Here is a 137,220-nt window from a genome sequence, read left to right as displayed (position 1 = left end):
CCTGGAGAAGAGAAGGTTCCAGGGAGACCTTAGAGCAGCCTTCCAGTACCTGAAGTGGGATACAAGAAGGATGGAGAGAGACTGTTACCAAAGGCCTGCAATGACAGGACAAGCTTCAAAGTAGAGCAGAGCATACTTAAGTTGGATGTGAGGAACAAGTTCTTTGTCATAAGGGTGCTGGAACACTGCAACAGGTTGCCCAGGGAGGGAGTTGAGGCCCCATCCCTGGAGAAACTCGAGGCTGGACAGGGCTGGGCTGTGGGCAGCCTGCTCTAGTGCAGAAGGATTTGGACTGGATGACTTCTGGAGGTCCCTTCCAACCCAAACCATTCTATGATTCCACAGGAAGCCCCTCCAGGAGCAGGAAGCTTTGCAAATGTTGGTGTCACGCTGACGTAAACAGAACAGAATATTCAGTTGGAAGGACCTATGATGATCACCTGGTCCAAGGGCCTGACCAAGTCAGAAATGACCAGTTTGAGGCATGCTAATAGAGCCATTGTCCAAACACTTCTCAAACATTGGCAGGCTTAGAGCATCTACCAGTTATCTAAGAGTCCTCTTCCAATGTCTGACCACCTTCCTGGTAAAGAAATGTTCCCTCCTGTCAAATCTGAACCCTGATGCAGCTTTGAACCATTCCTATGTGCCCTCTCCATGTCGTACTCTGGGGAAGCTAGAGAGAGCAATGATGTCACTTTTCAGCCTCCTTTTCTTCAAACTAGACAAACCCAAAGTTCTCATCTACTCTTTATAGGACATTTTTTACAGTTCTGTCACTAGCTTTGTAGCTCTCATTTGGATACTCCCAAGGACCTTCACAACCTTCTAAAATGATGCAGACAATGTTCAAGGTGAGGTCTCACCAAAGTTGAATGACTTTTCCTGACCGGCTGGTCATGCTATGTTTGATGCACCCCAGGACAGGGTCTGCCCTCTTGCTGGGAGGTCTCACTGCTGACTCCTATTGAGCTGCTGCCATCCAGCATCCTCAGATGTCCCTCTCCAGCCACTCCTCTCTCAGAAAGACTTATGCAGTGTCACTCTTTCTCAGCGGCAGAGCATTTTGACTTATGACATTTAATCCCATTTATCATTGCTCAATGCTCCATTCTATCCAGATCCCTCTGCGAGGCTTCTTGTTGCTCAAGTGTCAACAGAACCTCCCAGTTTGCTAATGGTACCTTCAACCCCTGCACCGAAATATGGATCAAAATACTGAACAACACTGGCTCTGGGGTTGAGCCCTGAGGAACACTGCTGGTGACTGTTGGGAATGGTAGTACTCTTAGTGCTGTACAGCTGCTTGATCTTGACATACTGGAACATAAGCCATGGGTTCAAAATATATAAAGGGCAAAAGTACTGAGTTAAGTAAATAAAAGGTTGAAATGACCTAAGAGAATGTTGCAGCAGACGAAACAATGTAAAGCATGAACTCGCAGGTTTTTGCAAATCCTTGCTTATCTAGTTGCTAACGTGCAAGGTCTGTCTTGATGACGTATGTACTAAGGTCTGTCTTAATGACCAGTTAGGATTTAGCATAATCTTTTAGCTTGTATGTTAAGGCATAGAACTAAGTGCTGAAAGTACAATAAACAGAACTTAGCTTGCATCAAGCTGCTTCCCCGTCTCTCATGGCAGCAAATGGTGATCCTGAAGTCATGCGGGAAAGAAGACTGCCTAAGCTAGGCAACCAGCTGTGAGCCCCTTGGAGCTCGGAATAAGCTGCTGAAAGGAAGCAGGATCAGGGTGGACTCATCGCCTTTCCAGGAGAAAAAGGTGAGCCAAGGGGAACTATGGGGAATCAAGCCTCCCTAACAGAAAGAGATGTTTAACAACTTATGAAAGAGCTTCTTAAAAAGCATGGCAAAGCTCTTACTGGCCATGACTTGAAAACAACGGAGACCTGGCAGAAGCAGGAGAAGATTTATGAGGTAAACATCAGAAGGCTGTATCTGGTGAAGCCATAAATCTAACGCTGAAGTACAAGATGGGAAAGATCTGAGAAGGGAGAGGAAAGAAACAGCTGTAAGGAAGCTTCTCTGAAACTTTTGTCTCTCTGTAAGAAATGGACACTGAAACTTTAAAAATTATTTTTGCTGTGCAAAAGACTGATTTTAAAAATCACCTGTCATTTGGTGAGAAAAGCCCTGAGAGATTACAGAAACCAGGGCTCCAAAGACTTGTAAGTTTGCCTTTAAAGAGAAGATGGGGAGAGTAACGGAAAGCTAGCAGCTAACAGCCACAAAGTTATATACTCTGTGCTGGATCAAGAACTGGCTGGATGGCAGAGCTCAGAGAGTGGTGGTGAATGGTGCCACATCCAGTTGGCAGCCAGTCCCTAGTGGTGTTCCCCAAGGATCAGTGCTGGGCCCAGTCCTGTTCAATGTCTTCATTGATGACCTGGACGAGGGGATTGAGTCCAGCATCAGTAAGTTTGCAGATGACACCAAGCTAGGAGCAGGTGTTGATCTGTTGGAAGGTAGGAGAGCCCTGCAGAGGGACCTGGACAGGCTGGATGGGTGGGCAGAGGCCAATGGGATGAGATTTAACAAGGCCAAGTGCAGGGTTCTGCACTTTGGCCACAACAACCACAAGCAGCGCTATAGGCTGGGGACTGAGTGGCTGGAGAGCAGCCAGGAGGAAAGGGACCTGGGTGTACTGGTAGATAGTAGGCTGAAGATGAGCGAGCAGTGTGCCCAGGTGGGCAGGAGAGCCAATGGCATCCTGGCCTGTACCAGGAACAGTGTGGCCAGTAGGACAAGGGAGGTTATTCTTCCCCTGTACTCAGCACTGGTCAGGCCACACCTTGAATACTGTGTCCAGTTCTGGGCCCCTCAATTCAAGAAAGATGTTGAGGTGCTGGAACATGTCCAGAGAAGGGCAACAAAGCTGGTGAGGGGCCTGGAGCACAAATCCTATTGAGGAGAGGTTGAGGGAGCTGGGCCTGTTTAGCCTGGAGAAGAGGAGGCTCAGGGGTGATCTTATTACTGTCTACAACTACCTGAAGGGGCATTGTAGCCAGGTGGGGGGTGGCCTCTTCTCCCAGGCAACCAGCAATAGAACAAGGGGACACAGTCTCAAGTTGTGCCAGGGTAGGTATAGGCTGGATATTAGGAAGAAGTTCTTCACAGAGAGAGTGATTTCCCATTGGAATGGGCTGCCCAGGGAGGTGGTGGAGGCACCGTCCCTGGGGGTCTTCAAGAAAAGACTGGATGGGGCACTTAGTGCCATGGTCTAGTTGATTGGTTAGGGCTGGGTGATAGGTTGGACTGGATGATCTTGGAGGTCTCATCCAACCTGGTTGATTCTATGATTCTATGATGAATTTCTGATAAACCGAAAGCTGGAAAAGTGCTGAGAAGTGATTAACTGCCATATGAGGCATCTGTGGCTCAAGATTTGTCTAAGTTAACTTTTCATCTACAAGATGGAGGACTGGGAGAACCTCGGGGCTAGACAGAAGCAGCTCTTCTTGGGATGCCATGGCAGTCATCGGACCCATGGGAGCGGCATCCCCCACGGGATTCGCACGCAGCACGACCCTCTCCCCACCGTATGAGCAGTGCAAGCCCATTCCCCCCCACCTCCCTCCTTTCTTCTTTCTTTTTTTTTTTTTTTTTTTTTTTCCTTGCAGTTTCTGCGGAGAAGTACCTCAATCTGTGCTAGTTTGAAGCAGGCTAGAATATTTTGGTGAGAAGAACTAGATTATGGGCTGTAAAAGGAAAACAACGGTGATGTCTACTTCCCTCACAGGCTTGCTGAGATGTATAAAAACATAAGTCAAAACATTAGATAACCACTTGGCATCACTTTCGCTGGGGCTGCTGTCTGAGCTGCATCTCTCTAACCTCACCCTCCATTTTGGGCTAGCCCACTTTGCTTCCTAACCCTCTGGCTGAACCTCTATTCTTCCTTAGGACTGGGGTAAGATTGAGAGGGGTAGGGGGAAGGTGAAGGGGCGGTTGAGAGCCCCTACTGGGGACTCAGGTTTCTGGGAGGGAAGTTATGTTTCTGTATTACCTTTTATCTTGTATATTTCTATATATAACTGCATATACTGTAAATATCTGATTGTGTATTGTGCTAGCTGTAAATAAATAGCTTCATTTATATTTCCAGAGCTGGCTGAGTCTAGTCTGGATGATTTCTAATGTGGGGGGGGCAGGAAACACCCAAACCATCACATCTTTAATTTGGCACTCCAACACGGGGCAAATTCATTTTGAGTGACTGTTAATGAACTCTGGGAATCAGAATGAAGCTAATGAAGATGCTATTTTACTTACTGGGGGCTACTGTGTAGCCTATTTTCTGTTTTCTTATTTATAATTGAATCAAAGCCCAAATTGGTTATTTTTTGCTTAATATAATTTTTAAGAAGATCAAATCTAAACTCACATCCATTTTTTGGAGTTGGGGACATTTCATCCTTGGCTATGCTGGATTTAATGCCACTGAGTCTTTTACCAGTAATGTTACAGGGGTATTCACCAGTAACATTACAGGAAATGGAAGTGTTACTACTTCTGCTTTATCTACCGCCCTCATGACAGTTATTATACCTAAAATGGAGATGTTAGACCCTTGTTCAGAATTTCATTCATGTCAGACTGTGGTATTTCTGTTGTGTGTGAATTTATGTCTTGCAATTTTGATTTTCATATTAATTTTGGCATTATGTAAGAGAAATTTGGGTATGATGCCTTTAAGAAGTAGAAAGAAAAAGAGACAGTGTCGCATAAACAACCCAGCGATCCAACCCAAAACAAAGATAACTTGGGGGCACAGCAAGGAGCTACCACTACACATCCTCCTTCCCAAGATTCTGGGAAAGCTGCCAATGTTCTAACCAGGAATGATAATATGGCAGGATTCCCAGGAGTACAAGGAAATAATCAAACTCAAGATGCTCCCTCTACTAATAACAGTAACTCAGCCAGTTTGAATCCCCAGGCAGCAGACAAAAAAGACCCTACCTCTAAGGCAGATCTGAACTCACAGGCCTCAGACCAGACCCTCAATAATTCAAACCCGCCAGTGGACTTATCAAAGTGTCTCAGCACAGGCCATCTTGACACCTGCAAAAGCAAAAGCTAAGACACAACATTTGACAAAGAGTGATTCAAAAGAGGACTTCGGAGAGGGGACCTCGGGTGAGCAAGAGGAGGAAGAGGAGACATATAGACTTTGAGATTTGGTGAACATGCTTAAAACCCAGTACTCTGATGAGAGGAGCACTGTGAGGTTGGCTGCCAAGAAAGAGGATGGTTTAAGAGTGCTCTTAGGAAAGTTCTTTCTCTAGGCCAGGGACAACCAGAACAACAAGAGGAAGAGGAGAAGGGTGATGTCCAGGACTCCAACAATCCCCTCAGAGGGGTCAGGGAAGTTAGGAAGGAATACTCAAGGGAATCAGGTGAACCAATCCTAAGCTGGCTAGTGAGATGCCGTAGCATTGGTGCTAACGCCCTGCAAGTAGGAGACAAGTCTGCCAAGCAGCTAGGACCACTCACAAAGGAGAGTGGACAAATACCTAGCAAGTCCTCTTGGTAAGGTTAGCTCATGGACACGCCTTCTGTTGGCTGTGGCTATGAGATATCCTTCCTGAGATGATCTGCCATGGGCTGCCAAGAAGTGGAACACCATTGAGCAGGGAATTAAGCTTCTGAAGGAGTTTGCTGTGAAGGAAGTGCTCTATGGAGATCATGGCACACATGAGCCTGATGACATTCTTCTTGGAACAGGTCTCATGAAGAAGCTTATTAAGCTTGCTCCTTCATCCTATGCTAACATCTTGGCTAGCAAGTTTCTATCAAGAAGTGATAATGGAAGGTCTTTCACTGTTGGTGAATTCACTGACCAGCTCAGGCAGAGGACAGATTGTCACATTCTGCCGTCATCTGTGCCATAAAAACTCTAGGTGCAGTGATAAAAGATGGCATTAAAGATAGCATTAAGGATGGCATCAAAGACATCATGAACAGAAAGAGTATCTTAAAAATATTGCCAATCTGGTAAAGGATACCATTCCTGTATCATCTGAATGGGTGCAAGTTTCTGCCATCAGGAAGAGACGTCCACCTCCTGCAAGGCAATTCCAGCCCAGGAGGAGACAAATTCCACCTGGACATCAGCAATCACGTGCATCACTGTGGATAATTCTGCGTGACCAATACGGTGAGAACATGAACAAATGGGATGGTCAACCTACTTCAGCTCTTTCAAAGAGAATCAGGGAACTGCAGAGTGGCAGAAACAGAGGCAGCAGTGCCAGAAAAGTAGCTGTCACTTCTTCAGCTCCCCAGAGCAACTGCAATTATTCCAACAATTGCAGTTTCTCTCACAACAGCACCAATCATTGTGTACACCACACATGCCATGTTCAGCATTAGGGGTGCCCTGCCTCCAGCCAGGAGGAGGAAAGGGATAGTGGAGAGAACCAAATCTATTGGAATGTATTCATTAGGTGGCCTGGCAGTTCAAAAGTTTGGAAATACAAGGCTTTAGTTGACACAGGTGCTCAGTGTACTTTATTGCCATCAAATTACAAAGGGACAGAGCTATCACTATGTCTGGAATCTCTGGTGGATCTCAAGAGTTAACTAAGTTTCAGGCTGAGATACATTTAGCTGGTAAAGAGTGGAAGAAACATACTATTGTAACTGGTCCTGATGCGCCTTGCACTCTGGGAATTGACTTTTTGAAACAAGGTTGTTTCAAAGATCCTAAGGGTCACAAATGGGCTTTTGGAATAGCATCTGTAGAGATTGAGGATGGTAAATTGAAATTGTCCATTAGACCTGAACTTTCAGATGAATCTGCAGTTGTGGGACATCATGACATAGAGGATCTGGAAGGGCCAATTGCTACTCAAACTGTTCACCACAGGCAGTAGAGAACTAACTGTGTCTCTTTGTTGCCCATTCATCAGCTGATTCATCCACTGGAGAGTCAGGCTGTCACTGAGAAAGGTCATTCACCTTTCAACAGTCCCATCTGTCCTGTGCGTAAGCCTGTGCAGAGACTGGAGGCTGACAGTTGATTTTCGTGCCCTCAACGAGGTGACTCCACATGCCTCAGGATGTGATCAACAAAGTCTCCAGCATGGCAGTTCCCACCAATAAGAAGGACACTCTATCTTTCTTGGGTGCAGTGGGATTTTGGAGACTACACATTCCTGGTTTCAGTAAGATTGCCAAACCTCTGCATGATGTGTCTCGTAAAAGAAAGAATTTCAAGTGGGGACTTGAACAACAAGCAGCCTTTGATCAGGTCAAGCGAGAAACAGTCCATGCAGTGGGCCTGGGACCTGTGCGATCTGGTCCGGACATTAAGAACATTCTGTACACGGCTGCCAGTGACAATGGTCCATCTGGGAGCCTTTGGCAGAGAGCTCCAAATGAGACACGTGGTCGTCCACTTGGTTTCTGGGGTCGTAGCTACAGAGGTTCAGAGGCAAATTACACCCCAACAGAGAAAGAGGTACTAGCAGCATAACAAGGAGTGAAAGCAGTTTCTGAAGTGATTGGAACTGAGTCACGATTGCTGTTAGCTCCTAGATTGCCAATTCTAAACTGGATGTTCAAAGGCAGAGGCTCATCAACACACCATGCCACAGATGCAACCTTGTCTAAATGGATGGCTTTGATAACCCAACGAACACGAATGGGGAATCTTGATCAACCTGGTCTAGTGGAGGTGATCACCAACTGGCCGGGCGGCACAGACTGTACCAAACCTCCAGAGAAAATAGTCCTTGCTGAAGAAGCTCCTCCCTGTGGTGGTCTCCCTGATCAGGAACAGAACTATGCTTTGTTCACAGATGGTTCCTGTCATCTTGTTGGGAACAAGAGAAGATGGAAGTCATCAGTCTGGAGTCCTACCAGGAGAGTTACTGAAGCGAGAGATGGGGAAGGAGAATCCAGTCAGTTTGCTGAGGTAAAAGCTGTCCAACTTGGTCTTTATGTGACTGAACATGAAAATTGGCCTATCCTTTACCTCTACACTGACACATGGATGGTAGCCAATGCTCTATGGGGTTGGCTAAAGGACTGGAAAAAGAATGGTTGGCAGAGGAAAGGAACAGAGTGAATTTGTGATAGCTATTTTGTGAATTAAAATCCTGATAATGTTTCTAGTTTTGATTGTAATAGATCTTATAGTTTTAGAGTTTACTGGATAAGATGTTACTTGTAATAAGATAAGTTTTAGAATAATTTTAGCAGGGTAACTGTGATAAGATTTAAGTAATTAAAATAGAGTAAGTAAAATTGAGTATGTTAAGTACTTGATAGCTGAACATGTTCAATAGTAAATATAATGGAATATTATGGTAAGAGTTGTTTGTGAGCGTATAAGTTGTGATTTAATGTTCTTTTCTTTTTTGGTTATCAGGATATTTCCAAGGAGCTCCAGGGATGTAATATTTTCTTGATTTTCTTTGGTTTTCCTCAATAATAATTTAATGGTTTCATTTCCTTTAATTGATATATATTTTAAGTTGATAAATAATATAGTTATTGCTTAGAGTTTATAATAGGGATATTATAGGGTATTTTTTCTTAGTCTTTTTTCTGTATATCAAGATAGCATTATAGGATAAGGTTCATGTAAAAACAAATGAAAAAAAGAGGGAGAGTGAGAGAGAAAGAGAGAGAAGAGGAAAATTTGAAAATTCACTGGTCAGCCTAGGGAATGAATGTGCTTAGTTTTGTTTGATGGATATCAGCTTGTTATGCTCAGAATGTTTTTGGCAGTGAGCAAAAGTCTCGCTCAGATGGCTGTGCAGAGAAATGTATGAGATACGGTTGGTGTATAGGTTTTGGTCACGCTTTGGGTTAGGTAATTCGTTCGACCTCTGTTATTAGAGCCAAACCCACTCATGGGCAAAGATGGGGAACAGCTGTTTTATTAGCAATGATTAAAATGCTGTGTTTGTTATCTGTTTGCAAAGGGCCCTGCAAAAGATGAGAAATGCTGCCTTCATTTCAAAACAAAAAAGAGGAATTCTGGGTCTATGTGGATGGAGTCTGAGTGAGCAGTGCTGTGACACCCACAGGTCCACTTTTCAGCCGTGGATATTGTTGCACTGTAGGCACTGTGGTTACAAAGGGCGGAGAAGTGTAAATAGATTTGATCAGGTTTTGTACTGGCAATGCCCAGTTTGCCACAATTGCACAGAAAGTTGGACAGTGGAAGAGCATCTTCAGGCGGTCCTGGTAAGACCTTTATCAGAACTGCCAGGAGCAGTAAATAATCCTAATGTTTCAAGGGTATTTGCAGCACAACAGCATTTCACAAATGCACTAAGATAATAGAAAGTCTAGAAGTAAGGTATAGGGCCTATCTTTTATTTTGTATTGTAAAGTTAGTAGCTCTTAAGGACAATAGACACAGACACAGATCACAGCATGGGAGTGTGGTGAAAACACCAAAATCCTTGGATTTATAGAGTGAAACCAGAACAGTGGGAATCAGAGAAAGAATATTGGGTAATTAGAAAGGCAAAAGGAAAAACAGTACTGCATTAGGACTCCTAAAATTTATACACATGCATTCTTCCGTGATTGTGACAGTTGTCTGGATTTTTGGTTTTTGGATAGTGATTCACTGCCACTTTCATAGCACCAGAGGTAGCAGCAGAAAAAAGTTTTGGGGTTTGAGGAGAATTCAGCAGAACTGAACAGTCTCAGAAAATAAGGAGAGTAAGCAGGACTGAGTAACTGAACTGATAAGGAGGCACAGCTATAGAAAAGTGGCCTTGGGAGGCTAGCAGAGAAGAAACTAAGAAGGGTCATATTGTTCTTTCCATGAGTCCATGGAATTCCCCTATCTTTGTTATTAAAAAACAATCAGGCAAGTGGCGCTTCCTCCATGATCTCAGGAAAATTAATGATGTGATGGAACCTATGGGGGCTTTGCAACCTGGCCTCCCCTCTCCAACTATGATCCTGAGACATTAGCATTTGACTATTATTGATCTTAAGGATTGTTTTTTCAACATTCCACTGCACCCAGATGATGCTCCTAAATTGGCTTTCTCGGTTCCAAGTATTAACATGCAAGCCCCCTTGCAAAGATATCAGTGGGTTGTACTGCCTCAAGGGATGAAAAACAGTCCTACAATTTGTCAAGGGTATGTGGCTGGGGCTCTTAGCATGGTACAAATGGAAACACCTGAAGCTTTGCTATACCATTACATGGATGATCTCCTTGTGGCAGCACAATACCCAGAGATCATGGAGAAAGCTGTAGCCCTTGTCATGTCCACTATTCTTAAAGCTGGTTTGTGTATTGCACCTGAAAAGGTTCAAACATTTTTTTCCACTTGGGGGATTACTCATGTTATGGGCATCCCTCATTCCCCTACAGGGCAATTGATTATTGAACATGCCCATCAAACACTTAAACATCTCTTGTTACAACAGAAAGGGAGAATGGGAGCAGCCACCCCAGAAGAAAGACTACAAAAGGCCTTGCATGTTTTTAATTTTTTTAACTGTTCCCTTATGGATAATAATCCCCCGATCATTAGGCATTCTAATGCCAACGATTCTTTTGAGGAAAAGGAGAAGCCACTTGTTATGATTCGTGACTTAGAATCTGGGAGAATTTTAGGTCCATATCCATTAAATAACATGGGGCAAAGGGTATGTTTGCATCTTCACAGCAAAAGGATCTCGGTGGCTTCTGGCGAAGAACATACGACCATTTCAAGAGGGACTGTTGAACATTGAAGATTGAGCCTTCAAACTACAAGTGAAGTCCCCAGCAAAATGTCATTTGCAGAAGGGAATTTTGTATTATGCATCCTCTCTATACTTGTTAAAAAAACCTTCTTCTCCCCTTATCCTTTTCTTTACACAAAACTAATGTTTGGATCACCCTTGCTAGTGTAACAGGACAGCACTCTCCTTGCTTAGCTACTGCATCCCCAGAGAACCCCTTTTCAACATGCTTATTGCAATGTATTTAAAAAAATGATAGAATGTTCCACTGCTAAGATACTTTTTGTACAACAGAAAGGGGGAAATGTTGGGAATGGTAGGAGGTGACCAGTTGCCAGCCTCATGTAACCCCTCTGTTCACCGCAACCCTTTAAGCCCTGGAATTACAGAGTCATAGAGCAGCCTGGGCTGGAAGGGACCTCCAAAGCTCATCCAGCCCAACCTCCTCTGCATTCAGCAGGACATTGTCCACTAGAGCAGGCTGCCCACAGCCCTGTCCAGCCTCACCTGGAATGTCTTTGGGGATGGGGCCTCAACCACCTCCCTGGGCAACCTGTTGCAGTGTTTCACTACTCAGGTGATTACGTGACATTCTCTTTAGACTTGCTCTTGCTAGTAACATAATTTATGGACTACTTTTTCTCATCAGACACAGTGGTGGCCAATCTTAATTCTGAGCTTTCACCTTCTATGTCTTCTCTAAAACTTTTTTCCAAGTGGACCAAATGGATAGATGAAGGGAAAGCAGTGGATATTGTCCACCTTGACTTCAGCAAGGCTTTGGATACCCTCTTACATCACATTCTTGTAAGTAAACTCAAGAGAAGTGGCTTAGATGACTGAGGTAGGTTGGAGACTGGCTTGACAACAGAGCTCAGGGAGTTGTGATCAGCAGTGCAGAGTTCACTGGCCTGTGGCCAGTGGTCTTCCCCAGGGATCAAGTGATGGGTCCAGTTTTGTTCAGTATTTTCATCAGGCTGTGCTGCCATCCAATAAGGTCTGGCCGGACTGAGGGCTGAGTGAAGGAGAACCTCATGTGAGGACAAGTGTAGAGTCCTGCATCTGGGGGCAGAAAACAGCAGGCATCACCACTGGCTAGGAGACATCCTCTTGGAAAGCAGCTCCATGGAGAAAGACCTTGGAGTGTCGGTGGACAGCAAGATCTGCATGAGCCAGCAATGTGCCTTTGTAGCCAAAGGTATCCTTGGGTGCATTAGTAAAAGTGTGTCAAGCAGGGCTGTGAAGGTTCTTCTTCCCCTCCACTCTGCCCTGGGGAGACCACACCTGGAGTACTGTGTCCACTTTTGGGCTCCCCAATTCAAGAGAGACAGAGACCTGATGGAGAGAGTGCAACTGAGATTCAGAGGATGACTGGGGGACTTGAACATCTCTGCTATGAAGACTGAGAACCCTGGGGCTGTTTTGTCTAAAGAAGAGACGTCTGAGAGAGGAACTTATCAATGTCTATAAATAGCTGCCAGGCCTTTTTCAGTGGTGCCCAATGGCAGGACAAGGAGCAATGGATACCTAGGAGGCTCCACCTCAACATGAGGAGACACTTCTTTACTGTCAGGGTCACAGAGCACTGGAGCAAGCTGCCCAGAGAGGTTGTGGAGCCTCCTTCTCTGGAGACTTTCAAGACCATCAGGATGAGTTCCTTCAGAGGTCCAACCGCTAATGTTCTGTGATTCTGTGACTGATGGGATGGGGAAGAAACTAACACATCTGGGATGGGAAGAACAATTCCATGGAATAGAGACACAGAGACACAAACCAACAGGGAACCCAGCTCCTGATGGCACCATTGGCACCACTGCTGCTGGGGGCAGGCACTGGGCAAGTCCCAGCCTGGAGGCTTGACCCTGGGGATCCTTCAGCTTGCTCCTGAAGGTGCCATCCATGGGTTGCAATTCCTTGGTGGGCAGTGCAGGGCCACTCCTCCCTGCAGGTGCTACCTCTGCCTTGCTGCCCCTAAAGCGGGACCCAGTCTGTGGCAGTGTTCTTGGTGTGCAGCCCAGCCCTTGGCAGTGATTCTGCCCATCAGCTTCTCCAAGTTAGAAGCAGCCCCTAGCTGTGCCAAGGTGCCCCGGACTGCAGACAGTGCCTCAGTGAGCAGAGCTTGAGCTGGGAAACCACAGCCCTGAGTACAACCAGCTCTGCTCTGGCTCACAGCAGGTCACAGCACATCTCTCTCCTGCTTCCCTGGACTGATACACACAGCCCTTCTGCCCTACCAGCAGGACATGGACAGATGGCTAAGGGCAAGAGGGGAGCCCAGAGGTAGGCAAGCAGAGCTGTGAACTGAGACAGCAGGGTGCAAGATGCATCCCTCCAGCAGTGCCCCTGCAGTCACAGCACAGAGCAGTACAGAACATCTCCAGCTCTCAGGCACAGCAGTCAGGCAGGCAAGCACTGAAGGGCTTTGCTGTGTGCAGTTTGACATTGCTGGGTAGGCATCATCGAATTTCAGCACCTCCAGCTCCCAAATCAGGCTTTGAAAAGCAAGTGCAGTGCTCTGCCTCTCCTCCACCTGAATCAGGAGGATGCAGCCAGGCCCTGCTCTAGATTGTCCAGTGACAGGACAAGGGGCAATGGGTGCCAGCTGGAGCAGAGGAGGTGCCATGGGTGCCACTCCTGCAGGTGCTGCCTCTGCATTGCTGCCTGTCTGTCAGAGTCCGGAGGCTGGTGAGAGGCAAGATCGGGGTACTGACGAGTCGACTCAGCAGCTTCTATGCAGCAGCACACTTTATTAGGGTAGCAAAGCCTCTTATATAGTGCTCAGAGGAGGTGTATACAATCAGTTTTGGGCTGGCACAAGTGGACAGTACAGATTGGCCCAGAGCCACGTGCAAAGAGCAGATAGGTTACCCTGTGCCAAAACAACCTGTGATCTCCACCCCAGGGGGCTGGCAGGCTCAGCCCCCTGTGGCTGTGCCCAGCCCCCTGCAGGTGTACGTGGGTTGCTCACTTGTGCACAGCCTAGCTTCCTGAGCCAGCAATGCTCAAGGACATCTCCCAGCACGAGTTCTCATGTTTACAGCTCATGTCCTGCTGCGGGAGAATTCTCCCACACCTGTCACGGAGGCAGGGAATTCATGTAGCCGAATCAGGAATTATAAAAATAGAATTATTTTATTTTCCTGAAAATCCCGCCCCCAAACTAGATATAGAACTAGTCAGGTTTATTTACAGATTCTAATTCAATTGGGAATTCTTCCAAATGATGTTATAGACAAACTTAGAGATTTAGGAAGTCAGGAAATGGAAAAGGCTTAGCTATAAACACAGCTTTACCCTACTATCAATCAGATTGAGCAGAGAATTAAGGGAACAGCAGGCTTTACTCACAGAGACTCAGAAATGTCTCAAGACATAGCATATACAAGACAGAGATTTGTGGAAGTCACTTTGCCTCAGCAGCAGCAGGGGAGAGCCAAACTTGGTCTGAGGTAGCTGGGTCTGAGTGCTACCAGCAGCTCTTTCCAATGGACCCCAGGACTTGCCAAGCTTGCAAGTTTGCACAGAATGGTGCAAAAGTGGGAAGAACCATCCAAAAGCAGGGATGGTGTAAAACTGAGAGCCATGTAAAAAGGTAGGAGCTGTCCAAAAGCAGGGATGGTCCAAAACAGGGATTCTGTCACAGCAGGATCCTATCCTGTCGGGAACTCTGTCAAGGTGGGAACACTTTCAAGGCAGGAACTCCTTCGCACCTTCTCCCTTGCTCTATTTAAGGTTTTCTAGACAAACTGTCCATTTGATGTTTTATACTGGACATGAAAACCCAGCCAAGCACCAGCCTAACTCCAGCGCAGACTCCAACACAGGTCAGCACACATGCAGAGAGGCACCTCCTGCTGTTCCCCTTCAAGCCTGCAGGGTGGGGGGTGGGAAGCAGTTTTCATGCTGCCTTCTCCTCCTTATTCAAGCCCTTGGGGTGAGGGGGGAGAAGAAAGTAATTTGGAGTACTCCAGAACACTCTTCCCAAGGTGGGGCCCAGGCTGTGACAGTGCCCTTGGTGTGCAGCCCAGCTCTTGGCAGTGGTTCTGCCCATCATCTTCTCCCAGCTAGAAACAGTCCCTGGCTGTGCCAAGCTGTCCTGGCAGGGCATAAATCCTGCCGGGCCAGTTTAGCCTTTGCTCTCCTCCTCCTGTTACGGGTCTGGGAAGTTGAGTCAGATGAGCAAAGCCCTGAGGCCTAGGGGCTTAACGCCACATGTCAGGTGGATTTATTTAGACTCTCCAAATAACGCGTGTGCTCATGTCAGCAGGAGCTAGCTTGGTCAGACCCGGTAGGTATTGACACTAGCAGAAGCCACAGGTGCCCACAGCATGCAAAGACAGCACTTGGTCACTGCAGCATGGCAGTGCATGGGTACCTTGGCAAGCAGAAGCCAGCTGGCTACAAAGGCAGAGCTGCCAAAAGTCACATCCACAGTCTGCACCACACCTTGCTCCTCAGGCACCAGGCAGCAGCTGGCAAAAGGCACTGCATGTTGGGAAGAGAGGGAGCCAGAGGGAGAAATGCAGGATGGGCAAAAGTTGCTGAAGGAGGGCTATGATAAGCTCACAAGGAGATAACTGACTGGGTGGAGGCAACTGAAAGTTGGGGGATACAGACATCCACAGCAGAGAAAGCCATTTCTTACTGTGGCCAGATGGGCATCCTTTGTGCTTAGCAAGAAAAGGCCTTTTCCCACCAAAACCGCAACTCACAGTAAATGACACAAAAAGAATCATAAAATCATAGAATGGTCTGGGTTGGAAAAAACCTCCAAAAGTCATTCAGTCCAACCCACTCTGCAGTAAGCCAAAGTTGCCCACAGCTCTGTCCAGCCTCACCTGGAAAATCTCCAGGGATGGGGCCTCAACCAACTCCCTTGGCTCCCTGGGCAACCTGTTGCAGTATTCCAGCACCCTCATGGCAAAGAACTTGTTCCTCACATGCAATCTAAATCTGCTCTGCTCTCATTTCAAACCATTGTCCCTCATCCTGTCCCTACAGGCCTTTGCAAACAGTCTATCTCCAGCCTTCTTATAGGCCTCCTCCAGCTACTGGAAGGTCACTATTAGGGAACTTCATCCCCAGCTTCTTCTCTCCCTGAGGATGGATCTCTTCTCCATTTTCTAAAAGCACCTCCAGCAGTCACTGAGGGCATCGGGAGGTTTTCTATTTCCATGCAGTGATTTGTTACATCCCAGGAGACAATAAGAAATACCAGGTTAACCAGCTGGGAGGATCTAGACTGGTCCTGTGCACCCTGCTGTGCCACATGCAACCCAAGCACTGACACCAGCCCCACGCACCAACATTAGCATCATGCAGCAATATCATCAACTTCATGCACCAGCACCAGCCTTTGCACCAACATCACACCCAGGCAGCAATGCCAGCTCCAGTGCAAGGGGTGAGTGGTGGTCCAGGGCTTGCACCTTCTCCAGACCACAGAGGTCACAGCTGTCATCAGATGCAGCTGGAAATAACCCATTTGTTACAGCTCCTGGCTCTTCTCCAGTGACACAGAAACATTCCCAAGTGAACCAAGATAGGAAGGGTGTTTCCCTGCAGAGCAGACTCCAGCCCTCAGGTAAATTGCAGGTTGGCAGGGGCAGAAGCAGAGGGAGTGGCGGCCATGACACTCCCAAGCACGTGGAGTAGAAGGACAAAGTGTGGTGGGCAAGTATGGCATGCTTGGGCAGTGGGGAACTCTTGCTTGGTGGACACCAGGAAGAAAGGCACCCACACTCTCACACTCCAGCTACTCTTCTGCAGCCTCTGGACCTCAACAGGTAATCCTTCCTTCTTGGCTGCCTCTCTCTTTGCACAGGCTACCACAAGGGGTAGCCCTAGAAACACCAGGAGAGAGCTATAAGTAGTGGCAGAGTCCCGCAGATGGGATGCCAAAGTGTCCCCAGGAGTCCTGAGCTGGCAGAAAAGTCCTTTCCTGCTGGCAGGAGCAGTGGTGGGGGTGCTCAGGCATCAGGCCCATGTTGCTGGTGGAAGAAGTTCCACTGTGCTGCACCTCTTGGAGGTCACTGGGAGCTTACAAGGTCTGCCCAACCTGAGAGACTCTTTGTCAAAGGAGTATTTTGGCAGGTTGGCTGTTGAGAGGAAGGGATCATGCCAGGCAAGACTCTCCCCCCAAATGTGCACACTGTTTTCATGTCGTGATGCCACAAAAATGTCTTCTGCCTCACCTTGCTTTGCTGAAAGGCTTAACAGTAAGGAAACCTGAGGCTCCTGGGGCAGGGCAGCTATGAAAGAACTATTCTGAGTGTGTGTGGCTGCCAGCCCTGCTGTGCCTCCCACCTCTGTCCCTTTGCTCCAGAGACCACCCTGGGAATGCTCCCTCAGTTGCTTTCACCCAGGGAAAGAGAGTCCTGCTGCACAGCAAGTGTTCAACTTGGCCTCACAGTATGGCCTGAGGTGGGCACACTGGAGGTGGGTAACAGAGGTGAGGTGTCACAATCCTCTGGTGGCAGTCAGGGCTCTGCTGCGCCAAGACACAGCCACCCTGACCTCATGATGGCAATACCCCACTATGAGCAGGAGGGCAGCAAGGGATGTCCCACGGTCTTCTCCCCCAGAGAAGTAGTGCCTTGAATCGTCGTCTATGTACCTGCTCCAGGGACAGCAGAGGGTGCAGTTGGCTTTCTCCCCAGCTGCAAAACCACCCCATGCAACATGGGAAGCCAGTTCCTCCAGCAGAGGAGAGAGAAGACCATGGAAGCTAGCCATGAAACAACAAAAAACTTCTTGGGTCTCTATTTTTAACCCCAGGAAGAGTTTTTACAGGGAAGAAACGAGGTGGATGCGCAATACTTCAGTGCTGTCATCCAGCCTGCTTTATACAGGAACACACATTCAGTGGGGTTTTGGTGGGGCACTGTTGTGGAGGCAGGGAATTAATATGGCCGAGTCAGGAATATATATAAAAATAGTATTATTTTATTTTCCTGAAACCTGTCCCAAAACTATATACAGAAATTAATTTAGTTTTAATTATCAGATTCAGTTTGAGAAGATCCTACAAGGGTACTATAGATAAATTTGACTATTTTAGAAGTAAGCAGACAGAAAAGGCTAAGGTACTAAACGTAGCATTCCCACTATTAATCAGGCTGAGCCAAAAGTTTACTCACAGGTGAGTTAGGCTGCCCGAGAGAAAGGCCGGTCCAGATCCTTGTCAGCTCGCTCCCTGTCAAAAGACATCCCAGGCTCATTAGGACTATCAAGCTTACATAAAGGGGGTACTTATGGTGGGAAGCCCTCCAAAGCAAGGAACGGTCCTGTCCCTCCGAGCTTGTCCTTCGGAGTGCCAGGGGACTCTTTCTGCAGGAACTATCCAGATGGGGGAGAACTCTAAGGTGGGAACTACCTCAATATTTATACTTTTCCTAGACAAAGAGTCGATTTACCACTTCCTAGGTGCAAAGACCACAACCAATCACCAGCCCAATTCCAGCCTGGGCATCTGCACGGGGTGCCCCTTGTACCAGCAGGGCCCTTTGCTCCCCCTCCTTCATGCCTGTAGGCCCGGGGGGGTGGGGGGAGGAACAGGCTTTTCATGCCTTTCCTCTCCCATTTCAAACCACGAAGGGAGAGGAATTTTGGGGTATACAAGACTCTGGGACAGGCACCTCGCTGGAAGCACCAGCCAATTGGACTGTTGAAGCTGAGGCAGTATTTCTGCTGCAAATTTACTGCCTCCAACAAATAAAATGATAGTAAGATGATTTCTGGCAGGAACATAGCCCAGAAAAATCCTTCCCAGGAAGGACAGTGGGTCTCCTGGGCTTGCAAGATCAACTCAAGCATGGTTTCAGGGTATCCTCCAGCCATAAGCAGAGCCTAACCAAACCATATAAAGAGCAAATGCTCCGTGGTCCTACAGTCAGTGATAGATTGGGTTCAGTTACTGGCTCAGCCACATCATCTGTTCTTCAGTAACCATGGTGGGTTGTCCCTGGCTGGGTGTCAGGTGCCCACCAAAGCCATTCCACCACCTCCCTGCTGTCCTGGTTTGAGATCACTCAGCACTTACCATCATGGACAAAACAGATTCAAGTTAGGGGAAATAAATTTAATTCATTATTCATCAAATCAGACAAGATAATGAGAATTAACCCTAAATCTTCAAAGATCCCTTTCCCAATCATCCCTTCTCCCTGAGCTCCCTTTCACTCCTGAAGTTTCTACCTCCTCCCCTCCAGCAGCACAGGGAGACAGGGAATGGAGGTTGCAGACAGTTCATCACCCATTGTCTCTTCCACACCTTCCTCCTCAGGAGGAGTACTCTTCACATTCTTACCCTGCTCCAGCATGGGGTTCCTTCCCATGGGAGAGGGATCCATCATTCCACAGGCTGCTTCACAAACTGCTGTATTGTGGGTTCCTTCTAGAGGCCTCAGTTTGCAGGATCAGAGTGCTGCAGCAACGGCTCTCTCTGGGGTCATAAGTCCTGCCAGCAAACCTGCTCCAGCATGGGCTCCTCTCTCTCCATGGGTCCATGGGGCCTATGGAGAGCTCCTGGGGAGCTTATTCCTGCATAGGCTTCCCAGAGCATCTTTCAGGCTTCCATCTTCTCTGGTGTCAGGTCCTCCACAGGCTGCAGGTAGATATCTACCCTACTGTGGACCACCATGAACAGCAGGTGGATATCTGTTCCATCATGGACCTCCATGGGCTGCAAGGAGACAGGCTGCTTCACTGTGGTCTTCATCACAGGCTGCCAGGGCCTGGAGCATCTCCTCCCCCTCCTTCTTCACCAACCTTGGTGGCTACAGAGCTGTTTCTCTCGTGTCTTCTCATTCCTCTTTCCAGCTGCAGTCCTCAGGCTTTTTTACCCTTTTCTTAATCAGGTTATCCCAGAGGCGCTACCACTGTCACTGATGCCTTGGCCAGAGTTGGGTCTATCTTGGATCCAATTGGCATTGGCTCTGTCAGAAGGGAAGCTTCTAGCAGCTTTTCAAAGAAGCCACCCCTGCAACCGCACTGCTACCCAAACCTTGCCAGGAAACCCACATCACCTCCTAGAAGTTCAGACTGGCCTAGGAGGTATGGCTCTAGGCACAGGTGTGCATGATTTCACCTGTTTTGTGGCCAGCTTGATGTCCCAACAGAAGCACAGTGCATGCCACGTGAAGCCTGTGCCACCCTTAGCTTGGATAGTCAGTTCCACCAGCATCTCATCATCTTGACCGTGTTTTTCAGAACACCACGATGTGGCTGGTCCAAACAGCTGTTTATTTAATGCACATCAGTGATATGTCTGAAGCCAACCCTGAGGTGTCCATGGATGTTGTAAGTCCTGACTTGTCTCCTTTCTTTTCTTGCTTTGACATGCAAGCTACCTGTGCTGCCATAGCCTGAGCAGCAACCAGTCTCTGTGGCTGTATCTTCATCAGGGTTTTATTAGAGCTTTATTCTCTCTGTGCTGCAGAAGTGGAGATTTATGGCAGACATTTATGATGGAGTTCAATCCAAGTCAACAGGTGTGGTCAACAGACTTGGAGCTTTGTGATCATTGCTGCCCTGCACTTCATAAACACTGATTGCAACGTGAGAAACAACACTGGGTCTCCCTTGATCAGACCTGCTTAGGGAGACAGAGAAACTCACACCTGCTGAAAACTGTAGCTGCAGTCATGACATAACCGCAACACTGGAGGAAGGGACATTGGGAAGTTCCTACTCCACCCTCCTGTTGACAGCAGGAGTCTCCACCACCAGCTCAGGATGGGCACTGCTGGCTTTATCCAGCTGGTCTCTGACATCTTCCAGGACAAGGACCTTCACTTCTCTGGGAACCTGTCCCACTCTATCCTTCTCTTCCCACAGGGTGAAATTGTCCACTACCATGGGTACCCTTATGAAGAGCATGAAGTGCTGACAGATGATGGCTATTACCTCACCATGCAGAGGATTCCTCATGGCAGAGACAACCCAGGAAAAATAAGCACCTCCCACACAGCAGAAGCACAGGGCTCCAGCATGTTCTGTCCCTGTAAGTGCCCTGTTCAGGGTCCCTAAGAACCTTGTTGGGCTGCAATAGCCTTGGGAGCAGAAGCAATGCAGGTAGCCACCACACTGACCTTATTGTTATGCCAAATAATGATTCAAAGAGGAAGGAAAATTAGGGACAATGAATGGGACAGAAGTGTCTCATCCCAGGTTCTACTCCAGCTCAAAGCCAGCCAGTGGAGCAGCAAAAGGCCATTTGTCAGAAGGAATCATAGAATCATAGATTGGTCTAGGTTGGAAGTGACCTCCAAAGGTCATCCAGTCCAACCTCCTCCACACCCAGCAGAGACATCCTCCACAAAAGCAGGTTGCCCACAGCCCTGTCCAGCCTTACCTTGAATATCTTCAGGGATGGGGCCACAACCACCTCCCTGGGCAACCTGTTGCAGTGTTCCAGCACCCTCATGGCAAAGAATTTGTTCCTCACAACCAATCTCAATCTGCTCTGTGATAGTTTGAAGCCATTGCCCTCATCCTGTCCCTGCAGGCCTTTGAAAACAGTCCCTCTGTAGCCTTCTTGTAGCCCCCTTCAGGCAGGTCACTGCCAGGTCTCCTTGGAGCCTTCACTTCTCAACCCTGCCTCCTTCAGCCGTTCTGCAGCTTGTCCAGGTCCCTCTGGATGCCAGCCTGTCCCTCTGGCATATTGACAGCACCACTCAGCTTGGTGTCAGCTGTTGAAGGGTCCCACATGGCCAGCCCAATGCCATGCCATCATTTCAGCCTCTTGCTGTTCTTCGCTTGAAGTGCTGCTTAAGAGCAGAGAGGGTGATGCCTCCTTCTTGGCAACCTGTTGCTCTCCTGGGAAGCAGGAGCACAGGTGATCTGTAAAAAGACAGATTTCCATTCAATGTAATTTGTCCTCAGCTGTTAGGTATGGAAATGGAAGTCTTCTAATGAAGGTCTAAAAGCCAATATAAAGCAGGGGAGATAGAAAAAAAATAAAAGATGGAAGGTCAGTTTTATTGCTACTTTTTCATGATGCAGAATCACAGAATGTTAGGGGTTGAAAGAGACCTCCAAAGACTATCCAGTCCAACCCCTCTGCCACAGCAGGATTACCCAGGGCAGGACACAGACGAACACATCCAGGTGGGTCTGGAATGTCTCCAGAGAAGGAGGCCACCCTACCTATGAATTCATAACCTTGCAATGAACCTGTTGGACCTACTTTGAGCAGGGGACTGGAGCAGAGACCTCCAGAAGTCCTTTCCCAACTTAACCTTTCTATAACTTCTCTTCCACTATGCCTCCAGCACTTTAGGCTTCCTGGTGCTTTGTAAAGCAGCTCTAAAGCTTGTCTGGTGGAGCCAAGCAGGTGGAGGAGATGCACTTGACTACTCCAACACCTGTGTGCTTGCAATGGGGCATGATGGTACCACACCATGGTACTTAAAATCTGATGAGTTTCTAGCATCTCCTGGGCAAGCTCACAGCACCTCACCTGAGCCAAACAAAAGGCAGTGTGAGGAGGGTGGTCTTCATCCAAAGGGTATGGTCAGTGTCTAAACAGACATGAGGCTTGTTTTCTTTCTTCCTGGGAATGTAAGATGTCAGATTGGAAGGGACATCAAGAATCATCTGGTCCAACATGGTCTACTGAGCTCTCTTCAGTGTGGGGTCCAACCTCATTTTTCTGCTTTGCTGTATCATTTTTTTCTGCCCTAGTATGACCAAGAACACCTCTCCAGAGAGGACAAAGACAACCACTTCCATGCACTGGAGTCACCCAGTGGGTTGCTTCCCAATAAATACCTGGATGTGAGTATCCAAATTTGAGAAAATTATCCTCTTTTTTTCTTTAGCCCCGAGGTCGGTAGTGCTCTTGCAGCATGGCCTGGTGCTGGAAGGAAGCAACTGGGTTACCAACTTACCCAATGGCAGTCTGGGCTTCATCCTCGCCGATGCTGGCTATGATGTCTGGATTGGAAACAGCAGGGGGAACAGCTGGTCACGGAAGCACAAGCAGCTGGAGTTCCACCACCAAGAGTACTCAGCTTACAGGTACTTGCACAACTGAAGGGTGGGCAGGCACCTAGCACCCTCAATAGTGTCTACAGGCTGGAGAAGCAGCACTGCTGACTGTCTGCCAGTGGGAATGAATGGGCACAAGACACCATAGACATGCCCATGGCTGTCAGAGTCCTCACTTGCTCCCCAGATAATCATGGCATCACTTGCCATGCCCTGCCCATCACTCTCAAGGTCAGCAGTGTACCCATCTCCATTGCAGCTTTCACGAGATGGCCATGTATGACCTTCCAGCAACAATCAACTATATTCTGAGGAAGACTGGACAGGAGCAATTACACTATGTGGCTTACTCTCAAGGCACCACCACAGGTACTTAGAAGGAGAGCCTGGACAGGGAGGGTAACATCTGGGCACATCCAAATGACAAAGGAAAAGGACAGGCTCCATTTGCTTTAAGACAAGGGGTTTGATCAGTGATGGCTTTCTGTGCATCCCACTGCTGCCAGAGCCCCAGAAAGGGGACGCAGGTCTCAAGGAGCAGTCAGGCTGGGAGTTGAAAAGTCTGTGAGGTCCTTGGCCAGGGTTGTGTGAGGACTTGAGCAGTCAGGTCTACTGGAAGGTGACCCTCATGGCAGGGAGGCTGTAACTATGCAATCTTTAAGGTCCTTTCCAACCCAAACCACGTTATGAAACTATGAAGCAGTCAATACATTGTTCAGGTCTGGAGCCCTCAACAAAGGGAGGATGTGGAGATGGTCCAGAGGAGGGCCACAAAAATGATCAGGGGGTTAGAGCAGCTCTGCCATGAGGACAGGCTGACGGAGCTGGGGGTGTTCAGCCTGCAGAAGAGAAGGCTCCAGAGAGACCTAATTAGCGATCTTCCAGAACCTGAAGGGGGCTACAAGAAGGCTGCAGAGGGACTGTTCCCAAAGGCCCACAGAGGGGGTTAGACTGGATTACCTTTGGAGGTCCTTTCCAACCCAGACCATTCTGTGATCTGTGTGTGACTCTCTGAAGTCAGCAACCTGCTAGAGCTACCTCTAAAGGTCCTTCTGATGGGCACACATAGCTGGGAGTCAACACTTCCTTCATCAATAAGAAGCCAGCATCTGCTTCCTCCTCCCTGATGCAGGTTTCATCGCCTTTTCATTCATTCCTGAGCTGGATCATAAAATCAAGATGTTTTTTGCCTTGGCTCCTATCACCATAAACTCAAATATAAAGTCACCCTTGATAAGGGTGTTTGACCATCCTGAAGGGCTGATTAAGGTATGTCCTTGCCACATGTTTGTCTAGTGCAAAGGGGAAGGTGGGAAGGGTAAGGCCTCATCACCTGGTACGTGCAGTTCTCATACCCCACTTCCATTTCCCTGCCCTCTGTGAGCCCTTTGCACCAGGCAGGTACTTTGTTGCCCATGCTACTGAGCCCCTGCAGGGCATTAAATAATTTTCCTGCCCAGTACTAATCAGAGAAGAGTTATTTCTATACATTGTTTTAGTGTCCATCCTCCTAGTAGAGACCTTTTCTATCTCCATCCCTGGAGATACTCAAGGTGAAGCTCAACAGGACTCTGGGCAATCTGAGCTAGTTGAGGATATTCCAGCTGACTGTGAAGAGGGTTGGAATGACCTTTAGATATCTCTTCCAACCCAGACCATCCTGTGATTCTATGAAGATCGGAGCTCTTCCAGGGCTGTGGTCAGTACTGAAAAGCAAAAGTTACAAAGCCCAGCAAAGCTGTGGCAAGGAAGATTGAAACATTCAGGGGTGGAGGCAGAAGAATGAGGACCGTACTGATCAATGCCTTGGACTTTCACAGCTCATTTTAGGACACACAGTGGTCTTTGATAAGGGTGAGATCTTGCAGCAAGTGATTTCCAGTCTGTGCAGCTATGCCATCTTTAAAAGCTTCTGCTCCTTGGTGCTTTACTTACCTGGTGGGTTCACCGACAGCTTAAATGTGGTAGGTACACACCAGTTTCACTTTTCATTCATCCAGCTTCTCATAGTTGTAAATATGCTGCCTTCACTGGCCTTTTGCATCTCTCATTGTATTGGCAAATTCTGCTGGTACCAGAAGGAAGCCCAGAGGGCACACAAGGTCACACATTCCCTGGGCTCCTTGTCTGCCAAAAAGGGACAATACCACAGGCAGGAGCACAGAAATTCACTCGGTGTTTGGGGGGCTCCAAGGGCTTCTCTTTCACTCAGTGATTTGTAAGAACAGAATGGGCTCTTACGGAACGTGGTGAGTAAGTCCAGGTTCTTCTGCCCTTCTACACTGCCCTGCTGAGGCCACATCTGGAATCTTGTGTCAGTTCTGCTCCCCTCAGGTCAAGAATGATCTCAGGGAACCACTTCACAGAGTCCAGCCCAGAGTCTCCAAGCTGCTGCAGGCAGTGGAACATCTCCTGCAAGGCCAGGCTGAGGAAGCTGGGGCTGGGAGCTGCCTTCATTACTGTGATAAAGATGTGCAGGGCAGTGTCAGGAAGACACAGCCAGGCTCTGCTCAGCGACTGCCAAGGACAGCACAAGGGGCACTGGGTGCCAACTGGAGTAGAGGAGGTGCCATGGGAACAGGAGGGAAAACTTTATCCCTGTGAGGATGCTGGAGGCCTGGAGCAGGCTGCCCAGAGAGGTTGTGGAGTCTCCTTCTCTGGAGACATTCAAAGTAAAATTCAAACCAGAGGCATGAGGGTGAAAGATATCCAGCCCAAACCCACTCTCACTGGAGCCAGAGCTATGGCTACAGTGTATTGCTTGACAACATGTCCAGGTGAGCTGGGTGGTCCCAGGGGTGTTCTCAGGGGGAAGCCAGCCAAGATATCAAAGTCCAGATCCTGCCACGAGCTGTAAGTAGAACAGGTGACAGATCCACATAGAGGACCAAGCAACAACAGGTTGATTATAGATGCATTCAAAGCTGGGCCACTGTTTCTCAGGGATAGTGTTGAAGTAATTTCTTAGCATTCTAATGAGAAAACACATTAGAGACAAGTTGTAGAGCTACGACGATGAGTTACACATCATTTTGCAAAAGGATCCTGACCCCAAATCATTATACTTTGGTTTGAAACCCACATAGACTCCAAGCATGACCCAGCACCCCATGGGGACTGGGCATGAACCTGATGGAGTGGGTCCAGGGAAGGGCCACAAAAATTATCAGGGAGTCTAAGCACAGGCTGAGGGAGCCAGGATTGTTCAGCCTGGAGAAGAGAAGACTCCAGGAAAACCTTAGAGCAGGCTTCCAATACCTAAAAAGGGGTACAAGAAGGCTGCAAGGATAGGACAAGGGGCAATGGCTTCAAATTAGGGCACAGCAGACTTTGGCTGGGTATGAGGAACCAGCTCTTTGCAATGAGGCTGCTGGAACACTGCAACAGGTTGCCCAGGGAGGTGGATGGGGCCCCATCCCTGAAGATATTCAAGGTAAGGCTGGACAGGGCTGTGGGCAACCTGCTTTTGTGGAGGACGTCTCTGCTGGGTGTGGAGGGGGTTGGACTGGATGACCTTTGGAGGTCACTTCCAACCTAGATCAATCTATGGTTCTATGATAGTTGCCTGGCTTACTGAGGGGAGCTCTGTAGCACCCTCCACATGTGGCTAAGCTGTGACTTCACAGAGCTAAGACATAGGAAGTGGCACAAATGGAAGCTCCAGCCAGCCTGTGTGAGTGGAAGTCTTGTGTGGCTTGCTTTCTCACAGGGTTTTCCTCCGGGCAGAGAATAAATGTCTCAAATGGTCTCTTGCAGAGCCGCATCGATGTCTACTTGTCCCACTACCCTGACACGACATCTCTAAAGAACATTTTGCACTGGCGCCAGGTAATCCTTTCTGCTGCAGACAGGGCCCAGGTTGTCTTCTCTCAGCTGCCAAGGACCTCTTCTCAATGCTTGTATATAATCCTCCACTACTCACCCTGCAGAGCTGTATTAGAGAGAAAGGGCAAAGTTGACAGGAAACAACAGTGCAGATGCAGTTCTTTTGGACATTATTTTCAACAGCCAAGAGTCTTTGGAGGTGGTGGCCAACAGAGAAGGAATCCAAAACTGCTACTAAACCAGCACAGAAGGTGGTAAAGCTGAGGGTCAGTAGAGAAAGCTGATTATACAACAATCAGTCGTCGAAAGCATGCACAGACTCAGGCCCTGTCCTTGCACACATTGACCGTTGGCTATGACCACAACATGACACGTACCACTCTTGGTGGCACAGTGTGGGTTTCTGAGGCCTCACCCTCTAGACATCTATGTTGTGCAGCTCATCAGCCTCCCAAGAGAGACAAATGAAAGACAATGCCAGGTGGCACCTAATTGCCACCTTCCAGTACCTGAAAAGGGCCTGCAAGAAGGCTGCAGAGAGACTGTTCCCAAAAGCCTGCAGGGACAGGATGAGGGGCAATGGGTCCAAACTAGAGAAGAGATTCAGATTGGATGTTAGGAACAATTTCTGAATGAGAACAGTGGTTGAGCACTGCAACAGGTTGCCCAGGCAGGTAGTTGAAGCCCCAGCCCTGGAGATATTCAAGGTGAGGCTGGACAGGGCTGTGGGCAGCCTGATCTAGTGGAGGATGTCCCTGCTGAGTGCAGTGGATTGGAGTGAATGAGGTTTGGAGGTCCCTTCCAACCCAAACCATTCTGTGATTCTACAATTCTACGATACTATGATTCTTTGATTCTATGACCTTTAAGGCTGTGCTGAGATCTTCCAAGGGATTGAGGTCTCCTCCCAAAACACAAGATCCCACATGAACAAATATCATCCTCAAGCCTTGTTGGCAGGATGGTTCTCTCCAATAATAATAATAACTATATCTCTCCTCATTTTCCAGCTCTATCAAACAGGAGAATTCAAATACTATGATTATGGCAGTGACAACATGCTTCATTACAACCAGGTAAGAGAAACCCATTCTTATTTCTCTGAGCTAGAGGAAGAAAGAAAATGGCAGTGAAAATATTGCAGTGTGTGAAGCTGGATTTGATGGGATTTATCTTTGTGTGGTGAAACAGATTTGTGCCTTTCTTACTGAAAAAAAAAAAACCCAAACCCAAATGAAAAGTCTTTGTTGTCATTCACTGAAGACTTTTGGACCTTCTGGTGGTAAGTGAAGAAGCCGAAGGTTCTGAGAGGCAAGCAGCCTCAATCTGTCATACATAGTCAGCATCTCTGGTGAGAGTTCCTGCACCGTCTCTCAGGATAGAGGAGAAAATAATGAGGAATACTTTGAATTTGCTCATGTCCTCCCAGGTTTCCTACTACAAGCCTCATTGTTTGTCTTCCAGACCACACCTCCCTTCTATGAGCTGGAAAAGATGAAAGCCCCACTTGCTGCATGGTATGGTGGCTGGGACTGGATTTCAGCCCCTGAAGATGTGGACACCACACTGCCTCGCATAACAAACCTGGCATACAAAAAGTGCATCCCAGAATTTGTCCACTTTGATTTCCTCTGGGGGTGCAAGCCTACCAACAAGTATACAAAGAAATGCTTGAACTGATGGAGAAGGGCACCTAGAGTCAATCCAGCAGTGGTCATCCTTGGTTTCTCCTTTGACTTCTGGGGCTTCTTTGGTTTGGGGGAGGGGGGGGAAAGTGGGGGGCAGGGCGGAAAGTGAAAAAAAATAAGAGTGGGTAGGGGGAAGAAGAGGTGGGGAAAGGTTCATTAAACTGCTCTCCTTGGTTTAGATTGATCTTACTCTGGCAAGTGAGGAAGACTATCCAATGACCAGGAAAGATTTGGGTTAAATCGGTTGAGGTCCTTGCAGAAGCTGGGCATGGCCCTTGGATGCTGAATCCCTCGAGTGAGTTTCCAACCACAAGCAGTTGCAGTGGAATCTGACTCCTGGTCACCATTGTGAGCCCTGGCTCCTACATCTGGATCCAGAACTGCAAACTGCTGGAGAGCAGCTCAGCTCCCTCCCTGGACACAAGCATTTCATGAGAGTAGGTGATCTCAGGTAGGACCACCTGGTGGGTCAATAGATTCATATCCTGCCAGTGTAGCTTTATCCATCTCAGGTGACTCTTCCAAGCCACGAATCCAAACTTTCTGATGTTCATCACTTTATACTGGGAAGGAGATAGAAGCCTTCTGCCTAGTGACAATGGAAAGAGCTCCCCATAAAACAGTCCATTTTACTAAGGTAGGGAACACTACTCTCAAATTCAGATTGATTCAGGAAAGGCCATCTTTTGCTTGTACATGAAAGGGGTTTCAATAAATTCTATCTAGAAACACCATTTTGCACCATTCTAAACAATATTCCCAAGGTACAGACCCAGCTGGGAAGGTCACTTCTTGCTGAGTCTCTGGAAATGCTTTTGTTGTTCTTACATGGGAGAGAAGTCTTGTGGAGAGGAGAGTGGGAGACAGTAATGAGACTAACTCTGTTTTCAAGCTTCTGGATAATATATTGATTAGGAAAGGAATTGTGAATTTGCCTGCTTGTGTACCTATGTTCTTATAATACACCTAGGAGTATGCAGGGCAAAGGATGCCCTGTGTCCACAAAAATACACCAATAATCACAGTAGAAGTAAAGTAAAGTAAGATAGAGCCCACTGGGCTCTGTGTGGTTGCACTGCCTTAAAACTTTGAGGGACTATCAACACAGACACCTTGCAGGTGAGGGAAAGATGTTTGTCCAACCTTGTCTTCTGCTCAGGGATAGCTTCTGATGTCTTGTAATGCTGGCAGATACCCTCCACCCAATGTGCAGCTGTGCCCTGCAGGTAGAACTGCAGAAGGCAAGTTGGAGGGTGAGCAAGGATTGGCTGTGGCTGCCTCCTCCTTGGAGGTGTTGAAGGCCAGGCTGGATGAGGCCCTGAGCAGCCAAGTTTAGTAGTGAGGAGACCCTGCCCATGGTGGGGAGGTTGGAGTAGCTCTAAGGTCCCTTCCAGATTAAGCCATTCTGTGATCTCGTGATACCAACCCCAGCACAGCTGCTCCCTGGAGGCAAATTGTGGCTCTTAGTAGCACACTTCAGTCCAAGTGTCTGGAGACATAGGATCATAGAATCATAAAATCAGAGAATGGTTTGTGTTAGAAGGGACCTCCAAAGCTCATCCAGTCCAACCCCCTGCACTCAAAGGGACATCCTCCACTAGACTGGGTTGCCCACAGCCCTGTCCAGCCTCATCTTGAATATCTCCAGGGCTGGGGCTTCAACGACCTCCCTGGGCAGCCTGTTGCAGTGTTCCAGCAGCCTCATGGTGCAGAACCTGTTCCTCACATCCAATCTCAATCTGCTCTGCTCTCATTTCAAGCCATTGTCCCTTGTCCTGTTCCTGCAGACCTTTGGGAACGGTTCCTCTGCAGACTTCTTGCAACCCCCGTCAGGCACTGGAAGGCTGCTCTAAGGTCTCCCTGGAACCTGCTCTTCTCCAGGCTGCACAACCCCAGCTCCCTCAGCCTGCCCTCGTAGCAGAGGTGCTCCAACCCCCTGATGAATCACAGAATGTTAGAGGTTGGAAAGGACTTCCAGAGATCATTGAACCCAGCCCCCTGCCAGAGCAAGGGCACCTAGAGCAGGGCACACAGGAACACATCCATGTGGGTTTTGAAGATCTCCAGAGAAGGAAACTCCACATCCTCTCTGGGTAGCCCTATCCAGGGCTCTGTCACCCTCATAGCAAAATTTTTTCCCACATTGAGATGAAATTTCATGTGTTTGAGTATATGTCCATTGCCCCTTGTCCTGCCAATGAAAAGAGCCTGACTCCACCCTTCTGGCAGCCACCTTTTAGTTATTTATAGACATTGATAAGCTCCTCTCTCAGTCTTCTTTTCTCCAAACTGAACAGCCCCAGAGCTCAGTCTTTTCTCATGAGAGATGCTGCAGTGCCTTAACCATCATGAAATCATAGAAGCAACCAGGTTGGAAGAGACTTCCAAGCTCACCCAGCCCAACCTATCACCCAGCCCTGTCCAATCAACCAGACCATAGCACTAATTGCCCCATCCAGGCTTTGCTTGAACATCTCCAGGGATGGCAACTCCACCACCTCCCTGGGCAGCCCATTCCAATGCCAATCACTCTCTCTGGTAAGAACTTCCTCCTAACATCCACCCTAGATCTGCCCTGGTACAACTTGAGACTGTGTCCCCTTGTTCTGTTGCTGGTTGCCTGGGAGAAGAGACATTGAGCTCTCTCTAGCAGTTCTCTTGGGATGGTAGGGTGGGACTGTTCTGGTGTGTGTTCTTCCAGGACAACTGCACTGGGGTCTGTTTGACTTAGCACCAAACAGGACCACCTGTATAGATGTGTAACCTTCCATCTTTTCAACTAGAAGTGACCAGAGAAAAGAACAGGACCAGGTGAGGTTATGAGAGTGTAAGAACTGGGGTAGTGGTTCGATATGATCTATCTGGAGCATAAGTGATGAACTACCTCATTTAGGACATTTGCAATGACTGCTTTTTCTGTGTAATTATTTACTGCAGGGCTCTGCCCTGGAGCTGCATTCTTACAGGACAGGTCTGTGGTGATGGCACAGGCACAGGATCAGGCTTGGGACATCAGGCCATGTTGTCAAGGTCTAGATCATCTCAATCTCTTGCCCTTAGACTTTACAATGCAGCACAAGGTCTTCACGCTTCTGGTGAATGTGTTCATAGCACAGCAATTCTCCTTTTTTATGCTCTGTGTGTAAGCAAACCAATCTCAGTCATACATCCACAAGTATGGAGAACGTTGGTCGTTCAGCCACTTGCTTAATTTTCTTCCAGATGTGGTCATGGTAAACTATTCATGACCTGCTTGCAAACAGCACAACAGCATTGAAAACCATGTCACACCCCACTCAAGATACAGGAGTTGCACCATGTTTTGCTGACCTAGAATTTTCTGTCGTCACCACCATCAGTGCAAAGAAACATGCATGGAGTCTGGAGCATGTAGTCAGCTCCATGACCCTTTGAGGCATATGGTGAACTCCAGTCCATGTCCACACTGGAGATGTGGTGAGATGGTCTGCTACAGCATTCTTCTCACTTAAAGTGAAGTAAGCATAATGTTGCTTTGCACATGCTGGCCTACACTGTTCTTTGTCAACTGGCTTGCACCAGCATTAATCTAGATTAAGGTTTCATCAAGTTATGTCAGATGATATACTGTTATTTCATGGTGTTTTTGACCTGACAACAGTTCCCATTAGCCACTGGAACTGCTGAGAAGAGTTTTATTCAGTTGAGGACATGTCTTAGAATCATAGAGTGGCTTGGGTTGGAAAGGACCTCTAAAGGTCACATCGTCTAATCTCCCCTGCAGTAAGCAAGGACATCCTCAATGAGAAGAGGTTGCCCAGAGCCTTGGATCATCTACTCCAACCCGTCTGTCACAGGCAGGAGTGCCTTTCAAGTAGACTTGGTTGCCCAAAGCCTCATCTAATACGGCTTTAAACACCACTAGCAAGGAGGCATCCACAACCACTCTGGGCACTCTCCTACTGAAGAACTTCTTCCTCAGCTCCGGTCTAACCCTGCTCTCCCTCAGAATCAAACTGTTCCCCCATGTTCTGTCTCTAGACACCCTCAGGACATGTCTCTCTGCATCCTTCCTGCAGGATCCCTTCAGGCACTGGCAGGCAGCTCTAAAGTCCCCCTGGAACCTTCTCCTCTCTGGGCTGCCCACTCCCAGCTGCCTCAGCCTGTGCTCACAGCAGAGTTGCTCCAGCCCTTGCATCATGTTTGTGGCCTCCTCTGGCCTCACTCCAACAGCTCTCTCTTCCATCAGGAACAATGAGCAATTTCTGTGTTGTTTCTCACAATCCTTCCAAAATTGCTTTAGTGACTGATAGATGAATGGATCACAGGATCACAGGATTTTAGGGGTTGGAAGGGACCCAAGAGATCATCGAGTCCAACCCCCCTGCCAGAGCAGGATGACACAATGTAGCGCAGATCACAGAGGAATACATCCAAACAGGCCTTGAAAGTCTCCAGAGAAGGAGACCCCACAACCTTTCTGGGAAGCCTGTTCCAGTAGTCTGGGACCCTTACAGTAAAGAAATTCCCTCTTGTCTTGAGGCAGACCCTCCTGTGCTGCAACTTACACTCATTGCTCCTTGTCCTATCCCAGGGAGCAAGTGAGCAGAGCCTGTCCCCTCCCTGACACCCAGTCCTCGGGTGTTTATAAACATTTATTAAATCCTGTCTCAGTCTTCTCAAGAAGGTGCTTGGAAGAGAGACCTGGAATCTTGTCTTTCTGAGACCTGTGGGTTTATATCTTAGTGCTTTAGGCAGAAGGGAATGGTATAAGGCCATGGAAGATTATGGTCAGCTGACGTTGTGGTCCAGCACTCTTCACAAACCTGTCTTGGTCTTCATTCCTAAACCTGGACTATGTTGTGGGGGACATGTTACTTCTCCCTGAAGGTCTCTGATAGCCCTGAGCAGGGCACTGGCTAAGCTGAGTCATATCAGCTTTCCTCCATTCCATTGGAAAAAGTCATTAGCTGGTAGATGTTTGTATTTCTTGAGTGCCCCATTGGATGGGGCCTTGAGCAACAACACCTGAACAAACCAAACTCCTTTAGCTCCAAAATACTCTTGAAAGACAATTGTAGAATTAATAGAGGCCAGAAAAGAAGTACAAGATGTTCAGGGTTGTTATGGAGTCTGGTGAACAAAGAAATGGAGGAAGAATTAGCTGAGACCAGCCACTGGTATGACATCTCAGTTATTTTGCACTCAGCATTTCAGAACACTCATTGTTTTGTTGATTCAGCTTCTTCTTCTTTGACTGAAACATGAACAATTCTAGCAAGGTGATGTGAAAAGTATATGTTGTCTCATCAAGTTTCACTGTGCAACTCAGCATATGAGTAAAACTCCTACTGAATTACAGAACCACATAATGTTAGAAGTTGGAAGAGGTCATCCAGTCCAACCCCCCTGCCAAAGCAGGACCATCCAGGGTAGTTCACACAGGAAGGCATCCAGGTGGGTTTGGAAAGTCTCCAGAGAAGGAGATTCCACAACCCTCCTGGGCAGCCTGCTCCAGGGCTCTGTCACCCTCACTGTAAAGAAGTTTCTCTTCATGTGGAAGTGAAACCTTCTGTATTCAAGTTGGTATCCATTGGTCCTTATTGCTGTGCACTACTGAAAAGAGCTTAGCCCTCTCCACATCCACCCCTCAGGTATTGATAGACATTGATCAGGTCCCCTCTCAGCCTTCTCTTCTCCAGACTAAACAGCCCTAGGACTCTCAGTGCTGGCAATAGATAATGGACAGAAGGTAACAACCAGCATCCTGAATACAGTCTGGTGGCTTGTACATGTGAAAGCACAAGGAGAAACACCAGAGCAGGATTTAGAGGAATGCTGTGCATTGATAGCCAAGGACATGATTTACTCCAGTCAAGCTGATAAGCACTAAGGAATGTGTTGCCTACATTGTAATGCACTATGCAGAAGGTGATTCACCAGAACACCTGGAACTGTTCACAGAGAGACAGCAGTGGTGATACAGCACATTTCATTCTTCCTGTTACCTGAAATGCAGAGTGGGATGCAGTCCTGTGACTCCACAAACAAGAAAATGAAAGATGTCCAGCAGCAGCATTGCCTAATGAATGGAAAGCACCAAGTTAGCACCATGTAGAAGCAAGACATCATGATGTAGTAATTTCTGACTCCTAAAGGACTTTAGAGTCCAAGAAAGAGTTGGCCTTTGGGCCTCAGACAGAACCCAGACAGCATATGGAGGACTGAGGAGCTGGCCAGAACACTTGAATAGACACCCTCGGTAAATTTGCAGATGGTACCAAGCTGGGTGGTTGTGTCGAACTACTAGAGGGTAGGAAAGCTTTACAATGGGATCTGGTCAGATTAGGCCCATGGGCCAAAGCTAATTGCATGAAGGGTGAGTGCCAGGTCACTCACCTGGGTCACAGCAACCTCATGGGGAGCTACAAACTTGGCCATGTGTGCTTGGGAAGCTGTAACTTGGTCAGGGACCTGTGGGTGTTGGTTGGCAGCCACTAAACATGAGACAGCTGTGCCCAGGCATCTTGGCTTGGGCTAGACACAGGGTGGGCAGCAGGGACAGGAGGGGATCATCCCCCTGTGCTCAGCACTTCTGAGCTCACACCTCAAGTGTTGTGCTCAGCTCTGTGCCCTTCACTCCAGGAAGGACACTGAAGAGCTGGAGCAGATCCAGAGAAGGGCAACAAGGCTGGAGAATGGCCTGGAGAAGCTGGGCTATGAGGAGGAGCTGAGGGAGCTGGGGGTGTGCAGGCTGGCTAAGAGGCTGAGGGCAGAGCTTATTGCTCTCTACAGCTCCCTGAAGGGAGGTTGGAGCAAGGAGGAGGCAGCCTCTGCTCCTTGTTAGCAAGCCACAGGAACAGAGGGAATGGTTCCAAGCTGCACCAGGGGAGGGTCAGGCTGGATCTCAGGAAAGATTTCTGTACTGGAAGGGTTCTTAAACACTGGAACAGGCTGACCAAAGCAGTGCTGGAGGCACCATCCCTGGGTGTGTTTAAGCAGTGTGTGGAGCTGGTGCTTAGGGACATGGTTTAGTGTTGACCTTTCAGTGCTGGGTTGAGAGTTGGACTGGGAGATCTCCTCCCCCAGGTGTATTCTGTGACTTTGCCCCTTCTGAACATGTGTTTACGAGAGTTCTGATTGATACAGCCATTGTAGAGTCTCCACCTGTGAAGGCATTCAAAACTCTCCTGGATGTGATCCTGTGTCATAAACTCTAGGCAATGCTGCTCTAGCAAGGAGATTGGACCAGATGACCTTCAGAGGAGCCTTCCGAGTGGGGTTTCTTCATCCACAGAGTGATTTTGAACTCCTCTTGGGATGCATGCTGGAATTGTCCTCTGCACAACCTTTAAAGTCCATCTTAAGTAAGTGGCATCTTTGCCCTTACAGGAGTGGGAAGGCATTCTCCAGAGCCTAGAGAGGACACAGGGACAGAAGCAAGACAATGAAAGAGTGAAGGCTCTGGCCCCACCCATGGTGGGAAGGATAGCACCCACTCACTGAGTCCCTTTGCGTCAGCTGGCTGTTGTGCTGATAGGCAATGACAGGCTGCCGGATGAAGCAACCTGTGCATGCTTTGGCTGTGTTTCACAACCCACATGCTGCTGGCAGACTGTGGCTGGTATGAATATTAGAAACCAGCCTAATCCATTGTTGTGGGTTGGATTTGTGCCCCAACAAATTGGAAATTCTCTCCTCAGAGTAAATTTACCACACTCAGAATTTTTGGAAGTTAAATGAACTTATATTTACAAAAGTGGATTAAATATTAAAGTATAAAAGGCAATAAACATAAGCAAGGCAAATGTACATATATCTACAATTCAATAAACAATATCCCCTTGCACAATATTTCAACTCTGTCCTCCCCCCATCCCCTGGACACAAAGATATCCAGAGGGCCTGCTGTCTCTACCTCCCTCCCTGCACCTTCACCAGCCAAAACAAGGCAGCAAACAAGGTCAGAGAGAAGCAAGCAGCAAGCCAGAAGCAGCACAAAGAAGAGACAGAACACTCTACATTCCTAAAATATATACAAATTTGCAGAACCAATGAAATGAAATAAATTTATCTATTTTTGCTTAGCCTCTTTGAAAAAAATTGTCCCGCCACTTAACTGAATTCTCTGGAAAGATCTAATTCTTATTTGCAATTAATCATAACCTCAGAATTGTAACTTTCACGCCCAGGAGATGAGTACTGGTAGACAATGGAAGGTTCATTCTTTTCAGTGGCTCCCAAGCAGCTACAGCAAGGCATAGGCTGTAAGGTGAGGGAGCTGGAAGTGGAGGCTAAACACCCTCACCCTGCAACATCTGTCACTTCAGTCATTGCAGAAGTGCTCCTTCACTTTGCCATCCATCAGTAAGCCTTTGTGCTTGGTGCTCCTCTAGAAGATGTCTCAGGAGCCTTGCAAATTGCCCCCTGTAAATGCAGTACTGCTCGGGCAGAAGGTCTGCCTGGAGGTTGTCTGAGCCACTGCTACTTTTGAAGAGTGATGTGATCACCACGTTTCTCCCACCCAGGCAGCCAGTGAATCCTGACCTGTCTTTGGTGTGTCTATGGAGAAGCTGGAATGCTCCTGAAGCCTTGTGAAACTCATAAAGCTCTTCTAAAAGGCATCACCAAGGACTCTTAGGAGTTGGGAAAAGGATCCTTACAGAGAAAAACCTTTTAACACCTTTTTTACTGTGGCTTTCATGAGCTGGAGGTACAACTCCACAGTTGAAATTAGTCATTCTAGGCACTTTTGGAGAAAATAATCCTTTGCAAGCATGAAACTTGTGACCGTGTGGCCACGCAGCGGAAGCTATCAAAGACATGACCAGCACAAACATCCCTTAATTGGAGGGTGCGTGATGCTGTCCAGCACGGTGCCAGCATAGCAGGGTTCTGACACAATGTGCTGTCTTTAACAGTGGTGATGACAGAGCTGCCACCACTCACACCGCCAGCCTGATCAGATCCAGCAGTGGGCTCTGACTGGTAATGTATTTCTCTCCATGTAATTCAAATAGGCACTGGAGCACTGTGGGTGTGAAAAAGAGCACTGACTTTTTTTTTTTCCTTGGGTAGTTTGTCTCTTGGTGCTACCACAGAGAAGGCTACTGGGAATATTTCAGTGGACAGATATATCTTATGTTGTGGGAGATGAGGAGGTGCAAGAAAGGAGGTAAAGGCAAATCTGATTTGCAGCTCCTGCTGCCTGATTGAGGTTAGATTTCTAAGAGCCTGGCAAAGGAATAGAAATTAATCCAATTTGGTCATCACAACTGCCTGCCACACAATGGGTCTGCGGGTATTGACTGACAGCCAGTTGAATATGAGCCACTGCATCCTGGTTTGTGTTGGCAATAGTATGGCTAGCAGCACCAGGGCAGTGATTGTCCTTCTCTATTTGTCAGGCTGCACTTTGAGTAACAGGTTCCGTTTTGGGGCTCTCTCTACATGAAAGACATTGAAGTGCTGGAGGGTTTCTAGAGAAGGGAAACAAAGCTGGTGAAGGGTCTGGAGAATAGGGCTGGTGAGGAGCAAATGAGGGACTTGGAGTTATTTAGTTTTCTACACAGAGAGAGATCCAAAGAGGGTTCTCTTCCTGAATTTTCCTGCAAGATGGATCTTTGTATCAGATAATATGAAGTAGGTGCTCAAGACCAGGCTGGATGATGCCTTGAGCAGATGAGTCTAGTTGAGAAGCTTTCCTGCCCATGGCAGGGAGTTTGGAGTAAATGAGCTCTGAAGTCCTTTCCAATCTGAGCCATTCTGTCTATGATGAGGAGGCTCATTGCTCTCTACAGCTCCCTGAAAGCAGGTTGGAGACAGGTGGAGTTGGGCTCTTTTCCCTAGTAATAAGTGATAGGACAAGAAGAAAGTAGTTGTGCCACAGGAGGGCTAGGTTGGATATTCTTCGCTGAAAGAATTCTCAAACACTACAACATGCTCCATAGAGAGGTGGTTGAATCACTATGCCTGGAGGTGTTTCACAGAGGCAGCGATGTGGTGCTGAGGGACATGGGTTAGCCCTACCATTAGAGTCAGGTAATGGTTGGACTTGATTACCTTAAAAGTCTTTCCCAAGCAAAATAGTTCTATGTTTCTATATATAATATTAACTGTGTTTATTAAAAACAGAGAGCTCTGTTTGGGATAGAAATCTCTGAGGCAATCAGAAAGCTGGGGTTTTTTTGTTTTCAGGTTACACTTAAGAAATAGTCTTGCTCTGAGACTCTATCATCCTCATAGACATCTTCTGTTAGGGTTGCACTGGATGATCTTAGAGGTCTCTTTCAACCAGATGGATTCTGTGATTCAATAGCAGAGAAGCAGTGAAAGTATGGACGCAGTCCTAGCCCAGTCACCCTAAAGATGTTCCTTCTGGAGCACAAACTCTTCCCTTGGAGCAATTCCCTCTGTGTCAAGTGGCCTGATGGTTATCTTCTGTCACTTTAGTTAGATTCAGAGAATGGTTCTCACATTATAAAGCTGCTTCTTTTCTTTCTATCATTAAAAATAGTAAAGTGGGTCTTGTCCAGTACCAGATCAAATCTGCATGGAGGAGTATGGAGAGCCTTGAGTGAGCTGTAATGGAAGCTGGAACTGGGAATCCCCTCTGCTTTCCCAGCCCACACTGTGATATATAAGGAATATATGAGATATATAAAAAATCAGATAGACAATGAATCAAATAGAACAGATATACAAGGAACCATCAGAACTAATCAGTCATAACAATGTTGAAATAATAATAATAATAATAATAATTTTTTTTTCTTTTAACACAGAGATCAGATGTGGTGGTTTGTTGCAACCCTGGCTTTGCTACACACACTGGTGAACCCAGCAGGTGTCATCAAGCAGAAACGGGCTGTAAATCCTGAGACATTCATGAATGTTGTAAGTCAAGAGAAGTTTGGATTTCTGCTCTGTAAATATGTTGCTGGGGAAGGCGGGGACAGAGTGGATATATGTGAAGAAGTGTTGGGTCACGGTGTGTGCTGGTCTGGTTGAGCTATGCAACGGGACGTTGCCTCCACACCATCATTAACAAGCCCTGCTCCCTGGAGGAGTCCTCTTCCTCCCAGCAGTATTAAGTGCAATTACCAGCAGAATAGGGTAATCCCAGCCTGGACTTGATCAGACACCTTACTTGAGGGTAAAAAGCTGTGCATAGCTCCTCTCCTTAACTGCAGCAAATTGCTCATGGCCGTGTCCAAGTGAGTCCTGAATGTCAATGAAGCAATAAATGACCCAAGTAATAAAACTGCTGAGATCTTCCACCAGCCATGTAAGAAAACGAGCATACAGCAACATGTAGGCAGGATCACAGATGGATTTCACCAATCTGTGGTGGTTCCAGCATAAATAAAGCCCAGGCAGAGCTTCAGAAGCCTTGCAACAAATCCTCTGGGGCTTATCCTACTGCCCTTCCAGTCAGCCCAGCTCAGCAGGTTCCATATGCCTCACCATCTTGTCTGCCCCAGGCCCCACCTCAGAGCATGACATGACATGTCCTGCTGCTGCTGGCAGCTCTCAGGAAACCCTGAGAAGGTTTCAGTCTTCAGTTTTGGAAACATTTCAAACATGTGCTGCTGCCCACTGCCCTCTTGTTCACAGGCACGAGCACGCAGGTGAGCATCTCCTCTTCCCTCAATGGGATGGGCTTGGGTCAAGCACCGCATAACCTGGCCAAGCAGTGTTTCCATTTTACAGAGGCATCTCTTTGAATCCAATCAGCACCTTAGCTACAGAAAGCTTTCCACTTCGAGTTTTCTTTCCCCCAGAGCCAAATAATACATCACAAAGGGTACCCCAGTGAGGAATATGAAGTCCTGACCTATGATGGCTACTACGTCACAATGAACAGAATTCCTTACGGGAGAGAAGACCCTGGGAACAAAGGTATTACTCTATTTCATGGGGAAGCAAGCAACAAAACTTGCTTCAATGTAAAAAGCATGCGAAGGGATGAACCTTACCAGGCCAGGAGTGTATTTGGTGTTAAAAAATACCAAATCCATGCTACTCTTCCAATTTCCCATCAGTTATTTAGCAGCAGGCATAGGAAATTGTGGGTGCAGAAGAGCAACTGACTTCCACACCAAGTAGGGGCTTGATTTTAAGGTGAAGAGGGTGCAGATTTATTTCAATAGAGTTCCTCATTTAATGTTTTCCCCATCCTCTTGTCATTTGGGGGCTGGAATGATCTCAAGAAAGAGCTTGCACATCTGAGCTTTCACATGGTTGCTGTCAGCAGGCACTGTACTGAGCTTGTGGGAACAACCATCTGGGATGTGAGAAACCTCCACAGCTCTCCAGCCCGAGACAATGAAGGCAACCACCACAGGACTACAGCAAGGAATTCTTTCTCTGCCAAGAGCTGGCAATAAAATTGACATTTTATGTCCTCTGGCAGTGCAAGAAAGAGGCTTTATTGGCCTGAATTTGAGATAAGTAGAGAATTTCTGTTTTAATGAACTGTACTGCTTCTTTCAGATCCAAGGGCCAAGCCACTTGTGCTTCTCCAGCATGGGTTACTTGGAGATGGCAGCCACTGGGTGGAAAATCTGGCTAACAACAGCCTTGGCTTCATACTGGCAGACTCTGGCTACGATGTCTGGTTGGGAAACAACCGGGGAACAAGCTGGTCCCGGAGACACCAGTGCTTTTCTGATGACCAAGCTGAATTCTGGGATTTCAGGTGGGCTGGAATGGATTTCAAAAGCACAACAAACTTATTATCACTAAACTCTAGGCAGAGGTGGGTGCCCCCAAGCAGGCAACTCAGAACACCTAATCCTCTAGCATGGCCTCCCCCAGACCTTCTGCTGAAAGTGCTTAAGAAGGATGGAGGTACCCATGCACACCTGCCTGCTGCATGGTGCCAACACCTCCCTGTAGAGAGTGCAGGGCACTGATGCCTGCATAGGGATGCCCATGCTCTAGAGACATCAGCCCTGTCTTGGAGTCTCTGTGGGGACCTCTCCAGCTGTGACCCCAGCAAGTTATCCACAGATGTCAGTGCCAGCTCCCCTTCCTCTATAGATACTGTTGTTGTGGAGGGGAAATTAATTGATGTGATATGATATTTTCCAAAATTAATATTGTTTATTATTTTTGCTATTTACAACTCTTGTCACCCCCGACCACTAATTTTGATAATATTTTGGTTCTTACACAGTTATGGAAATATTCTATCGATAATATCTACATCTAATATAACCAGCAAAATATATAAACATTAATTGAACTGGAAGAGACTATTCCTGCAGTCAAATTCCGCTTGCGGCAAATATGCCGTTTGCCCAGTAGATGAGCCCAAGCTCTTTCTGCTCTATGGCAGAAGGCAGTAGAGAATTACAAAGAGGCATTTAAGCATTTACTCACATATTACTATTATTATTACCTTCGTGGGGGCTAGTCACAGTCCAGACAGTGTCCAAATGCTTTCAGGGGACTCTGTCTTGTTGAACGTTGAGGCTTGAATCTTCTCAGCTTCTGGGGAAAGGATGCAGACAATCTCTGACCTTGTTCTCCTGGCTTCTTCTGGATGATCTGTGTATATGTCCAGGAATTCTAGGCAGGACCTTCAGGTGCAGAAGGCAGGATGTTGTGCAGTCTCAGCACGATGTCACACTGGCCACAGAGGCCAATTGCATGCAGACATCCAGGGTCTGCTCCTGGTAACTTGTGGCAGTGGAGTTTACTAGGTAAGCAATAAGCCAGTGTGCAATAGTAGCATGGCTGGACACAGCAGAGAGAGCCCAGCAAAGAGCAGAGAAGCAAAGCAGCAAAGCAAAAGCAGGTTGTTTACCTGCATGTCTCCTTTTATCAATGTGAGGCTGAGATTAATTGTCCTTTGGACACAAGAATAGCCAATCAGGATGGCAGTTAGCCAAACCATACCATATTAGGCAAAGACACAGGCTTGCTTTTCCCTAATTTGGGTAAAGCACAGGCCTTGCACTAGGCAGGCACAAGCTAAGTGTGTGTACCTTACACCACAGGACCCTGGACAGGCCAGACTCAGTAGCTACAGGTTCTGTTGTGTCTGTTTCCCATGCTCGTGTCTGGTGGAGCAGAAAAACACGCCTAGGCAAGGCAGGACATGTATAAGCCTATTTTGGGCCTATGAGGCCTACCACAACAATTGTCCACAGAAACTTTGTTCCCAGGAACGGCTTTTTTAACTGCCAATGCCTCTGCAAAGCTAATCTTCAGAACAACTCTGGATTTCTCAAGCTTTAAAACTTGATTCTAGTAAGCAAAGCCTAATAATGAACCTGACTTTCACCACATCACACTAAAAAGCCCATAGGCAGGCATTAGTGTCCCATTCTCTCCTGAGAAAGAGCAGCTCTAGGAGTTGGGCTGGTGCTGTAATTCTGATGAGACCCACCCCTGGGTCAGCAGAGCTGCTGTACTGCAGCTGAACTCAGAGCTGCTCAGGCTCTGCACAGTTTCTTTACTGATCACCATGGTTATGGGAAGACTCATTTCTTCCAGGGAAGAATGAGGCCATGGCAGGAGAGATACCTTCAGTCCCTGTGCAGTTTTGCCCAGTGCAGGGCCCTCCTAGCTCATAGGATTTCTGGATCTCAGGAAGATATTATTCAATACAAGGGTGGCAAGACTCTGAAATGGATTGTCCAGAGAGGTTGTGGATGCTCCCTCCCTGGAGATGTTCAAGGTCAAGTTGGATGGGGCCTTGACTAACCTGGTCTAGTTGATTAACCATGGCAGAGAGGTTGGATTAGATGGCCTCTAAGGTCTTTTCCAGCCTAGGCTGTTCTATAATTCTATGATTCATTTTCTTCTGGAAAATCAACCACAGGTGTTAAATGCTCAGGATACAAGGCAGCCAAGATGCACAGGTGTGCTGCCCTGGTGTTACTTTATAACCAAGGCACTACTCTCATATTGCAGCTTTCATGAAATGGCAATGTATGACCTTCCGGCCATGATCAACTTTGTGCTGCAGAAGACTGGGCAGAAGCAGATCTATTACGTTGGCTACTCCCAGGGCTGCACCATTGGTGAGTTAGAAGGGGTTCCCACCACCCTGGAATGTGCATTTGGGTAAACACCCAGAAAGCGTCAAGGTCCCCTTTTTGTGGGATGCTGAGCAGGTAGGTTCTTGCAATGAGAAGTCCCACAGCAGTCATGTTTTTCAAGCAAGACATCTCTGAGGACTAGTGTGCTACTCAGCTAGTAAGAAAGCTCCTAGTGACTTCGGGAAGCTCCTTGCTGCAACTATAATTCAGCCTGGAAAACTGAATTGCAGTGTTCCACATCAAAACCAAAGGTGCTTTGCATGGAGGGCACAGCTCCTGCTTCTCTGTGAAATGCATGGTGGTGTGGTATCACTTAGCAGTGCTAGATGAAAGGTGGCAGCATTGTTTACTTCCCATTAGCGGCAGTCATTGAAATGTCTCCTCAGTCAGCCACTTCTAATCATAGGAACAAAAGTTTTGCCTCCTTTGGAACAACTGTAGCAGCAATGGTAAGCAGAAAAGTGGCAAGAGATCCCAGACTTCTACAATAGATCTGAGATTTCCAATTGCAATTGATGCCATCTAAAAAGATCTGGGCAGCAGGTCCAACTGACCCTTGGATTAACTGCCCACGGATTGCCCAAGTCTCAAGTCATTCTTTCTGTTTTCTCAGCGCTCATTGCATTCTCATCCATGCCAGAACTGGCTCAGAAAATCAAAACATTTTTTGCCCTGGCTCCAGTTGTGACAGTCAACCACACCAAAAGTCCCATCATGAAAATGTCCTTTCTTCTGGACAAGCAATTCAGGATGTCTCAGGTAGGGGATTACCCACACTCTCCTCCCTGGAACACAAGAGAGTACAGTCAGGTGCATCCCCCAGGGCTATCTGATGCAGCAGAAACCACTTAATTCCTGATAATTTGTAAGCACGGGTATGACTCAGGACCAGGTGTACTCCTCCATGGTTGCTTTGTTCAGTGCATGCCTTCCTGTAGAACCTTCATACAATCATAGAATGGCTTGGGTTGGAAGATACCTTTAATCCCAGGTCCTATCCCCTGACATGACCAGGGACACTTCCAACAAGACGAGGTTGCTCAAGACCTCATCAAGATTGGCCCTGAACAATTCCAGGCTTGGAGCCTTTACAGCTTCTCTGGACAACCTGTTTCAGTACCTCAACATTCTCATGGGGAAGAATTTCGTCCTAATATCTGACTGAAATCCAGTTTCTGACAGTTTGAAGCCATTATCCTTCATCCTGTCACTCCATGCCTTTGTAAAAAGTCCTCCCATAGCCCACTTCAAATCTTAGCAGGCTGCTCTAAGGTCTCCCTAGAGCCTTCTCTACAGGCTGAACGAGCCCAACTCTGCCAGTGTGGCCTCACAGCAGAGCCCTGCCAGCCCTGCCAGCATTGCTGTGGCCTCCTCTGGCCCTGCTCCAACAGGTCCCTGTCTTTGCTGTGCCGAAGACTCCAGAGCTGGCCCCAGCACTGCAAGGAGGGTCTCAGCAGAGCCCAGCGGAGGGGCAGAATCCTCTCTCTGCCTCTGCTGGCCATGCTGCTGGGGATTAGCCCCAGTTCAAGGTTAGTTCTGGGCTCTGAGCACATGGTGCCAGCTCATGTTGAGATTCAGGTATTGAAAACACTCTTTCAGTGGGGGCATTTGAAGAATTTCTGGACAGATCAGTTGGAAAAAAAGCAGCTTTACTTGTGTAAAGCACTGAAAAACAAACCCAAAGCTTTAGAGAGGTGGAAAGGGGAAGAGGAGAGTGCCCAGTATTGATTTCCCTATTGTGTATTCAACCAGCATTGCCTCCTGCAACGAGCTGTACACACCTCAGAGGTACAGGACAGACAGGGCAAAGCTGTCGGCACTCTGTGGTGCATATATCCTCACCACCCAGCTAGTGGCACAGCTCACGGGGACACCAGCTGGCAGTGGGCTGGGAAAGGCAATCCCAGGGCTAGCCTGCCAGAAAGGAAAGACAAAGAATCAGCTTTTGCTTCTGCAGCTCCTGCTTGGCAAAACGGATGCCTCACTGAGGATAAGGAAGCTGTGGAGGTTTCTCCCCAAGCTGTGTGGGCACCCTCTGCTGCACAAGCCTTGTGCCAACCTCTTCTTTCTTCTGGGTGGCTACAATAAGAAGAACCTCAACATGGTGAGTGTGCCATCCTCTATGTGTGCAAGGAAACCAGAGCTGCACTGCTCTGGAGCATCCAGCAGCACCTTTTAGCTCTGATGACCCCTCTGCCAACTGCCTGTCCACTCCTCACCAAACACCCCACCCAGCCTGCTAGAGCCACTCACCTCTAGCACCTATGGGCAAGCAGATGCTGCTAGGGTAATGCCAGAATCCTCTCTCTCTGTTTCACTTCCTGGGATAGCAGAAGCCCCCAGGTTCTGCTGAGTCAATACTAGTGGCCAAGTAGCACATGATGGTGGCCCTAACTCTGAGTTAGGGCTGCCTTTCACTGAGTCCAGCTGCATTTCCCACCAGCACTCCCATCACCCACCCTACATCATCTGATGAAGCAGCATCTGGATGATCACAGGTAGTCACTAAGGTGCTGAGGACAGTCCCTGAGCCCAGATGAAGTATCTACCAGAGCCAAAGATGCTTCATCCTTCATCGTCATTCTCCTGGAGCTCCTCAGCACAATTGACTTTTAAATGATGTTCCTGACCCTGATCCCACTCTCTAGGAAGCATGACTCAGTAGTGTGGGGCACGCATCACCTGGCACCTGCCATGCTTGCTTCTACCCTTTGGGAAGCAATGATAGTTGGAATATGCTTCCTTGCAGACACGTCTGGATGTGTACACAGCCCACTTTCCAGATAGGACATCTGTCAAAAATATAATACACTGGGCCCAGGTAGGTTTCCTGAAACACAGATGCTTCACCTTGGGATGGTCCCTTCACTGAGGGTCTGGTGTCTGTAAGGCATTTGTGAGAGGTTGGGGAACTTGGACATGATCAGCTTGTGAGAAAGAACAGGCAAGGAATCAGGTGTACAAATGAGGTATTGGATGCAGGATGACCTGCCCTGGTTTCTTTGTGAACCAAGGAACACTGGGATGTGTGCCCAGAGGGGACAGGGAGGCCACAGCTGGATGCTGGGACCAGCTTGAGGTCCCCAAACATCCCCAAAGCAGAACTAGCTCGAGGACACCACAAGTGATGGTGGGTGGAAGCCAGGCCATATAAGGAGAGACTGGGAGGAGCTGGGCTTGCTCAGCTGGAAACGAGGAGGTGGAGCAGGACCCATCTGCATCTGCCTCTGCTCAAAGGGGTCCCAGAGACACGAGCCAGATACTACTGGTCTGAGCAACATGTTGCACCTTCAGCATGGGCTCTGCTGGAAACAGGGTCAGGCCAGAAGTCCCCACCCTAACGCCTTCTTACAGGTACCTTTTTAATCAATACAACTACTGTGCAGGTATCTGAAATTTCACCCTTGGGCTCACCAATATCTCTGAGCCCAAAGTGCCATGAGGAGGTAAGGAAGGTTGTTGAAGGACGACTCACCACCATGAAGTCCTCCAGCAGTATCCTGTGTGCACAGCACTGCTGGTGATGAGCAGATCTCCAGAGGTAGGAGGGTTGCACTGGGGCAGCCAAGGGTCACACACAACATCTTGATTTGTCAGCCCATAGCTAGAGACAGGCATGAAGCTGGACATCAAAGCATCACCCTGTTAAAAAAGGTGAAGAGTCTGGCTTTGCAGGGATGCCACCTCCTCCTGCACTCTGTCCTGTCAGTACCTTCTCATGTTGTGGCCAGGAGATGCCAGACCCTCTCAGCAGTACTCACTGGCCTCCCACCACAGATCTATCTTCTCTCCACAGGTGAAGAAATCAGGAGAATTCAAGGCTTTCAACTATGGTAGTGAAAACCGAGACATGTACCACCAGGTAGGAGGTTGCAGTGGCAGTGCTGGAGATGCCAGGGGACTGTGCTGGCTGATGTGATGATGGCTTGCAGGGGTTGACCATAGCAACAGTTCCTTGGAGTCTTTTGTGTCCCTTCAGGAGACACCTCCCTCCTACCAGGTTGAGGAGATGTCTGTGCCCACTGTGGTGTGGTCAGGGGGGCAAGACTGGGTGGCTGATTTGAAGGATATCCACCTGCTGCTGCCCCGCATCGCCCACCTTGTCACCTACAGTAACATCCCAGACTGGAACCACTGGGACTTCATCTGGGGCTTGGATGCCCCCAGGCGCCTCTACAGCAGCATTCTGGAGCTCATGGAGGGGTCTGAGTAGAGTGTCAGCCCCCCATAGAAACGCTGATGGCCTGGGCCCTCTAGGCTGGGACATTTCCTGCTATCTTCTCCTTCCTGTTGGCCTGACACATTTGTGGTGATGGTGATTCTTATGCATTCCTTAATCCTCGGGGTTTGTCCTCCTCCTTGCTTGATTGCTTCTCAAGGACTTGGTGGCACTGTGCAGTCAGGACAGTGTTGAGGTCAGCCAAGGTATCAGGATAGACAGGAGCCACTGGCTGACCAGCCTTGGGTGCTGGTGGAGCCATGTCCTGGGCTGCACGAGAAGCATGTGAGGACCCTGCCATGATGCCTATCCTGTGAGACAGGGATTAGAGCATCCAGCTCACAGGGAGATGGGAGGGAGATGGGGGTTGGGGCTGGATATGGGGAGACTGGGGCAGGCTGAGAGCAGCTCCCAAACACATCACAGGAAGGGGTGGAGTGCATGATGCCAAACGCTTATCAACAGCAAGGAGGGGCCCCAGATCGCAGTCCAGACGGGCTCAGGTTGCACATGGGGAACTCTTCTTCCTGTAGACAGGTCCTCAAGTAAGTGGAGAGTCTTCATGTAGAGGGCTGCAGGGCTTGGTTGGGCCAAGCAGGGTCATTCAGTGTGATGATTTGGGTTCTTTCATGCTCTCCTTAATGCCATCTCTAATACCATATTTCATGCCCTTTATTTCAGAAGTCATAGTTTGTATGGCAGAGATTAGGCCAGAATGTGACAAGCTATCCTCTATCTGCCTCAGCTGATCAGTGAATTCACCAACAGTGAAAGACCTTCCATTATCACTCCTTGCTAGGAATATACTGGCCAAGATGTTAGCATAGGATGAAGGAGCAAGCTTAATAAGCTTCTTCATGAGACCTGTTCCAAGAAGAATGTCATCAGGCTCATGTGTGCCATGATCTCCATAAAGCACTTCCTTCACAGCAAACTCCTTCAGAAGCTTAACTCCCTGCTCAATGGTGTTCCACTTCTTGGCAGCCCATGGCAAATCATCTCAGGAAGGATAGCTCATAGCCACAGCCAAGAGAAGGCGTGTCCATAAGCTAACCCTACCAAGAGGACTTGCCAGGTATTTGTCCACTCCACTCTCCTTAGTGAGTGGTCCCAGCTGCTTGGCAGACATGTCTCCTACTTGCAGAGCATTAGCACCAATGCCACGGCATCTCACTAGCCAGCTTAGGATTGGTTCACCTGATTCCCTTGAGTAGTCCTTTCTAACTTCCCTGACCTCTCTGAGAGGATCATTGGAGTCCTGGATGTCATCTTCCTCCTCTTCCTCCTGTTGATCTGGTTGTCCCTGGCCTAACAGAACCTTCCTCATAGCACTCCTAAACTCATTGGAACCATCCTCTCTCTTGGAAGCCAACCTCACAGCACTCTTCTCATTTGAGTATTGATGTCTCAGCACATTTGCGAGGTCTCGCAGACTAACTATCTCCTCTTCCTCCTCTTGCTGATCACCAGAGGTCCCCTTCACAGTATCTTCACAGTATCATCAGGGTTGGAAGAGACCTCACAGATCATCAAGTCCAACCCTTTACCACAGAGCTCAAGGATAGACCATGGCACCAAGTGCCACGTCCAACCTTGCCTTGAACTGCCCCAGGGACAGCGACTCCACCACCTCCCCGGGCAGCTCATTCCAGTGTCCAATGACTCTCTCAGTGAAGAACTTTCTCCTCACCTCAAGCCTAAATCTCCCCTGGCGCAGCTTGAGGCTGTGTCCTCTTGTTCTGGTGCTGGCCACCTGAGAGAAGAGAGCAACCTCCTCCTGGCCACAACCACCCCTCAGGTAGTTGTAGACAGCAATAAGGTCACCCCTGAGCCTCCTCTTCTCCAGGCTAAACAATCCCAGCTCCCTCAGCCTCTCCTCATAGGGCTTGAACCACACTTTGTCTTAGCTTTTGCCTTAGCAGGTGTCAGAAGGGCCTGAGCAGCAACAGACTTGGACGTGTCTGCTGGAGGGTTTGAATCATTAGGGGTCTGACCTGGAGCTTGTGAGTTCAAATCTGCCTAACTTTTAGTAGGGCTCTGATTCTGGTCTGCTAGCTGGGGATTCGAATTGGCTGAGCTGATGTCATTAGGATTTGGACTGACTGGGCTAGCGTTACCAGCATCAGTGGGATTATTTGCCTGTCCTCCTGGGATGCCTGCCAACCCTGACATGTTATCATTGTTGCTAGGAACATTCTGATTTTGGGTACCTGCCTGTGCTCCTGGCACTCCTGCCAAACTCTGCCCGTTGTTTTTGTTATCCTTCTTGTTTACATTCCCTCCAGGATTATTGGCAGAATTCCCAGAACCTACAGAGGAGGGTGGAGAGGCTGGCAGGGGGGAAGCAGATAACTGTGTTCCCTTGTTTTGGTGTGAAGGAGACTGCTTCTGAGACACAGAATTTTTCCTAGTTCTTACAGAAGCTGGTTTTGAATTTTTCACAAATAATGCCAAAATTAATATGAATATTAAAATCATAAGAGCCATGATAATGCACAGCAACTCCACCACAGTTTCTTTTCTGTAAAAATCCTTGCATGGACTTGGCATTTCAGTTTGGGGCTGGATGACCCTCATGAGAGCAGTAGATAAAGCAGAACCTCGATTGATTGTAACATTATTGACAAGTGCTCCTGTAATATTACTTGTAATATTATCAGAGACATTAAAACCAGCATAACCAAGGATAAAATCACCCCAGCTCCAGAAAATGTTGAAAGCTTAGCTTTGACCTTCTTATAAGCTACATGAAGCAAGAAATAACCAATTTGATCTTTGATCCAATTGTACACAAAAATCCAGAAAACAGGGCACACAATAATCCCCACCAAGTACAATAGCTGCCTTATTAGCTCCATTTTAATTCCCAGAGCCAATGAACAGTCACTCAAGTAGATTTAGCCCCACGTTGGGAAAGCCAATTAAAAATGTGATGGTTTGGGCTCTTACCCGTCCCCCCACACTTTTGAATTTGCCCTAGCTAACTCAGACGGCCTCTGGGAATATAAATGAAGCTATTTATTTTACAGCAGCAAATATACAAGCAACTATTTACAATATATACAGTTATATACAGAAAAATACAAAGGATAAACAATACAAAAGCACAACTCCCCTCCCAGAAACCTGAGTCCCCAGGAGGGGCTCTCAACCCACCCCAACACCTCCCCTTGCCCTCTCAACCTTACCCCAGTTCTCAGGAAGAAGAGAAGTGCAGCCAAGAGGTTAGGGAGCAAGGTTAGTGGGAGCAAGGTTAATGAGATGTGAGTAGGTCTGAAGGCAAAGGCAGAATGAAAGACCAAAATGGAGAATGTTTACTTCTTCTTCCCAGAGTTCTCAGCGTAACTGTGAGAGGAGACACAATTGTTTTCATTTCACTGCCCATTATCTAGTTCTTTTACCAAAACATTCTAACTTGCTTCAAACTAGCACATTCAGTCACAGGGCCGAGTGGCCACAGGTCCCTGCGCTGGATGCATGTCTCAGCCCTGACATGCTGGGAATGCCATCCTCTGCTCTCTGGGAGCAGGTGGCCTTATCTTCCCCCGGGTCTGGGTCACAGGGCCACCGTCCTCCCAGATGGCTGGTGCTCTGCAGCAGTGCCCTGCCCCATTCAGCCCCACTCTGCTGCTCCCTGGAAAACCAGAAGCAGGGAACCCTCCTCTGAAATAAACGCTCAAAGGGTACGCCAGGAGTCTGTGGCACACCTCCCACACCCTGTCTTGTCCTTACATGTAGATCCCAGGATTCGAGTCAGCTTGCCCGTGGTGCTGCGGTGACCCCAGCCACAGCCAGCTGGCCAGGCAGCTTGGCAAGGTGGCATGATTGCATCTGATGATCTTTGAGAGTTGATGGTTCTATGGTGGGTGCTGCCTGGAGCTCCCTGCTGGGAGCACCCCATATCCATGTCCCACCATTGCTGGAGTGGACAGGAGGTGGAGGCATACGTTGGGCTGCACCAGGGTAGGAATGGTCGTCATCAAAGGACCACCTGGCAGCCTTGGGGCGAAGAACTTCATTCATGCCCATACTGTCTTGGAAATTACCAACGAGAGCTCTGGGGGCATTGGCAGCTCTCCCTGGTGCCAGCGGGATGGGCCAGTTGACTGATGGACAGAACAGAAACATCCAGCTGCTCCTTCACCTTGCCGCTGGGGACGGAGCGGCCAGCTGACTGACAGACCGAAAGGCAGCGTGCAGCTCCCGGTGCTGGCTGGCGGCAGAGCAGCAGGGCGGTGTGGTGATCCCGAGGACGTCCCTAATGCCAGGAGAGGACCTCCATCCCCAGCCATGCAGCCGGTGCGGCTACCATCGCGCCGCGACAGGAGCCATCCCCACCCCGCCGAGCTGCCCAGGACGGGGCGGGAGCGGACGGGCCAGGCGGGGCCGAGCGGGCAGGGCGGGGCCCGACGGACGCCATGGAAGCCGGCGGCGGGCGACGAGCAGTGGTGGTGGGCGCGGGCCTGGCGGGGCTGGGGGCGGCTGGGCGGCTTCGCGGCCTCAGCTCCCTCCGCCTGCTGGAGGCAGCGGCAAGCGCCGGGGGCCGCGTCTGCACCCGCCCCTTCGGTAGGGGGGTATCTGGAGGGTGGGAACCGCGGGGCCGGTATTCGGCAGGGGGTGGGAGGCACCAGGGAGGAGGGAGGTGGCACTAAGGTAGGGGCTGCACTGGGGGCCGGGACTGTCCCGGAGCGCGCTGCTCCGGGGCAAAACCCAGAGCGGGGGAGCCTGCACGTGAACTACCCCTTCCTTGAACTGTGGGGCCAGTAGCGAGTGGGACCCATGCAGGGCTCACAGTGTGGGACCAGATCGGAGTCAGGCATGGGTGCCACAGAGGAGACTGGGGCACGGGAGGTTCCATTGGCTTCAGCTGGTTTAAAGGGCACATGGGTTTGGGGGTCCTGCCACATGTATGCCAAGGGTTGACACACCCTCCCCACAGCATCGGGGCTGGCAGAGATGGGGGCACACTGGATCCACGGCCCCTCACCAGAGAACCCTGTCTTCCACCTGGCCACCCACTATGACCTGCTGGGCCCCGAGGCTGCCCAGGAGGAGAACCAGAGGGCAGAGGCAGGGGGCCATCCCCCACTGCCCTCCATCACCTATGGCAGCTCAGGGAAGGTACTGAACTCGCAGGTGGTGAGCAAAGCCCGTGACCTCTTTGATGCCCTCCTGGCCTCCGCTCGTGCTTTTCTGGGGGCCAAGGAGCTGCCAGCACCCAGCGTAGGACACTATCTCCGGGCAGAGATTGCCCAAAGGGTCCCCACTTTGGGAGGGGGCGATGAGGATACCCGGCAGCTTCAGCTGGCTGTCCTTGCCGCTTGCCTCAAGCTGGAATGTTGCATCAGTGGGACCCACAGCATGGACCTGGTGGCCCTGGAGCCCTTTGGGGAGTACGTCTCCTTGCCTGGGCTGGACTGCACCTTCCCAGGGTAAGTGTGGGGCTCTGGTAGGGGCATATGGAAGGCTGTTTTGGGGGGCACCCTGTCCCCAGCTGCACCTCCTCCTGCAGTGGCTACAGCAGCTTGCCCAATCGATTGCTCTCGGCTCTGCCAGAAGGCACCGTCATGCTCAACAAGGCCGTGAGATCCATCCAGTGGCAAGGGGCCTTCTACGAGGAAGGGGACAATGCCAGAGATTTCCCTGTCCGGGTGGAGTGTGAGGATGGAGATGCCTTCCTTGCTGACCATGTCATCATCACTGTCCCACTGGGTGAGGAGATACCTTCTCATGCCCTGCCTGTCCAACCTGTTGGCATAGACTTGGCAAGGACTTGCCCAAATGCCTTCCTCTCCTCACATCACCTCAATGGGAGAAGCTGGGAAGGAGTTTAGGGAGGGAAAAATATCTCGTTTGGGGAGGGAATATCTCAGACCCCATCATGAAGCTTGGCAAACAGAGCTTCCTAATCTCCTGCCTGCAGGTTTCCTCAAGGAATGCCACCAGGACTTCTTCCAGCCTCCTTTGCCTGAGTGGAAGGCAGAGGCCATCCACCGCCTGGGTTTCGGCACCAACAACAAGATCTTCCTGGAGTTCGAGCAGCCTTTCTGGGAACCCCAGCAGCAGCTCCTTGAAGTGGTGTGGGAGGATGAGTCACCCCTTGAGGAACCCAGCACCAACCTGGAGGCCAACTGGTTCAAGAAGCTTGCTGGATTTGTGGTCCTCCAGCCACCTGAGCAGTATGTGGCCAGGAGCAGCAGCAAAGGGATAATGCAGCCCTCTAGAGGGATTTGGGCATTTTCTGGACAAAATGAAGGACCACCTCGGTCCTGCCTGGAGCTTCAAGACCTTTTAGGGTCCCTGGTGGCCCATGACACAGTAGCACTGTCAGGGCAAGGAGGGCATGGTGCTCAGTGAACAGCAGGAGAGCAGCGGGCTGTCCTCAGCCTCATCTTCCCTTCCCCAGGCACGGGCACGTCCTCTGCGGCTTTATTGCGGGGAAGGAGTCAGAGTACATGGAGACATTGAGCGACACACAAGTCCTTGGCACCATGACGCGCGTGCTGCGCACGCTAACAGGTACCACCCGCATAACCCCAATTTCCCACACATAAACATGTGCCTAGACTTCTGGATTGCATCCAAAATCCACACCTGCAGGCAACCCATCCTTGCCCGCTCCCAGAAGCATGCTCAGGTCCCAGTGGCACAGCACCTCCTACACCCGGGGCTCCTACAGCTACGTGGCTGTTGGCAGCTCAGGGGATGACATTGACATGCTGGCTCAACCTCTGCCTGAGGATCCCAAGGACCCCAAGGTAATTGCTTTAGGCCCAGGGGATGCAGTGGCTAGGGGGGAGGCAGGTCCTTCTGTTCATGGGCACAGACTGGAGTGGAAACTGAACACCCCCAGCCTTGAGGAGCACAAAGAGGTGGTATTCCCCAATCCCATGCCCTTTATGGGCCACCAACTCACCCCCCATAGCTCTTCCTGCTAGCTTTATGAGAGGGGGGGAACGCCATTTCCATAAAATTTGGAGACACATAGCTCATTCCAATCACTCTTCAGCATCCTCACAACACAGAGTGAGCCTCGAAGGAAGGGATGCTGCCCACTCAGTCTGCATCCCTGGGGTGCCAAAGGGCTGAGACGGGAGACTGGTGTAGTACAACCCAATGTTCTTGAGGAGTCGGGGGAGGCGGCAGGTCGCCAGCATTCACCTCCCACCTTTGCCACAGCCTTTGCAGCTCCTCTTCGCCGGCGAGGCTACCCACCGCACCTTCTACTCCACCACTCATGGGGCCCTGCTGTCGGGCTGGCGAGAGGCCGAACGGCTCAATCAGCTCTTCGAGGCACTCAGCCTCACTCTTCAGCTCTGAGGCAAGCAAATAAAACCCCTGCTTCGTGGGCCGTTGCCTGAAGGCTTCTCTCTCTCTGAGGCAATGGATGCGGCTTCTCGACTCGGTTCCAGCGGGGAAAAGAGGGCTGCAGCGTTAGTACCAATTAGTGCTGGCAATCATGAAGCGGGTGTCATCCAAAGGGGCCTGCGTCGGACCTGGATCCGGGGTGGTTTGAGGGGCTAAGGGTGGCTGCGGGGCGGGTTGGGGAGTAGGCCCCGCAGCACGTGGTGTGCCGGGCCCCGTGGGGGGCACAGAGGGATCTCCGCGGGGCACAGCAGCTCTCGTGCCGCCAGGACCTCCCGGAGGAACCCCAAGCTCTGTAGGTCGCAGCTCCGCCATAGCAGTGGGGAGGAAGCGGAAGTGAGGTGCCAGTCCTCCGACGTTGCCTCGGCCACGCCTCCCCGAGCGAGCGCCGGTTGTGACGTGTGAAGCGGCGCTGCCGCCATGAGAGGATTCGTTGGAGTTCTACGGGCGGCTGCAGCTGGGCCCGAGGCTGTGTCTGCCAGGTTTCGGGAGCGTTTCGATTTCGGCGGCCGTGAGGTGGCCTCCTGGTTCCCGGGACACATGGCGAAAGGTGAGGTGTGGGAGCGGGGAGCGCTGATACCTGCTCCCCGCTTCCGCCGCCGCCGCCACCCAGCGTTGTGTTGCAGGCCTGCGGCAGATGCGGGCTTCCCTGCGGCGCGCAGACTGTCTCATCGAGGTGCATGACGCTCGTATATCCCCCAACGCGGCTCCTCGTTGTGTGTGTTCCTCCCCCCACCCCGTTCTGAGTGTTCCCTGTGGGGCAGCAGGAGCCAGCACCTTGCGACTCCGTGTGAATCAGCTGCCTCTTCTCCCCGTCCCATGCGCCTCCAGCTCTGCACCAGTTCCATCAACTGTTCCCCCACCGCTCCCAGCTAGTTCCCTCAGTACGTGCTCCCATGGCAGCACACAGTCATGCTCCTTAACAGTCTCACATCCCGCTGTCGGGCCGTAACCCTATGCTTCAGGAGGCGCTGGGCATCCGCCCACACGTCCTGGTGCTGAATAAGATGGACCTGGCCGATCCCCGCCGGCAGCCGGTAAGCAGTGGGGCAGGGCTGGCTGGCTAGGGGCCTGCCCGCAGGTAGGTATTAGCAATGCCTCTGCCTGTCCCTTCAGACAGTCTTGGAGCATTTGAACCAGCAGGGATGCTCACACGTGGTCTTCACTGACTGCCAGTGCAATGGCAACATCAAGAAGGTAACAGGCCAGCAACCCCATGCCCAGCCTTGCTCTTTGCTGCTGATACCTGTGGGCTGCACACTTACCTACCAGGCCTGTGAAATGCCCCACACTGAGGGGGGGACACCAGCTTGCCCAATGTACCCCATCCTCTGCTCAGCTCCTATTTTGCACGTCCTTGTGGCACAGTGTCCTCTGAGCAAGTGACCACTGCCAACCCAGGCAGAGAGCTTCAGTTACAGCCCCTAGAATTGTAGAATTGTTCTGGTTTGAAATGACCTGTGAGGTCATGGTGTCCAACCACTGTCTAACCTTACCAAGTCTGGTGCACGCTTTGTGTTTCTCTGCAGATTGTTCCCCTGGTTGCCAAGCTGGTGGACAACAGCCCACGCTACCACAGGGCTGAGGTGAGACAATGGCAGTGAGACTGCCCATGCACACACAGGGAGCCAGGGTGACCATCAGCAGGTCATCTCCCTCCAGCTGGAGGGGTGAGGCTGCTCCTACACATGCCAGAAGCACCAGCAAAGGCTTGGGTGTCCCACTGTTGTGACTGCCCCTTGCTCCTGGAGTGGCTGGCTGATAACCTGCCAGTCCTCCTCCCTTCCAGAGCACTGCTTACAGCATCCTGGTGATTGGTGTGCCCAATGTGGGAAAGTCCTCACTCATCAACTCACTGCGGAGGCTGCATCTCAGAAAGGGTATTTCTGCATGCTGCCTAGGCCTAGGGGGGAGCAGTTGGTGCAGTTATGGAGCTGGTAGGGGGAGGGGGGCTTGCTTCTCTGACTTTCTCTCTCCTCTCCCCTGAGGGAAAGCCACTGCAGTTGGTGGCGAACCAGGCATCACCAAGGCAGTGCTGACCAGAATCCAGGTACTGTCTCCTCATTGCTGCTACCTACGTAGGTCCTGGCCTTTACCTCCCTGCCTCCTCTCACAGGATCTTTGGAAAACCTCAAGAGCTGACCTCAAAATGGCTGCTCAGGTCCCTTTTCCAGAGGCCTTATCAAAACCTTGCTCATTAGCCATGTCAGCAATCTACATGCTAGTTATTGAGCATGTCCTAATGGCCCTGCCTCCCCTCATCGTAGGTCTGCGAGAAGCCCCTGATGTACTTGGTGGATACGCCTGGTGTGCTGCCTCCGAAACTGGGGGATGTAGAGACTGGCATGAAGCTGGCACTGTGTGGTAAGGTGGAGGCTGTGGCCAGGGGGATTCTCCAGACATGCCTTTAAGCCCCAGCTGGGCCTGGTGCTTGAGTAGTGGCAGGAGTTGGCTGCTCACAGCCATCCCAGGCTGGTGCATGAATGGAGGTAGATGGTGGGAGAGGTGGCCAGGACTCAAAAGCAGGGCATGGCAAAGGAGTGGGAATCTCACCCTCTTTCCCAGGAGCCATCCATGACCACCTTGTTGGGGAGGACATCATGGCTGACTACCTGCTGTACACCCTGAACAAGCAGCAGCAATTTAGGTGAGCTGGTGGAGAAACTGGAGAGGGCCCTGGGCTGGGTCCACTCCCTGTGGTCCTGAGTAGATGACAGAGAAGCTGTACTCAAGGGGCTGGGGGACAGAAGCCACCTACTTTGGCAGGTATGTGCAGCGCTATGGGCTGTCTGAGGCCTGCGACAACATTGAGCACGTGCTGAGGCATGTGGCCCTCACTCTGGGCAGGACACAGAAGGTGAAGGTACTGACAGGCACAGGTGAGTGCTCCAGGAAGGAGATCTCTGTTTTTTGGGGTGCTGGGATGAGGCTTTTGGGAATCCCAGCACAGCTCCAGGCTCTGCTGACGCATCCTTCCACACCCATCTCTCCAGGAAATGTCAATGTGACAATGCTCAACTACCCATCTGCTGCCTATGAGTTCCTGCGGGACTTTCGGGCAGGACGCCTGGGCAAGGTGACGCTGGACTGAGACATGTTTCATGGGGCAGAAGCCACTTGAGTTGGGGACAGAGGCCCCCCAGCTTCCCAAGGATACCCCAGAGCTCCTCAGGGCTGAGGCCCCCTCAACATGGAATTCTGCTTAGAGTGGCTTTACAGGGGCAGCCCCCAGTTTTGCACCCCGGGCTGCCGTAAGCTGGGGTAGAGGATCCCCAGAGCAGGGGATGAGGCTGTACTGTGGTTGCTGTCCTGTGGCATGACCATGTAGGATGATGGAGCACAGCTGCTGCCTCCAGGCAGCATGAGACCTCTGAGGAGGTCTTGCTGCACTGTTGGGACCTCCGTCCCAAAATAAAAGCTTGTTGGGCAGGGTTCCAGGGCAGTGCCACTCTGGGCTTTCCGTCCTGAGCACCTGCCCCACATGCAGTCACACCTGCTTTCCACCCTGTTTTATTCCTGTCTCCTTGTCTTCCACACGGTGCTGGACCCAGGTACAGAGGAGTGGGACAAACTGGGTGCCTGAACAGGCAGGGCATGGGGTAGGTGGTGGAGGGGCTTCCCATGGGGTCCTGCCCCGCTGGTGGCCGGTAACCGGGAGAGGTCAGGTGCTGGAGGGATTGCTGCCTTGGGAGTTGCTGTAGTCCCAGGTGGGTACGCTCAGCCCCACGGTGGGGGCAGCCGGCCCTCACGGCAGTGGTAGTTCCTTCAGGCACAGTCTGGTGCCCTGAAATCGTCAGCGGCAGAGGAGAACAGCAGCGAAGGGACAGAGCCAAGCCACGGCCCATGCTGGCGGGGCTTGGCTTGCGGGTGCGGTGGTCGTCCAGTTGCCATCTCGGTACTCTGGACCGTCGCTTGTTTCCAGCTCGCCGGCAAGCCGGGCCCGGCGCAGGGTAGCCCCTGCCGCGATACCAGCTGCCGCCCCTGCGGCCGCTGCTCCGGCCACCCGCAGGGCTGACCCGGACGAGCCGTAGCGGGGCACCATCGCCTTCATTCGGCCACGGGTTGTCGCCCGGGCCCGGCCGCGGGCGGCTCCGCGGGCTCCACCGCGCCCGCCCTTACCGGCTACTGGGTCGCAGAGAGCGGCGGCCAACAGCATCAGGGCCCAGCACACCGCCGCGCTCCGCCGCATCCCACCGCTCCGCCGCACCTGGCACAGGGATAGGCTGCCATCAGCCGCGCAACGCCGCGACACGCCGGGGCGGTGTGCACGCCTGTGTCGTGTGCGTGCCACTCGTGTGTAACAGGGATGTTTTAGTCACGCGTGTACATCGCTCATGCCTGTGCCCGGGATGTGCACATAGGTCACTCGTGTGTTCCAGGGATGCATACGTGTGTCACTCATGCATATGCAACGCTCATGCCCGTGTCTGGGACGTGCACACATGTCGCTCGTGTGTGCCCGGGATGCACACGTATCGTTTCACTGTGTGCTTGGAACGCACACACGTGTCACTTTCATTTATGCATGTCTCTGCTATGTGCATGCGTGTACTTGGGATGCACGCACGCATGGCCCTCACGCAGCAGCCCACGGGTGACAAACCCGCTGGGACGAGGCGTGCACACGGGTGCGCGCACCCGAGCTGAGCCGACAGCCGCTCACACGCAAACCGGGGCGCGTTCCCCTCTCCCGTTCCTGGTACACCGTCGTCCCCCCACCTCCGGAGCACAGTCACACACACATCCCGCCAGCCACCCCCGGCACCGCGCCGGCCACCCCCGCTCTCGGGGCTCACCGGGGCTGATGCTGCCGCTGGGCTCGCTCCGCTCCTCCCTGGCCGCGCTCCCGCAGCCGCGTTCTCGCTGCCGTCGGCTCCCCCCCAACCCCACCCTCACTTCGCGATGACAAAGAGGCGGGGAGACGGGCACGCGGCACCTCACTAAGCCCCCACGGTGCAGAGGACTGGGAGGGACCTCTGGAGAGCATCCCCAGCCCCCCCTGTTAAAGCAGGGCACCCACAGCAGCTTACACAGGAGCACAATGCTCAGGGCGGGTTGGAAGCTCTCCAGACAAGGAGACTCCACAACCTCTCTGGGCAGCCTGCTCCAGGCCTCCAGCACCTTCACACCAAACAACTTTCTCCCCCTGCTCACATGGAACCTCCTGGCTTCCACTTTGTGCCCACTGCCCCTTGGCTTGGCGCTGGGCACCGCTGACAAGAGCCTGGCCCCATCCTCTTGCTACCCACAGGTCCTTTAGCTCTTGCTGAGCATTGCTTAGCTGCCCTCTGAGTCTTGCTCTTCTCCAGGCTAAACAGCCCTAGGGCTCTCAGTCTTTACTGCTCACAGAGCTGCTCCAGGCCTTTCTGCAGCTTTGCAGCCTGCCCTGGACTCTCCAGCAGTTTCCTGTCTCTCTTGAACTGGGGAGCCCAAAACTGGACCCAGGGCTCCAGATGTAGCCTGACTGGGACAAAGTAGAGAAGGAAAACCTCCCCTGACCTGCTGCCCACACTCTTCATGCACCCCAGTACAACACTGGTTGCCTTGGCAACCACAAGAACACATTGCTGGCTCAGCACTCCCAGGCCCATTCCCTGCACAGCTGTCCCCCCTTACCTGTCCTGCTGCAGGAGATTGTTACTCCCCAGAGGCAGGACCCTACCCTTGCCCTTAGTGAACTTCCTGACGCTCCCTGTGCACAGCTCTGCAGCCTGTCCAAGTCTGGCTGGATGGCAGCACAGCCTGAGGGGTGTCAGCCAGTGCTCCCAATGCTCTGGCAGCCGAGAACAGGCTGAGGGTGTCCAACGTGCCTCCATTCAAAAGGTCGTTGACGCAGAATAGGACTGGACCCAGTTCTGTCCCTCGGGGAGCACCGCAAGCTACAGACTTCTAGCTGGACCCTGCACCGCTGATGACAAGTCCCTTCCGCCCGGCCTCCTTCAGCTCTCTAGCCGCTGTCTGCCCACGTTCCCCACACCCCTTCAGGAGCCGCTCCTGGCGCCAGCGCCCGCACGGCCGCCGCACCCCCCACGCTGGAAATCCCCCTGGCGCCGCGACCAATGGAGAGAGGAGCAGGCGGGGCCGCCTCAGCCAATGGGCGCGGCGCAGAGCGGGGCGACTCCACTGTGCGCCGACATGGCCGCCTCGCCGCGCGCCCTTTTCCGGCTCGTCGTCGCCTCCGCGCGCTCGCGCGTGCTCCTGCTGCCGCCCCCCGCCCGCCCGCTGCTCGGGGCGCGGGCCTGCAGCACCGGTGAGCGGGGCACCGGGGCGGGTGCTGGGGGTACAGGGGCAGGCACTGGGGGCGCCGGGGCCTGGCCCCCGCCCCGCACCCACCGGGGCCGCCAACACCGGGCATGCCGGGTTTAGCATCGGGTCCCAGCACTGTGGCAGTGCATATGAAGGGTCTCGGCGCCGTGCGCGGGCCCGCTAGCGTGCACAGGTGCCTAACAGCGTGCGTTGTGTGGACCCAGCGCCTTTCACAGGGTCCCTAGGCTGTGCCTATCCTGTGCCGCCGCCGTGCGCCGTGCACCGTGTCCGAGCACCGGGCACCAGCCTGGCACAGACTGTTCTCTTGAATGCGCCTGCCTGGGTCAGGCTCGCACCGGCCACTCCTCAGCAGTCCGAGTGCCGAGCCCCAGGGGGTGATGTCCTGCAGACCGCTGGTGACCGTTGGCACATGTCTGCACCGTGAAGGTCGCGTTAAAATAGCACGAGGACGGCGGCAGCAGCAGCGTAGGGGGGTGGGATCTCAGCCGGTTCCAGGCAGCTGGTTGCCTGACGGAACCATGGGCAGGGGCCCAGTTCCATTACCTGGCAGTACAGAAGACAGGGACACAGCAGAATGTGGGCCTGATCCAGCTGAACCGACCGCAGGCTCTCAATGCCCTCTGCGAGGGGCTTATGGAGGAGCTGCGACGGGCACTGGAGGCCATGGAGAATGATCCACAGGTGGGGGCCATCGTCATCACCGGCAGCCAAAAAGCCTTTGCAGGTAGGGCAGGGTGCCTCCCCACACCCCATGTTTTAGGGGAGGGGAGGTTCGGTGCCCCACCTTGTTTCCCTTTGCAGCTGGTGCTGACATCAAGGAGATGCAGAATAAAGGCTTCCAGGAGTGCTACAGCAGTGGTTTCCTCTCTGGTTGGGACAAGGTGTCCACTGTCCGCAAACCAGTCATCGCTGCCGTCAATGGCTATGCTGTGAGCCCCCTTCACCCATGCCCACAGCCCCCAGCTTGGCCCCAGCACCTTTTGACCACTCTCCTCCTCCCCTGTCCTAGCTGGGTGGTGGGTGTGAGCTGGCCATGATGTGTGACATCATCTACGCCGGGGAGAAGGCACAGTTTGGACAACCTGAAATCCTGCTGGGGACCATCCCAGGTGAGCAGAGGGCACCTGCCAAGGGAAGTCCATCCTGGCCTGAGCAGGGACAGTGTGGATACTCTGGTGTCTGTCTGCGGACCTTTCTCTTTCTCACATGGTACCAGGTGCTGGAGGGACACAGAGGCTGACCAGGGCGGTAGGGAAGTCTCTGGCGATGGAGATGGTCCTAACTGGGGATCGGATTTCAGCAGCAGAAGCAAAGGAGGCAGGTAGGAGTGCAGGCCAAGCCTGGCATTGCAAGGAGCCATCCTTCCACCCCACCATCTCCCACTGTCTCTCCTAGGTCTGGTCAGCAAGGTCTTTCCTGTGGACAAGCTGCTCAATGCAGCCATTGCCTGCGCTGAGAAGATTGCCAGCAACTCCAAGCTGGTGGCTGCCATGGCAAAGGAGTCAGTCAATGCTGGTAGGGGCTGGGGGACAAACCAAGACCCCATCCAGGATGGGCAGAGGGGACTGGTAGCAGAGTTTCCCCAACTTCTTTCTTGCTCTCAGCCTTCGAGACAACGCTGGCAGAGGGAACCAGGACAGAGAAGCGGCTTTTTTATGCCACCTTTGCCACTGTGAGTAAGGGGGGTCGACCCCACTGTGTGGGGACAAAGTTGGGGCTAACACAGCTCCCCCACACCTCATCTCTGCTCCTCACAGGATGACCGCAGGGAGGGGATGACAGCATTTGTGGAGAAGCGGAAGGCGAAATTCACTGACAGCTGAGCCCAGGATGCTGCAGGTCCCCATGGCCACTTGCTTCTATCTGTCCCCTGTGTAACCCTGTGAAGAGGTCCAGAACCTGGCAGGAAGTGAATGTCTCTGGAGTGAGACAGTGGGGCAGCGGGGACCATTTTTGCCATGGCTATTAAAAGGCTTTCTTGGCACAGCTGAGAAGTGGGGCATCCTTGCTATAGGGTCCCTCTTGAGCTGGGAAGCATTTGGGGTTCCTCAGATGCCCCCTCCACTCCCTGGGCTGGGCAAGAGCAGCCTTGTGGGGCAATACCTCCCTGTGTCCCCTGGGGAGGGGACAGCCTGCAGTGTCTTCTTGAGTGCAACACTAGTGTGCTGAGTTCAACTGGCCTCAGTCCCCCCCTGAGCTGAACTGAGGCTGGGATGATGGGCCAGTGTCCAAGGCATCATCCTCACTCTGCTCAGGTGAGCCCAAGGAAGGGGGTCCCCCACATTTGAGGGGCCTTGTCCTTAGCAGTGGGTTTCTGGCAGTGATGAGGAGCTCATCAGAACACAGGATAAATGGGTTTATTGATGGGGACTTAAGGATGTGTGGAGAGCAACAAGTCCCCTCAGGAAGCTGCAGGGGTGGTTCCCACCCTGCATTTCACAGCTTGCATGTCTCCAGCTCAGCTGTGGTGGATGTGGTTGAGGTCCTCCTCAGGGCCACTCTGCACCTTCACAGACAGCTTCTGGGGTGGCCTGTGGACATCAGCTTCCCTGGCATTGTCAGGGGGGTGGTAGAGGTGGTCGAGGTCCTCCTCAGGGCCACTCTGCACCTTCACGGACAGCTTCTGGGGTGGCCTGTGGACATCAGCTTCCCTGGCATTGTCAAGGGGGTGGTAGAGGTGGTCGAGGTCCTCCTCAGGGCCACTCTGCACCTTCACAGACAGCCTCTGGAGTGGCCTGTGAACATCAGCTTCCCTGGTGTCCTGGGAGTGGTGGAGGTGGTGGAGGTCCTCCGGTCCCATCTGAGCCCAGCCATTGCTGGAGAAGACCTTGATATGTGGTTCCACCTCTTGGGAGTTTTCTGGTGGCTCCACAGCTCGTATGCCCAAGATGCTGGAAGCAGGGAGTGGAATCAGTGAGGGAAGGTAGCAGTGCATGAGGGTTCCTGAGCAGGCCCAGGGCTTGGGCTAATCCCAGCCCTTTGGGGTCCAGGAACCCCCTCCAGAGGCTGGGCTAATCCCAGCCCTTTGGGGTCCAGGAACCCCCTCCAGAGGCTGAAGTTACCCACTTGGGGAGCAAACAGCCCTAATTTAGCTGCTTCTCCTGCAAAGGGCACCACAGCAAAGGGAAAATGGAGGGTTTGGGTGGTTCTGAGGGAAGAGAGTGCAGAGGAGGGGCAGAAAGGAACCAGAGAATTTTACTCCCCCCTGCCTTAAGTGCTTTAAAGATGGGGTTGTTGCTTTGCTGGGTTTTGCTGCCCAGCTGTGAGTGCCCAAAGGTGCCCGGCTGCCTCTTACATTTCCTCCACCAAATTCTGCTCCGTGGCCATATTCTGCTTGGTGTCAACCAGAGCCTGTGGGGACACAGAGGGGTGCCAGGGGAAAGGTTACTGCATATCACTTAGGGGGCTTCCTATGCCATCACATGGGGCAATAGGAGGGTGAGGTGGGGTGTGGACACTCACCTCGGTGCCCGTGGGTGCAGGCAGGAGGGCAGCACCCAGCAGGATGGTTATGCTGCAGAGCCGTGCAGCTGTCAAGCTGGCAGAGAGATGATGGCAGAGAGACCAGGTTAGCAGAAGCTGTGTTGGCTAGTGCTTGCCTGCACTTTACAGTGCCCACCTATGCCCACAGCTCCTGCAGGCACTGTGCCTATGCCCACAGCTGCTGCCTGTGCCTGCACACCCAACTTCTGTGGGGACCCTGTACTTGTGCTCCCATGGGCACCCTGTGCCCACACCCACAGCTCCTGCCTGCACCCTTCTCCACTCACAGTCCCTGCTTGTTCCCACAGCTCTGGCATGTGCCCACAGCTCCTGCCTGACTACCAGTGCCACTCCTGCCCCCTTGGCTGCTCCTCAAGCCCTCCAGCATTGCCCCCTGGGGCCAGGCAGGACTTACCACTCCATGGCTGCCTTCCACTTGCTGCCTGACCCTTGCCCTGCACTTCGCCCCTGGGTGGGTGTGGCTGAAGCTGGGCAGTGCCAGGCTGCTGATGCCACTCAGGGCAAAGGATGAAGTGACAGCAGGGCACTGCACCCAGGTACCACAAGGCTGCCTGCCCTGGGGCACAAGTGGGTCCCGCGTTTGATGGTAAAGCAAACAGCAGAGCTAGTGTTCTGAATAAGGGAACTGGGGCTAAAGGCACTCTGCCAGAAGCAGGGAGCAGCTGGAAGCCTCAGGGCTGCTGTTCACTGTATCACTGTTACATAACTGAAGCTTACTGGAGCAGGCTCTGGCAAGCGGTAGAAGGTCATGGAATTGTTTCAGTTGGAAAAGCTCTTTCGAAACACTCAGTCCAAGGACTAACCCATGTCCCTCAGCATCACAGCTCTGTCCCGGGAAACACCTCCAGGGATGGTCATTCAACCACTTCCCTGGGCAGCCTGTGCCAGTGGTTGAGAAACCAGCCTTTCAGGGAAGAAGTTTCTTATGTCCAAACTAAACCTCCCCTGGGGCAAACTGGGACACTTTACTTTCATTCTGTCACTCATTACTAGGCAGAAGAGCCCAACCCCCACCTCACTGCAGCCTCTTAGGGAGCTGTAGAGAGCAATTAGGTCTCCCCTTAGCGTCCTCTTCTCACTGCACACTCCCAGCTCCTTCAGCTGCTCCTCCCCAGCCCACTTCTCCAGACTTTCCCCACCTTTGTTGCCCTTTTCTGCATCTGCACCATCCCTTCAATGTCCTTGGAGTCAGGGGCTCAAAAACGAACCCAGCACTCCAAGTGTGGCCTCATCAGTGCCAAACAGGGGACAGTCACTGCTCTGCTCCTGGCCATGCCTTTGCTTATCCAGGTCAGGATGCTGATGGCCTTCTTGGCCACCTGCGCACACTGCTGGAGCATCTTCACATAGCTGTCAGCCAGCACACTCAGGTCCTTTTCTGTTGGGCAGTTTCCAGCCACTCTGCCTGAAGCCTGAAGCCTTCCTGGAACTGTGACCCCACTGTGGGATCCAGCAGTTGGCTTTGTTGAGCCTCATCCTATTGGCATCGGCTAAGTTGGGAGGGAGTGTCCATCAGCTAGAAGGTAAGGAGGCTTTGCAGTGGGACCTGGACAGGCAAGAGCCATGGGCCAAGGCTCACTGAGTGAAGTTCAACAAGTGCCAGGTCCTGCACCTGCGTCACAACAACCCCATGGGGAGCTACAGACCTGGCCATGTGTGCTTGGAAAGCTGCAACTTGGAGAGAGACCTGAGTGTGTTGGTTGGCAGTCACTGAACATGAATCAGGAGTGCCCAGGTGGCCAAGCAGCCAATGGTATCCTGGCTTGGGTTAGACACAGGGTGGGCAGCAGGGACAGGAGAGCACTGCTGAGCCCACACCTTGAGTGCTCAGTTCTGGGCACTTCAGGAAGGACACTGAGGGGCTGGAGCAGGTCCAGAGCAGGGCAGCAAGGCTGGAGAATGGCCTGGAGCAGCTGGGCTATGAGGAGGGGGTGGGGGTGTTCAGGCTGGAGAAGAGGGAGGCTGAGGGGAGACCTCATTGCTCTCTACAGCTGCTTGGAGGGAGGTTGGTGCTAGGTGGGGGTTGGTCTCTTCTCCCTCATAACAAGAGAAAATGGCCTCAAGTTGCCTCAGTGAAGGGATAGGTTAGACACTGGGAACAATTTCTTTCCCAAAAGAGTTGTCAAGGCCTGGGCCAAGCTGCCCAGGGCAGTGGGGGCGTGTCCATCTTTGGAGGGATTTAAAAGCCATGGAGATGTGCTGCTGAGGACCATGGTCTAGTGTTGGCATAACAGTTGAACTCAATGATCTTGGAAGTCTATTCCAACCTTCATGATTCTATGAACTCTGGAGGTCCCTTCCAACTGAAAGCATTCTATGAGAAGCTGGTAAACCCAAAGTGAGCTGGCATTAGCCCTGGGCCTGCAGCTGCCAGCTGGATTCAGGTTTTAATAGCAAGGGCAGGCAGTCAGCAACCTGGAGCCTGAGGAAAAGGGAGGTGGACAATTATGACCTAAACACATTAGGGAAAGCGGATTGGGCTGCTGCTGCAGAACTTTTGTACCACCACATGCCAAAGCCTGGAGACATCTCCAGTGCCCTGGTGCCTGCATTACACTTTTTTATTGTGGTGGGGTAAAAAATAAAAGCCTCATTTAGGGGCTTCCAGTGCTCTAGAGGAATTTTTGGTGGCTGCCGATATCTGCTGGTGATCATCGCCAGGCAGATATGGGGCAGGAGCACCAGAGTGGTGGCCAGAAAGGCAGGGAACAAAGCCTGGTGTGTGCAGGAGTCAGTTGCAGAGGTATGCAGGGGGAGGGCATGTGGGTGCCTGTGAAGGACAAGGAGGTGTCTGTGGTGGTCTCCACAGGCAAAGACCTGGGAGACATGGTGTACAGCATGAAACAGCAATGTCCTCTTGTTGCCAAGAAGGTCAGTGCTGTCCTGGGGTACATGAAGAAGAGTGTAGGCAGCAGGTCAGGGGAGGTTCTCCTTCTCTACTCTGTCCCAGTCAGGCCACATCTGGAGTCCTGGGTCCAGTTTTGGGCTCCCAAGTTCCAGAAAGACAGGGAACTGCAGAAGAAAGTCCAGGGGAGACTACAAAGACGCTAAAGGGCCTGGAGCAGCTCTGTGAGGAGGAAAGGCTGAGGAGAAGAGCAGCCCCAGAGGGGATCTTCACAGTGCTCATAAAAGCTAAAGGACTTGTGGGGGGCAAGAGGATGGGGCCAGACTTTTGTCAGGGGTGCCCAGCACCAGGCCAAGGGGCAGTGGGCACAAAGTGGAAGCCAGGAGGTTTCAGCTGAGCAGGAGAAAAGTTGTTTGGTGTGAGGGCGCTGGAGGCCTGGAGCAGGCTGCCCAGAGAGGTTGTGGAGTCTCCTTGTGTGGAGAGCTTCTAACTCCCCCTGGGCATTGTGCTCCTGTGCAAGCTGCTGTGGGTGCCCTGCTTTAGCGGGGGGGCTGGATGATCTCCTGAGGTCCCTTCCAAAACCTACCATGCTGTGGTGTGGTGCAAGGGAGTAGCTGTGTGTGCCTGTGTGGAGGTGTGGATATGGGCTGGGGGGGGGTGCTGTATGGGTGCATGGGGTGTGCAGAAAATTAAGGTTATTTGCGTATGTGCAGGTGTGCCCAGGGTTATGGGCATAGGGAATAGGAATAGGCACAGGGGTATAGGCACAAGGAACAGGGACAGGTAGGTGTCCACAGCACACCTCTGTGTGTGGCTCCATGCTCTGGCTGGCTGCTTCCCTCTCCCCTTCCCCATCTCTCCATCCTTGTTCTCCACCTACCCCTGGGGCAGTGCCTGCCATGGTGTCAGCTCTCCTCTGACAGCAGCCACCCTGGCTCCATGCAGCTCTTCGGAGGCAGGGGAACACAGACTGAGTTGTAAAACTTGTAAAAGCCCACGTCTCTGTAAGCATCGTTCCTGTTTCAAAGGATTGTTCCAAGCCCTTTTTATCCTTTGTTCCTCCCAGATGTTCCTCCCATAGATAGGTGAGTGGAAAAGAACAAAGAAGTTCCAGATACTAAACTTGGATTAGCTCTGTTACAGCAACTTGTCCCTTTACAGACATTTTGTTAGTGTCAAAGTTCAACAGAACACTGAGCTGGCAGGATGGGATGGAAAATGAAGGGAAAGATGAGAAGACAAATCACTTCCAACCCAACCTGATCTCTGGAGCAAAGGGAGGATCATACTTCATACTCAGCTCTGCCTGAGTTTTAAAGTGAGGTCACTTGCTAACAATTCTTTATTCATCTAGTTGGAGGTCACTTAATTTGAACTCCCCATGGAAATGAGCTGCAAGGCACCAACCAGGCTGCTTTCCTTGGCCCAGGTAAAGTTTCCACTTGAGGTTCAGAGCAGAGCAGACTTCAGTGAGATGGAGAAGGTCAGAATTAAGGACAAAAGTATTTATCAGTGGCCCCGAGCTCCTGTACAGTCATCAGACTCCCTCTTGGTGTTTATTGAGCCTTTTTTTTTTCCCCACAGAACATAGAAAATCATTTAAATGGTGCTGCACAGTCTCAGCTCCAGCAGCTAACCTCTCAGCTCCAGGTCATGGTGCTTTGTCTTAGTCTTGAGACTTCCTGTGAGGAACAGCCAGGGAGTTCCAACCATCCTATGTCTGTGTGCTGTCCCAGGGGCTGGCCTTGCTGGGAGCTTTGAAAACCACTATGAGGAAATGAAGAAATTACATCAAAAGAATTAAATTAATTGCTGGAATCTGTCTCACTCTTAATCTGGATTCTGTTTTGCTTCTTCTCAGTGGGGGAAGTGTGACAGCCTGTCCCAGGCCAGCTGAGAAGGCTGAGGGCTGCAGGGCTTCCTGCAGGAAGAGGGCCCATGGTGTATTTTTGCTCAGTATTCTCCCTTCTGCATTTTCCATAATGATTCCCTGCCAGTGCTTCACAAAGCCTGTTTGATTCCTGCAGATGCCTGAAGTCTGAACACAGCATTTATGATCATAGAATGGCTCAGGCTGGAAGGGACCCAATCCCCTTGCCATGGGCAGGGATACTTTCCACTAGAATTGGTTGCTCCATCCAGCTTGGCCTTGAACACTTCCAGGGCAAAGGCATCCACAACCAATCTGGGCAACCTATTCCAATGTCTCTCCACCCTCATACTGGGTACTTCTTCCTAAATTACAGAATAACCCTGCTCTCTTTCAGCTTCAAAATGCTCCCCCTGCCCTTGTCCTGCCTCTAGGCATCTTGAAAAGCCCCTTGGCAGCCTTCCTGAAGGTGACCGATGTGAGGCTCAGAGATAACCTTGGCTGCAGCGACCATGAAATGATAGAATTTAAGTTCCTCAGGGCAACTACAACCCTGGATTTTAGGCATACAGACTTTGATCACTTCAGGGATTTGATGGTCAAAGTACTTTGGGACAACGCCCTAGAGGGTAAAGGGGCCAGGACAGCTGCTCAGTGTTCAAGGATCACCTTCTCCATGCCCAGGAGTAAAGCATACCAACAAAGAGGAAGGCTAGGAGACCTGCCTGGATGAGTAAGAAGCTCCTGGACACACTGACACACAAAAAGAAAGTCTGCAAGGACTGGAAGAAAGGATAGCTAGAATGGGGGTATATAAGTGTAAAGGGTTAACCTTCCTGGGGGTGGCCTGAACCTGACCCCAGGTCCTCCTTACTCCTTCCTGGGGGTGGTCTGAACCTGACCCCACGTATAGTGGTTAGCTCACTCCCACTTCCTGTCTAGCCCCCTACAAAAAAAGAGAAACTTTCTCTTTCCCTTTTTGCCCTCCCTGCCTGCTAGTACCACCCTTGTTCCTGCGGTGCCTGTTTTACAACGTAGCCATTCTACCACATGGTAGACAACTACTTCCTGAATCTACCTCCATCCATTGACATCAATCTGGTTGTATATATATATTTGTATCTTGTTTCCCTTTCCTATACCTCTTTGTAACTCCCTTACCTTAAATACTTTTTATGTACTGTTATTCTTTTAACTGCCAAATCGAAGCAAGACTATTCTTTGGGAATTTTTACCCCTTTTCCTCTCTACATCTAGTTCCTTTCTTTCCAAAGGGGAGGAGAGAGGAAGGCATCCTACTATTGTATTGGTTCTGTTAGCTATATTTTGAGTCCCTGGGAAGATTAAACTAGAAGCAATACAATAAGGAAGTGGCCTGAGCAGCAAGAGACCTGACTAGAAAGGCTAACACTTAGTTAGAATTAAGTCCAGATAGAGAGATAAGGGGAACAGCAAAAATTTCTATAGGTACATTAATGGCAAAAAGGTGGATAGGGAAGGTATGGGCCCCCTTGGGAAAGAAATAGGCAAACCAGTGACAAGGCAGATGGAGAAGGCTGAGGTTCTCAACCACTTCTTTACCTCAGTTTTCACTGGAAAGGGCTGAGCCACACTCCCAGTCACAGAAGATAATGGCAGGGGCTGGAAGAAAGAACTGCCCCTGGCGAGTGAAGAGCAGGTCTGTGGCCATCTGATGAACCTGAAAAGCATTCAAGTCCATGGGACCCAACAGGATACACCCACGTGTAGTGAGAGAACTGGCGGATGAGGTTGCTAAACCACTCTCTATTCTGTTCCAAGAGTCATGGCAGGCTGAGCAAGTCCTCACTGACTTGAAAAGGGGAAAGACAACCCCCATTTTCAAAAGGGAAAATAAGGAAGCACCAGGAAACTACAGGCCAGTCAGCTTCACATCTGTGCTTGGTAAGACCATAGAGCAGTCTCCTGGAGGCACTGCTGAGGCAGAATAATGAAGAGGTGACTGGGTACAACCCACATGGCCTCATCATGAGCAAATCCTGCCTGTCAAAAATGGGGACCTTCTACAACAAGGTCACAACATCAATAGGTGAGAGATGAGCAACTGACATCATCTACCTGAATCTGAGCAAAGCCTTCCGTGCTGTCCTGCACAACATCCTGACCTCCAAGCTGGTGAAACATGAATTTGACAGACAACTCAGTGGATTAAAATTGGCTTGGCGGCCTCACCCAAAGAGTGGCTGTCAGTGGGTCCAGGCCCAAGAGGAGGCAGGCCCAAGTGGAAGCAGGGACAATTGAAGCCCCTCAAGGATCAGCAGTGGGATCTGTTTTGTTTAACATCTTTGTCAGCGACATGGCCAGGGGCCTTGAAGCAGCCTCAGCACCAAGCTGTGTGGTGTGGCTGACAGTTGGAGGGAAGGATCCATTCAGAGGGACCTGCACAGGCTGCAGAGGTGAGCCCAAGCTAATGTCATGAAGTTCAATAAGAGCAAGTGCAAGGTCCTGCAGCTGGGTTGGGGCAATCCCAAGCGCCAATATAGGCTGGGCAATGCCTGGCTTGAGACTTTGGCCCTGGGGAAAGAGACTTGGGGGTGCTGGTGGATGAGAAGCTCAACATGAGCCAGCAGTGTGCACTTGCAGCCCAGACAGCAACCAGATCCTGGGCTGCAGCAAGAGAAGTGTGTGCAGCAAGGCAAGGGAGGGGATTCTGTTCCTCTCTGGTGAGACCCCACCTGAAGCACTGTGTCCAATTCTGGAGCCCTATTACAGGAAAAAGCTGGAGGTGCTAGAAGGTATCCAGAGAAAGGCCATGAGGATGATCAGAGGGCTGCAGCTGCTCTGCATGGGGCCAGGCTGAGAGAGTTGGGGGTTTTCAGTGTGGAGAAGAGAAGACTCTGAGGAGACCTTATTGTGGCCTTCCAGTATCTGGAGTGGGCTGCAAGAAAGCTCAGGAGGCACTTTTTAAGGTGTTGGGTAGTGACAGCACTGGGGATAATGGATCCAGCCTAGAGGAGGGGAGATTTAGATTAGATGTTAGAACAACGTTCTTCTCCATGAGGGCATTGAGACACTGGAACAAGTTGCCCAGGAAAGTGGTGGAAGCCTCATCCCTGGAGGTTTTTAAGGCCAGGCTGGATGTGGTTCTGGGCAACCTGATTTAGTGTGAAGTGTCCCTGCCCATGGTAGGGGAGTTGGAGCTGGATGATCCTTGAGCTCCTTTCCAGCCCTGACAATTCTGTGATTCTATGATTCTATGGGAAGGCAGCTGTGCCCATCTGTCCAGAAAGCCACTGCTGCCTTGAGCAGTCCTGGCACAATTACTCACAGCATAGGCAAGTTTCTCACTTGATTTCAGAAAGGATGTGTTGGTTTGAGGCTAATTGGAATATTTTAATGAGAGAAATTAGATTATTGGTTGTGAAAAGAAAATAATAGTGAAGTCTGTATCACTCACTGGTTCTGCTTGCGGGACATAAAAAGCCAAAACTGTTATAAACAAATATTGTCAGTCTCTCTCTGGTTGCCACTTACTTCATTAACTCCTTTGCCTGGACCTGTATAACTCAATCTAATTATTCCTCTTCTAACTCCTTACCTGTCAGTCTCACCCCTTCTGAGATAAGGGAGGGGGTGGGTAGGAAGGGAGTTAGTTTGGAGCCCTCCTGGGTGGCTTTTGCTGTTTGGGAGGAGTTCTGAATGTCTGTATTACTTTTAACTTGTATATAACCTCAGGAGGTTCAACAAGACCAAGTGCAAGGTCCTGCATCTGGGTCAAGGCAATCCCAAGCACAAATACAGGCTGGGCAGTGACTGGCTGGAGAGCAGCCCTGAGGAGAGGGACCTGGGCGTGCTGGTGGACGAGAAGCTTAACAGGAGCCAGCAGTGTGCACTTGCAGCCCAGAAAGCCACCCAGAGTCTGGGCTGCACCAGGAGAAGTGTGGCCAGCAGGTTGAGGGAGGTGATTCTCCCCCTCTACTCCACTCTGCTGAGACCCCACCTGGAGTACTGCATCCAGTTCTGTAGCCTCCATTACAAGAAGGATGTGAATATGCTGGAGTGTGTCCAGAGAAAGGCCATGAGGATGCTCAGTGGGCTGGAGCAGCTCTGCTGTGAGGACAGACTGAAAGAGTTGGAGCTGTTCAGTCTGAAGGAGGCTCCCAGGTGACCTCCTTGTGGCCTTCCAGGATCTGAAAGGGGGCTACAAAAAAGCTAGGGAGGGACTTTTTAGACTGTGAGGGAGTGCCCAGTGGAACAAAGCTGGAGGTGGGGAGATTCAGCCTGGACGTGAGGAGGAAATTCTTCAGCATAGAGTGGTAAGAGCCTGGAATGGGTTGCCCAGGGAGGTGGTTGAGGCCCTATCCCTAGGGGTGTTTAAGGGCAGGCTGGATGAGGCTCTGGGCAGCCTGATCTAGGATAGGGTGTCCCTGGGCATGGCAGGGGGGCTGGAACTGGCTGATCCTTATGGTCCCTTCAAACCCTGACTGATTCTATGAATCTATAACTGTATATAGTTGTAAAGATCTATATAGATTGTATACATATGCTTGTAAATGTGTGCTACATTGTAAAATATAGCTTCATTCTTAACTTCCAGCTGGCTGAGTTAGTCTGGTGAATCTTATATGTGTGTGTATGAAACTCCCAAACCACCACAGAGGATCACAAAAACAGCATTGTGTCTCAGACAGAATGAATGTGAGCATGGGTCAGGCTTTAAATGTTAAGGGAGGTGGTGCAGAGACACAAAAGGGCCTGTAGCATAGCACCTCCCAAGGTATGCATGCATCCCAAAATGAAGCCACATCATCACTGGTTTGGTCCTTCTATCTTCCTAGGGCCCTTATAGGTTACTGCAAACAGCCCTGCTCAGCCAAAGTGCCATGGCTGATGTCTGCAGGCAAGAGTGGCTGGTGCCCTCCCACCTGGCACAAGGTTGGTGGACTGACTTTCAGACTTTCTTCCTTGGTCCTTTAAATCCTCGGGTGGCACCTTGTCCAAAGCAAATCGTGGAAGGGATCCTGGAAAGGGAGACAGGCTTTAGTACACACCAACAGCCCTCCTCTCACAGCATCACTGGGGTGTTTTATAGCTCTTCTCCACAGCTCTCAGCCTTCCCTCTTCACAGAGACGCTCCAGGCCCCTCAGCAGCTTTGCAGCCTCCCCAGGACTCTTTCCAGCAGTTCCCTGTCTCTACTGAACTGGGGAGTCCAGACCCAGATCCAACACTCCAGATGTGGCCTCAGTAGGACAGAGTAGAGAGGGAGTAGAACCATCCTCGACCTGCTGCCCACATTCTTCTTGGCCTCCTGGAGGAAAGCAGCCTCAGAAGGGATCTGAGCAATGCTTAGCAAGAGCTAAAGGACCTGTGGGAGCCAAAAGGATGGGATCAGGCTCTTGTCAGTGGTGGTCAACCACAGCAACACAGGAGGTTTCACCAGACCAGAAGCTTCTTTGGTGTGATGGTGCTGGAGGCCTGGAGCAGGCTGCCCAGACGACTTGTGGAGTCTCCTCTGAGGGTATACCAGATTCCCCTGGACACTGTGCTCCTGGGCAAGCTGCTGCAGATGCCCTGCTTTATCACGGAGGTTGGACTGGACGAGCTCCAGAAGTCCCTTCCAACCCCTACTATGCTGGGATTTTGTGATATTAATCTTTATGCTAAAAGATTATTAAAACAACTAATAAAAACAATTCCAACATGGGCACTGGGAAGATGGTGGTTATTTTCTAATCACTCCCTTGTATCTCCTACAAGTTTTACAGAGTGGGATTTTTAAAGTCAAGCCAGCATTAGGCAATTTAGCTTTGATGTGGAAGAAAAAAAACAAAACCACACAAAAATCAGTTAAAAATATCCCAGAAATGCTGCTGTGGCCTTGCAAAACCTAAGGCTGAGTAGGATGTTAGGAACAAGTTCTTTACTATGAGGGTGCTGGAACACTGCAACAGGTTGCCCAGCGAGGTGTTTGAGGCCCCATCCCTGGAGATATTCAAGGTGAAGCTGAACAGGGGTGTGGGCAGCCTCATCTAGTGGAGGATGTCCCTGCTGAGTGCAGGGGAAGTTGGATTGGATGAGCTTTGGAGATCCAACCCAGAGCACTCAGTGATTCTGTGTTCCCCTGCTTTATCTGCTTCTGCATGGAGACACAGCTCCAGCTGAAGCCCTGAGTCAGATAGGATGGGGCAGTGTTACAAAGCATGAATGTCATTTGTCTGAGTGTTTTAGGACAAAGTTCTTACCTCCAGACCCACCACACTGTGCGATGTGATGGAAAGAGCTGAGGGGTGTGTAGAGTAACAGAAGCTTTTAACAGGGCTGCTCAAGTGGCTTGCCATGCACAGAGAAAAATCTGTCACGATCTGTCCAACACAGAAACATCCTGAGCTGTGCTGCCCCAGGTACTGCCAAGATGCAATCAAATGATGGAGTGCTGGTAGGCAGCAAGTTCTGCGTGGGCCAGCAATATGCCCTTGTGGCCAAAAGGGCCAATGGCATCCTGGAGTGGATCAAGAAAATCATGCTCAGCAGGGCTAGGGAGGTTCTTCTCCCTCTCTACTCTGCCCTAGTGAGACCATACCTGGGACTATTGTGTCAAGTTTAGTGCTCCCCAATTCAAGAGAAACAGAGACCCACTGGAGAGAGTCCAATGGAGAACCAGAGGATGATTGGGGAACTTGAGCATCTCTCCTGTGAAGAGAAACTGAGAGCCCTGGGGCTGTTTAGTTTGAAGAGAAGGCTGAGAGGGGACCTGATCAATGTCTATCAATATTTGAGGGGTGGGTGTCAAGTGGAGGGGACCAATTTCTTTTCAGTAATGCACAGCAATAAGGACCAATGGATACCAACTTGAACACAGAAGTTTTCACCTCCACGAGGAGAAACTTTTTTACAGTGAGGGTGACAGAGCCCTGGAGCTGGCTGCCCAGGGGGATTGTGGAATCTCCTCTGGAGACTTTCCAAACCCACCTAGATGCCTTCCTGTGCGGATTACTCTGGGTGGTCCTACTTTGGCAGGAGGGTTGGACTCAGTGACCTCTGGAGGTCCCTTCCAACCTCTAATGGTCTGTGATTCTGTGATGTGGCCCCAACCCCAGAAATGGTTGCCTGTGGAGACCAGCAGCACTGACCTGGATTTATAGAGTCGTTTCTCCAGCACTGAGTGCCTGGCTGCAGGCTGAAGGATCTCCATGTTCTTGCTGGTCCCTACTTCCATGGGGTCCACTTGGAACTGCTCCGAAGTCTCCATGCTCACATCCATCGGCATACCAGCAGCCTGCACTGTGGGGGAGCTCCCATGCTTGGGGCCACTGCAGAGGCGACATATGACACCCTCTCTCAGCACTTGCCAGGGAGCCCAGAGGAAAGGAAGAGGCCAAGTCCAAGCTAGGTGAGTTACTGTACAGAAACACGGAGATCTGGCTATGCAAAACACTGGGAGTAGCCAAATGAATACTGTAGAGCTGTGTGATAGCCTTGTGTGAGGTTCTACTGAGGCATTCAGAGTTGCTGCACACAACTTCGTCCCCAGGTTCTTTTCTTCAATCCATAAATTGTAACTCACTCAAAGGTAAAGTGCTGGACTAAGAGGGTTCACATGGGGCTACTTAAGGAATAGAATCATAGAATCAACCAGGTTGGAAGAGACCTCCAAGATCATCCAGTCCAACCTATCACCCTGCCCTATCCAATCAACTAGACCATGGCACTAAGTGCCTCATCCAGTCTTTTCTTGAAGACCCCCAGGGACGGTGCCTCCACCACCTCCCTGAGCAGCCCATTCCAATGGGAAATCACAGACCCAGTCCCTCATCTCTGTAGATAGTGATCCCAGGGCTATACCTATACCATTCCAACAGGCAAGACATTTTCTCTCTATCCCATCACCCAGATCTCTGGCGAAGGTGTTAACATCAGCCCTTCTATTAATCTCTGTGGTGAAAGCAGCACTTGAACAGTTGAGAAAGCTCTCACCAAACGTCAAAAGCCTGCCTCTGGAATGGGAACATGGCAGAGAGAATCACAGAATCAACCAGGTTGGAAGAGACTTTCAAGATCATCTAGTCCAACCTATCACCCAGCCCTACCCAGTCAACTAGACCATGGCATTAAGTGCCTCATCCAGTCTTTTCTTGAACACCTTCAGGGACAGTGACTCCACCACCTCCCCGGGCAGCCCATTCCAATGCCAATCACTCTCTCTGTAAAGAACTTCCTCCTAACATCCAGCCTATACTTCCCCCAGCAAAACTTGAGACTCTGTCCCCTCGTTCTATTGCTGGTTGTCTGGGAGAAGAGACCAACCCCCACCTGGCAACAACCTCCCTTCAGGTAGTTGTAGACAGCAATGAGGTCACCCCCAAGCCTCCCCTTCTCCAGGCTAAACAACCCCAGCTCCCTCAGCCTCTCCTCACAGGGTTTGTGTTCCAGGCCTTTCATCAGCTTTGTCGCCTTTCTCCCCTTCTCTGGACATGCTCCAGCACCTCAACATCTTAAATTGAGTAGCCCAGAACTGGACACAGTACTCAATGTGTGGCCTGACCAGTGCTGAGTACAGGGGAAGAATAACCTCCCTCATCCTACTGGCCACACTGCTGCTGAGCCAGGCCAGGATACCATTGGCTCTCTTGGCCACCTGGGCACACTGCTGGCTCATCTTCAGCTACTATCTACCAGTACCCTCAGGTCCCTTTCTGCCTGGCTGCTTTCCAGCCACTCTGTCCCCAGCCTGTAGTGCTGCTTGGGGTTGTTGTGGCCAAAGTGCAGAACCCTGCACTTGGCCTTGTTCAATCTCATCCCATTGGCCTCTGCCCACCCATCCAGCCTGTGCAGGGCTCTCCTACCTTCCAACAGATCAACACCTGCTCCTAGCTTGGTGTCACCTGCAAACTTACTGATGCTCAATCCCCTCGTCCAGATCATCAATAAAGACATTGAACAGGACTGGGCCCAGCACTGACCCCTGGGGAACACCACTAGTGACTGGCTGCCAACTGGATGTGGCACCATTCGCCACCACTCTCTGGGCTTGGCCTTCCAGCCAGTTCCTGACCCACCACAGAGTGAATCTGTCCAAGCCATGAGCTGTCAGCTTGGCTAGGAGCTTCTTGTGGCAGATAGTGTCAAAGGCTTTGCTGAAGTCCAGGTAGACTACATCCACAGCCTTCCCCACATTCACCAGGCAGGTAACCTTATCATAAAAGGAGATCAGGTTGGTGAGACAGGACCTGCCCTTCCTAAACCCATACTGTCTGGGCCTAATCACTTTGCCATCCTGTAGGTGCTTTGTGATGGCACTCATGATGACCTGTTCCATCACCTTGCCTGGCACTGAGGTCAGGCTGAAAGGTCTGTAGTTTTCTGGCTCCTCCTTACAATCCTTCTTGTGGATGGGTATCACATTGGCAGCTTCCAGACTTCAGGAACCTCTCCAGTGAGCCAGGACTTTTGATAAATGATGGAGAGTGGCTTGGCCAGTTCACCTGCCAGCTCTCAGCACCCTAGGATGGATCCCATCTGGTCCCATGGACTTGTGAGGATCCAAGTGGCTCAGCAGGTCCCTTACTTCTTCCTCATGGATTAGAGGGGGACTATACTGGACCCTGACTTCATCTGCCACTGCAGGAGTCCAGCTGTCCTGGAGACAACCTGTCCCACTATTGAAGACTGAGGCAAAGAAGGTGTTAAGCACCTCTGCCTTTTCCTCATCCTTTGTCACTATATTCCCCTCTCTATCCAATAAGGACTGGAGGTTGTCCTTGCCCCTTCTCTTGTCATCATATATTTAAAGAAACATTTTTTATTTTCCTTGGCAGCCATGGCCAGCCTAAGCTCTAAATGGGCTTTTGCCTCTCTAATTTTTTGTCTACAAGACCTAGCAACTTCCTTGACCTTTTCCTGGGACACCTCCCCTCTTTTCCAAAGAAAATATACTCTCTTTTTTTTATCTTTAACTCCTTCAGCAGTTCCCTGCCCATCCAGTCTGGCTGCCTCCCTCGTCGGCTTGTCTTCTGGCACAATGGCACAGCTGCTCCTGTGCCTTTAGGAGTTCTTTCTTGAAGTAGGTCCAACCCTCCTGGACCCCTTTGTTTTCAAGGGCTCTTTCCCAAGGAACTTTCTGAGTTAGTTCCTTAAATAGGCTGAAGTCTGCCCTTTGGAAGTCCAGTGTGGAGGTTCTGTTGATGTCCCTCCTGGTTTCTCCATATATTGAAAGCTCTTTAATTTCATGGTCACTGGACCCCAGGCAGCCTCCAACCACCACATCCCCTACCAGCCCCTCTCTATTTGTGAGCAGCAGGTCAAGCAGGGCTGCCGCCCTGGTAGGCTCACATAGCAGCTGGGATAAGAAGTTGTCTTCCGCACACTCTAGAAACCTTCTGCAGTATTTAAGTCCCAGCAGATGTCTGGTAGATTAAAGTAGCCCACAAGAACAAGGGCAGGTGATCTTCAGGCAGCCTCCAGTTGTTTGAAGAGTAATAAATCAACCTTTCCTTCCTGGTTGGGTGGTCTATAACAGACTCCAAACAGGATATCGGTCCTATTGGCCTTCCCCTTAATTCTCACCCATAAAGACTCAACTTGATCATCCTTGATTTCTACCCCCATGACATCCAGAGCATTCCTAATGTACAGAGCCACTCCTCCACCTCTTCTCCCTTGCCTGTCTCTCCTGAAGAGTCTGTAGCCATTGATTACAGCACTCCAATTGTGCGAGTTGTCCCACCACGTTTCTGTGATGGTGACGAATCATAGTTTTCCTCCAGCACCAAAGCTTCCAGCTCCTCTTGTTTGCTACCCATACTTCATGCATTAGTGTACATGCACTTCAGCTGGGCTGCTGCTTTTACCCCTATCTCTAGCCTACCATCCTCAATTTCCTTTGGTTTATCTCTGGAGAGCTGGAGAGCAAAGCAAGAAGTGAGCACAAAGCAATGCAAAAGGAGGCTGGGCTCTGCATATACACAGGGGGAGCAGAGCCTGGAGCCACACAGGGAGAGACATAAATCAACAGACCACACCAAGCTGAGTGAGAGTTGATCTGCTGGAGCAGGGAGGCTCTGCAGAGGGACCTGACCAGGCTGGATCAGTGGGGTGAGGCCAATGGGATGAGGTTCAACAAGGTTGAGTGCTGGGTCCTGGCACTTGCGTCACAACAGCCCCAGGAATGCTTCAGGCTTGGGGCAGAGTGGATGGAAACTGCCTAGAAAAGAAGGACCTGGAGATGCTCAGTGACAACAGCTGATGGCGACCCAGGCTGTGTCCAGGTGGCCAAGGCCACCAGCATCCTGGCCTGGATCAGCAATGGTGTGGCCAGCAGGAGCAGGGCAGAGATTGTGCCGCTGCACTGGACACTGGGGAGACTGCACCTGAGTTTCAGTGCCCTTTCATTCCAAGAAGGACACTGAAGGGCTGAAGCAGGTCCAGAGAAGGGCACCAAAGCTGGGGAAGTGTCTTGGGAACAGGGCAGGGAAGGAGCAGCTGAGGGTGTTTAGTGTGGAGAAGAGGACGCTAAAGGAAGACTTCATTGCTCTTTACAGTTCTCTGAAAGGAGGCTGCAGTGAGGTGGGGATTGGGCTCTTATCTCAAGCAGCAGGTGACAGGATGAGAAGCAATGACCTCAAATTCCACCAGGGGAGGCTTAGGTTGGACATTAGGGAAAAATTCTTCACTTTAAGAGCGCTTAAGCCCTGGCCCAGGTTGCTCAGCACAGTGGTTAAACCCCATCCCTGAAAGTGGTCAAAACCCAGGTAAATATGGTGCTGAGGGACATGCTTCAGTGGTGGACTTGGCAGTGTTGGGTACTCAGTTGGTCATCGATCTTGTGAGATTTTTTCCAATCCAGATGATTCTATGCCACAGAAAGACTTGCAATACTTTGCCCATTCTCACAAGCAGCAGCAAAGGTCATTTTCAAGCCTCTCAGAATATGAGATGGGAAGTGAGTGGAGCAGCAGAGCAGCATCCCCCATATCCAGCAGGCAGAATCAGTTGTGCTGGGAGACTTCAGCAGTTACCTTTTCACTTTCTTGGGTCTATCGAAGCGGAAGTCAGCAGGGTAAAGGTGGACAGTGACCAAGTGCTCCTTTCTGTCCTTGCTGCTCTTGAACTTCTCTGCACAGCCTTCTACCAAACACCTGTACTGGAAAGCAGGGACAAAAGATGTCACTGGAAAAAGCAGGCAGTGTCACAGCTGGGGACACATGTCTCTAAACTTGTGTCATGCCCATGTTGTGCACACTGCATATTGCACACAGGCCAAGGGTTGGTGTCTGCACTGAGCCTGTATTAGAGCTAAACTACAGTAGCTGCTCTGCCACCTGGTGACCTCCCCAATCACATAGGGGGGGCTGTTCAAAGGAGAGGAGACCCCTGGGATGAAATGAAAGTGAGTTTAATGAAACACAGAAACTAACACCAATGCCAATAGAGGATCACAGAAACAGACTGCTTTGGGTCAGAAGGTTCCAACTCACCTGCACTCAGCAGGAGCATTGTCCACTAGAGCTGGTTGCCCACAGCCCTGTCCAGCCTCACTTTGAATATCTCCAGGGATGGGGCCTCAACCATCTCTCTGGGCAACTCGGGCCAGAGTCTCACTATCTTCAGCATAAAAAACACCTTTATATCTAATCTAAATTTTCCTCTTTGAGACCAAACCATCCCCCCCTTCTCCTGCCACAACAGGCCTTGCTCAAAAGTCTGGTCCCAGCTTTCTGCTGGGCCTCTTGAGGCACTGAAAGGCCACCAGCAGCTCTCCTTGGAGACGTCTCTCTTCTCCCAGCTGATCAAGCCCAACTCTCCCAGCCTGGCCTCACAGCACTGCTGTGGCCTCCTCTGGTCCTGCTCCAACAGGTCCCTGTCTGTGCTATGCTGAGGATTCCAGAGCTGGCCTCAGCACTGCAGGCGGATGTCTCAGCAGAGCACAGTAGAGGGGCAAAATCCCCTCTCTGTCTCTGCTGCCCGTACTGCTGGGGATCAGCACAGGACAGGCTTGGGCTGGGCTGGCAGCACTCAGTGCCAGCTCAGGTCCAGCTTTTTACCCACCAGCACCTCCAAGTACTTCTCCAGCCCTTCATTTCCCAGTCTGGACCAATACTGGAGGTTACCATCAGGTGTAGGTCGTTGCACCTGGCCTTGTTGAACCTCAGGAGGTTCACACAGGTTCACTTTTCAGCTTGCCCATACAAAAATACAAGCAACCCAGTGACATCACAGTTATGGGGAAGGCAGTCATTGGGAACAGAATCACACATACTTAGCAGACCTCCGCCTTTTAAACAAGCATGATGTTTAGGCTCTGGGAAACAGCTTTCACCCCTCCCAGCTTCATCTCCTGGCTAACTCCAAACTGCTAACAGTCTGCAGACTGTGACTGGGATCCTATCCCAGGAAAATCAGGAGAGCTCACCATGTTTTGCTTCTCAGCCATGATCTGGAAGAGTGAGTCATGCCACTCCAAGATATGAATATCCAGAAGGTGCCCTGAGGGGAAGGAGTGCTTGCAGAAGGAGCAGACGTTCCTGTGCAGAGTGTTGTAGTGGTGCTCATACCCCTCCAGTGTGTCAAAGACCTGGCAGCACCCTGAGATGTGGCAAGTGAATGCTGACACCCTGTGAGAAAATGAAGGTGACCAGACCTTACATGAAAGTTTTAATTTCAGCTGCATACATCACAGAATGGTCCGGGCTGATAAGAACCTCCAAAGGTCATCCACTCCAACCCCTGAGCACTCAGCAGAGGCATCCTCCACTAGATCAGGTTGCCCACAGACCTGTCCAGCCTCACCTGGAGTATCTCCAGGGATGGGGCCTCAACCAACTCCCTGGGCAACCTGTTGCAGTGTTCCAGCACTCTCATGGCAAAGAACTTGTTCCTCACATCCAATCTCAAGCTGCTTGTGCTAGTTTGAAGCCATTGCCCTCATCCTGTCCCTGCAGGCCTTTGCAAACAGTCCCTCTGTAGCCTTCTTGTAGCTCGCTTCAGATACTGGAAGGTTGCTATTACGTCTCTCTGGTGCCTTCTCTTCTCCAGGCTCAACACCCCCAGCTCCCTTAGTCTGTCCCCATAGCAGAGCTGATCCAGCCCCTGATCATCTTCGTGCCCTCCTCTGGACCCTCTCCATCAGGTTTATATCCTTTCTGTGTTGAAAGCTCCATATTTGGACACAGCATTGCAGATGAGGCCTCCCCAGAGCAGAGGAGCAGGGCTGGCCTTGCCATTTTGGATGCAGTCCAGGCTGCCACTGGTCTTCTGGGCTGCAAGTACATATTGTTGGCTCATGTCCTCCTCTGAATGACCTTTTGTATTCAAGGCTTTTCTTGTGAATAACAAAAAGTGGAATGGAATGAAGATGACCCCATGGTCAAATGGTAGTTGGAAAGTCATTTTCTGCTATGGCTTGACCACTAAAACTATTATTAATCTGTGAAGTGACATTTTGATAAAGAATAAACACAAGCAGCAGTGTAGGAAATCAAGTTTTTGACCTTTAACGTTGAAGGTGTGGATTAAAACTTTGTGCTAGAGCTGTTTAACAGGCACCTGTAGGGTAACTTTACACAATCCTCAAGGTGCTTCCTCAGTCTTACTACACATATGTGCTGAAGCAAGACGAAGTTTCTTCCCCCTGGGTCAACTTTCCTAACTGAAGCTCTCCTGATGTTTTGGCAGGGTAAACAACCTGCCCCTTAATTTCAGCTTCCAGACTGTCTATTTATGGGGAGTTCAGTGAAAAGAAGTGACATCCAGAAGCAGCTATTTAGCCACAGCTGCCTACAAATACTGATTTTTTGACTTTTTCAGCAGAACGATGAAGTTTTCAAGCTACATCACTTAATTTTCCTGACTTTTAACTCATTTCTCCCCCTCAAGTCTCTAAAGCCCACAGAAACTGCACCCGTCCTGGTAGAGTGTTAGCTGGCAGGGTTCGCACCAACCAAGACGACACGGCACACAACATATAACCAAGAGGCATGACTGTAGCCGTCGCCAGGCTTGCAGGCCCTGCCTGACTTACCTGGGTCTCTCGGCCACCTCCGCCAGGCCGATAAGGACACCCTGGAGGTAGAGGTGTCGGTGAACGTCCCCATCCTAGGAGAGAAGGAAAGAGAGACCGTGGGCAGCTAGGCCTGCCCCCGCAGAGCAAGTCCTTCTCCACGGAGCCAGGCTGCGGAGGTCCCGGCGCTAGGAGGGGCTCCGAGGGGCCTCTGAGGGAGCAGAGCTGTGGCTTCCCGCACAAACCTCACCTCGAGGAGCGGGTGCTGGGGACCGAGGCGGAGACGGTGAGGAGTGAAGTCGAAAGGCGGGGTGGGGGGTACGGAGGGGATGGGTGGCGGGACAGCGGCTAGGGGCAGCCTCTCTTTCAGGTGGCGAAGGAGCCCGGGCGGCAGCGGCAACATAGCGGGCAAAGGGGCAGAGGACCGACGAGTAACCCCCCGCGCCGCGCCGCCTCCCGCAGGATGCACGTGACCTGCACTTCCGGGCGGCAGCGGGGGCACTTCCGGGCGGCGGCGCTGGGGTCACTTCCGCGTGGCGGCGGGCACTTGCGGGCAGGTAGGGTTGGCCTGTCGTGGGAGGCTGAAGTGCGGAGTGGATGGGTTTGCTGTAGTAACTGGGGGTAGAGAGAGGCTTTCTATCTTGCTTCCGCTCTCAGCAGGGCTGGTGTCACAGCTGCATCAAGGCGCCGGTAGGCCGTGGCCGGACGAGTTGGGGCCTCCCTGTGGGTGGGGAGCCAGCGCCGCTCGGGGCCCTGTCCCCGGGATGCCTCCCTCGCACGGGAATCGGCTGGTTCCTTAGGTCTGCTCAGTGCCTGTTGGACTCTTGCTGTGCCTTTCAGCGTGGAGTGTGGTCCCGACGCTGCCGGCAACCCTTTGGGCATAAGGAGATGCAGTTGAGTCCGGCTGAGCAAGCCTGGCTCCTCTGTTCAGCCTCTCCTCATTCTTATGCTCTTGAGACCTAACGGCTTCAGCAGCCCAAGGCGGAGCTGAAGGTTAACTGGTGCTGATCCTCGCTGATTGGTCTGATGACATTTGATGTGTCTTTTGGCAGCTGAGATGACAGGAGGGACAGGTTTGGCAAGTTTATGCATCCTGTAGTAGGGACAAGGGGTTCGTGGGCTGGGGGATGACTGCTCATAGGGAACTTGACAGGCTGGAGGGGTGGGCTTGAAGAAACCTTAAGAAATAGGACAAAAAGTGGAAACAGTGAGGCCTTGGGGACAGAATAACCCAAACGACAGCAGAGGCTGGGTGGCAGCTGGCTGAAGCACACCTGCTTGTAGAGGCACCTAGAGCTCCAGGGTAGTAGGGTGAGTATGGCACTGTGGTTTCGTGCCCAGGTTGGGGGAGCTAGGGTTGCTGATCTGGAGACAAAGAGATGGCACCTCTCCCTACTCAAAGGGATCCTGAAAATGGTGGGACCACGCTCTACAGGGGCACAAGCAAGAGTCCCATAGGCACCAGTAGTAGCTGTGGTACAGGAAACCTCAGTTATATAATAGGAAAAGATGTTTCTATATGAAGATTAGGGCCCGGAGTGGTGAGATAATCTGGGTCTTTGGAGATACTGAGGCTTGGGCTGGACAAGGCCTTGTACAGCCTGCGTGGTTTGACAGAATCAAAGAAGGTTAGGGGTTGGGAGGGATCCAGTTCAACCCCCCTGCCTGAGCAGGATCACCCAGGGCAGGTCACACAGGAACACATCCAGGTGGCTTTGAATCTCTTCAGATGAGGAAACTCCACAACCTCTCTGGGCAGCCTGTTCCAGGCCCTCCAGCACCCTCACAGTGACAAAAAAAACTCCTGTTACCATGGCATTTCCTTTGCTCCAGCTTGCCCCCAGTGCTTCTTGTCCTATCCTTGTCCACCCCTGAGCAGAGCCTGGCTGTGTCCTCCTGACACTGCCCTGCACATCTTTAGCACAGCACCAAGGGCAGCCCTCAGGCTCCTCTGCTGCCAGCTTCCAGCCTCAGCTCCCTCAGCCTGGTCTCACAGGCAGATGTTCCCCTGCCTGCAGCAACTTTGTGGCTCTGTACCGGACTCTCCATTTGACTCAGTTTTGGTTGGAGAGTTGTCAGAGTCTTGTAGAGATCCACTCCAGCCTAAAGGAATCAATGATTTTAGCAAATGAAGTGTCCATATGTTTGCTGTTCTGCTCTCTCCAGAGTTTTGCACTGAACTCCATGCTTGCATGATACCTTAATCAGATTCTTGCTTTTGGGCCCATCATTTTAGTAACTGCAGAATTTGCTGCTTGTCCATTATGGACAGTAAAATCCCTAAATGTGGGAAAAAATAGGTTACTCAGATGCCACGGGATGGGCAGGCTGCTAAAACCAGCAATTTCAGCTATGTCTTTAACTTTGCCACTGCTAGAGGGAATTTGAGATTCATATATCCTCTGCTGGCTCCCCTGGGCTTTGTACCAGTATAATTAAATTTGGCAGCATTAGGGACTCTGCCAAATGTGAAGAGAAAAGGGACATGAAAATGATCAGAGGGCTGGAGCACCTCCCTTATGGGGACAGGCTGGAAGAGTTGAGGCTGTTCAGCCTGGAGAAGCAAGGGTTCCAGGGAGACATTGGAGCAGCCTTCTAGTACCTGAAGGGGCTCCAGCAGAGATGGGGAGTGACTTCTGACAAGAGCTGGGAGTGCCAGGATGAGTGACAATCGCTTTAAGCTGGGACAGGGGAGACCAAGATAGGAGATTAGGAAGAAATTACTTACCATTGAAACAGGTTGCCCAGGGAGGTTATGGCTGCCTGTTCCTGCTCCCTGGAGGTGTTCAAGGCCAGGTTGGATGAGGCCTTGAGCAGCCTGAGCTGGTGGTAGGTGTCCCTGTGCATGGCAGAGAGCTGGAACTGGATGGGCTTTAAGGTCTTTTTCAACTCAACCCATTCTGTGATTGTATGAATCTCTGTTTTTCTTGCTTCCTCCCATCACATGTGTTTGTGTATTTTAGCATGCCCTGCAGGTTCATTATGGAGTCAGGAAGTGCCAGCAGATGAAGAGAGGGGATCCTGCCTCTCTGCTCTGAGGAGACCTCTCCTGCAGTGTTGTGTCCAGATATGAAGCCCTCAAGGCAGAAAGGACATGGACGTGATGGAGCGGGTCCTGAGGAGGCCATGAAAATATTAGGGGGTTGAAGCAGTTCTGCTATGAGGACAGGCTGAGGGAGCCAGGGGTGTTGAGCCTGGAGAAGAGAAGGCACCAGAGAGACGTAATAGCAACCTTCCAGTATCTGAAGTGAGCTACAAGAAGGCTACAGAGGGACTGTTTGCAAAGGCCTGCAGGGACAGGATGAGGGCAATGGCTTCAAACTAGCACACAGCAGCTTGAGATTGGATGTGAGGAACAAGTTCTTTGCCATGAGAGTGCTGGAACACTGCAACAGGTTGCCCAGGGAGTTGGTTGAGGCCCCATCCCTGGAGATACTCCAGGTGAGGCTGGACATGTCTGTGGGCAACCTGATCTAGTGGAGGATGTGCCTGCTGAGTGCAGAGAGGATTGGACTGGATGAGTTTTGGAGGTTACTTCACACCCATACCATTGCCTGATTCTGTTTGCTTTGCTTTGTGGATGCCCCAGAGCTCCTAGCCTTGGCTGCAAGGATGAGCGAGTTCCGCATTCACCATGATGTCAATGAGCTGCTCAGCCTGCTGCGAGTGCATGGTGGGGAAGGAGCTGAAATCTACATTGATCTTCTGCAGAAGAACAGAACCCCTTATGTCACCACCACTGTCTCTGCACACAGCGCCAAGGTGAGCCTAATGTCACAGAACCGTAGAATTGTCAGGGCTGGAAAGGATCTTCCAGTTCCAGTCCCCTGCCATGGGGAGGGACACCTCACACTGGATCAAGCTGTCCAGAGCTACATCCAGCCTGGCCTTCAAATCCTCCAGGGAAGGAGTTTCCACCACCTCTCTGTTCCAATATCTCACCACCCTCATGGTGAAGAACTTCCTAATGTCCAATCTCTATCTCTCCTCCTCTAGTTTTGCTCCATTCCCCCCACTCCTATCGCTACCTGATATCCTAAAAGGTCCCTCCACAGCTTTCTTGTAGCCCACTTCAGGTACTGGAGGGCCACAATAAGGTCTCGTGGGAGCCTTCTCCTCTCCAGAGTGAACAATCCCAACTCTGTCAGTCTTGCTCCATAGCAGAGGAGCTCCAGCCTTCTGATCACTCTCATGGCCCTTCTCCATCATCATATCTGAGCTTGCAGTGGGCAGGCAGGACTCATGAGGTGGCTTAGTTCCTTGGCAGTTGTTCATAGAGGTTCCATCAGCTCTTAAAGCACTCTCTTCCATTCAGGATCCTCAGTGGGATTTCTCCTGTTGATGCGATCTGCCTTTTCCTTACTCGGTAATGAGGTAACTCAACTTCAGGCTGCCCCAGGGGAGGTTCAGGCTGGATGCTAGAAAATATATCTTCACTGAAAGGGTTCATAAACATTGGAATGGTCTGCCTAGGGCAGTGCTGGAGTCACCATCCCTGGGAGTGTTCAAGCAGGCTGTGGACCTGGTGCTTAGGGACATGGTTTAGTGTTGACCCTGCAGTGCTAGATCAAGGGTTGGACTGGGTGAGATTGGAAGCCTGTTCAAACTGGATGTTTTCTGTGATTCCCTGACTTTTGTGGTGGGGAGCTGGACATGTGGTGGGAAAGGTGATAGCTGTTCCAGGTTGTTCAGAGAACAGTGCTGAAGTCATGTTGATATTGATTAAAAAGAAAAAAATCATAGAATCAATTTATTTGGAAAAGCCCTTTGAGATCATCCAGTCCGTCCTCTAGCTCCACCAAGGCTGGGGCTAGCCCATGGTCCTCAGCATCACAGCTCTGCGGCTTTGAAACACCTCCAGGGATGGGAATTCAACCACCTCCCTGGGCAGCCTCTGCCAGTGGTTGAGAACCTTTCCAGTGAAGAATTTTCTTCTAATGTCCAACCTAAATCTTCTGTGGTACAACTCGAGGCCATTGTCTCTCATCCTATCACTTGTTACTTGGGAGAAGTAACTCAATCTGACTCCTGCCTGGCCTTAACCTCCTTTCAGTGACTTGTAGAGAGAGAACGTGAGAAAAGCCTCCTTTACTTCAGCCTGAACAAGCCCAGGTCCCTCAGCTGCTCCTCACAAGACTTGTACTCTACAACAGCTTTGTTTCCCTTCTCTGGACATGCTCCAGCAGCTCCTTGTATCACCTCTTTGTAGTGACAGCCCCAAACCTGAACCCAGTATCTGAGGTTCAGCCTCACTGGTGGCTAATCTGTTTTGGAATCTCAATTTAGGGTATAAAGTAGAAAGATTCTATTAAAAAAAAAAAGAAGATAAAGTCCTTGCATCTTGGAGGGATTGATTAGAGAGCTTGGGAAGGATTGCTAGGATTGTAGGATTGGGAAGTTCAAAGGAGAACTTTATTTTGGGCCTGTCATAATTGTTTCAAATTTTAAATTAGAGAGATTGTCCTCTGGAGGAATAAAACAAATGAAAAATAGTAACTTGATTTTATTCCTGGGTATCACCCAGCCATTAGGCGTTAAAATCTGACTCTCTCGTGGCCAGGCAAACTTCTATGGCCATAATGTTACTTTTCATGGTCTTTTTTTTAAAGCAAGCCATCAGTTGAACAAGAAAATGACTTACTGACTGAAGTTCAGTCTGCTCTAGTTGAGAGATGTCCCTGCCCATGGCTGTGAGGTTGGATTAGATAATTTCTAGGGTCTTCTCCAGCCTAAGCCATTCTATGATTCTGTGCAGTGCATGTATCCTTCAACTCCTGATTGCCCCTCTTGCAGGTTGTGGCAGTGCCTGTGGTGCTTTACTGTGCCTCTCAGAGCAGGGTGTGTAACTCCTTTGGGCAGCATCTCCCACCATATCCATTGCTCTGCACTGGCCTCAGGCCAGTTTGTTGAGGTCTATCTTGCTAGTGGGTCTCTCAGAGTAGACTCAGTGTCCAGACATGGCTTCTTCAATGCCAAAGCCCTTCATAAACTTACTGATAGAGGAGCTTCAGACTGAGCATGTTCAAAGTGAGCCTTACTGTGCTTACCTTCATCTTTTCTCTCCACCATTCCCTTCTCCGCCACCTAAAGTGCCAGCACACCGCTTTCCTCCACCATAGTTACTCGTGGGAGACCAGTACTGCAGTATTCAATCCAAACCCCATTTTCTAAAGCACCTGTGCAGCAGCCACTGTCACTTGTCACTTGTCCTTTCACAATGCTTCTTTTTCTGACTGCTGTGATAATGAGGCTTATGAGGCATTTGATTTTGCTGTGGTGTTTTACAGGTGAAAATAGCAGAGTTCTCACGAACTCCAGAAGAGTTTTTAAAGAAGTATGATGAGCTGAAGTCTAAAAACACCAGACATCTGGATTCTTTAGTTTATCTGCTGTCAAAACTTACAGAAGACAAAGAGGTTTGTTTCTCCTTTTGAGCTGGGTGTGTTGTAAGTGTTCAGCAGTAGCAGCAATGCAGGAATTTTAAGTACAGCCTGCTTTCTGTGATGGTGGTGGTGTTTGAAATCATCTGGTAACCCCTTTTAGCATTTACTGACATTATGGAAGCATTACCCACAGCTTCTCTTGTTAGAAACCACAAAGACATGGGAAGCTGGCACAGCTAAAATCTGATTCACACAATCACACAGCTTGGTAGGGATTGGAAGGTGATTATCCTGTCCTGCTAGATCAGGGACACTCACAGCATCTTGCCTAGGGTCACAGTGTCCAAGTGGGTTTGAAGTCTCTGCAGAGAAAGAGACTCCACAACCTCTAGGTAGCCTGCTCCAGGCCTCCAACACCCTCACAACAAACAGCTTTCTCCTCCTTCTCAGGTGGAACCTTCTGGGTTCCAGTTTGTGGCTACTGCCCTTTGTCCTGGCCCTGAGCACCACTGATGTGTCTGGCCCAGCCTCTTCCCCTCCACAGGTTCTTACACCTCTTGCCGAGCATTGGTCACTTTCTCTCTTCTTCAGCCCCATGTCTGTCAGCCTTTCCTCATCACAGAGATGCTCCAGGCCCCTCAGCATCTTTGTAGCTTTTGCTGGGCTGTCTTCATTAGTTCCCTGTCTTTCTTGAACTGGAGAGGCCAGCACTGTACCCAGGAGTCCAGCTGTGGCCTCAAATTCAGCAGAGCCATCCTATGTCCCTATGTTTAATGCTTTAGTGTGTGCTGACCAACATTCACAACAGCTTTTCTATCACTTGTGTGTACAGACACTCCAGTATTTGCAGCAAAATGCTAAGGAAAGGGCAGAACTAGCAGCAAATTCAGCATCCAGTGGCAGCACAAATTTTTCCATCCCTACGTCTACTTCCAAGATATCTCCGCAGGAGCTTGAGGAGCTGCGTAAGCAGCTGGGCAGTGTTGCAGCCAGCTCCAGTGTGCTGCAGGTAATATCTCTTCCTGCATTTGGTGCAAAAAAACTTTCTCTTCTGCTCACATGTATAGGACTTGGGGGTGCTGGGGGGTACAAAACTGGACATTATCTGGCATTGTGCACTGGCAGTCCAGCCCTAGCCATGTCCTGGGCTCATCCCCAGCAGCATGGGCAGCAGGGGCAGGGTTAGGTTACTCCTCTGCTGTGCTCTCCTGAGACTCCCCTTGCAGTGCTGGGGCTAGCTCTGGAGTGCTCAGCACAGCACAGAGAGGGGCCTGTTGGAGCAGGGCCAGAGGAGGCCATAGCAATGCTGGCAGGGCTGGATGCCCTCTACTGTGTGGCCAGGCTGGCAGAGTTAGGCTTGCTCAGCCTGAAAAAGAGAAGGCTCCATGGAGACCTTCTGGTGGCCTTTCAGTGCTTCAAGGAGCCCAGCACAAAGCTGGGGACAGTCTCTTGAGGAGGGTCTGTTATGACAGGAGAAGGAGGGATGGTTTGAATGGAAAGAGGAAGGCTTAGATATAAGTAAGACATTTTTTATGCCGAAGATGGTGAGACCATGGGTCAGGTTGCCCAGAGTGGTGGTAGAAGCTCTACCTCTGGAACAGTTGCAGGTCAGGTTATTTGGGGCTCTGAGCCACCTGCTTTAGTTGCAGACTGCAGGAGGGTTGGACTAGTCTATGACTCTGAACATCTATTTTTCTTCTTCCTTTTATCAACAGCCTCTTGAGCTCACACGAAAAATCCTCCGTGATAAACAGAAAAAGAGGAATTCTGGCCAGCCCATCCCATTATTTCCATCCTGGGTTTATGAGAGACCTGCACTGGTTGGTGATTTCTTAACTGGCATCAGTTTAAGTACTGACACAACGGTACCCATAGGTATGTGATACACAGGGAAAATCACCTTTTGATAGAATCACACAATGCTCTGGATTGGAAGTGACCTCCAAAGGTCATCCAGGCCGACTCCCTTTGTGCTCAGCACGGACATCATCAACCAGATCAGGTTGCCCAAAGCCCTGTCCAGCCTCACCAACTCCATCTAGAAGTGGTGCCTGAACCACCTCCCTAAGCAACCTGGTTTGTACTTCTTTAGACATGTGATTAACACTTCATGGCACTCAGAGGGAAAGCAAAACTTTGTTCCTTGCACTTTGCAGATGAAAAATGGAGTTTAAAATAGATGAAGAGTGGAGTTTAAAAACCAAGCAAACAAACAACAAAAGACAAACTTGCATGGTAGACAGAGTTTCTTCTGTGCTCAATTCCAGCCTCAGTGTTGATCCCTGGGTTTGAGTTTCCTGTTCAGCAAGGTTTAGGCAGGCTGCAGAGCTGGGCAGGGAGAAATTGAATGGTCTGGCAGCTGGGGAAGAACAACTCCATGGAGCAGGATATGCTGGGGACTGAGCTGTTGGAGAGCAGCACAGTGGAGAGGGACCTGGGGGTGCTGATATACAGAAGGATGCCCAGGAGCCAGCAATGTGTCCTTGTGGCCAAGAAGACCAAGGGCAGCCTGGAGTAGATTAGAAGGGCTGTGGTGAGTAGATCAAGAGAGGTTTTTCTCCCTTTCTACTCTGCCTTGGTGAGGCCATACCTGGAGTATTGCATCCAGTTCTGAGCCTCTAAGGTCTGGACCTCAGGAAGGACCTCAGGGAGCTGCTTGAGAGAGTCCAGCCCAGAGCCCCCAAGATGCTGCAGGCAGTGGAATATCTGCTTGTGAGGCTAGGCTAAGGGAGGTGGGGCTGGGAGCTTTGAGCACAGCCTGGCTGTGTTTAAGGAGGACATAAGAACAGTAGGCTCATTCTTGGAGGTGTCCTTGAAGACTTTGTGCACCAGTGCATTTCTGCTGGGGCTTTTTAGGATGTGCTGTGAGGGTGGGTTCCTGGCAAGTTAGAACCATTTGTTCTTCAACACGGAATCTTGCACAAGTCTCTTCTCCTTGATGTTAAGCAGTGGGACCAGAGGAAGTGGTCACAAGCTGCATCAGGGGAGGTTCAGGCTGGACGTCAGGAAGTACTTCTGCACTGGAAGAGTTCTTAGACATTGCAATGGGCTGCCCAGGGCAGAATCTGGAGTCACCATCCCTGGAGGTCTTTAAGCAGTATGTGGAGCTGGTGCTTAGGGATGTGGTTTAGTGTTGACCCTGCAATGCTGAGTCGAGAGTTGAACTGGGTGAGCTTGGACATCTCTTCCAACCTCTAATGTTCTGTCATTCTTTACCATGAGGGTGCTGGAACTCTGCAGCAGGTTGCCCAGAGAGGTGGTTGAGGTCCCATCCTGGAGATAGTTAAGGTGAGACTGGACAGGGCTGTGGGCAACCTGATCAAGTGGAGGATGTCCCTGCTGAGTGCAGAGCAGTTTGAACTGGATTTACCGATGACACCAAGTCATGTGGCACAGTCAACTTGCTAGACAGGTCCATCCAGCAGGACCTGGACAGGCTGCAGAGGTGTACCCAGGCCAACCTCATGACATTCAACAAGGCCAAGTGTAAGGTCCTGCATCTAGGTGGGCACAGTCCCAAGCACAACTCCAGGCTGGGTGGGGAATGGCTGAGAGCAGCCCTGAGGAACAGGACCTCGGGGTCTGGGGTGATGAAAAGCTCAATATGAGCCTTCAGTGTGAGTGCAACCCAGACAGCAACTGTATGCTGGGCTGCAGCAAGAGCAGTGTGGCCAGCAGGGCAAGGGAGGAGATTCTGCCCCTTGGCTCTGCTCTCCTCAGACCCCACCATGAGTACTGTGTGCAGTTCTGGAGTCCCCAACACAAGCAGGACATGGAGCTGTTTGAGTCAGTCCAGAGGAGGCCACCAAGATGCTGAGAGGGCTGGCAGCAGCTCTGCTATGAGGACAGGCTGAGAGAGTTGAGGCTCTGCAGTCTGGAGAAGAGAAGGCTTCCAGGAGACCTTGGAGTGGCCTTCCAGGATCTGAAGGAGGTTACAGGAGGGCTAGGGAGGGACTATTGACAAGGTCTGGTAATGCCAGGAGGAGGACGAGTGGGGTTGAAGTGGCAGAGGAGAGATTGAGACTGGATGTGAGGAAGAAGTTCTTTGCAGTGAGGGTGGTGAGACACTGGCACAGGTTGCCCAGAGAGGTTGTGGCTGCTCCCTCCCTGGAGGTCTTCTAGGTGGGGTTGAATGAGGCCTTGAGTGATCTATTCTAGTGGGAGGCAGGGTGTTGGAACTGGATGAGCTTTGAGGTGCCTTCCAACCTAAACCATTCTATGGTTCTGTGGTTCTATATCCCTTCCAAGCCAGACTGTTCTATGATTGTGTGCTATGGATGGACAATCAGGTATATTGCAGCATGTTCTGACTGTGACCTTTTCTTCCTCTCTCCCTGAAAATAGGAACTTTGCCATTGGCGTCCCAAGAATCCATGATTGTGGAGGACTTGCTCTATGTTCTGATCGGTGTGGATGGAAGATACATCACAGCACAGCCTCTCATGGGCAGGCAGAGTCGAGCCTTTGCAGTCGATCCAAACTTGGACTTGTCCATTAAAGAGCTGGTGACTAGGATTCTGCCTGTGGCAGCAAGTTACTCTGCTGTCACCAGGTACCAAGCTGACTCTGATCAGAGGAGGATGTTCCCCTTTTGAGAATCACCATGTAGAACAGAGGATCTGTCATTGTGCAGATATTAGCTTCCAAACTTCATCTAACCTCTGGGACTCTAAAATAAGAACAGTTTCTTTGAGTTGGTTTCAGCTACAATTCTTTGTTGAGTTTCTCCTCTGTGCTGCCACTTCTTTTCTTCTTTGATCTCACCTTGACTTTGGTCCTGCATGGGTGATGCAGCTAGGATCTATCAGTTTATTTTGGCTTCTCTCTGAATTTCTCCATGTTTCTTGCTTTTTGCATTCAAGCATCCAAGACTGAGACAAGCTCTCTGTACTTCTGAGCAGGGGAACCTGCTGCTGCTTAGGTTCTGGTGGCTACCTTAAGTAATAGTTAGAAGGTCCTAATCTAAGGTACACCTCACTAACCCCCAGCTCCCTCAGCCTGTCGTGATAGCAGAGCTGCTCCAACCCCCTGATCATTTTCATGACCTCCTCTGGACACTCTCCATCAGGTCCATGTCCATCCTGTGCTGAGGGCTCCAAAGCTGGATGCAATAGTACAGATGGGGTCTCCCCAGAGCAGAGCAGAGGGGCAGGATCCCCTCTCTCCATCTCTACTTTGGATGCAGCCCAGGCTGCCATTGGCCTTCTGTGCTGCAAGCTCACACTGCCTGCTCCTGTTTAGCTTCTCACCCACCAGCAGCCCCAAGTCCTTTTCCTCAGGGCTGCTTTCTCCCACCTCCTGCCCCAGCCTGTGCTGACAGTGAGTATTGTTCTGGCCCAGCTGCTGCACCCTGCACAAGCTCTTGTTGAACCCTGTGAGGCTCACCTGGGCCCAGTTCTGCAGCTTGTCCAGGTCCCTTTGGATGCCAGCCTGTCCTTCTGGCATATCGGCAGCACCACTCAGCTTCGTGTCAGCTGCAAACTTGCTGATGGTGCCCTCAATCCCACTGTCTATAGCAGTGGTAGGTAGATGCCAGTAGGACAAGGGAGGTTATTCTTCCCCGGTACTCAGCACTGGTCAGGCCACACCTTGAGTACTGTGTCCAGTTCTGGGCCCCTCAATTCAAGAGAGATGCTGAGGTGCTGGAATATGTCCAGGGAAGGGCGACAAAGCTGGTGAGGAGCCTGGAACACAAACCCTATGAGAAGAGGCTGAGGGAGCTGAGGTTGTTTAGGCTGGAGAAGAGGAGGCTCAGGGGTGACCTCATTGCTGTCTACAACTACCTGAACGGACATTGTAGCCAGGTGGGGGTTGGCCTCTTCTCCCAGGCAACCAGCAACAGAACAAGGGGACAGAGTCTCAAGTTGTGCCATGGAAAATATAGGCTGGATGTTAGGAGGAAGTTGTTCGCAGAGAGAGTGATTGGCATTGGAATGGTCTCCCCGGGGAGGTGGTGGAGGCACCATCCCTGGAGGTACTCAAGAAAAGACTGGATGAGGCACTTAGTGCCATGGTCTAGTTGACTGGCTAGGGCTGGGGAATAGGTTGGACTAGATAATCTTGGAGGTCTCTTCCAACCTGGTTGATTCTATGATTCTCTGTCTGCCTTTGATTCAAAGTCCCTAAAAGACCAGCAATGAGAAAGTCTTTTTCATTCACTGACTCATCCAGTCACATGTCCCCTTCCAGATGATAGGACCTGTGTTCAGAAGCATCTGTCTCTCCACTAACATGCTGGGAAACATTCAGGTCAGATGAATCCCTAATGTGGCATGTGGTGTCAGAAGCCATCAGCAATGCCTTCCATGTCTGGGTGCATGTTGTTTCCTCTTGAGATTTTTTCCTGTGCTCTGAGATGTTGCTTATACAAAGACAATCACCTTGAAGATCCTGGCTATCTCTTTTAGAATCATAGAGTCATTCAGGTTGGAAAAAAAAAACCCTGGGATCCTCAAATCCAACCACTGACCCTTCTCTACAAAAGTCACTCCTAAACCATATCCTCAAGCACCATATCTAAACCACCTTTAAACACTTCCAGGGTTGGTGACTCCACCACTTCCCTGGGCAGCTGTGCCAGTGCCTGACCATTATTGCTGTGTAAAACCTTTTCTGATGTTCAGCCTAACCCTGCTCTGCTGCAGCTTGAGGCCATTTCCTTTTGTTCTATCTCTAATCACCTGTGAGAGAAGACCAGCACCAACCTCTCCACAACCGCCTTTCAGGGAACGATAAGGTCTGCCTTGAACCTTCTCTTCTTTCTACATGGTGGTTTTGCAAATGATTCCAGTTCCTCTGCAGTTTGAGAGAATACATTGTCCTTCATTTTTCTGTCCTAGGAATTTTTGTGGTGGGAACTAGTCAGTGGTACATGGAGGAAGTGCGGAACTCCAGCTGAAGTCTGGTGTCCTTTCCAGTGCTGGCTGGAGGCTGGAGCTCCTCTCCTGTGAGGACAGACTGAGAGAGTTGAGGTTGTTCAGTTTGGAGGCTCCAAGAGGAGGCTCCAAGGAGACCTTACTGTGGCCTTCCCAATACCTGAAGGGGGCTACAAAAAGCTGGGGAGGGACTTGTTAGGGTGTCAGGTAGTGATAAGATTAAGGTGAATGGTTCCAAGCTAGAGGAGGGGAGATTTAGATTAGGTGGTAGAATCATAGGGTCATAGGATCAAACTGGTTAGAAGAGACCTCCAAGCTCATCCAGCCCAACCTAGCACCCAGCCCTGTCCATCAACTAGACCATGGCACTAAGTGCCCCTGCCAGGCTTGGCTTCAACACCTCCAGGCACAGCAACTCCACCACCTCCCTGGACAACCTATTCCAATGCCAATCACTGTCTCTGGCAAGAACTTCCTCCTAACATCCAGCCTAGACCTCCCCTGGCACAGCTTGAGACTGTCCCCCCTTGTTCTGTTGCTGGGTGCCTGGCAGAAGAGACCAACCCCACCTGGCTACAGCCTTCCTTCAGGTAGTCACAAATAGCTATGAGGTCTGCCCTGAGCTTCCTCTTCTGCAGGCTGAACACCCCTAGCTCCCTCAGCCTCTCCTCACAGGGCTGTGCTCCAGCCTCTCACCAGCTTCACTGCACTTCTCTAGACACCTTCCAGCACCTCAACATCTCTCTTGAATGGAGGAGCCCAGAACTGGACACAGCATGCAAGGTGTGGCTTGAGCAATGCTGGGCACAGGGACAGAATAACTTCCCTTTTCCTGCTGGCCACACTGCTCTTGAGCCAGCCCAGGATGCCATTGGCTCTGCTGCCCACCTGGGCACACTGCTTGCTCATGTTCAGCTACTCTCTACCAGTACACCCAGGTCCCTCTCTGCCTGGCTGCTCTCAGCCACTCTGTGCCCAGCCTGTAGTGCTGCTTGGGGTTGTTGTGGCCAAAGTGTAGAACCCTGCACTTGGCCTTGTTCAATATCATCCCATTGGCCTCTGCTCACCCATCCAGCCTATCAGAGTCCCTCTGCAGGGCTCTCCTACCCTCCAACAGATCCACACCTGCTTCTAACTTGGTGTTATCTGCAGACTCACTGATGCTGGTCTCAATCCCCTGTTCCAGATCAATACACATATGGAACAGGACTGTGCCCAGCACTGATCCCTGGGGCACACCACTGGTGACAGCTGCCAACTGGATGTGGCACCATTCACCACCACTCTCTGGGCCTGGCCCTCCAGCCAGTTCTTGACTAATATCAGAGTGAATCAGGCCAAGCCACAATCTGCCAGCTGTGCCAGGATCATCTTGTGGCATACAGTGGCAAAGGCTTTGCTGCAATCCAGGTAGACTACACCCACAGCCTGCCCCACCAGGTGGTAACCCAATCATAAAAGGGGATAAGGTTGGTTAGGTAGGATGTGCCCCTCCTAAACCCATGCTGGCTGGGTCTGATTCCTTGGCCATCCTGTAAGTGCCCTGTGATTGCACTCGGGATGATCTGTTCCATTATCTTGCCTGGTACTGAGGTCAGGCTGACAGCTCTGTCATTTCCCAGTTCCTCCCTCCATCCCTTCTTGTGAATGGGCATCACATTGGCAGCTTTCAGTCATTAGGGACCTCTCCAGAGAGCTAGGACTGTTGATAAATGATGGAGAGTGGCTTGGCCAGCAAATCTGCCAGCTCTCTCAGCACCCTAGGATGGATCCCATCTGATCCCATGGACCATGGAAGAAGTTCTTCACCATGAGGGTGGTGAGACACTGGAACAGATTGTGCAGGGAGATGGTGGAACTGTCTTCTCTGGAAGTGCTTAAGTCCAGGCTGGGTGTGGCTCTGGACAACCTGATCTAGTGTGAGGTGTCCCTGCCTATGGCAAGGGGATTGGAACTGGATGATTCTTGAGGTCCTTTCCAACCCTGACAATTCTGTGATTCGTATACATTGTCCTGAAGGAGGAATTTGTGGAAATGATAGAAGTTGCCTTTTGCTGTTTTACAGGTTTATAGAGGAGAAGTCTTCCTTTGAGTATGGACAGGTAAATCATGCTCTGGCTGCAGCCATGAGGACTCTGATCAAGGAATACATGATACTTATTACCCAGCTGGAGCATCTCCAGAGACAAGGACTTCTCTCACTGCAGAAACTGTGGTTTTATATCCAGCCCACAATGAGGACCCTGGAGATCCTTGCTTCACTTGGTAAGTCCAAGTTCACCATGTCCAGGTCAGTCTGAAGTATCCCCATCACTGGAGATCCTCCACCATTCCAGCTCCTTTCTCACAGCTTCATCGCTGTTTTTTTTTTTTTTTTGTGAACACATCTTTCTCTGTCTCCAACTGCAGCTGCATTTCTTGTAACTTTTTATCCTATTGATGTTGGTTTTGTGCTCCTCCAAGAGGAGTCTCTTAGCATCTCCTCTGTATAGTGGAGGAGTGATGTTCAGATGAGAGAGTTGGAATGATTCAGTCTGGAGAGGAGTAGGCTCTGAGGTGGCCTTATTCTGGCCTTCCAGTACCCAAAGGGGGCTACAGGAAAGCTGGAGAGGGACCTTTTAGGGTGTGGGGTAGTGTTAAGACTGGGGTAAATGGATTCAAGCTAGAGGAGGGGAGATTGAGATTGGATGTTAAGAAGAAATTCTTCACCATGAAGGTGGTGAGATACTGGCACAGGTTGCCCAGGGAGTTGGTGGAAGCCTCATCCTTGCCTGTTTTTAAGGCCAGGCTGGATGTGGCTCTGGGCAACCTGATGTAGTGTGAGGTGTCCCTGCCCTGTCTTTGTCACCCATGCTGAGGGCAGTGATTTAGCACCGGAATTAGTAGAATTAGACAATGGGTGGACTATATGTTCTTGAAGGGCTTTTCAAAGCAAAACAGTTCTGTGGTTCTGTAAGAATACTGCTGGGGCAAGATAATTCATCTGGATGTACACATCTCTTCTGTTTACAGTCTGGACTTGGATCATCCGTTTTGGTCTTCATATTTCCTGAAACAGTTCAGGTTTGCGGAACACAGCAATCCCAGTCACAACTACATGAAGATTCACTTCCAACTGAAACTCACCGCAGTGTACTCTATTCCCCCGTCCCTACCTGGCTTTTGTGATGTCAAAGTACAAGTTTCAGCATCTACTTACCTAAATCATAGAACGGTCTGGGGGGGCATCCTCAACTAGATCAGGCTGCCCACAGCCCTGTCCAGCCTCACCTTGAATATCTCCAGGGATGGGGCCTCAACCACCTTTCTGGACAACCAGTTCTGGTGCTCAACCACCTCTCACATCCAATCTCAATCTGCTCTGCTATCATTTCAAACCACTGTTCCTGCAGGTCTTTGGGAACAGTCTCTCTGCAGTCCTGGTGTTTGAACTGTGTGCATGGCCACTTCAGAGTTAGAGCTGAAAAGTTTTTTGGAGAGCAGAAATTTCTCAAGCAAGTCAGTTAAGTGTTTCTTCCATTACCACCTAGAAAGTGGATCTCTGTGTGGTCCCCTTGGTGTAGAAGACTTTTTCAGTCTAAGGCACCACATACCTTGTGTCTACCTATGTTTGGTTCCTCTTCTCTGAAGGCTTGGGTTTGGTTATTGTGTTTTTTCAGATTGCAGATCACCTGGATTTTAATTTTGGGCCATTTGGCTGCATGGTGCAATGAATGACCTTGCACATTCACAGCTGGCATGGAAATCTGTGACTTAGAATCACAGCATGTTTAGGGGTTGGAAGGGACCTCCAAAGATCATCCAGTCTAATCCCCTGCCAGGACTGGTCACACAGCAGTGTGTCCAGGTCGTTTTTGAACATCTCCAGAGACAGAGACTCCACAACCCCCCTGGGCAGCCTGCTCCAGTATTTTGTCACCCTCACTTTTCCTCATGTTTCCATCAAACTTCCTATGCCTCAACTTCCACCATTGCCCCTTGTGCTGTCATTGGGCATTACCAAGCAGAGCCTGGCTCCATCCTCTGGGCACTCACCCTGCACATATTTTATCAGCAATGAGGGCAGCCCTCAGGCTCCTCTGCTCCAAGTTCCAAGCCACAGCTCCCTCAGCCTGGCCTCACAGGAAATGTTCCACTGCCTGCAGCAGCTTGGAGGCTCTGGGCTGGACTCTCTCAAGCAGTTCCTTGAGGTCCTTCTTGACCTGGGGGGCCCAGAACTGGATATAATATTCCAGATGTGGCCTTCGCAGGGCAGAGCAGAGGAGCAGGAGAACCTCTCTTGACCTGCTCACCACTCAACATTGCTCACACTGCTGGCTCTTGAGCATCTTTCTGTCCACCACCACTCCCAGGTCCCTCTCCTCTGTGCTGCCTTCCAACAGCTCAGTCTCCAACGTCTACTGCTCCAAGGAGTTACTCTTTCCCAGGTGCACGACTCTGCCCTTGCCCTTGCTGGATTTCATTCTGTTGCTCTCAGCCCAGCTCTGCAGCCTGTCCAGGTCTGGCTGAATGGCATCAGAGACTGAGAGCTCTCAGCCGCCACCCCACTTGGCTGTCATCAGCAAACTTGCTGGCACTATCCTTTGTGCCCTTACCCACAGATTGCACCACACTGGTCCCATACTGACCCCTGAGGGTCTCCACTATGGTGTCTTGTTAATCAGCTGTTAACTTCATTATAATTAAGCTCTGTCAGCTTTGTGTCTTACGCCTATGTTTTTCAATTTTAGCTACTTCTGTGGATAAAGGGGAGTGCATGGGAGGATCAACCTTAAGCTTACTCCATGACAAGACTTTCAATTACACAGGGGACAGCCAGGCCCAAGAGCTGTGCCTGTACTTAACCAAGGCAGCCAGCGTGCCTTACTTTGAAATTCTGGAGAAGTGGATCTATCGAGGCATCATCAATGATCCCTACAGGTAAAGAACAGCTAGGGAATGGAAATGAAATTTAGGAATTAAGAAATGCTGTTTGGGTCTTTCACTTCTGCTTTTTGAGTGCACCTGTCACTCTGCTCTGTGCATCTAGTGAAGGATCTAGGGAACAGGGCTGGGGTGGAGCAGCTGAGGGACCTGGTGGTGTTCAGGCTGGAGAAGAGGAGGTTGAAGGGACACCTCTCTACAGCAACCTGACAGAAGGTTGGATCCAGGTGGAGGTTGGTCTCCTCTCCTTACTAACAGGTGGTAGGATGAGAGGAAACGGCCTCAAGTTGCCCCAGGAGGGGTTTAGGCTGGATGCTAGAAAAAACTTCTTCCCTGAACAGGTTCTCAGCCACTGGCACAGGCTACCCAGGGAGGTGGTTGATTCCCCATCCTTGAAGGCGTTTTGAAGAGACACAGCTGTGGTGCTGAGGGCCATGGGCTAACCTGAGCCTTGGTGGAGCTAGAGAATGGACTGGGTGATCTCAAAGGGCTTTTCCAACTAAAATGATTCTATGATTCTAAGTATTCTCTTTCTTCCTCATCCTGTTCACAACAGGGATGAGCTCTCTTCTTTTGGGGCACAGATATGATAACTGAGCAAAGCATTTTCCTGTGTTTAATAGTTGAGATAATGTTTCTGTTGCTATGTTTTCAGAATCCTAAGGAGGGTAAAAAAAAATGTTAAAATCAGTTATATCATAGAATCACAAAATTGCCTGGGTTGGAAGGGACCTTCAAAGGTCACCCAGTCCAGTCCCCCTGCAGCCAGCAGGGACATCCTCATAGTGCAGAACTTGCTCCTCACATCAAATCTAAATCTGCTCTGCTCTCATTTCAAGCCCTTGCACCTCATCCTGTACCTGCAGGCCTTTGCAAACAGTTCCTCTGCAGCGTTCTTGTAGCCCCCTTCAGGTACCAGCAGGTCACTCCAGAGCGTTCTTCAGGCTGCACACCCCCAGCTCCCTCAGCCTGGCCTCGTAGCAGAGGTGTTCCAACCCTCTGATCATCTTTGTGGCCTCCTCTAGACCCTTTCCATAAAGTCCATGTCCTTCCTGCCTTGAGGGCTCCAGAGCTGGACACATTGCTGCAGGTGAGGTCTCCCCAGAGCAGAGCAGAGGGGCAAGATCCCCTCTCTCCATCTCTGGACATGCTGCTTTGTACACAGCCCAGGCTGCCATTGGCCTTCTAGGCTGCCAGTGCCCTTTACTGGCTGCTGCCCAGCTTCTTACCCACTAATTATTACCTGATGCTGAGGAGGGAGGCAGAAGCCAACTTCCTGTCATGTCCAACTTGACCCAAGATAAAGGAAAAAGGTTTGAATGATTGTTTGGGTCAAATTAAGGAGACTTATACCAGAGGTCCATGCCAAAAGAGGTGTAACTGTTAATTGCTCAACTAAACCTCTGTCTGTATATGTAAGATTTGTCCAAGAGAAAAAGAATAGCTGAAGGTGCAGATAACCACAGAAGGTTCTGGCTACATCTCAACTGCTCTGGCTCTTGGGTCTTCCATGAATGGAAAGTACTGGAGAGTGGTGCCTACCAATGTACACAGCAGGAAAGGCAGCATCAGCTCTGTCCACGACTTCAGCTGGGGGGTCATGGAGACCCCAGATGCAATTCCCTGTGGGATAATTTCTCCCGCAGCAGGGCATGAGCTGTAAACATGAGACCTTGTGATGGGAGATGTCCTTGGAGCCCAGCCGGCCCCAAGGAAGCTAGGCTGTTAGGCTGAGCAACCCACGCATGCCTGTTAGGGGCGGACACAGCTCCAGGGGGCTGACCCTGCCAGCCCCTCTGGGGTGGAACCATGGGCTGTTTTGATAAGGGTAACCTATCTGCACCCTGCACATGGCTTTGGGCCAATCTGTATTGTCCACTTGTGCCGGCCCCAGACTGGCTGGATATACCTCCTCTGAGCACTATATAAGACACTGCATTACCGTAATAAAATTGCACTGATGCACAGAAGCTATAGAGTTGACTCGTCAGTGCCCCGATCTGTCTCTCGTCGCACCAGCCTCCGGACTCCAACAATTCCCCTTTGGACAGCATGCACCAAACTTCCTTGTCTCAGTAGAACATACACAAACAAGTCAAGAAGGACAGAAAACTGCTTGACAGACTGCAGTGCAGAGCCACAAGGATGATGGGGTGGAACGTCTTCTTTATGAAGAGAGGCTGAATGAGCTGGGGCTCTTTAGCTTAGAGAGGAAGAGACTGAGAGGTGACCTCATTCATGTTTCTAAATGTGTAAAGGGTAAGTGCCAGGAGGATGGAGTCAGGCTCTGCTGGGTGATGCCCAATGACAGTGTGTCTTAGTTCTAGTTTAAATTTCCCAGAGACTCAAAATATAGCTAACAGAACCAATACAATTTTAGGATGCCTTCCCCTCTGCCCCGTTTTGGAAAGAAAGGAATTAGATGTAGAGGGGAAAAGGTAAAACACACTCAAATAGTCTCACTTAGATTTGGAAGTTAACTTTAACAATAAATAGAAGGTATGCAAGGTAGGAGAGTTACAAAGAGGTATAGGGAAGGGAAAAAAAACAAGATAAAAAATATACATATATACAACCAGATTGATGGCAGTGGATGGAGGCAGAATCAGGATTTGTTTTGCCCACCACGGAAGGATGGCCACATGGTAGAAAAACGGGAGCAGCAGCAACAAGGTGGTGGTAACAGGCAGGCAGGTGAGAGAGAGATGTTGAAGCCAAGCCTGGATGGGGCACTTAGTGCCATGGTCTGGTTGATTGGACAGGGCTGGGTGCTAGGTTGGGCTGGATGAGCTTGGAGGTCTCTTTCAACCTGCTTGATGGTTCTCTAATCAGGCTTGGGAACCACCATCCCTGAACAGGAAGTTCCTCTGTTTTTATAGGGGGCTAGATGGGAAGTGGGAGTGGGCTAACGACTACACCTGGAGTCAGGTTCAAGATCCACCCCTCAGGAGGGTTAACCCTTTACATGGGACAAGAGGCAATGGTGGAAATTGAGGCATAGGAAGTTCCATGGAAACATGAGGAGAAATTTCTTCACTGTGAGAGTGACAGAACACTGGAACAGGCTGCCCAGTGGGGTTGTGGAGTCTTCCTCTCTGGATATGTGCAAGACCTGTCTAGATGCAATCCAGTGTAATCTGATGTAGGTGATCCTGTTCTGGCTGGGGGTTGGACTGGATGAGTTTTCAAGGTCGCTTCCAGCCCCTAACATTCTGTGAAGCATGGCCATCCATTCTTGGCTGCATTCCAAACCCTCCTGAGCTGACATCTGCTGCTGCTTCTCTTAAGAGCAGGGCACATTTGTCCTAACTGCAAGGCCTCATGCAATGAGACATTAACTCATTTGGATCCCAGACTGACACTTCCTCACCTCTACACTGACCACCAAAGAATGTCTGGACTGTAAAATACTGTTTGTGTTATAATTGCTTATACTTTAGAAGAACCACTCTGCGTAATGCTTCTCCTCTTACTACAAACACAGACTAATTTCACTTCTTAACAGAATTTATTTTCATGAGACCTTTTATAGGTCAAAAAAAAAAAAAAGAAAAGTGATCCTCATTGTGCCACTTCCTGCTTCTAAACTTCTGTTTGAACTGTTCAGTGAGTTCATGGTGGAGGAACATGAGCTGCAGAAGGAGAAGATTCAGGAAGACTACAATGACAAGTACTGGGATCAAAGATACACTGTTGTTCAGCAACAGATTCCCTCATTCTTGCAGAAAATGGCTGACAAAATCCTAAGCACAGGTAGGTAAAGAGACACTTCAGATGGGAGAGGAACCTTGACATTAGTGCGAAGACAAAGTAAATGGCATCCTGCATTCACAGTTTATGGGGTAGGTAGTCCAGATGAACTTCTCAAGGCAACAGGAGAATTGTTTTGGAAAAGAACCCCAGATCCTAGAAAGAAAATACCCTGCAGAGGGAGTCCAGCAGTAAGAGGACTTGGAGAGGGACCTGGGAGTTCTGGTTAACAATCAATTAAATATAAGTCAACAGTGTGTAAAGGTGGCCAAGCAGGCCAATGGCACCCTGGCTTGGATTAGACACAGGGCAGGCAGCAGGAACAGGAGGGGATCATCACCCTGTGCTCAGCACTACTAAGCCCACACCTCGAGTGCACACTGGAAGGGTTCTGAAACATTGGAACTGCCAACAGCTGCCCAGGGCAATGCTGGAGTCACCATCCCTGGGGTGTTTAAGCAGTGTGTGGACCTGGTGCTTAGGGACATGGTTTGATGTTGATCCTGCAGTGCTGGGTGGAGGGGTTGGACTGGATGAGCTTGCAGATCTCTTCCAGCCAGACTTTTTCACTGATCCAGTGATTCTGTGCTGTCTTGATGCTCTATTTTGTTACACTTTTCTAGCAGCTTTTTTAAGTGGAGATGGGCAGGTGCTGAGTTTCATTTGGTGCTTAAATCAAGCAGGCATAATGATGGCTAAGTACAAACCAAGCCCCCTGCCCCAAGCTACTTCTGAAGTGCAGCATCAGACCTTCCAAGTCTGTCTGTCTGCAGAGATGTTTCACCACCACTAGGAAGCAAAACTTATTTCTAATTGTCTGCTTAAATGTGCTGCTAGGTGCTTAATTTAAAAATAGTCCATTACCTCTAAACCCTTTCCAGCTTTCAGTAGAGTTCAACTGTCCCTGTAGGCTATGTGTGGATGTGACTTATTCTTTCTTTTTGCTTCCAGGGAAGTACTTAAATGTAGTGCGAGAATGTGGTCGTGATGTCACCTGCCCTGTAGCCAAGGAGGTCATCTATACTTTGAAAGAGAGAGCCTATGTGGAACAAATAGAAAAAGCTTATAACTATGCCAGCAAAGTCCTTTTGGATTTCCTAATGGAGGAGAAGGAGTTGGTGGCTCACCTGAGGTTCGATTTCTATTACTAAATGCATGTTAGATTGGTTGAATCATAAGTTTCTGAAGTTAACCTTCTCTTCTTGGGATGTGCTATTGTATTCCCTCTATTTTCATTAGAAAGACTGACCCAGAAAAAAAATATATTTGGGTTTTTTTTCCCTGTAAAATCATGTTTGTTTTAGGTGGGAAGGATGTCTGGATGTCTCCAGTCCAACTTCCTTGGAAGGCTATTGTCAAAACTAGGTCAGGGCAGAAGGGATTTGTCTATGCCCATCCCAAGGTATGGGCATCTCCCTTCTTTCTCATGACCTGTCCCATGGCTCTAAGTCTTTTCAGCTTGGAAAGGGAATTTTCTAATGTCATAGAATCACAGAATGGTTTGTGTTAGAAGGGATCTTGAAGGTCATTTAGTCCAGCCCCCTGCCGTTGACAGAGGCTCCTGCTGAGCAGGGTTTATCTGAGCCCCATCCAGCCTGGCTTTCAACAGAGTTGGAGCCTCCACAACTGCCGTCTGCTCCAGTGCCTTACACCCTCATGGGAAAGAATTTCTTCCTGTCATCTCGTCTAAATCCAGATGCGTCAGTTTGAAGCCATTACCCTTCATCCTGTCTCTTTCATACCTTTGTTGAAGTCCCTCCCCACCTCTCCTGTAGCCCCTTTCAAATCCTGGAAGGCTTCCCAAAGCCTTCTGTTCTCCAGACTGAACAGCTTCAAGTCTCTCAGCCCATCTTCATAGCAGAGCTGCTTCAGCCCCCACATTATTATTGTGGCATCCCCTGAACCTGCTTTAACAGTTCCATGTTCCTTCTCTATGTCATATAGTTTGATCAAGAGGAGTTTGATGTTAATAAGGAACCTTTAGATATCACCCATTTCAGCAAAGAAATGCTGTAGTTTGTAGTTCATGCCAGCACAGGTGGTTGGAATGGAGAAGCCCAAAGTCCTAGTGCAAGCTTTTCTTACCATTGTCTTTTTTGAAAATTAATTTTAACAACCTGTGATTTGATTCTTGTAACATAGTCAGCTGACAGCAAATGCAAGCATGAGAACTCCAGCTCCCTTGTGTCAATCAAGCTTTTACTTTATTGCTATCTTCAGAAAGCACTAAAAGCAGGAACCTGAGTTATCCAGAATACCAAGACAGCAACAGATCAAGTAGGGAATTGCAGCTTGACAGCTGGTTGTGAAATAGTTTGTAATGTGTCTGAGACCTGGTACCAGAGACTGTGTTTCAAACCAGTGACACAGTCTGAAAGAAAATGCTCTGTGCTATGTGTGACAAACCTGCCAAGTGGCCTGCATGAGGAGAAACATCTCTGCTACAAGGGTGCTGGAGGCTTGGAGCAGGCTGCCCAGAGAGCTTGTGGAGGCTCCTTCTCTGAAGATTTTTAAAGCCAACCTGGACATGTTCTTGTGTGGCCTGCCCTGCGTGATCCTGCCCTAGCAGGGAGTGTTTGACCTGATGATCTCTGGAGGTCCCTTCCAACCTTTAATGTTCTGTGATTCTGTGAAGATGCCGTTGGGAAATGTAAGCTGGAGCAGTAGTGGCAGCAGAAGTGCTTGTGTGGGAATGCTTTGGGCCAGGTTTGGAAAAGTTGCAGCAACAGTAACTACATCACTTCCCTCCCTGTTGTGCCCTCAATTAACCATTGACATTACTGAGACTTCCTCAGGACTTCCTGATTCAAGAGAGTGATGACTCAGGGAAGCAGAAAGGCTGAGCTTGATAGCCATCAGGAGTTTGTAGCCACGTTGTGTTAAGGCTGCATTGGTCCTCTGAAAACTGCAGTTCTCACTTGTGATCTTCTGGCCAGGTGCTAAAATTAATCCTTGAACTCACCTGTAAGCTATTTCCAGTCTGGTGGCCCACAGCAGCTGGCTCTCCTTGGTGACAAGCAGAAGTTTAAGTTGATGCTCCAGCTGCAGCAGAAGTCAACATGAGTACCTGGAGTGTCTAAAAAAGCAGCACAGATACTCGCTCAAAGGAGCCAAGGGGCACAAACAAGGACATGGGGGGTTCCACCTAAACAACAGGAGAAAATCCTTTGATGGGAGGGTGCTGGAGGCCTGGAGCAGGCTGCCCAGAGTAGTTGTGAAGTCTCCTTGTCTGGAAAGCTTCTAACCCACCCTGGTCATTGTGCTCCTGGGCAAGCTGCTGTGGGTGCCCTGCTTCAGCAGAGAGACTGGACTTGGGTGGTCTGCAGAGGTTCCTTCCAATCCCCAGTATACTGGGATTCAGGGGTTCTGTGAAGATTCTGCCTCTTGGGTATATCTGCATACCATGGAGGTTGGGGTGCTGTTTAGGACAGCAGGGAGAGACTTCTCCCAGTAATGTTATGAATGTTTTTTTGTTGTTATTATAAGGTGCCCTTTTTTTCCCCTCATGGAAAAAAGAAGAGCAGCAGCCCTGATCAGGCTGCACAAAAGTATCCTGAGTGAGGAGGAAGGGAGAAGGGGAGGTAGATGAAAGAACAGTCTCAGATGGATCATTTATGAGTGTGTGTAGTGGACAAAAGGGAACAGTTTGTGATCAAATCCAGCAGGCTGGCTGAATTGATTGCTTCTGTAGGTTTAATAAAGATCCACTTAGGTATTCAAACCCACAATCACTCTCAATTTTTCCTTGAACAGATCTATAAAACACTATTTCCTCATGGACCAAGGGGACTTCTTTGTTCACTTCATGGATCTTACAGAAGAGGAACTGAAGAAACCTGTAGATGACATCATAACTACAAGACTGGAGGCTCTGCTTGAATTAGCCTTGCGAATGAGCACAGCCAACACAGACCCTTTCAAGGATGATCTAAAGGTGAGTGTGTGTAAGCAGAAGATCATTGAGCAGAAGGCTTGCCATGATTTGGGAATATCTCTGTATCTCTAAGAAACTGCTGCATGTACAGTGGCAGAGAAGAGAATTGATGACTATCCTGTAAACTTTCCGTCCTTCAGTCCTTGCACCCAGATTAGCAACTGGAGGCACCCACCCCAAACAGAGGGCCAGGTTTCCATGGATAGTGTGGGTTTGGGTGGTCTCAGAATGAGGTGGGAGCAGTAGTGGGCGTCTCATGCTTACTCGCAGCTTGGCTGCTCGCACTGGAGTATCAGAAGGTGTTTAATAAGAAGTCCTGTCTGTAAATGCACAGGCATGGGGTAGCCCTGAGTTTGTGCCTGGGGAGTGTCTTCCTGAATAGACCTTGTAGAGGCCAAGGGCAATGGAAAGCCATTGGTGAAGTAGCATTGAATCATAGGATAGTTGGCTTTAAAGGGCATCTAGTCCAACTCCCCTGCCTTGGGCAGAGACACCTTCCACTAGATCAGGTTGCTCAAAGCCCCATCGAGCCTGACCTTGAACACTTCCAGGGAGGGGGCATCTGCAGATCCTCTGGGCAGCCCATTCCAATCTCACAGTATCACAGTATCATCAGGGTTGGGAGAGACCTCACAGATCATCAAGTCCAACCCTTTACCACAGAGCTCAAGGCTAGACCATGGCACCAAGTGCCACGTCCAATCTTGCCTTGAACAGCCGCAGGGACGGCGACTCCACCACCTCCCCGGGAAGCCCATTCCAGTGTCCAATGACTCTCTCAGTGAAGAACTTTCTCCTCACCTCGAGCCTAAATTTCCCCTGGCACAGCCTGAGGCTGTGTCCTCTTGTTCTGGTGCTGGCCACCTGAGAGAAGAGAGCAACCTCCTCCTGGCCACAACCACCCCTCAGGTAGTTGTAGACAGCAATAAGGTCACCCCTGAGCCTCCTCTTCTCCAGGCTAAACAATCCCAGCTCCCTCAGCCTCTCCTCGTAGGGCTTCTGCTCAAGGCCTCTCACCAGCCTCGTTGCCCTTCTCTGGACACGCTCAAGCATCTCAATGTCCCTCCTAAACTGGGGGGCCCAGAACTGAACACAGTACTCAAGGTGTGGTCTAACCAGTGTGGAGTACAGGGGCAGAATGACCTCCCTGCTCCTGCTGGCCACACCATTCCTGATGCAGGCCAGGATGCCACTGGCTCTCTTGGCCACCTGGGCACACTGCTGGCTCATGTTCAGGCGGGTATCAATCAGCACCCCCAGATCCCTCTCTGTCTGGCTGCTCTCCAGCCACTCTGACCCCAGCCTGTATCTCTGCATGGGGTTGTTGTGGCCAAAGTGCAGCACCCTGCACTTGGAGCTATTGAACCCCATCCCATTGGACTCTGCCCATCTGTCCAGGCGGTCACAGTGAAGAATTTCTTTGTTAAGTCTAATCTAGGTCTACCCTCTTTCAATTTGAAGCCATTATTCCTTGTGCTATCAGTACAGACCCTTGTAAAATGTCCCTTTTATAGTATATCTAATTATATATATATTTCTCTTATAACATATATATATATATATATATATATATAAAATATAAGTCTCTTATAAAGCTTCTTTATAAGCTTCCTTTAAGTATTGAAAGGCTACCAGAAGGTCTTCATTGAGCCTTTTTCTCTGCAGGCTGAACAAACCCAACTCTCTCAGCCTGGCCTCACAGCAGAGGGCTTCCAGCCCTGCCAGCATTGCTGTGGCCTCCTCTGGCCCTGCTCCAACAGGCCCCTCTCTGTGCTGTGCTGAGGACTCCAGAGCTGGCCGCAGCATTGCAGGAAGAGTCTCAGCAAATCCTAGCAGAAGGGCAGAATTCCCTCCCTGCCCCTGCTGCCCACACTGCTGGGGATCAGCCCAGGAGACAAATGACTTCTGTCTGCAAGCACACATTGCTGCCTCATGTCCAGCTTTCCATATGTAGTTGCTAAAAACTACAGTGACACTGCCCGGGTGTCTGCTGCTGTAATGTCCAGGTCATGCCATTCACACTCCCTAGGTGACCTGATGACTTCGATAAGTGCTGTTCTGCCTCGTGTCTGTTGCTAGGAGTTGGGAGTATCCTGAGGCTTTATTATTTTTCCTGCTCTGCCTTTATAGATCGACTTGATGCCCCATGACCTCATAACACAACTCTTGAGGGTGCTGGCCATAGAAACCAAACAGGAAAAGGCCATTATCAGTGCAGATCCCACAGAGCTCTCTCTCAGCGGTCTGGAAGCATTTTCCTTTGACTACATTGTGAAGTGGCCTCTGTCCCTTATTATAAACAGGTAAAGTATCAGGACACAAAAGGCAGAAGCTTTTGCCTGGGACTGGAGCATCTTTCCACAAAGCACAGTTCTGGAATGCCTGTGTGGTTAAATGCTGTTGGAAGTTGTTGACTAGTAGGGAATGCTTTGGGGCTGTTGGGCTTTGCTTGCTCCACTTGTAGGCTATGGAATAAGCATTTTCTCTTGACCATGTCTAAGACAGGCATGCTTGGAATGTGAAGCTTCCATTTGAAATGGTGGGAAGACAAAAGATCCAAGGAGGCTTTCTCAGCCTGGTCCTAGGTTTTTATTTGTGGCTTTCTGAGGTATCTCTCCTGAGAATATGAACTCCAGCATTTCTGAAATGTGGGAAGCCGAAATAATTCACTTGCTGGTATTCCTCCTTTCAGGCAGCTGCTAGAATTGCTACAGCAAGCTGTTTTGCATTTGGTTTATGAAGGATTGAATGTTTCATTTTTTTTCTGAAAGGATTTTCCCCTCATTTCCTTGGAGAAGAACTGTTAGACCTGCTACTGTAAGCTGGGGCACATGGGACAAGCAGCATTACAGGAAGAGGGTGACAGATGTTGAGTTGTTAGATGCCAGCAGTTAGCTCGTCCCTTCATAAAAAAAAAAAAAAAATCGATTGATAGACTTTTCTAATGACAACATGATGCTTTTGACATGATGTCTCTTCTTTCTTAGCTCTGATGGTAGCCATGGAAGTGGAAATACTGTTTGGTGAGGCTTCACGAGCTGGATCGGTTGGAGCTCTATAGACACTTAAGACTAGACTGTCTGAAGGCAGACCTGAATCCAGTCCCTGCAGCTATAAATATGCATTCCCATCTGCTGCTGACAGCGTGTGGCTGGCAGGCTGGGACTGCCTGTAGTTTGCTTGCATTTTTCTTCTCCTGGTGAATGTTCTAAGTGCTCAGAGCAGTCCTAGTACAGTGGGTACATAACCACAGGCTTGTAACCTTCTTTCCCAGTATCTTTGTGAGGAACCTTTCTGCAGGTGGCTTGAGGGAATGGAAGGAGGTGGCTGGCAGGAAGTATGGAGGAGGTACTCCTTGGAGGGCAAATCTTTGGGATGGCTACAATGTGACTCGAAGGTGTAAGGAACATGTTGTGTGAGGTCTCTTTGCCTTTGAGCTGCCTCAACCTTCACAGCTAAGTCTGTCAATCAAAAAAGGGCTTAATATGGCTCCTTTCTTTCCAGGAAAGCACTGACAAGGTACCAGATGCTTTTCAGACACATGTTCTATTGCAAGCATGTGGAGAGGCAATTATGCAACGTTTGGATCAGCAGTAAGACAGCCAAGCAATTCTCCCTGCATTCAGCTAAGTGGTATAGCCCTTTTGTTGTTTTGGGTTTTTTTTTTTTGCTGCTGGATCAGATGTTTTCCTTCTGGATAGTTAGATATGGCATGGATTAGGTCATTAAAATTTCTACAGGCTGAGAGAGGCCAAACACAACAGTTTAGGTTGCAGCAGGAACTCTGCTCAGTAATCTTGGTGCTGTTTGACTTGTTCCACTTTGTCAGCATGAAGTTTTGGGAAGGAAGAGATGGACTTTAGGGTTAGTTCATTACACAGAATGACAGGATCATCATTCATGTTGGAAAATACCCTTGGGATGATCAAATCCCATCACTGACCCTGCTCTACAAAGTTCTTCCCTAAACCATATCCCCAAGCATCTAAACGACCTTTAAATATCTCTGGGGTGGTGATTTCACCACCTCCCTGGGCAGCCTGTGCCAATATCTGACCACTCTTGGCTGTGAGAAACCTTTTCTGATGTCCAGCCCAACCCTGCCTTGCTGCAGCTTGAGGCCATTCCCTTGTGTTCTATTTCTTATCACCTGTGAGAAGAGACCAGCACCAACCTTTCCACAGCCTCCTTTCAGGGAGTTTCAGAGAACTATGAGGTCTCCCCTCAGCCTCTTCTTCCAGTTAAACAGCTCCAGTTCCTTTAGTGACCAGCCCTGGTCTGGTCACTGCTTGGTCACTACTTCAGCATTAACAAGACTAGCAAGAAGTCTGGCAGTGTAAAAGCAACATCCTTCTCTTCTGGACAGAACATCAGTAAGGACCTTCTTACAACTTGGCCAGTGTCAGGGAGTTTGTGTGGTGCGAACTGAATAAGGTGAAATTGATGGGGTGTGTTCCCAGGAAATCAGCCATAGATTCATAGAATGTTTTAGGTTGGAAGTGACCTCAAAAACCATCCAGTTCCAACTCCCTGCCATGGACAAGGACACCTCCCACCAGCCCAGCTTGTTCAAGGCCTCATCCAACCTGGCCTTCAACACCTCCAGGGAGGGGACATCCACAGCCTCCCTGGGCAACCTGTGCCAGTGTCTCTCCACCCTCACTCTCAACAATTTCTTCCTCATCTCCACTCTCAATCTCCCCTCTCCCAGCTCAAAGCAATTGTCCCTCAACCTGGCACTCCCAACCCTTTTCAGAAGGCCCTCCTCAGCGATCCTGGAGCCCCTTCAGGTACTGGAAGGCTGCTCTAAGGTCTTCCTGGAGCCTTCTCTTCCCCAGCATTAACTGTCCAAACTCTCTTAGCCTGTCCCCACAGGAGAAGTTCTCTAACCCCCTGTGATCATCTTCTTGGCCTTGCCTGGATCATCTCCAGCAGCTCCAGGTCCTTCTTGTGCTGGGGGCCCTGCAGTGCAGCAGGTGGGGTCTGAGCAGAGCAGAGGGGCAGAATCCCCTCCCTGTGCTGCTGCTCTCCCTGCTCTGCCTGCAGCCAGCACACAGCTGCCTCTGGGCTGCCAGCAACCAGTGCTGGCTCATGGGCAGTTGGTCACCAGTTGACACCCCCAAAGCCTTCTCCTCCAGGCTGCTCTCAAGGCATTCCTCACATAGGCTGCATTTGTCCTTGGGTTTGTCCCAGCCCACTGTAGGACCTTGCACTTGGCCTCGTTGCACTCGATGAGACTGGCTTGGGCTCACCTCTCAAATCATCTTCTATCATGATTTGTAGTATGAAATGAAGAGAATAACAAAATAGCTATTATTCAGAGCATGAAGGGAGTCCTTAGGTGATTTATGTCAACCCATCTTGTTCCAGCTGTGAGGGTAAATTTTCATCTTTGGATCAGTGCTGCAAGTACTGGAGGTGCTTGTTTGGAGAGCAAGGCAGGCACACCTGACATTGCAAGGCAGTGCCTTCTGCCTTGCCAGTGGTGGTTCCTTGTGGCAAGCTAACCTTGACCAACATTTTTGAGTGTTGGTTCTCCTGTAGTTTTTGAAGTTTTATCATAAGACATCCCTGAAGGACAACTATGATCAGCAGGGGATGGAGAAGCCTTGGTTGAAAACTTTCAGGGTGGGTATCCTCTACCTCTCTGATGGTCTGTCCCAGTTTGCTTTTGTCAGCTGAGTTTGCCATCACACAGTCTGCATAAACGAACACTGCAACAACCTCTGTACAGTCCCACCACTTCATTTTGAAGGTGAAATTGCTACCCTAGGTAGCAGATGATCTGTGGCCTGCACTGGTGAGGTTATACCTTGTGTGCTGGGTTCAGTTTGGGGCTCTCACTCCAAGAAAGATACTGAGATGCTGCAGCCTTGCTGGTGGAGGGGCAACAAAACCAGTGAAGGGTCTGGAGAACAGGAGTAGTGAAGAGCAGCTGAGGGACCTAGGGTTGTTTATCCTGGAGAAAAGAAGGGTGAGGAGCTGTAGAGAGCTGTAGAGAGTGAGGTGAAGGTTGGTCTCTTCTCCCAAGTAGTAAGTGACAGGACAAGAGGAGATGGCCTCAAGTTGCACCAGGGGAAGTTTAGATTGGACATTAGAAGAAACTTTTTCACTGAAAGGGTTCTCGACCACTGGCACAGGCTGACCAGGGAGTTGGTTGAATCCTGATCCCTGGAGGTGGTTAAAAGCCACAGAGGTCTGGTGCTGAGGGCCATGGGTTAGGCCCAGCCTTGGCAGAGCTAGCGACTGGTTGGACTCAATGATCTTAAAGTTCTTTTTCAACAGAAACAATTCTGTGATTCTATGAAATATTTGGATCCCCAGATGAAAATTGCTTTAATATTTTGTTGTCATTGTTGAATCCAAGCAAATATTCCAGGTAATTGTCCAGTCTATGGCAGGTCCAAACCTCTGACTTCAGGAATTGAGGCAAAGCCATTTGAATCTGCTGGAAATAATCTGACATGGGTTTAGAGTGCCTCTCTCACACTGCAACAGTGAGTTTTCTAGGGCAGGAATATTTAGCTTCACTTGACTGTGCAAGCTTGGTGAGAGTTCTCCATGGCATTTGGTATCTGTGAGCTGTGTGGGTGTGATTTCTCCCCTAGGTTTGCTGGTGCTTTCACACTGCGGCAGCGGATGCTGAATTTCGTTCAGAATATCCAGTACTACATGATGTTTGAAGTGATGGAGCCAACCTGGCACATTCTGGAGAAGAACCTCAAGCTGGTGAGTGTGTGCCCTGTAGAGGTGTTGGAATGGAAGGCTTGAGGTGACAGGTTTAATATAAGGGAGGAAAGTGCCTAATTTCACAGAATCACACAATTGTCAGGGCTGGAAGGGACTTCAAGACTCATCTGTCTCCAAACCCCCTGCCATGGGCAGAGACACCTCACACTAGATCAGGTTGCCCAGAGCCACATCCAACCTGGACTTAAAAACCTTCAAGGATTGTTCTTCTACCACTACCTCCCTGGGCAACCTGTTCCGGTGTCTCATATACCTCATGGTAGAGACTTCTTCCTAACATCTAATTTCCTTCACTGCAGCTGACAAAAGCTGAAGATGCTCTGGGAACTGTTCTTACTGCACTGCGAAGGGTCCTGCTATTCTGCATCAAATTTCTGCTTTCAGCAGTAAGATCCAGCAGGTCAGGGGAGGTGATTCTCCTCTTCTACACTACTCTGGTATGACCCGACCTGGAGCACTATGTCCAGTTCTGGAGCCATATTACAGGGAAGAGCTGGAGATGCTGGAAGGTGTCCAGAGAAGGGCCTCAAGGATGATCAGAGGTCTGGAGCTGCTCTGCTGTGGAGACAGGCAGAGAGAGTTGGGGTTGTTCAGTCTGGAGAGGAGAAGGCTCTGGGGAGACCTTATTGTGGCCTTCCAATATCTGAAGTGGGCTACAAGAAAGCCAGGAAAGGACTTTTTAGGGTGTGGGATAGTAATAGGACTGGGGGAATGTATCCAAGCTAGAGAAGGGGAGATTCAAACTAAATGTCAGGAAGAAGTTCTTCACCATGAGTGTGGTAAGACACTGGCACAGATTGCGGTGGAAGCCTCATCCCTGGCTGTTTTTAAGGCCAGGATAGATGTGGCTGTGGGCAACCTGATCCAGTGTGAGGAGTCCCTGCCCATGGCATGAGAGTTGGAGCTGGATGATCCTTGAGGTCCCTTCCAGCCCTAGCAATTCTATGATTCCATGATTCCTTTACTCACCTGCATCCTCCTCCCTATGCCCAGCCCACACCTTGCACCCTGTTGTGTAAAGGCAAGCTGAACATCTGCTGCACATCACTGTATGCAGAGGACAGCAAGCTAAGGAAAAGGAAGAAGGATGCAGGGTGCAAAGATCATCAGCTGGTGCAGAGGTCTCCAGTCAATTCCTTGTCGACTCACAGTGCTCTTAATAGCCAAGCCAAGCCTGTGCTTTCTTTTTCATGAAGCTGCAAAAGACTGGCACGTTAGGGCTGTTCCCTATGTGTATTCCTACTGCAGGTGAGCAAGTCTAAAGAACCTTTCCACCCTGGTATCTGGGAGAGGCTAAGCACTCTTCACACTGTTTTTTATGTCTGTTGACGTGATACCTGGGCACAGCATGCCCAGCATAACTTTGTTTCCTTTCAAGGCAAGATATAAGTGCTCTAGTGAGACCTCACCTGCAGTACTGTGTCCAGCTCTGGAGACCTCAAGGCAGGAAGGACATGGACCTGATGGAGAGGGTCCACAGGATCACAAGATGTCAGGAGTTGGAAGGGACCAAAAGAGATCATTGAGTCCAACCCCCTTGCCAGAGTAGGACCACACAATCTAGCTCAGATCACAGTGGAATGTGTCCAGACAGGCCTTGAAAGTTTCCAGGAAAGGAGATTCCAACCATTCTGGGGAGCCTGTGCCAGTGCTCTGGGACCCTTACAGTAAAGAAGTTCCCCCTTCTGTTGAGGTGGAACCTCCTGTGCTGCAACTTACACCCATTGCTCCTTGTCTTATCCCAGGGAGCAGTGAGCAGAGCCTGTCCCCTGCTTCCTGACCCCAGCCCTCAGGTATTTATAAACATTGATTAAATCCCTTCTCAGTCTTCTCTTCTCCAGACTAAAGAGCCCCAGGTCCCTCAGCCTCTCCTCGTCAGGCAGTGCTCCAGTCCCCTAATCATCCTCATAGCCCTCTGCTGGACTCTCTCCAGCAATTCCCTGTTCCTCTTAAACTAGGGAGCCCAAAACTAAGCACAGTATTCAAGATGAGGTCTCACCAGGGCAGAGTAGAGGGGGAGGAGAACCTCCCTTGATCTGCTGGACACACTGCTTAATACACCCCAAGATCCCATTGTCCTTCTTAGCCACCAGGGCACATTGCTGTGCCATGGTTAACCTGTTAGCCACCAGCACTCCCAGGTCACTCTCCACAGGTCTGCTCTCCAGCAGATCACTTCCCAACCTGTACTGGTGCAGTTTATTCTTCCTCCCCAGGTGCAGGTCTCTGCACTTGTCCTTCTTGAACTTCATCTGGTTCCTCTGTGCCCAGCTCTGTTTGTGCAGATCTCACTGGATGGCCTCACAGCCTTCAGCTGCCTCAGCCAAGCCTCCCAGTTTGGTGTCATCGGCAAACTTGCTGAGCAGACTCTCTGTCTGTGCCCTCATCAATGTCATTGTTGACGATGTTGAACAGCACCAGACCCAGCACTGATCCCTGGGGGACACCACTGGTCACAGCTCTCCAGCTGGACCTGGCACAGTCGATCACCACTCTTTGAACTCTATCTTGTAACCAGTTCCTAATCTACCTCACTGTCTGCTCTTCCATCCCACACTTCCTCAGATTGCTAACTAGGATGTCATGGGAAAGGTGTCAATGGCCTTGCTAAGGTCAAGGTAGACTACATCCACTGCTCTCCCTGAATCTACCCATACAGTTATGTCCTCGTAGAATGCTATCAGGTTAGTAAAGCATGACTTCTCCTTGGTAAATCCATGCTGATGACTACTCATAACCTTTTTCTCTTCCAAGTACCTTGAGATGCCCTCCAGCAGGAGCTGCTCCATCATTTTTCCAGGGATGGAGGTGAGGCTAACTGGTCGATAGTTCCCTGAAACCTCTTTCTTGCCCTTTTTGAAGACTGGAGTGACATTGGCACTCCTCCAGTCCTCAGGCACCTCTCCTGCCTGCCACCTTTTGGCAAAAATGATGGAGAGTGGCAGAGCAATAACCTCAGTCAGTTCTCTTAGCACCCTTGGGTGCATCCTATCAGGTCCCATGGACCTGTGAATGTTTAATTTGTGTAACTGATTCCTAACCCAGTCTGCACTGAGCAGTGTGGAGCATTCCCTTCTCCAGGCTTCCTCTCCTTCATCCAGGGTCTGGAGTCCATAGGGGAGTTCAGCCTTAGGTGTAAAGACTGAAGCAAAGAAGGCATTCAGCAACTCTGACTTCTCTGCATCCTCAGTTCTCAGGCTGCCTCCTGCTCCTGCCTCCTCACTCAGCACTGCCCCACACCTTCTCTGTTCTTCCTTTTCCTACTGATAGATTTGTAGAAGCCTTTCTTGTTCTCTTTTACTTCCTTTACCAGCTTCAGTTCCAAGAGGGCTTTGGCCTTCCTTGTTGCCTTCCTTACATGCCCAGACAACTTCTCTGTAGTTCTCCCAGGTGAAAAATTCCTTCTTCCACAAATTGTAAGTTTCTTTCTTCCCTGAGATTTCCTTCAGGAGCTCCTTGCTCAGCCATGCAGGTCTCCTAGCATGTCTACTGATTTTTTACTTGGAGGAACACACCTAGGTTGGGTTTGGAGGAAGTGGTCTTGAAAAATTAACCAACTTTCTTGGGCTCCTTTACCCTCTAGAACCTTAGCCTGTGGGATTTCTGCAAGCATGTCTCTGAAGAGCACTAAGTTAGCTCTGCAGAAGTCCAGAGTTGTAATTCTACTTGTTGTTTTGCTTCTCCTCTCCACTATGTCATGATCACTTTCCCCCAGGCTGTTCCCAGCTTTAATGTCCTCAACCAGTCCCTCTTTATTAGTTAATACAAGGTTCAGCAGTGCATCTCTCCTTGTTGGTTTCTCCACCACCTGCATCAAGAAGTTGTCGTTGATACACTGCAAGAGCCTTTTGGCCTGGCTGTGCCTGGCTGTGCGAGCTTCCCAGCAAGTTATCAGGGTGATTGAAGTCACCCATGAGTACCAAGGAGTTAGCTCTAGAGGCTACCTTCAGTTGTCTGTAGAAGGCCTCATCAACATCTTCCTCTTGGTCTGGTGGTCTATAGTAGATGCCTGCAACAATTTCACTTGCTTTCCCACATCCCTTAATTCTTACCCACAAGCTTTCAACCTGTTCTGCCTCCCTCCTTGCATAGAACTCAGCATATTTCAATTGCTCTTGCACATAGAGAGCAACTCTCCCACCTCGTCTTGCTGGTCTATCTTTCCTGAACAGTGCACAGCCATCCATGGCAACATTCCATTGTGGAAGCTGTCCCACCATGTTTCAGTGATGGCAATTATATCATAGTCATTCAGCCTAACACAGATCTCTAGCTCCTCCTGCTTATTCCCCATGCTTCGTGAAATGGTATATGAGCATTTCAGGGAGGGAGTAATCCATAGGTTTCACTCTTGCAGTCTGACCATTCCCATCCTCTTCCATGGCCACCAACCTAGCAGTAAGCTCTGCGTGTGCTGATTCCTTATTACTTGATCCCTGTGGTACATCTCTGTAAGGCTTTAAGAGTTCTTATGTGTCCACAGCATGCTGCAAGGTAACAGGAGAAGGATCTTATTAGCCTCCCACCCTGGTGTGCTGTCCCTCAGCTTATACTCATTGCTAGTCCTTGCATCTTCTCCAAGTAATTGTCACCTACCTTCCCGGAGATAGCAGTGGAGCTGACACATCGACCCACAGTTGTCTCAGGCTTGCCTATAGTAAGCTTGGCTTTCACCCTTCCCACCTTCCAACCTAGTTTAAAGCATGATTAATGAGCCCAGCCAACCCCTGCGATATAAACCTTCTTCTACTGTGAGAGAGATGCACCCCACCTGCTGCCAGCAGACCCAGTGTTGTGTGGGGTGACCAAAGTACTGCTGGAGGCACTGGAGTTGAAGCTAGAAGTTGAGCAGGTGAGTCCTCATTCTTTCTGGGTTTCTTTCAGGAAAGATAGATAAGAATACTACCTGTGATCCCACTCCCTTGACCAGTTGACCCAAGGCCCTAAAGTCTTTCTTTATAGCCTTCAATTTTCTTCCAAGGTCATCATTGCCTATTTGGAAGATTAACAATGGGTAGTAATCTGTGGACAGTACCAGGGAGGGAAGCCTTCTTATCACATCCTTGACCTGGGCCTCTGGTAGACAGCAGACCTCCCTTTGGAGTGGGTCAGGTCTGCATACAGTGGGTCCAGAGGAGGCCATGATCAGGTGGTTGGAACAGCTCTGCTACGAGGACAGGCTGAGGGAGCTGGGGTTGTTCAGGTTAGAGGAGAGAAGGCTCCAGGGAGACCTTAGAGCAGCCTTCCAGTGTCTGAAGGGGGCTAAAAGAAGACTGCAGAAGGACTGTTCCCAAAGGCCTGCAGTGACAGGACCAGGGCAGTGGTTTAAAATGAGATCAGATTAGATTGAGATTGGATGTGAGAAACAGATTCTGCACCATGAAGATGCTGGAACACTGCAACAGGTTGCCCAGGGAGGTGGATGAGGTGAGGCTGGACAGGGCTGTGGGCAACCTGATCTAGTAGAGGAATACTCTGCTGAGTGCAGAGGGAGTTGGACTGGTTGAGCTTCGGAGGTCCCGCCCAACCCAGATAATTTTGTGATAATATCCTGTGTAATGAGCTATGTAATTTTCCAGGTAATTTTTTAGAATATTTCTGCTGCACTGATCCAAATCAGTGACTTCTCTAGAAGTTAGCTCTTTCATAGATTCATAGATATGACAGTTTGGGTGTTAGCTGCCCCCCCACACTTAAGAAAATCACCCAGAGTAGACTCAGCCAAGCTGGAAATTCAATTAAGCTTTATATTTACAGCTTAGCACAAGATACAAGCAGGTATTTACAATAGATACAGAAATATACAAGTCGAAAAGTAATACAGACACACAACAGCCCTCCCAGAAACCAAAGTCCCCAGGAGGGACTCCCAACCACCCTTCCACCTCCTTTCCACCCCTCTACCTTATCCCAGAGTTTGCCTTATGTGCAAGGTGAGTTTGGAGAATCGGCCAGGGGGGTTAGGAAGCAGACATTAGTTACACAGACAGCAGGTTAGGGAGAGAAGTGAGGCAGCCAGAGCCAGAGAGCAACTCTGTTACCTATATTTGTGTTCTTGGTTTTATCCATCTCAGCAAGCCTATGAGTGCAGCAGACATCACCATTGTTTCCTTTTCACAGCCTAGCATCTAATTCTTCTCACTAAAATATTCCAGCTAGAACAATAGAATACAAGGTTGGAAGTGACCTCAAGGCTCATCTAGTCCAACCTTTCAGGGTAAGAATACAGTTTAAATGAGACAGTTCAGCACCCTGTCAAGTTGGGCCTTAAAACTGTCTTTGCCCTAAGCAAAATCTTCAAGAATTGTCCAGTCTATGAAAGGCTCAAACCTATGACTCCAATCATTGAGGGAAAGCAGTTTTTAGCTCCTGATGGGTATGTGAAATGCATTTATTAACTCTCGGAGGAACATGTTAAACACCCTGGATGTGTTTGAAGAGGCAGAAATGTGGTGCTGAGGGCCAAGAGTTAGCCCCAGCCCTGGTAGAGTTAGAGACTGGTTGGACTGGATGAGCTGAAAGAGCTTTTCCTAACTGAAACAATGCTGATTCTCAGCTAACATCACCTGCCTGCTTTCAACCAAGGATGAGAAATGATTGGGAGTTTACCTTTCTGACCAGGCTGTTCAGGAAGCCCATCAAGTTCTCATATCTGGTTTTATTCATGTCAGATTTGTTCATTCCATCCTCAGCAACAGAGACAAAAAACTGCCAGTGGCAGCAGATCAAGGGCTCTTCTCAGGCTCTCCTCTCCCTTGCTTTTTTACCTGGCTGTAGATTTAGTGGGGCTATAGAGAGTTACTTGGGAAGTTCATTAGACAAGCAAAGGACAGTGCCTGAGCACTGGTGGATCTAGTGAAGGTCACATCAATGCTGCAGATGCACAGTCTTCCTTATTATCAGCCTAGGCCCAGCACATTCCCCAGGAGTGTATGCTGGAGCCAGGCCATGGCTGCCTCACATCTCAGCACCAGTGGGGCTGCCTGGCTTCTGCTGGATTCAAAGCTTGAGCTGAGAATCACAGAATGTTAGGGGCTGGAAGTGACCTCAAAAGACCTCAAAAGATCATCCAGACCAAGCCTCCTGCCAGGTCAGGGTCACCTTGAGCAGATCACACAGGAACACATCTTGAACATATCCAGGGAGGGAGACTCCACAATGCCCCTGGGCAGCCTGTTCCATGACCCTGACCAGAATCAGCTCTGCTCTGGCTCAAACCAGGGCATAGCTGTGGTAATTTTCTTTATCCCAAAGGGCACTGCCTTATTCATGGTTCTTAGCTTCTCTACCCACTGGGACTGGTGTTAGGGTGCCCCAGCTACCATGAGGAAACAGGAGGCAGATGTACATCACCTTACTATTCTTCCCTCTGTAGTCATCCTGAGATCAGATGCTTCTGGGTTGCACATCTTTTGCTTCTTACACTGTGGTAAACATTGATCTGATGTCCCAAAAACCCAGCACTCCTGCTGCAGTCTGCAGTAAGCCACAGCAGCTCTGTGATAACTTTCAGCTATCTCAGTCTGTGCTGTGTACTGGCGAGCTGCTCTGGGCTCAGCTAACCTACACGTTTTGATGCCCTCTCATGTTTTGGTTTTCTTTTTTTGCTGGGGAATTCACAGGAGGTGTCAGGGCAAGGACTGTGAGCATCTCTATGTACTCTTGGCCAGGACTTCTGAACAAGAAGTAGTTATACGGGATCATGGACCTCTAAGATCATTGAGACTAGCTGTCAACCCAACACCGCTATGGCCACTAAACCATGTCCTCAAGTGCAATGACCACACATTTACTGAACACCTCCAGGGATCGGAACTCCACTGCCTCCCTGGGCAGCCTGTACCAATACCTGACTGCTCTTGCAGCAAAGAAATTTTTCCTGCTCTCCAACCTAACGCTCCCCTGGCACAATGTCCTATCACCTGTGATTACAGAGAAAAGACCAACCCCAATCTCAGTGCAGCCTCCTCCCAGGGAGTTGTAGAGCCATATGTCAAGTTCCTGGGTGATATGAGAGAAACATTCTTGCTCCTTTATTCTGTTGCAAACTTGGTTAGCCAAATAACACCCTCAGTTTGCTTTGCTTGCATCGAGACACCTGAACAGGTCCTCCTGCATCCTGATTTCAGACAGCACTTCCTTTCAGTCTTTGAAAGGAAATCATCTTTCTAGGATGCTGATTCCAAGTGTCCTAGAAGGGACTGTTAAACAATGTGCTCATGGTCTGCAGTGACAGCATCTTCTGTTCAGGAGACAGTCTCAGACCTGCATGTCTGAGAGGTTACTGTTAGAGGCAGAGTGCAGACTGAGAGCCTGGGTCTGGTGCAGCACAGCAGTCCTGCTTTGGTGTTTCATTGTGGTGAAACTGTTGTGCTTCACTGTGTCCTGTCACAGGCATCTAACATCGATGATGTCCTCAGCCACCACACAAGCTTCCTGGATAACTGCTTGAAGGACTGCATGCTAACCAACCCAGAGCTGCTGAAGATCTTCTCCAAGCTGATGTCTGTCTGTGTCATGTTCACAAACTGCATGCAGGTACGTACAGCTTGCCTGGATTAGCCATGCCACCACCAGCTGCTTTGGGTGCCACCCCACTATAGCAGTTCTTGGTTCAGCCCCTCTTGTCCTCCATGCACATGGAAGAACCTCTGTCCTTCCACTACTCAGATCCTCAGCCTTTCTCCCAAATGCTTTCTGTGGCTTTTCACTCTACAGAATTCTCCAGGCTCTTATTTTTCAGTGTTGGGAGCAGCTCAGCCTGCAGCAGATTTTGAGGTGCAAGTTGCAGTACTCTAGTGTTTTTTTAGTGTGTTCTTCTGAGAATCGGGCAAGGACTGCCGATTTGACCCATGGAGACACACTCTAGTCAGCACCTCAGTGAGCTCAGAGATTTAAAAAAACTCACTTCCTTTGATTTTAGGAGCTTTTTGTATTAGATGCTAACAGGCCTGCTAGCAGAACTGTCAGCCTCATGCTTTGCCACGCTTCTAAAACTGGCATTCTAACCATTTCCCCACCCCTTTGCCCCTTCAAGAGGTTCACTCAGAGCATGAAGCTGGACAAGGAGATGGACCGGCTCACCTTGGAGCATGGCACGATGCTGGGCCCACCCACCGAGGAGGAGCGTGCTGAAGAGATGGTGAAGAAGAAGCTGACTAACAAGGTGGGACATGGCATGGGAATTCCTCTCTGAATGTTGCCTGGCTTGCAGTCTGGTCAGGGTGGCTGTCCTACTTCTGCTTCCCAGGTTCTAGAGCCCCCCTGACCCCAAAAGCAGAATTTGCACAGACCTTTCAGAATTTTTGAGGGCAGCGTGGAGCACTGATGGTATTCTCAATGGCTGCTTTGAAGACCCTGTCTCATACATCAGGTCCCTCCATTTGTTTTTGAGTTCTTAGCTGTATTTTCAGCTGGGTACCCACAAACAGACTCAAACACTTTATTTCCAGAACTAGCATGTTGTGCTGGATGAGCCAAGAAATGGCTGTGTGTGACTCTTGGCAGCCCATCCTTTTCCTTTCTGAGATGTTGGTCTTGTCCATCTTTATCTAGATGCACAGGTACTAAGGGATTTGTTTGACATGCTTTGAGGCTAGCAGGCTGCCTCCTATCCTGCTGAAAGCCTCTCTCTGGCACACAACTGGTAGAGCCCTGCTCCAGAGATTACAACTGTCTTAGGCAAGACTCACTTTCTGCCTCCTGGCTTTCACTCCTGCTTTCAAATAAATAGCAACATGGACTTGAGAATAACTCTGCTGGAACTGCTCTAGGGTAGGTTGGCATAGGAAGGTTTTTAGCTACCAAGGGCCTTGCAAGCTGCTTTGAAAGACTTTTTTTTAGTGGCTTAGCAACTGTTAAGTTTCCTGAGCATGTTTTTGAAGCAGGTTGGCAAATAGGAAATGAGTAGTTGCACCCTTTTGGGGCCACTCAGACTTTGTACTGATAGCTTTTAGCAGAGCATGCTGACAGCCTGCACCTGACATCTGGCTTTGAAGCAACCATCAACAAGTTTGACAGCAACTTCTCAACCCACCTGTTGGACTTATTGGACAAGCTGAGTGTTTACAGCACCAATGACTGCGAGCACAGCATGCTCAACATCATCTACAGGTGAGCCAGCAGTTTTTTCTCTCTAACTCTGGGTAATCTCTGGGTCACAAGTTGAACTCAGGAAGAATAACCACTCTTCAGTGCCCCTGTTTAGAACTGCCTGCCCCATCACTGAAATCAGGTTGAGCACTGCAACAGGTTAGGCCTCATCCCTGGAGATATTCAAAGTGAGGCTGGATAGGGCTGTGGGCAACCTGAGGATGTCCCTGCTGAGTGCAGGGGGGCTGGAGTGAATGACTGTGATGGTTTGGGTGTTTCCCTGCCCCTCCACACTTTAGAAATTACCCAGACTAGACTCAGTCGGCTCTGGAAATATGAATGAAGCTTATTATTTACAGCTGGCACAATATACAAGCAGATATTTACAGTATATACAGTTATAGACAGAAATATACAAGGTAAAGAGGTAATACAGAAACACAACTCCCCTCCCAGAAACCTGAGTCCCCAGGAGGGGCTCTCAACCACCCCTGCACCTTCCCCCTGCCCCTCTCAACCTTAACCCAGTCCCAAGGAAGAATTGAGGCTTGGCCAAGAGGTTAAGACACAAAGGTGGGTTAGCCCAAATGAAGGGTGAGGTTAGGGAGTAAGGTGTTGCTCAGCCAGCAGCCCAAGCGAGAGTGAGAGAAAAATGGCGAGAGTGTTATCTAATGTTTTCATTTCTCCTTCCCATACTCCTTAGCAAGACAGTGAGGGAAGTAGACATCACCATTGTTTTCCTTTCACAGCCTGTAATCTAGTTCTTCTCACCAAAACATTCTAGCTGGCTTCAAACTAGCACAATGACCTTTGGAGGTCCCTTCCAACATAGGTGATTCTATGCTCCTTTTCTGAGGAGAGCTGTCAGTTTACCAAGAAATACTCCTCACTTTTGTTTTTCACCCCAAGCTGAAATGCTTTTCAGTGGTAGATAATGCTAGAATGAGTTGCTGGTAATAGGTAATTTCCTTTGTAAATGTGCCCGATGCTCACACACATTCTTTTTTCCCTTGGTGCTGTGGAGACTTCTGCTCCAACATCTTTGTTTGCTATAGGACAGAGGAGATCCTTCTTTAGGTCTTTTTAACCACATAGAATGGTTTGGATTGAAAGAGACCTCCAAAGGTCATCTAGTCCAGCCCTCGAGGACTAGAGGGTACTTAGATGTTTTCTCCTAACTGTGCTTTGTCCTCTTGTTTTGTTGTGGTTTATGTAAGAGCAGTCTTACTACTGGGCTTCATTTGCTCTTTGTGAAGTCTGCTTTTTGTAGGTCATTCTCCTCCTTTAACTTAATCTTCAGGAAAACTTTGAGAATATTAACCTGCAACAATGAAGTTCTGTTCAGTGTCTGTCTGTGCCAGATGTAATCTTGGCTGATAACCCTTCTACCTCTGCAGAGATGTGCTGCACCTGAAAACAGAGAGAGGGAAGGTTACAGGAATGTTTTTGTCTTTGGAAGCAAGCTTCTGTCCCCTTCTCATGCTGTGCCTCTTGAAACTGTAATTGTCATTTTGTAATAACTTCTGACAGGGCTGCTGAGGATTCCTGACACCAACCTTTACAACTATGTTTCCCAAAGTGTTCCAGCAGCAGACTGGGCTTCCAGTTGGCCTTTACTTCCAAGAATTTCTTGATGAGCAGCTACACAGCCCCTGGCCTCCTATGTAAGCATCTGCTGCGCTTTCTGAGACCGGGGTTCAGCATTAAAGCCAGTCATTCCTGTTACCATGAATGCTTCCAAGAGTGGAGTCTAGCCTACCAGCTTCCACAGCACTGAAGGGAATTATGTCTTGTCATCTTGTGGATTTGTGTTCCGTACTTAAGGAGGACAGATACTCACAGGCACCTGAAAAGGAAGTGCAGTCCCATAGTGCTTTCTCTGAGATCTTCTCAAATCTTAATGATTACAAGAAAGATATGGAATGTGTCCAGAGAAGGGGGATGAGGGGTGAGCTGGAGCTCCTCTGCTGTGGGGGACAGGCTGAGAGATTTGAGGTTCTTCAGTCTGGAGAGGAGAAGGCTCAGAGGAGACCTTATTGTGGCCAAGAAGGCTGGGGAGGGACTTTTTAGAATGTCAGGTAGTGATAGAACTAGGGGGAAATGGATCCAAGCTAGAGAAAGGGAGATTTAGATTGCACGTTAGGAAGAAGTTCTTCACCATGAGGGTGGTAAGACACTAGAACAGGTTGCCCAGAGACATGGTGGAAGCTCCATCCCTGGAGGTCTTTAAGGCCAGGCTGGATGTGGCCCTGGGCAACCTGATCCAGTTTGAGGTGCCCTTGCCCATGGCATGAGAGTTGGGTCATCCTTGAGGTCCCTTCCAGCCCTGACAATTCTGTGATTCCATGATTCATCTGCCTGGTCATCACTGGAATCTCATAAATCTTGGTCTTTTGGTCATCTTGAGCTCTTGTGGCTTGCAAGCAGGATTCATGTGTAGAAAACCTGACAGACCAAAAGGATGAAGGGCTGGCAAATTACCTTGTAGCCATCACCTTTAAGTGTCACAGCAGCATACAGAGACAGACTGGATTCAGGGATTCACACCAGGAATAAGAACATTTAATCCTCTTCCCTGCTCCAGCTCTGCCTCCTTGTTAATCAAGCACTTGCATTTCAATCATTACCCCTATAAGATCTAACAGAGAGGGTCTTCTTATAATGCTTCATCCAGGAGAGCTTCTTGGCAACTAACTCCATGATCCAATGACTTGGACATCATTGCAGTTGCACAGAGCAAGTCCAACAGTGTTGGAGGCCAGTCACATCCTGGGCTGTGTCCAAAGACATATTGCCAGCAGATCCAGAGAGGTGATTCTGTCACTGCTCTGATGAGACCTCATCTGGAGTACTGTGTCCAGCTATGGAGTCGTCAACACAGGAAGGACATGGACCTGGTGGAGAGGGTCCAGAGTAGGCCACAAAAATGATCAGAGCATTGGAGCAGCTCTGCTATGAGGACAGGCTGAGGGAGCTGGGGTTGTTCAGCCTGGAGAAGAAAAGGCTCCAAGGAGACCTAGTAGCAGCCTTCTAGTACCTGAAGGGACTACAAGAAGGCTGCAAAGGCCTGCAGTGACAGGACATGGGGAGTGACTTCAAATTAGAGCAGATTGACATTGGATGTGAGGAATAAGTTTTTTGTCATGAGTTTGCTGGAACGCTGCAACAGGTTGCCCAGGGAGGTGGTTGAGGTCCCATCCAAGGTGAGGCTGGACAGGGCTGTGGGCAACCTGCTCTAGTGGAGGATGTCCATGCTGAGTGCAGAGGGGGTTGGACTTCCAGCCCAAACCATTCTATGATTCTGTGTTGCCTGCTCTTTTAATAGAAGAGCGTCAAGACTCCAGTCCTTGAGATTTGGAAAGAGTGTGTGGACATTGTCCCCTTGGGGAGATGATCCAGCTCAGACCAAGGCTGGAGTTGGTTCTCAGCTTACTCAAGAACTCAATATCATGTTATTGACCAGTCTTGCAAAAGCAGAAGTCCTGCAACCCTCCATCGTGCTTTATCATGTGTGACAGCAGACACTGGGAAAAGGCTTTTCCTGGCAGTAGCTCAGGTAGTGTCCTCCTTCCAGCCTTGCTCTTACACTCAGCATCAGAGGTTCACCCCTTCTATCATTGCCTCCCCACTGCTGTATTAGCTTCATGCTTCTACCAGGATGCTGAGACAAGCTGATGGTGCTCCATGGAGACTGACTGTGTATCTTGTTCGATTGTGGATCTGTGGTGCCGTGTCTGGGAGCTATCCTCCACCAGATGCCTTTGTGTGTCACATAAGTGTTAGCTGTGGCAGGAGAGGATGCCTATGGAAGCTCTGGAGCCAGCTCTTCTGAATACAGAGAGGTTGGTTTCTACAAGTACTTTCTGATGCAGTAGAAAGGAGTGTGGTCATTCAAGAGTGTGGTGAGAGAACAAAATGCTTCTGGTTAGCTGTTTGCATTGAGAGTGGTGACCTAAGTTGCAATCAGCTGTTCAGAGGAATTATGGAGCAGTCTGGATTGGAAAGGACTTTAAAGATCATCTAGTTCCAGCTCCCCTGCCATGGGCAGGGAATCCTTCCTCCAGACCAGGTTGCTTAAGGCCTCACCCAACCTGACTTTGAACAGTGCCAGGGCTGGAGTCTCTACAGCTTCTCTGGGCAGCCAGTTCCAGTGCCTCACCAGCCTTGTGAGGAATAATTTCTTCCTGATTATTCCAGTTTGGGGCACAAGCATATCCAGTTCTGGAGAACAGAATCAACTCTTACCCCTTTTCAGGACTAAGAATGAGGACACTGTACACTGATCAGAAGTTTAGAGAGAAATTCTGTTTATAAGAGCATATATATATAAAAGGCAATTAGGTAGAATAAGTGTAAAATCCACTAGGCCCATATTTGCCTTCTAGAATCCTCCATCCCTTCCACCCTCAATCGGCCTGTAAGGTAGGCTGAAGCTGCCCCCCCCACCCCCAAGCTGGCCTACGAGACCTCAGTGGCCAGCCATCTCCTACGAACCATGAGATAAAAGTGCACGCTCCTAGGAGAAGTGAAGGGGAGAGAGGCAGGGATGAGAAGGGGGAAAAGTGCAGTCAGGCACTATCTTTTAAGCTGTGATACCAGAAAAGGAATAGAATAACAATATTAAAATATCCTGGGACAAGCAGGTCCATCCCCCTGGGATGAGCCTCTGTCCCTATGGTTTTGTTTAAGGGACCCCTCAAACTGCCACATTCCACCCTTTTATTCTGTTTCCTGCATTAAGCATATCATTGAACAAGATATAATCCCTTCAGATGATATGCAGTAGACTATTCTTCATCCTGGCATTCTTCAGAACAGTCTTTCATTTAGGATCAGGAAACAATCTTCTCTTCAGATTAGATGAATCTGGACTCTTCAGGGTTTGAAGGGTTCATGCTTGTGTGGAGTGAGTTCTCCATTTATTTTTATGGGCGCCATCAGTTACCTGAAAAAGAACTCAACAACATATATATATATGAACCTAAACCCTTTCAGCTAAGGTTAATTTCTTCTGTGAAATACACTGAATTTCACCTTATATAGTGATGGGTTTCTTACATTACCCAGTAAGTATGACTGAGAACATTGGCAGAAATCACCCAAAGAAGGGAGAAAACCATACAGTTTTCCTAGTGAGTTCTGCATTAAACAAGAGGAACTCTGTTTTAGATCTGCATTATTGCTAAGTAGCAAAGTAGCAATCCATATCAAACAATAGACATTGCAGGATATTGTAATATTGTTATTCTATTCCTTTTCTGGTATCACAGCTTAATCAGATTCATCAGTCTGCCCTGTCTCCCTGTACCCTTATCCACTTCTCTTTCTGGGGATCCTAACTGCTGTATTTAGTCATCCTCAAGGATGAAGTTGCATACTCCATTGTCGGGGTACGGAGGCTGGCGAGAGGCGAGATTGGGGTACTGATGACTCGAGACAGCAGCTTCTAGGCATCTGTGCATCAGTACGATTTATTAAGGCAATACAATGGCTTATATAGCCCCCAGAGGGGGTGTGCACAACCAGCCTGGGGCTGGCAGAAGTGGACAGTACAGATTGGCCCCAAGTTAAGTGTAAGGCAGAGATAGGTTACCTGTGGTAAACAACCTGTGAGTACCACCCAGGGGGTCAGCCCCCTGGGGCAGTGCCTGCCTCAGGGTGTGGGCAAATCCCACCCCCTGGCAGCTGTGCGTGGGTTGCTCACTTGTTCTCAGTCTAGGCCCCTGGGAACTTGTAAGGCCCAAGGACACTTCCCATCACAGAGTCTGATGTTTACATTCCATAGCTCGTTGCAGGAGAAAGCTTCCCACACTCCATAGTCCAAATTTCTTGTGAGCCAGATTATGAGCGATTCCCTGTCTCTGTGGGTATGGTCCTGGTGAACCTGCCTCAGCTCCTTCCTGGTCAGAGACTGCCTTACCAGAGCAGCAGGGCCTGGCTGCACAGGCTGTGGAACCAGAACCATGGGAACAGGAGCTGCTGGCAGAGCCGGGGCACAGGAGCGGGAGCTGGAACCAGTGGTGGAAGTAGAATCACTGGAGCTGCAGGAACAGGGGCAGGAGCTGCTGCTGGCTGTGGAGCAGGAACTGGAACAGGGACATGAACAGGCACTGGACCAGGAGCTGCGGGAACTGGAGTAGCTACTGGGGCTGGAGCAGGAGCTGGCACAGCACCATCCACTTGTGGTGCATCATGTCCAGTGGGTTGTGCAGGGACAGGCGACTGCACTACAGCGTCAGCTGGTTGAGCTGCACCAGCTGGTGAAGCGTTTTCCCCAATCAGAGGTGATTATACCCTCACTGGCTGATGTGGAGGTGGTTGAGCTCCCACATCTACATCAGCACCATCGTCCTCCTATGGGCTAAGTCCTTCAGTCTCTTCCTCATATCTTTGCCCTCTTTCCTCGCTGCTGCCACTGGATTACTTCAGTACTGGCACAAGTGCTGACAGGGAGGGACAGTGCCGCTTGCCACTAAGGCATTCGCTAGACTCGTCACAGCTGCCGCCAGCATGACTGCCACTGTTTCAAGGCTCGGCGGGGTACGTGTCCCTGCGCCGTTGCACCTCGATGCGAGAACAGTACAATGAGAGCAAGAGATACTCCGGTGGGTTCGGGCTGGCTATCTACAAGCCAGATCGCTTGCGAAGGCTAGAGGCTTATGCGAAGGTGTAGGCGCGCTGCCGCTGATGGGGTACCTCAGACTTGAGGCATAGCCTCATCCCGCTGCGTCCCTCGGCCTAGGCCGGAGGCGCCAGAGCGGCTGCTGCGCACGGAGGTGTGTCGGCAGCCGGCAGCAGGCACACCTCTCCTCCCTGCGTTGCAGATCGTCGCGGAGGGCGGGGGCTGCTCCCTCCGCCGCCGGTTTTGAAATCGCGTCTCGAAACACAGAAGTGGCGGCCAGTGCCGTCGCTTTATATCTCAGGGCGTCAGGATCAAGCCATGACAGCATCTCCGACCGGAAAAAATGCATCAGCCACTGCCGGGGTCGAGCAGTGCCGTCGGGACAAAATTGGTGAAAGAGAAACCGCCGAGGCTCGATAGGACCGTAGTTGGAGCTATCGCTTCCCTCCCGCCGAGGTGCATTCAGAGGCGTTTTTCTGACTCCACTATCGCGCTTCTCACGCTACTGCAGGAGAGGGGATTGGGGTGGACTTAAACTACCCGAATATGCTTTGGACTTGTGCAGGGTGATTGCACATGCACAGGTTCTGCGTGTGCAATCACCAGCATCCCCAGCCCTCCCAAGTAATCGTCTGATCACTGGGAGTCAGGCAAAACCATAAGAAAGTATTTCAGGGACTCTGGAATAACTTGAAACCCTCAAACCAGTTAGGCAAAGCCTTAGCTTATCTGGAGGCCCCTCAAAGTACCACACTGAGGTCTAATAAAAATCCAACTTCTTCCAGCTTAAAGCCATTGCCCCCTCATCCTGTCACTTCCAGCCCTTGTCAGAAGTCCCCTCCCCAGCTCTCCTGGAGCCCCTTCAAATACTCAAATGCTGCTCTGAGGTCTCTCTGGAGCCTTCCCTTCTCCAGCCTCAACAGCCCCAACTCTCCCAGCCTGTCCCCCACAGGGGAGGTTCTCCATCCCTGTGATCGTCTTTGTGGCCTCCTCTGGACACACTTCAACAGTTCCAGGTCCTTCCTGGGGCTCCAGAGCTGAACACAGCAGTGCAGGTGGGGTCTGACCTCTTTGCCCCCCTGGTATTTCCATGCTCCCTGTGCTGTTCAAGACGCTGAAGAAGATGGATCTTGATGCGTTTTAGGACTGCCATCAGTGCCCTGGTTTGGACTGTCTGGGGGCACATGGATCTTTCCCACAATGTTGGGCATAGCTGGACCTTTACTGCCGGAGCAGATGTACCCATTTCCTTACATACATGTTCAGAGGCCATGCAGCAGCATACGTCTTTGTGTTTCTACAGGCTGCTCAGCAACATTTGAAAGGCAGAAAGTCCCAAGATGAATGCCAGATGTGACAGGCAGCTCTCATTCAAGTCTATAGAGATCACTGGATTGAGTCCTGGACTCTATGGCAGCAGAAACCCAAGAGCACAGATGGTTGCCATCTGAAATAACGTATTTGATAGAGACATGCAAAGTTTCTGAGGCATACCAGCCTTTGCTCATCATTGATGCATTTTATGTGACTGCTTTACAAGGGTGGTAGTCAACATGGATAAGGTAGACAAACAAAAAATCCCTTTGATTCATCATGATGGCTTTGTGCCTTGATTTAATTAATCCTGCTTATTTCAGTTTACTGACTGAGGCACAAACATCCTGTTTGTAGCCTCAAAAAAAACAAAAGGATGGAGACTCAGAAGGGTTCTTCCAAGGCAAGGAAGCTCACCCCCAGCTGCTCAGATCTTCATTGTGCTGAAGTCCTGCTCAGGTGCCTTGGCTCCATCAGGAGCAGTGCTGAGGGCTGGCAACTGCAAACAATCTCCAGAGTCACTCCCAGTAGGAAAATGAATTACAGCCTGGAGAACTTTGTCAGGAGGATGATTTTGTTCCAAGTGCAAATTTGCCTGTTGTGGGGTCATAGTATTCATGAGAGAGCCTTCCTTTACCAGTGTGGAGAAGACCATGATGAATTTAGAGCATGGCAATCCAGATGTATGAGGTCACACAAACCTCCAGTGAAGAAAAGTTCCAGGCTCAAACCTAGAAATTTAAGAGCAAGCAGAGTTTGAGGAAGCAGCATGTAAATTCTCAAGAGATAATTATCAAAAATCATTTAACCCTGAAAATGAAGGAAAAAACTAAACCAACCAAAAACCAGAAATCTGCAATTGAAGGCTGGAATAAAGCACCTTTAGAAATGGAACAGGTCCTCAGAGCAAGGGTGGAACCAAGTCTTGGCCTTGTAGTTCAGTCAAAGTTTGGTAACATGACTTTGCTTGGTGGAAACATGAGGGCACTGCCAGCAAGTTTGATGATGGCGCCAAACTGGGAACAGTGGCTGATAGCCCTCAGGCTCTGCTGCATTTTAGCTAGAGCTGGACAGGCTGCAGAGTTTGGCAGGGAGCAATGACATGAAATCCAGGACGGGCAAGGGTAGAGTCTGACAGCTGTCAATAACAACCCCATGGAGCACCAGACCTTTGGAGACTGAGCTGTGGATGAGCAGCACAGGAGAGAGGAACGTGGAGGTGCTGGTGGACAGCATGGATACCTAAGAACCAGCAACGTGCCCTTGTGGCCAAGAAGCCAAAGGTATCTTGGGGTGGGCTAGAAGGGGAGGGGTAGAGCGGGTCAGAGAGGTTCTCCTGCCCCCTCTACTCTGCCCTGCTGAGGCCACATCTGGAATCTTGTGTCCAGTTCCCGGGCCCCCTAGGTCAAGAAGAACCTCAGGGAACTGCTTGAGAGAGTCCAGCCCCAGAGTCCCCCAAGCTGTTGCAGGCAGTGGAACATCAGGCCAAGGGCTTGGACTGGATGATTTCTGAAGGTCCCTTCCAACCCCTAACATGCTACAATTCTGTGATCCTTGTAGTTTATGGCTGGTGTGAGGTGGAGCAGGCATCAGCAGTTTATAGAAATGCTGTGTTCTTGTTTTCAGGACCCAAATGCTGACAAACTCCTCCATGAAAACTTTTTGTTGTTTCTCTCCAGCTCACATTTAGTATAAATCTGAAGTATCCTTCCTGCAGTAGTTTCCACAAGCCTGTGAATCACACCCAAGCTGCTCTCTCTTCCATTTCTCAAAGGATGCTGCTGCAGTACTAAATCAATGGGTACAATATTTGGAGTGTGGTGTTGCTTAACAGCCTTACCCAAACACCAACAAATTGTTCCGTGACATTTTTTGGTTGACTGCAGAAAATAAAGTCTCAACAGATGGAATTTAGCTGTTATTCTCTCCTGGTTGAGAAAGCTTACATATCTCTTTGGTCCATCAAGCGTTGTTAAAGGGGAACCTGACACTGAGGCAGGCATGTTTCAAAGAATCACAGAACGCTAGAGGTTGAAAGGGACCTCCAGAGATCATCAAGTCCAACCCCCCTGCCATGGCAGGATCATTCAGGGCAGGGCACGCAGGAACACATCCAGGTGGCTTTGAAATGTCTCCAGAGAGGAGGCTCCACAGTCTCTCTAAGCAGCCTGCTCCAGGCCTCCAGCACCCTCACAGAGTTTCCCTCCTGTTCCCATGGCACCTCCTCTGCTCCAGCTTGCCCCAGTGCCCCCTGTCCTGTCCTTCG

The 137,220-nt window shown here is 50.1% G+C and overlaps 9 protein-coding genes across 18 annotated transcripts; 6 read left to right on the top strand and 3 right to left on the bottom strand.

Moving 5' to 3' along the window:
- The first annotated feature begins 19,949 nt into the window (after window positions 1-19,949).
- Window positions 19,950-28,231, top strand: LOC135176413 (lipase member K-like). Its single transcript, XM_064145565.1, has 8 exons — window positions 19,950-20,030; window positions 20,568-20,733; window positions 22,553-22,751; window positions 22,981-23,090; window positions 23,854-23,990; window positions 26,478-26,549; window positions 27,557-27,622; window positions 28,011-28,231. The coding sequence occupies exons 1-8, from the start codon at window positions 19,950-19,952 to the stop codon at window positions 28,224-28,226; spliced, it is 1,047 nt and encodes a 348-aa protein (XP_064001635.1). The 3' UTR covers window positions 28,227-28,231.
- A 10,773-nt stretch (window positions 28,232-39,004) lies between these two features.
- Window positions 39,005-47,479, top strand: LOC135176412 (lipase member M-like). The gene is made up of 9 exons (XM_064145564.1): window positions 39,005-39,109; window positions 39,997-40,114; window positions 40,709-40,913; window positions 43,139-43,248; window positions 43,880-44,025; window positions 45,224-45,370; window positions 46,016-46,087; window positions 47,063-47,128; window positions 47,246-47,479. Exons 1-9 carry the CDS (start codon window positions 39,005-39,007, stop codon window positions 47,477-47,479), a joined length of 1,203 nt encoding a protein of 400 aa, XP_064001634.1.
- A 4,396-nt stretch (window positions 47,480-51,875) lies between these two features.
- Window positions 51,876-54,847, top strand: PAOX (polyamine oxidase). 2 transcript variants are annotated; one of them, XM_064144977.1, is made up of 7 exons: window positions 51,878-52,051; window positions 52,425-52,917; window positions 52,998-53,197; window positions 53,409-53,664; window positions 53,892-54,004; window positions 54,086-54,243; window positions 54,665-54,847. In XM_064144977.1, exons 1-7 carry the CDS (start codon window positions 51,904-51,906, stop codon window positions 54,803-54,805), a joined length of 1,509 nt encoding a protein of 502 aa, XP_064001047.1. In that variant the 5' UTR covers window positions 51,878-51,903; the 3' UTR covers window positions 54,806-54,847. The 2 variants fall into 2 exon arrangements, with proteins under 2 accessions (XP_064001046.1, XP_064001047.1); XM_064144976.1 differs by having other exon boundaries at window positions 51,876-52,051; window positions 54,086-54,847.
- A 387-nt stretch (window positions 54,848-55,234) lies between these two features.
- On the top strand, window positions 55,235-58,347 carry MTG1 (mitochondrial ribosome associated GTPase 1). The gene is made up of 11 exons (XM_064144983.1): window positions 55,235-55,400; window positions 55,477-55,541; window positions 55,783-55,887; window positions 55,967-56,047; window positions 56,380-56,436; window positions 56,640-56,730; window positions 56,839-56,900; window positions 57,118-57,214; window positions 57,416-57,497; window positions 57,617-57,729; window positions 57,844-58,347. The coding sequence occupies exons 1-11, from the start codon at window positions 55,271-55,273 to the stop codon at window positions 57,939-57,941; spliced, it is 981 nt and encodes a 326-aa protein (XP_064001053.1). The 5' UTR covers window positions 55,235-55,270; the 3' UTR covers window positions 57,942-58,347.
- On the bottom strand, window positions 58,345-59,750 carry SPRN (shadow of prion protein). Its single transcript, XM_064144981.1, has 2 exons — window positions 59,647-59,750; window positions 58,345-59,057 (listed from the first exon to the last, which is right to left on the bottom strand). Exon 2 carries the CDS (start codon window positions 59,037-59,039, stop codon window positions 58,644-58,646), a length of 396 nt encoding a protein of 131 aa, XP_064001051.1. The 5' UTR covers window positions 59,040-59,057; window positions 59,647-59,750; the 3' UTR covers window positions 58,345-58,643.
- Window positions 59,751-60,746: 996 nt separating this feature from the next.
- Window positions 60,747-63,103, top strand: ECHS1 (enoyl-CoA hydratase, short chain 1). 2 transcript variants are annotated; one of them, XM_064144979.1, is made up of 8 exons: window positions 60,985-61,100; window positions 61,644-61,841; window positions 61,919-62,046; window positions 62,127-62,226; window positions 62,334-62,438; window positions 62,513-62,632; window positions 62,722-62,789; window positions 62,875-63,103. In XM_064144979.1, exons 1-8 carry the CDS (start codon window positions 60,986-60,988, stop codon window positions 62,938-62,940), a joined length of 900 nt encoding a protein of 299 aa, XP_064001049.1. In that variant the 5' UTR covers window position 60,985; the 3' UTR covers window positions 62,941-63,103. The 2 variants fall into 2 exon arrangements, with proteins under 2 accessions (XP_064001048.1, XP_064001049.1); XM_064144978.1 differs by lacking the exons at window positions 61,644-61,841; window positions 61,919-62,046 and having other exon boundaries at window positions 60,747-61,100.
- A 354-nt stretch (window positions 63,104-63,457) lies between these two features.
- Window positions 63,458-65,396, bottom strand: LOC135176177 (proline-rich acidic protein 1-like). The gene is made up of 4 exons (XM_064144980.1): window positions 65,016-65,396; window positions 64,580-64,655; window positions 64,413-64,468; window positions 63,458-64,008 (listed from the first exon to the last, which is right to left on the bottom strand). Exons 1-4 carry the CDS (start codon window positions 65,021-65,023, stop codon window positions 63,576-63,578), a joined length of 573 nt encoding a protein of 190 aa, XP_064001050.1. The 5' UTR covers window positions 65,024-65,396; the 3' UTR covers window positions 63,458-63,575.
- Window positions 65,397-68,956: 3,560 nt separating this feature from the next.
- On the bottom strand, window positions 68,957-84,789 carry ZNF511 (zinc finger protein 511). Of its 5 annotated transcripts, XM_064144971.1 has the most exons (7): window positions 84,562-84,788; window positions 84,333-84,406; window positions 82,725-82,926; window positions 81,331-81,455; window positions 76,447-76,626; window positions 74,241-74,336; window positions 69,145-69,233 (listed from the first exon to the last, which is right to left on the bottom strand). In XM_064144971.1, exons 1-6 carry the CDS (start codon window positions 84,712-84,714, stop codon window positions 74,267-74,269), a joined length of 804 nt encoding a protein of 267 aa, XP_064001041.1. In that variant the 5' UTR covers window positions 84,715-84,788; the 3' UTR covers window positions 69,145-69,233; window positions 74,241-74,266. The 5 variants fall into 5 exon arrangements, with proteins under 5 accessions (XP_064001040.1, XP_064001045.1, XP_064001041.1 ...); XM_064144970.1 differs by lacking the exon at window positions 74,241-74,336 and having other exon boundaries at window positions 68,957-69,233; window positions 84,562-84,787; XM_064144972.1 differs by lacking the exon at window positions 69,145-69,233 and having other exon boundaries at window positions 72,688-74,336.
- Window positions 84,790-84,793: 4 nt separating this feature from the next.
- TUBGCP2 (tubulin gamma complex component 2) lies at window positions 84,794-136,864 on the top strand. 4 transcript variants are annotated; one of them, XM_064144966.1, is made up of 18 exons: window positions 84,794-84,868; window positions 87,901-88,073; window positions 90,599-90,727; window positions 91,527-91,703; window positions 92,410-92,569; window positions 95,039-95,246; window positions 99,635-99,834; window positions 102,300-102,489; window positions 106,100-106,245; window positions 107,194-107,374; window positions 109,996-110,176; window positions 112,307-112,479; window positions 113,681-113,809; window positions 116,785-116,905; window positions 125,321-125,464; window positions 125,964-126,092; window positions 126,876-127,039; window positions 133,843-134,431. In XM_064144966.1, exons 2-18 carry the CDS (start codon window positions 87,924-87,926, stop codon window positions 134,033-134,035), a joined length of 2,775 nt encoding a protein of 924 aa, XP_064001036.1. In that variant the 5' UTR covers window positions 84,794-84,868; window positions 87,901-87,923; the 3' UTR covers window positions 134,036-134,431. The 4 variants fall into 4 exon arrangements, with proteins under 4 accessions (XP_064001036.1, XP_064001039.1, XP_064001038.1 ...); XM_064144968.1 differs by lacking the exon at window positions 133,843-134,431 and adding an exon at window positions 136,634-136,864 and having other exon boundaries at window positions 84,795-84,868; XM_064144967.1 differs by lacking the exon at window positions 133,843-134,431 and adding an exon at window positions 128,549-128,733 and having other exon boundaries at window positions 84,795-84,868.
- The last annotated feature ends 356 nt before the right edge of the window (window positions 136,865-137,220 follow it).

Source organism: Pogoniulus pusillus, chromosome 6, assembly GCF_015220805.1.
Source record: "Pogoniulus pusillus isolate bPogPus1 chromosome 6, bPogPus1.pri, whole genome shotgun sequence".
Lineage (NCBI taxonomy): Eukaryota > Metazoa > Chordata > Aves > Piciformes > Lybiidae > Pogoniulus > Pogoniulus pusillus.
This window is presented reverse-complemented; position numbering and strand designations above follow the sequence as displayed.

Excerpts from the sequence above, each read along its gene's own strand:
- LOC135176413 (XM_064145565.1), top strand. The coding sequence starts at position 19,950 with ATGTGGCTGGTCCAAACAGCTGTTTATTTAATGCACATCAGTGATATG. Across the intron at positions 23,091-23,853 it reads CTCTCAAGGCACCACCACAG|GTTTCATCGCCTTTTCATTC; the intron begins GTACTTAGAAGG and ends TCCCTGATGCAG. Across the intron at positions 27,623-28,010 it reads ACATGCTTCATTACAACCAG|ACCACACCTCCCTTCTATGA; the intron begins GTAAGAGAAACC and ends TTTGTCTTCCAG.
- LOC135176412 (XM_064145564.1), top strand. The coding sequence starts at position 39,005 with ATGTGGTGGTTTGTTGCAACCCTGGCTTTGCTACACACACTGGTGAAC. Across the intron at positions 44,026-45,223 it reads AGCAATTCAGGATGTCTCAG|CTCCTGCTTGGCAAAACGGA; the intron begins GTAGGGGATTAC and ends TTGCTTCTGCAG. Across the intron at positions 46,088-47,062 it reads ATATAATACACTGGGCCCAG|GTGAAGAAATCAGGAGAATT; the intron begins GTAGGTTTCCTG and ends TTCTCTCCACAG.
- PAOX (XM_064144976.1), top strand. The coding sequence starts at position 51,904 with ATGGAAGCCGGCGGCGGGCGACGAGCAGTGGTGGTGGGCGCGGGCCTG. Across the intron at positions 52,052-52,424 it reads CGTCTGCACCCGCCCCTTCG|CATCGGGGCTGGCAGAGATG; the intron begins GTAGGGGGGTAT and ends CCCTCCCCACAG. Across the intron at positions 52,918-52,997 it reads CTGGACTGCACCTTCCCAGG|TGGCTACAGCAGCTTGCCCA; the intron begins GTAAGTGTGGGG and ends CTCCTCCTGCAG.
- MTG1 (XM_064144983.1), top strand. The coding sequence starts at position 55,271 with ATGAGAGGATTCGTTGGAGTTCTACGGGCGGCTGCAGCTGGGCCCGAG. Across the intron at positions 56,731-56,838 it reads GAGGCTGCATCTCAGAAAGG|GGAAAGCCACTGCAGTTGGT; the intron begins GTATTTCTGCAT and ends CTCTCCCCTGAG. Across the intron at positions 57,215-57,415 it reads CATGAAGCTGGCACTGTGTG|GAGCCATCCATGACCACCTT; the intron begins GTAAGGTGGAGG and ends CCTCTTTCCCAG.
- SPRN (XM_064144981.1), bottom strand. The coding sequence starts at position 59,039 with ATGCGGCGGAGCGCGGCGGTGTGCTGGGCCCTGATGCTGTTGGCCGCC.
- ECHS1 (XM_064144979.1), top strand. The coding sequence starts at position 60,986 with ATGGCCGCCTCGCCGCGCGCCCTTTTCCGGCTCGTCGTCGCCTCCGCG. Across the intron at positions 62,633-62,721 it reads AAAGGAGTCAGTCAATGCTG|CCTTCGAGACAACGCTGGCA; the intron begins GTAGGGGCTGGG and ends TCTTGCTCTCAG. Across the intron at positions 62,790-62,874 it reads TTTATGCCACCTTTGCCACT|GATGACCGCAGGGAGGGGAT; the intron begins GTGAGTAAGGGG and ends TGCTCCTCACAG.
- LOC135176177 (XM_064144980.1), bottom strand. Across the intron at positions 64,469-64,579 it reads CTGCACCCACGGGCACCGAG|GCTCTGGTTGACACCAAGCA; the intron begins GTGAGTGTCCAC and ends GTGTCCCCACAG. Across the intron at positions 64,009-64,412 it reads CAGAATTTGGTGGAGGAAAT|CATCTTGGGCATACGAGCTG; the intron begins GTAAGAGGCAGC and ends CCCTGCTTCCAG.
- ZNF511 (XM_064144970.1), bottom strand. The coding sequence starts at position 84,714 with ATGTTGCCGCTGCCGCCCGGGCTCCTTCGCCACCTGAAAGAGAGGCTG. Across the intron at positions 81,456-82,724 it reads TGGCTGAGAAGCAAAACATG|TACAGGTGTTTGGTAGAAGG; the intron begins GTGAGCTCTCCT and ends CCTGCTTTCCAG. Across the intron at positions 69,234-76,446 it reads AAACGACTCTATAAATCCAG|TGGTTTTCAAAGCTCCCAGC; the intron begins GTCAGTGCTGCT and ends ATTTCCTCATAG.
- TUBGCP2 (XM_064144966.1), top strand. The coding sequence starts at position 87,924 with ATGAGCGAGTTCCGCATTCACCATGATGTCAATGAGCTGCTCAGCCTG. Across the intron at positions 90,728-91,526 it reads AACTTACAGAAGACAAAGAG|ACACTCCAGTATTTGCAGCA; the intron begins GTTTGTTTCTCC and ends TTGTGTGTACAG. Across the intron at positions 92,570-95,038 it reads TGACACAACGGTACCCATAG|GAACTTTGCCATTGGCGTCC; the intron begins GTATGTGATACA and ends CCCTGAAAATAG.